Below are 144,179 nucleotides of genomic sequence, written 5' to 3' on the forward strand. Positions count from 1 at the left end.
TCAATATATTTGAAAATGAATATTCAATAAAGTATATTAAAAAAAAAAAAAACTAAAATAGTGTTCTGTGGGCTTATTGTATAAGACTGTGGACCATGTGAATGCATTTTAAGCTGTAACAGTTATTCATTTTAGAACTGAATAAGTCTTTATCTGACCTAACCTGGTTGTGAGCTGAAGAGTCCTAACTGACAGGCATTTCAGCTCTGGCTCTATCCTTTGTACATGTACCATATAATTGCAGAACAAGGCGTATGGGCTTATATTTGGGTGTATTTTGTTTTTTTTCTGCGAAAATGCAGTTACCGTACTTGTTTGGTTTTGTATGTTAACCCAAGATGTGTGGGAGCTAAGATGTTAACAAAGTTGCATCACTATAAAACAGCATAGCTTGCAAAATTGATAAATTGATATATTAAAGTCTATGAATTCCTAATAAATCTATTCATTTCTTGTCAGCTCTTTTTCATAAGTGCATAAAATCACATCCACTAGATGAGGCCAGCAGATCTGAAAGGTCATATTGTCACATAATACACATACATATGAATTATTACAAAATATATTATGATTTTATCCTAAATTATCACCACATTTTTGTTTCCTAGGGAAGTCACGAAGGTGATTGAAACACTATTGCACTGCTGAATATGGTACTGAAATGTTTAACATTACATTTTTACATATATACTGATGTGACAGAGAGTGAATTAATTCTAGTCAACAATCTCCCTCCCAACCTGTGACGGCACGGTATAACAGGAACAGTGTGCCCCGAACTGGATGGTTTGACAGTTCATTCCAGGGTCAGTTGGAAGTCGGCCATCCAGAAAGGGGGCGGAGCCATAATACCAGAAGTCATCGCCTTAATGCGGTAGGTGATGTGTCAGTCACGGATTGGAGGATACGTGATTGAACTCGCCACCGAAGGAGGCGTGACTAAAGGTATTTCAGGGGATGTGGCCAAGCAATCTGTTCCTTTGTTATGGTTACGGACGGACCTGTAGAAGGAGTACAGAGATAAGATAACTGTGAGTGCTGTATTTTGTTTGTGTTTATAACTGTTTATTTGTAATTATTAGATGGCTAAACACCCGGGAGCTGTCGCTGTCAAGCCAGCATTAAAACCTGGATTACAACTAGTGCACCAAGTCACTAATCACTGTGTATTCACCACCAGTAGAGGAGCACCGTGAAAGGACACGGAGCCATGTCAGGACATTGCCTTTGTGTATTATTTCAATGTGCAAACTATAAAAGAACTGTTTGCACTGTGAACTCTGTGTGTTATTGTTGGAGCACTGCATCACCTCTACAGCTGCGCACTACAAACCACTTTGCCACAACCGATTATCTATAAAGTATATTAAAATGGAGCAACTGGAGAAGTCACTAAAACCATATTCAAACTATTTTGTTGCTACATCAGCCTGAAAACATAAAATCTGATATCTGACAATATTTATTCTCAAGTTACTGTAAGAAAAGAGATATGTCACACACCAAGTTCCAGTTTCAAAACCAGAGGTTGCTTTATTGTAATCACACAAGAGCGAGGTTACAGCGCTGGAGAGAACTTCAAAATTCTCTAACACAACAGAGTTCACACAACCTTTTTATACATGCATGCAAAACAACGTCAGTATACACCCTACAAACTGTTCGTGCCTTTTGTCACATCGACCTTCACAAACTGTTTGTTCTCAGTACCGTCTCGTTATCTACTAGCCTCCACCCCGCTCCTTTCTTACAGTCTGTTCTGTTTTTAGCCGATTATCAACTCCAGGCAACTTCTGCTTACAGGCAGCATTGATTTACAGAAAAAGCAAGAGAAGCAATAATAATGCAGACTCGCATTAACTGTTAAGATTAACTATATTTTGTTAGTAATTATACATTGTTAATTCAAGTAATAAAAGTAATGAAAGAAATAAGCTTCTCAAATTCTCTCTTACATTACATTGCTTTTAATGCAACATACCTTTTTAGGCCTACAAAGCACCAAATTCCAAATGTGTTTGTACACAGCTTGGACTTTGTCCAATTTCATCTCAGAGGAAATTAGTTCCAGACAATTTGGAACTGGCAAGTCAACGTCTTCTGAGATCTGAGATCATACTTTTTGCAGATATTACCCTAGTAAGTAAACAGATGTTGCAGTACTACAATGCCCCTGCAGGCCACATGCAAAGGAGAACATGTGTAATGATTACAGTAGCAGTTAATAAGCCAATCAATCATCTTACAGTTAATATAACAATCCAAACATGCCTTCAAATACTGAACTAGATGAAGGAAAACAATGATGTTGATTATAAGCATGATACACAACCACAGTAACCATACCTATCTTGAGGGGATATCCGTCTGTATCGGTCCAAGTGAAAAACATAGTGTGGTTATCCTAGTTTAAATGGCATGTCTCCAATTAACACAATTACCAGTAAAACATTCACTAAGTGGTACTATGACCGATCCACCAGTATCTATCTATCTATCCCCCCACCCACTCTCCAAAAACCCAGTGAGAGGCAAGATCCCAACCCAATCATGTCCAATGCATAACTAACCATTCCCATGCTCAGCCTAAAGTCACGGAAACACAACCTAGTAACAGAATAAAAACGGACTGATTAAGCAGGGCAACCCTCCTGATTATTAAAGTGACGGTGCGCTCCCAGGTTGGTTGATGTATTCATCCAGCAACCAAGCCTGAGTGATAACCCAGCCCCTGTTGAGAATAAGCTACAGCCGCACTGCCCATACGCACAGTAGTAAACACACTAGAGCTTTACCGACCGAAATACATTCAAGAGATGTGTGTGTGCACTGTTACTCGTTTGATATTTTAAAGTTATACAAAGGGTTCCATTTTAATTATCTCAACAGTAACACTATTTAGATTTGATGCTGTATAGATTTATTAGACCCCATTATTAGGTTTTTTTTGTTAAAATGTTGTCAGCAAACAAAAACAAAAAAAAGGGGGGGAGGTCGTCGCTGTGTTAAAACAAAGCCTGCATATGGAATCCACTGCTGAAAGCTACAAGGTGTCTGCAACTAAAACTACCTGAGGTAATTAAAAAACAAACAAACAAACAAACAAAAAACTGGTAAGCCAACAATTTATAATTTCAGGTTAATTAACTAGATAAAAAAATAAAAAAAATCATTCAAGAATTATAGGAATTATATGGTTTTGTCAAATGTAACCATATTGTGGGACACTGTAGCTATAAATAAACCAAGGTTCAAATGAAACAAAATAGGCGTTTTTGACATTTTCTATTTTGTAAGACTTCACAAATGTGTTTCACTAATTGTATACCAAGTGTCTGAGCCTAAATAAACAATACAATTAAAACCATATGCAAAGGAATTTTGATTTTTAAAAAAAAGCATTTTAATAACTAGAAAACAACTATTTGTAGTATCTGTATAATACATAGTTATTTATATTGACTGCTGTCAGAATATCTACACTGTATTAATTTCAAAATTATTATACAGAGTAGTGTAATAAATGTAAATTTGGAGTCGTCGACAGCGCTAGGGGGCTCTCGTGGTTGCAGCTCAAAAGTGAAACGAGCTCAGCGAGTTTACGAGCAAGAACTACACCTCCCATGTTGCACTTCGAGTTTTTGACCTGCATGACTCCATAACATTGCGGTAGAGCTGCTTATCTTTGGAAGGTAAAACATTTCAAAGAGAGATACTAATACAGTATAAATGTGTCAGATCACTGATGTGCTTTAAGTATAGCTAGTGGAATAGCGAACGCTGTCTTGTACTAGCTACTTATTAATGCTAAATCAACGACAAGATGTTGTGGCCCATGAGAATGGTAGAAAAGACAGCGCCTACAGGAAAATATGACATGCATTATTTACAGTATCATGCATATTAAAATACGTTTAGCTATTCTGTAAATCGTGTGTTTTACTCGCATTTCTCTTTCTAAGTCGTATATTTTGCACGCCTTTCATTGTGTAGCTGATGCTTTGCACACATTTAATTTTGTACAGGTTGTGACTGTGTAAGTTGATGTAAAATAACAATGACAGAAGAGGAATTCTCCGATATAAACGGAAATACGATCTCACTGGATTGTCAGAATCATTCTGAGTTTTGCAAGGAGTTCACTGTAAGCGTTCCTAAACTATCTCTGCGGAAAGTGATGAACTACACCTGCGCAGTATGGCTGACCGCGTATGCTGTGTTTTTTGCTACTGACGTAAGCAATATTCTATTACCATAACATATTTTTTTATATAGCCATTTAAAAAAAAAATCAATTAACTAAAATAAAATTAACAGATTAGTCTGTTCACTACATATCTTAATAGGAGAGTTTTCTGTACTGTTTTTTTATTATTATTATTTTACCAAGGTCTAAAAATAAACCTGTATTTTCCTAGTATTAATCATGTAAACGTTATTGTTCTCGTTGCAGAATACCAATGTCTTGTCGGCAGCTATTATTGTAACCCTTGTCGGGATGATGCTTCACCTTCACTTTGTGAAAATCGACCATGAGTCAATGTTAATTATCGGCTCCCTTGGGATTCAGATTTCTGCCTCATATGCCTCCGGCAGGGAGAGCACGTCCTTTATAGAAATGAACAAGGTCAAAGATATTGTTATTAATGAAGCCATTTATATGGTAAGTTGATCAAGCATTAACCCACACAAGGCGGTTCGTTTATGTTTTGTAAAAATTACAAAGGAACCTAAGTCAGTTGGGCATTATTATTAACTGGAATACTACAGGACCATGAATTACAAGTTATCGTGACGTTTGATTACTGAAGGTTTGTCAAGTTTTTAACGACCAGTTTCACAGACCCCGATTAGCAGTACCTTTGCATTACCTAATGTTACCAACATGTAATGATAATCTGGGAATAAAATCTAACAAAGCCTTTTAAAATATTCTGTAGTTTTTTTTTATACTTTACATCATCTGAATTAAACATTTATTAGCTGATTTACTCGGATTTAATTTGCTCTGGCTTTGGAAATTTATATATATATGAACCATCATCAAGTCTTTGTCATATATATATATTTTGTTTTTGTTTTTCTCTTTAAGCAAAGGGTAATTTATTACCTTTGTATACTGTTAAAAGAGCCTTCAGATCCAGGTGGAGTCGGTGCTGTTGTGCCGCTATTCCAGGTAAAAAGATCCAAACATTTTGCACACAATAATAGAAATGTCGTGATTGTAATGCAGTACAAGACCCTGTACACCTTGTTTTCACATGGTTTTACAGGGATGTTAACTGTACTTTATCTCTGTTTATTTCAGAGCTCCAAGCCTCGCCTCAATTGCTTGGAAGAAGTCTATAAAAGTTGTCAAGACATTCTGGGGCAAAGTTAAGAGCATCAATATAAAGGTAAGTGGAATCACCCTCAAATGAGCCCTGCATGAGACGGATTTCTTTCACCTTAGTTTACTAGAAAAACTATTTTATACACCACGTGAAAAGCCAAATAAATTGATTATTAGTCGTAGTTGTAGAGGTAGTTCATTTGCTGTGTGAGCTTTAGCTCTGTTGTCATGCTTTACTTTCATAACCAAGACATTAATGATTTAAATAGGTATTTAATTTTGATTTAAACTTTTTCCTTTTACTCTGTATTACCCCTGCTGGCTTCATTAAATATCATTTTTTTTAAAAGACAGTGAAGAGAGGTCCAGGAGAGCGCATGCTTACTACTTTTTAAACACTTGCTGCTGTTCTGGAGGCGAGCCCCTATGGTATTAAGCTGGTACTTGCCTCTTTCCTTCCGTTGTGAAGTTTCTTGCCTTGTCCACCTCTGTACCTCATTTGCAGCTACATCTACCTTTCGGGGGTTAAACAGGTTGCATCCTGGCCTTGGTTGACCTCTGGCAGCTGTTAAAGGTCCCACCTCACAAGGGGACGGCTAATTTCAGTGGTGGTCCTGGGTGGAACACGTACCTGTTCAATCATTCTGTATTCATACTGCAGTGTTATGGAGATCCAGACCAGTCTAGATCATTCAAATAAACTAAACAATGTACATTTTATAGATTTATTTTTTAAATGTAGATTTAGACACCAAAAAAGGTCTTCTGATGAGTATTCAGTTCTTCTTAAAAAAAAAAAAAAAAAATCATGTTACTTCATTTTCAGGGGAAGGATGAAAACTGAAGATACGTGTGCCTAGAGGACTATCCAGCCGAAGACAAATAATTATAGAATAGTACACCAGTAGCAAAAGTATGTATCAATGACACACAGGGTCTTAACCAGAATACTACAATTTATAAACTCTAAGTGAACTAAACCCTTTCCAAATATGCACTGTTCTCAATGAATGTAGTGCTGTTCAGGGTTAGGCTGCACACACAGTAAATCACAGTTTAGGTTAGAAAAAGGTGAATCAGGATTGTGCTGTTGAGCCATTAGGTTGCTACTGTGACACCGCCTTTGAAGTAACTCATCGTGATTATTAATAGCTGTGCCATTTTATACTATACCCCTTTGAAAACTTCAGTGCCCTGTTCATTTACTATATATATATACAGACGTGCTCAAATTTGTTGGTACCCCTCCACAAAAAACGAAGAATGCACAATTTTCTCTGAAATAACTTGAAACTGACAAAAGTAATTGGCATCCACCATTGTTTATTCCATATTTAATAGAAATCTGACTGCTTTTGATTTTTTATTCAACATAATATTGTAAATAAGAAAACAAATGAAAATGGCATGGACAAAAATGATGGGACCGCTAACCTAATATTTTGTTGCACAACCTTTAGAGGCAATCACTGCAATCAGACGTTTTCTGTAGCTCTCAATGAGACTTCTGCACCTGTTAACAGGTAGTTTGGCCCACTCTTCCTGAGCAAACTGCTCCAGCTGTCTCAGGTTTGATGGGTGCCTTCTCCAGACTGCAAGTTTCAGCTCTTTCCATAGATGTTCGATAGGATTCAGATCAGGACTCATAGAAGGCCACTTCAGAATAGTCCAATGTTTTGTTCTTATCCATTCTTGGGTGCTTTTAGCTGGGTTTTTTGGGTCATTATCCTGTTGGAGGACCCATGATCTGGGACTGAGACAGAGCTTTCTGACACTGGGCAGTACGTTTCGCTCCAGAATGACTTGATAGTCTTGAGATTTCATTGTGCCCTGCACAGATTCAAGGCACCCTGTGCCAGGCGTAGCAAAGCAGCCCCAAAACATAACCGAGCCTCCTCCATGTTTCACTGTAGGTATGGTGTTCTTTTCTTTGAAAGCTTCATTTTTTCGTCTGTGAACATAGAGCTGATGTGACTTGCCAAAAAGCTCCAGTTTTAACTCATCTGTCCAAAGGACATTCTCCCAGAAGGATTGTGGCTTGTCAATATGCATTTTAGCAAATTCCAGTCTGGCTTTTTTATGTTTTTCTTTCAAAAGTGGAGTCCTCCTGGGTCTTCTTCCATGGAGCCCACTTTCGCTCAAAAAGCGACGGATGGTGCGATCAGAAACTGACATACCTTCACCTTGGAGTTCAGCTTGTATCTCTTTGGCAGTTATCCTTGGTTCTTTTTCTACCATTCGCACTATCCTTCTGTTCACTCTGGGGTCGATTTTCCTCTTGCGGCCGCGCCCAGGGAGGTTGGCTACAATTCCATGGACCTTAAACTTCTTAATAATATTTGCAACTCTTGTCACAGGAACATCAAGCTGCTTGGAGATGGTCTTGTAGCCTTTACCTTTACCATGCTTGTCTATTATTTTCTTTCTGATCTCCTCAGACAACTCTCTCCTTTGCTTTCTCTGGTCCATGTTCAGTGTGGTGCACACAATGATACCAAACAGCACAGTGACTACTTTTCTCCATTTAAATAGGCTGAATGACTGATTACAAGATTGGAGACATGTGTGATACTAATTAAAGAAACTAATTAGTTTGAAATATCACTATTATCCAATTATTTATTATCTTTTCTAAGGGGTACCAACAAATGTGTCCAGGCCATTTTAGAATATCTTTGTAGAATAAGCAATAATTCATCACTTTTCACAGCTTCTTTGCTTTATTCTATGACATACCAAAGGCATGCAAGTATACATGATAAAATAGCTTTTAATTTCATCACTTTTCAGGAGGAATGAAGCATTATTTCAATGAGCTGTAAGGGTACCAACAAATTTGAGCACGTCTGTATATATATGTGTGTGTGTGTGTATGGGGTGGATTAATGAGAGTGTTTACCTGTTTGTTTTTCTTCTATTCTAAAATAGTTTTTGGTTTTGTGGTTAGAAAACCACAAGAGGTCACCCTGCTGCAAATAAATAAACTTAGGAATACTTATACTGGACTGCAGCAGCAGATGGCGCTGTGTGTAGGATGCTACAAAGTGCAGCATCAAATTGTGTATGTGTGTGGAAAAAATACTTTCCATGGAAAATCTTAGCTGTACCTCGAAGAGTATATATATCCAATGAAACTTACTCCAATAGACTTCACACACATGTATTGAATAACCTGATTTAGAAATATCTTTACATTACCAATGAACATATTAGTGTGTTCATTTAAACCGTTTCTTCTAATGTATCAGTTTAGAACAAATCATTATGTATTGTGTATCATAAATAAAATGTGTCTGTAATGTTTTGTTCCAGTATTCTTTTTAACAGCAAAATTGTAATTTACATGTGTCTGTAGTTTAAAAGATTTGCAAGTTTTTTATTTGTTATTCCTTTAGCCACCTTTAATTATAAACAATGTAAATGTAATTTGTGGTTAAAAAACATTTTAAAATAATAATGATTTCCCTTTAAAATGCTTGATTAACATTGAAGGTGTACAGGTGTAGATGTTGTCCAATGCTAAAATATCTTCAGAATACTGTTGCACTTAAGAACTAGACCAGGAAACTTCCTTCAATGCTTTGTCTTCCCTGAATCCTTTTTTGCTTGCTCTTGATGGTTAGCATTATTAAACTCTTGTTAATTGTAATGGAAATAGTTAACCTTCATCAGAAAGAGTCTGGGTTAAATACAGCTGAGGAGCAGTATCGCAAAACTGTATTTTGGAACAGGTGTGCATGGCTTACCATGTAACACTGAATCATTTTAGTAACTGGAATTTCTGGCACACCCTGTGCATTTAGAACGGTGCTGCTTGTCATGTATCCTGACTCCTTATCCTGCACCGGTGCAAAGCAGTCTGAGGTCATTGCACTGAATGAATGTCTGAGATCACCATTGTTCTTCTTTTAATCAGTGACATTTCATGTTTGATGATTACAAAATCCCTGAAGTGTGACGTACCCAGTCGACAGCAGGACAAAAGGTTGAAAATGAATACTGAAGCAAATTACTCATTATGAAGAAACATGGCCCTTTGTATGGTTTTAATTTACCTGTGAGGGTTTCAATGTCCTGTTATCTCTTAAAACACACTTCAGGGTAAATTTTTGGAAAGCTTTGGTTGTTTTTCTACAGTGCATAATATAGTATATGTGGCCTGTTTTAAAACACCAGTGTTCAAGAGTTGTTTTCAGTTTTACTTAGTGTCTAACAACATTCTTCCAAAATGTAGCCTGTGTACAGTACTTTGTCAACCTTGTTGATAGTCCAGTTTGTTTGCATGCCCCACAGATAGTATAAGATAAATTAGAAACAAGATTTCTCCTCTCTTTAAGTGGCTTGACACTTACATTTACGATTACATTTTAATTATGACCCTCCCATCCTTAAAGTGAGTTTTAAAAATACCAAGTAACAAAAAACTATGAATGTGCATTTTAAATGATTTTTAAAAAGTCTTCTCAGGGTTAGTTTTGGTATTTTACTTGAACTCAAACTTGCATGATAGTTTTTCTGTCTATTTTTTGTAACTTTAACTGCTTGCTTTGTTTAAAAAAAAAAAAAAAAAAAAAATGGTGTAAAAGTTTCCGTTTGATTAAATCATATAAGTTTATGGGTATCAGAAATACAGTTTCCAAGAGAAAAAAAAAGGCAGATATGATTATGGTGTTCAGGGTTAAGCAAATACAGTAGACTGTAGCATTATGTTGTCAACAACATATTGTTTATTTAAACTTACCTTTGTTTATTTAGATGGTGATGGACCAGACCCAGACTGTCCTCTCCAAAATTTACAATAGACGTGACCATTTGTTATCTTCAGTCTGTGAACGCTCTCGGTGGGATGTTTCTCAGACGTCACAGGAGTGACATTTCTTGGGGCCGCTTCACACTTTCCATTGACACGGTGTGGACTGGTTGCTGGCAAATTAATTAGCAACATTCGAGGTGTGATCTTAAGTTCAGCTCCTTGCACTCTAATACACATCAGGAAAATGATTCTGTTCAAGTCTGCATCACTAAACCCTAAACATCCTGTATTAAAAGGTTTATTTATTTTCTGGTCTGAGGAAGCTATTTTGAGGTCCAAAATGAGAACAATGAGTAATAAAGAAGAAAGGTAGCATTTTACAATATGATTAAAAAAAATAATATGGGAAGTTACATGACTAACTGTCCAATAATAATTCACTCATACAGTACTTCAATAGAGCAATCGAAGTTCAGATGATCACGCTACTTTTTGAAGTGCAGCTCCAAGATCCCAAAACCAAAACTGTTAAACTAATGCTAAAATGTTACTTTTTTGGGGCACTGACAAATCTGTACTAGATTTCTATAGGGCCTGTGAATAGAAAACGTGACACCATGGGGAAGTATGTTATTTACTATTTTATGTATGTATTTGTATTATACTACTACTAGAAATAGTGCTGAAATTGTTTTTAGAATTTTGTTTTTATTTACCGGTACATAGTTTAATTATCATGTATTATTGCATACACTTACACAATAAAACCATAACATTAAAAAAAACATATAAAAAGAAAAGGTGGTAGTTTTTTGTTTTTTTTAACCAGGCCCAAAGAAGAGGATTCATTGCTTTTGTTGTACATGCTTCTTAAATTCAGGTGTGCTCTTCTCTTGGTGCTGCAGGGCATACAGATTTTAATCAAAAAATGGAAAATGAAAACTGAGAGCCATGTAAGGCTGTAAACCCGGTATAACATGGATTTCTCTGTTTGGACTGCAGTTGATTTTATGTGAACTGTCTTTTGATGGCTTCAGCTGTAAGGGACACTACATAATCAAAGGTGCTAGTTGGTGTATGCAGGTGGTTAGGACCTGTGCAAAGAACGGTTAAGATCTTTTCAGATGAGAGGTAATTAGAGCAGAGCCGCTAAATAAAATCACTTGGAATTGTTCTTTTCAGTCCCATTGTCTACTGTCTATTTTGTTATATGTACTGTATTACCCTTAAAGACAGTCAACATTTAGTGCATGCTGTTATCTTAATTCACCTGATGTGATTGAGTGTGAAAGAATTAGGTCTGACAATAGCATGCTAATAACCCACACTGCCAATACAGCTACTCAACTCATAATGTAACAGCAGTAAAGCAGGCTACAGTCCCATCAGATTGTTAGTATCGGTCTCATATTTAACAGCAAGGCCTCCTACCATTTAACTGTCCTTGTGGTTCTGTTTTTGTGCCATTGTTATTAATCTGGTGGTCATTTGGTCAGGTTGTGAGCATTGCAAGCTTACAGAAGGTCATTTTGTTCAGTTCTAAGTCCATTAGTATCTGTTTGTACTTGTCAAACTCTGGTGGAGTGGCAGTGGCTTATTGGAGTGAGTTTTCTCTTGTGTCTCAGAAAGGTATGGATCTTCTTTTCCTGGCTGTTGACACCCAGCCCTTCAACCTGCTTGGGCTGCTGTACTAACCGGCAGAGTCTGTCACCTTGTACTCACACACACACACACAAAATAAACAAAAAACCATTTAAGAAAATAGTTTGGACCTTCATGCAGAAACAATACGATAGGCTTAGGAGTAGGGATAAGCAAAGAGGTGAAAGTGCAATTCTTGTTTGGTTCCCAAGACAATAGGATATAACCACACATCACTTCTATCTGTTAGTGTGATTAATTGTATCATCTGCTTAAAGGAGTCCCCTATATAAGTTACTGCATTGAGGTCAAAGAAGTGAGGTAAAGTATGGCATAGACCATTAAAAAACACATGTGCAAATAAAAAACTGGTTGTGTTGTTTATTATAAAGCCCAAGCTGATGATGGAATCTGTTCATTTATTTTTGGCATTTGAACAATATTTCCTAACCGTTCTTTGTACAATACAACAATATATCCCTGGCAACTTTCCCTTTGGCAAGAGATCTAAACTGCCAAAGAAATTGCTAGGTGACAGCTTAGTGTTTTTGAAAATCACCTTCATTGATTTGCTGAATGGGATATAAAGCAAGCCTCTTCCATTCAACAAAGTGGTTTTATATTTTTTAACCCCCCCCACCTTTTATTCTGAAATGGTTTGACCACCTTGAGTGTAACTAGTGCCAATGTCACTGCATTGCTGCCTTTTGGCTTTCCACACCTGTATGAACTCTCACCTACAGTAAACAGGATCCTCTGCCAGTTTATTCACACCTCCTGCGGTGTAGAAATACATACAGGTTTAGCTTGGAAGTACAAGAATACCGGTCGAATTTCAGTAAATGTAGATGTAAGGGATTTCTTTTTTTTTTTTAACTGTGCTTATTTAGATGAAGGTGTCATGCCTCATTTGCAAGTACACCCTACAGGCAAACTATAAATATCACCACTACATCAATAACTTAGAACACTGAATAACATTAATTTAAATTGAACCCGACATTTTCCATAACAGTTGCACTTTCAACGAATTGCCTGGCTTACTGCTTTTAGGGAAGCAAGCTTTGGCAGTGCTAAAAGAAGAGAGGATACTGCTCAGCTACTTCCAGTATTTATTCCCAAAGATTTTACCACTTAAAGGGTAAGGGTATAACATCTCACAGTTATCTTAAAATGTTTTCTTGTTGTTTAGAAGTATGAAAAACATCAGGGAATTTATTTTAATTTCTTAAATTGTAATTATGTGTTTATATAAATGTAATAGACCTTACCATCTTAAGAGTATGGATCAGTCATTCTCTGAAGAATCACAGACATGTGTCTTGACTCAGTATTTTAAAACCTACTGATTGACTTCATGTTTGACATGCACGTCTATGCCTGAAAAGCTAGAAACTGAACAACAAGAACACAGGGAAAGGAGTTGTTTTAAACACATCCTGGTGTAACCCCCACCATCCCCAGCCAAAAGATATGACTTAATAAACAGTAGAAAAAATACATATCCTGTATACTCAAGAAGGTTAACTTTATGTTTACTTCTGTAAACAACGGTACATGTGTTACCTTGACAAGCCATTGATTTTAAACTCATGGTGAGTCCATGGGCTCTGTGGTTAAGGCTCTCTCCTAACACAATGTTTGGCTTCTGGAATGGCAAAGTGGCAAGCAGGTTTTAAGGGGTTAGCTTTGGGTGGTGCATAACAAACTGGAAAGGAAACCAGCTCTGTCTTTTGAGCATGCAGTAAGCTAAACTATGGAAGCATGTACAGTAGTAGACACCATTTAATCATATATGATTGAAATGAATTGTGAGACACTGTCGCTTTAAATTGCAAGAGTTCTAATGGTCATTTAAGTTTATGAATGGGCAGGGGAGTGCGGAGGAGCAGCAGTGGCAAAAGAACATTCAAAGTACCACTTTCAGGTGATTTATTTCTGTAGTAGCAGGTACAGTAAGTCTCATCCCGTGAGGTAATCCGAAATTGACAAGCATTTTTCTCCTGCTGATATTCTTAAGTAAAGAGACTGTTTCACTGTTTTCAGCCTAAGAGGATAATAAGTACTAAATTGATAACCATTCACTGTTAAGCAGTCTGTGGTTAGTTAATACCGCCCATTCTTCATCTCACTTCCTGGAAGCAAATACACTCTGTGAAGTTTGGGGGTACTGAGTAATCCCATAATGCTGCCTAACTTAAAGCAGGCAGTCAGCTGAGCTCTTTCCATTGCCATTGAAATTCTAGAACCCTAACCGGTCAGACCAGCTCCAGTCAAGCAGATAAAGCATTTCCTTGTAGAACAGGTCTTATGAAATGAATTGGCTGACTCTTTAGTAACAAATCACAGGCACCTACACCTTACCAGTTTTAAGGTAAAGGCAGGAAGAATGAAAGAGATGATACTTTGTAGTTCCCTTGCCACTGTAATGTGTTTATTGTGCTTTGCCATATATTACAATACTGTATTTTTATAGATAGATTGACGATGACAGTCTGTGCTTTACTTTGTACTTATCCAAATAGAGTCCTTTACAATATAGTTTGTCTGAGCACACTAACTACCACCACCAAAAGTACATGTGAAAAACATGATATAGCTTAAGTGAGAGAAATTCATAAAAAATACCAGAGGATTTTAAAAACAATTTAAGAGTGAATATGCAGAAAAATGTATCTAAATCGTATAACTTGTTTTGAGTTTTCTCTGCTTTGTTAAATTATGTCGACACCATCAAGGAGAGGTTTTTTTTTATCAGCTTTCATCTTCCCCTCCGTCTCTGTTGAATGATTTACTGTGCGTTGATAACTCAAAGAACACGTTAATAGAGTGTATTGCGCTTTGAGAAGAGGCTTCAGTGCTTTAGACTCCTGTTGATTTTCGGGGTGATTGAACTAGGGGAATGATCAGGATGAGAATGTCACACAATTCAGTAGAGCCTGAATTTAGGTAAACCTGAGAACACCTGGATGTTTTAAATGATTTCCTGTTTTAATTAAGTATAATTCTTAACTCTCTTTTTGGCATTAATTCAATACCGGTAATGTACTGAATTTGAGGTTTTTAAAAACACTTATGATACATTATATGATCTCCGAATAACCCCTAATTATTTTGAGCAGTGTAATTGAGACTCATAAGGATATTCAGACAGTCCCCCATACTTATCTAAAACTAAAACCAAACCTCTAAAGTAATATAAATGTCTCTTCAGAACTCAACTCATTTTGAAACATAATTGTTCTCCTTTCAAACAATTAGGAGTAAATTACAGACTGGAGTAAATGATTAAAGATGTAATGATTGCAGATTAAAGAGCAGCTGCGTCTGATTAAAGTTTAAGAGAGTATAGGCTGTGCTCATTACCAGTAATACACTTCATTCTTCTCATGTTAATCCATGTTTTGCTCAAGTGCTGGAATTGTCAGGAGTGTAAATGAATCTCTTACTAACTAAATTTTACAAACTATTTAAAAGTTTTAAAATAAATGCTATGAAATGTAACACCCTGGAATAAATGCATGAACAGAGTCCAGTTTCAAAGGTCCAGAGCAGCAAGTTCATTAGAAGGGGTAGTTTTTTTTTTTATATAACATGTTTTACTTTAAAAATAGACCAAATTCACTGGTCAGAGTAACAACCACAGTAACAGCTTTCCAGGTTGCATGAGTGTGTGCAAGAAACCTCCCACAGTTTTCAGGTAGGTCTGGTTTGAGCACAACCATTTTACCTAAGATGTGTCTATCACTAAAACAGAAACCATTAACAATCTGTGCACTACATTCAATTGTTAAAATGAAACATAGCCATCTTAAACAGCTGTTCTAGTATGAAAACGGAAGGACAGGTTCACTAAATTGTTTCATTGGTTTAATTACTACAGTTTTGCTGATCACTATAATATTGAAACATTGCATATTGAAATAATATTGAAATTTGACATCACTTTAACATTCACACAGTAAATAAGTAGTAACTACAAAGCATTACTTTACAGCACACTTTTACTGTGGTGTAACTGCATGTGCTTCATTTCAGAGTGACCATGAAGCAGTGAATGGAATTCAAAGCATTACTCAAAAGCTGGTTGTTTATTCGCTTTGGATTACACAGTTTGTTAATACACTGTTCACACAGACAGGAGTCAATGCTACGACAATGCTGAGCCAACAAGGATATGCAGTCATTATTTGTAATGCATACATTAACCTGCTGGCCCAGAAACTACAGTCATAGTGTTATCTGATAAAGACCAGCCACCAGACGGATTGAAGTAATGTTCAGTGTCTGTCCCAGTTTAGGGACAAGTACTGTACATGCTAATGTAATTGCTGTAGTTACTGCTTACATTTTCCAGCTGCACGATACATCCACAAAATAAAAGATTGACATCATGACACCAGAGCTGAAATGCAATCACTGTACTGTACAGTCTATGTTCTTCTGACAATCACACCTTGTTGCACTTGACCCCTGCCAGAAGTTACACATTCAAATGGCTCGGACATGAAAATGGAACAACTGGTAAGCTTGTTTTAATGTCAGTTTGAATAAACCTCCAATACCTTATATGGGGCAAAGTGGCCAAGTGTAATAATGCAGTAGCCTTTCTTCTCTGGAGGCCTGGGTTCAAATCCAGCTTAAATCACAAGTGAAATGAATATTGTGATCATAACTTTGAAAAACCACTAGATAATTCACCAAAATATCCACTATGCACATTGCAGGCAAGTTAAAATAGGTATATAGTTCACACAACTCCATTAAGTTTAAGACTTCTCCTTTAAGTCAAATTAGATTCTATTTTTTATAACTAATCATCTTGACATCTTTCACCAGTCAATCAGTATACAGAATTGATTTGTAATTTTAGGGTGTGGTATTGAGATCCGCCATTGTTTATTGTTAAAACAACAAACCACCTGGTGCTGTTAAACAGGTGCTACACCTCATAATCAGGAGCTGAAAGAAGGACAAACATGATTGTTGTTAGAGAGGGTGTGCGACTGCCTGGAGGTCACATGGATGAATGGCCAGAGCTAGCAAAAGGGTAGAGATGTGACATAAAGCATGTTTACAGGGATGGAAACGATCCGTTGAAAAGAAGGATTTACCTCAAAGGCAGCGTAAAGATATTGATGCAGGTCCTGTGGAAACAGAAACTAAAAGACAAAGGATAGAACAATTGAAAGTGCCTCAAATGCAATTAACAACCAAGTGCTGCTGAAATGCAGTATCACTGTACATTTTATTTATGTAGTATATTAATAGCAACATGAGTGAACAAGGAATTTATATATTGAATTGATAATGCATGTTACATTTAAACTGCTTCAGACTCATATGGCTAAGGAGTCATTGTCTGACTATATGTAGACCAAGAGGTTGCTGCAATGGCAGAGATAGCAAAACAATTAGTTTTGAACTAAACCAGCTATTGTAACCTTGTAGATTTTGAATAAATATGACTGCACACTGGTACCGATACAATTCTTTGGTACTGCAATTAATTACTGATGTGCATTGGTTAATGTCAAAATCTGAAAATGTTTCACTGTGGTACCATTGTTACTAATAGCACTGTAGCTGCCCTTAGTACAAAATCAAGTTACATTGTAATGTTTGTCTTTTTATTTTATGGACAACTTCAGCATACTAGCTCATAAAGTAAGATGATTGTAAATATGCAAAATCTCATACAATATTTAGTTCTCCTTTTACATTAATATTTACAATCTTTATTTTAATTCCTACCATTTTAATAAAGGTATATTTATAACCATTTGATGATAAATTAAGACATTTTAATTAACCAGGCAATTAAATTAAAAACTGGTTTAAGTTGCATAATATACCAGTCTGGCACAAATCACACACCCAAGAACAGCATGGTACGATATGTAAAACATTAAAAAGAAAAGTCTGATTTGACTAACTGTGAGTTTCTGTCCAGTCTCTGGAACAGTCACCCAGGGCATGCTGAAACAGGTAGTTCAACAATCAAACAATAAAGCTTATCTTCTCAAGGGAAGATGAAACGAATGCAGTGCTTGTCCCACAGGCTCAGAGAAAACCCATATTAGCTTAAATCAACAAAAAGAGCTCTTAATATTGTACCCACCAGTCACTGTACTTCCACTGAGTAGAAGAGGGAGCTGATTGCATTAGTTGAGACTTATCACAGGCCGTGATCTGTTGCGTATAACTCTCAATGTTGTTATGAAGCTGTCCAATTGCACAACCCCAAAGTGTGAGAACTTGTCAGTTATATCTTTCCCAGACAAGCACAAAACATATACAATATGTTTTTACCTGTGTAATACAGGGAAGTGTGTTACCTTCAGTTTAACTGCTCACTCTATGTGAGCGCAGCATGCACACATCTGTATAAAAAAAAATACTCTAGACACAGGTTTCAAACTTTATTATATGAGATATTCATTAAAATATAGATTCAGCTTTATAATAAAAGAACAAATTATTACATAGCATGCATTTAATGAAATAACATACACAAACTAATTTCATACATTGACAAAAGTATTTGGGCACCCTTACGTTAGTATTTTCTGTGCCCACCCTTTGTTCCTTTACAGCTTGCAGTCTTTTTTTGTATTTTCCTATTTTTCAGAAATTCCTTGTAGACTTCACAGAATGCTAGGGTCCTTATCAACCGAATCGTGGTTGTGTCAGTGAGATGAGATGAATGTAGAGGAGCCTGGCTCTGGGTAAGATGTTTGCTTGCAGTGGGTAAGGTTGTCGCTTCATGTCTAGCCTGTGCCCCATTACACAATACCAGATCATTAATTCATTCTACACTGTAAAAACATTTTTATTGTTATTTTTAGGTTCTTCAAGTAAGATGAAAATTATATATAATTATGTTTCAATAATCCTCAAATGTTTATTTTATTATTATTATTTTCTTTAATCAGTTGCTTGTAATATTGTAATAAAAACTGGGCAAATTAAAACTTAGGGTAACTGAATAAATCATTATTGGAGCGACTGCCTGTTTGTATGACAGGTAACTCATTTTCTGAATAAGACAGGAGTTGACTACATTGTTGTACACTAATAATTGCAACAATATGTACTTTGTATTGATGTACTGCTTGTTCCTAATTCCTTGATTTATATTTGCTTTAAAGTCATATTAAGCCTGTCAAGGAAGGGGGCTGAATTAGTACAGTGCTAGTGGAGTAATGCATAAACCACCTACCTACTGGGAATCCTTTTCACAGAGGCCCCAACAACCACCTGACTGGAATGACTATAGTTTATCATTTCAGCTGCTTTGACTCAGCTACTTAAAGGAGAAATCCTTCTTATTGTCTAAATGCATTGTGTGGACAAGCAGGTCTATTTTAATGAAGAATATGTCTTGTGAACGGATTACTTACAATTGATTAAACTTGGGACTGACGTTTGCTCAAAGGTGCTGGTCATCGAATTGATGTGATTGTCTGCACTATTGTAGGCTATATCTTGGGAACCTATATGGTATTTTTTTTATGTGCTACACGCTGTAGGTCAAGGTTACCTACTTTTTCAGGATACTGATATCCTTTGGCAGGATATGCAGTATGTATGTTACTTATACCACATGCATTCTATGTGCCTATATTAAGTAAGGGCAACAGGTACTGTTCCAAGGAACATAAACACCTGCAAGTTCTCATAAAGTCTGCCAAGGGTGACCTCATCGAAACAGTGGAAGCTGGAACGCAGCCAAGAAAAGGAATAGTTGGTTTCTCATGGGCCCTGGGAAATAAAGGCTTTCCTTCTGGCAGGATCTAAATACAATTCATTTTAACCAAACCCAAAAACCACAGACTAAAAACACCTTGTTGTTCATGGGAAACTAGACCTGTCAGTTTTGGTTTTATTGCTTCACATCTTGGGCTGTGTCATAGCTGCATTGCCACATACAGTCCTTGATATTATCATTACAGGCAGTTTCGTCTCCGCTGTTAACAACTCTGCAGTAAAATATTTTTTTTCTCACTCACATACAATATAATTACTCATTTTGCACAATATATTGTTCCTTTGCATTTTAGTTTTGAAATAAAAAATAAAACATTTCCTAGCTTGTATAAACTATATGAAATCATGTTGGGTTCTGTATAGCTTACACAACAGAGACACAGATCTGCACAAAAGAAGTTCTTCTAAAATGGATCCCTCTTAATAGAAATAAACCTCCTAATGGGGTGTGATTTTTATTTTTACACATTCACACGTGTGGTGCCAGTAGAAATTATTTCAGATACCCTTTTGAAGACTGCCAGCCAAGTTGCCATGTATCAACGGTAATGATTTTTGATGTGTACACCTCACTGGTTTCCGCTTATGATAATGATGAGCAGACGGAAGTCTGTTTCTCAATTCACCGTGAGAAATATACTTTAATTTATTACTGCTTCATTACACCACAGTGACTCAGAACCGAGTACCTTAGCTTTACCATGTACAGGTTTGATTCCCCAATAACGCCTTAGGCCATGAGGTGTACATGTTACTGAGAAAGGCCTCAACCTGGTCCTTTGCCTCCTACATCACCAGAAAAGATGTGTTCCAGTAGGGCTATGCATGCTGTAAGTCAAGAGCTATTTTGCATACATATCATTAAACAAATCATGCTTGTGTTTATTTGCACTGCGTCTAGCAGATCTCAAGATTGCTGTTGGTCTAGTGGAGCCTCTCACTTGGGGGAGGATTGAAAGTGGTCCCCTGGCTTGTGGGACTGTCTGGTTGAAGATGGTCATTTGTTTTCAGATTCTCTTTAAATCAGGCTCATCAGGTGTGAAGCTTCTGCAGCTGCTTCAGGAACTGTGATGGGTTTTAGGCTAAGAGAGTGTAACCCTGCAGCAGCAGCTTGATGTTGGAGTGCATCTGTATGCAACATATCCCTCCACATTAGGTGGTCCAAGGTTTGCATATATTTCGACATTAAAACCAAGGGCCTGCATTAAACCAGGGGAGTTAAACTTATGTTAAAAGTGTACTGGGAATTAATTTCATTGTATTTAAGGGGCATGCAACATTTATATAAATGTAACATAAAATATGCAACTGGTAAGTGTGATTATAGCATCATTTTTTTTTGAGTAAATAAAACCAGTCATGCCTTATCATTACAGTGGGAAACAGAACCCAATCGGCCATATTCACAAACTCCAGAATTATGTATTTATTATTCTTTGTAACTTTTGAAGACTGCCCCTCAGTCAAGTCTCTTTTTAGTACTACTATGAGTTATTTAAAGACTGCTTTGATGATTAAAATACAGTTTTATATTCAATCTAAACTGTTGTTGGCGAAACAATGCAATAGACGTTGAACAGTGATCCTGAAGGAAGGATACAGGATTACCAGTATGCACTGGTTCATAGACTTTGTGATACCATTGTTATGCCATTTTTTTAAAATACCTCTTGCCTTATATGTCATTACACTATGTAACACAATTTTTGTTCCTGGGTAGTAAGTGTTATTTCCTAATTGCTTATGCCTCAAAAGTATAGAAAATAGCTATTATTCTCCACAAACTTTGCTATTGTGACCAGGAGTGATATTTTGAAATGTACCTATTTCCAATCAGAAAACGGGCGAATTTGTGTCTTTTCGTTCACATAAAGTCAGAAAAAAACAACATATGAATCCAAATTAACATGTATTTATACTAAAGTAATACAAAAATGACTACAAAAGATTTAGAAGTGAGTAGTTTTTCGAGATTTACGATTATACTGTAAATCACTTTCATGAATCAGCCCCCAAATGTAGTCTCCCATCATGTTCTCGTTATACTGTCCTTCATTGACAGCTCATTCAGGAGCCTCAAAGCCGTGCTGCTCCATAATGGTAACAAGTACCCGTCTTCCCCTGGCTCACTCGGTGCACCTCAAAGAGGATTACAACAGCATCAAGACCTTGCTGGGCGCCTTGAAGTATGATGAGTACGGCTGGGACCCCCGGAAGGTGCTGATGCCACCACTGCACATCAAATTGGGCCTTATGAAACAATTTGTCAGAGCTCTAGATAAGGAGTCGGCAGCCTTCAAGTACCTTCAAGACTTCTTCCCTAAGCTGTCTGAGGCAAAGGTCAAAGCCGGTGTCTTCATCGGACCACAGATAAAGAAGATCCTGGAGTACAATGAATTCCCCAAGAAGCTCACTAGTAAGGAGAAAGCAGCTTGGAACAGCTTTGTCGCAGTGGTTCGGGGCTTCCTGGGCAATCACAAGGCCGAAAACTATGTGGAGCTGGTTGAGACTCTGGTGAAGAACTATGGCACAATGGGCTGTAGGATGTCCCTCAAAGTCCATATCCTTGATGCTCATCTTGATAAATTCAAGGAGAACATGGGAGTGTACTCGGAGGAGCAAGGCGAGCGCTTCCACCAGGATATACTGGACTTTGAACGCCGCTACCAAGGACAGTATAACGAGAACATGATGGGAGACTACATTTGGGGGCTGATTCGTGAAAGTGATTTACAGTATAATCATAAATCTCGAATAACTACTCACTTCTAAATCTTTTGTAGTCATTTTTGTATTACTTTAGTATAAATACATGTTAATTTGGATTCATATGTTGTTTTTTTCTGACTTTATGTGAACGAAAAGACACAAATTCGCCCGTTTTCTGATTGGAAATAGGTACATTTCAAAATATCACTGTCCTGGTCACAAAAGCAAAGTTTGTGGGGAATAATAGCCATTGTCTATACTTTTGAGGCATAAGCAATTAGGAAATAACACTTACTACCCAGGAACCAAAAAATAAATAAAATTTGTTACATGGTGTTATAGCTGCCCTTGTGCTATCATTGCCTTTTTTTAATAGAACAATTCCTAGAGTTGCCTCTGAATAATTTCAATTTTCTTTATACTCACCTAACACAAATAATTTATGAAAACTGTCCAGTATCATTCATAATAATATGTCTTGATGTACTCATTGATATTTATCTAAAGTATACATACACAATAATGATCACACTCTTGTAAAAGTTTACCATGGTAGATTTGCTTGGAACCTTCACATTTATTAAGATTCCATCACTTTTTACCACACTTTTTACTGTGCTTACAGCGCCCCATCCCCCCTAATGCTAGACGTTTTAAATGACTGTGGGACAGGCTGGAAATCCTTTCCTCGGTAAGTTAGCGCATCATTTTCACATCTGAAAATAAATTAAATCATTTTTAGTTTTACTCTTTTCCAGCTCTCATCTCTTAATTAATGTCAGGTGCCAATACACAGATCCTACTTTTTTTTAAGCCCTCTCCTTTTGAATGACTTGAATGTCTTTGACTGTGTTTCTTCAATGGGATAGGAGGAATTTGCATCTCATGCAAATACATTGTAACTCCTGGCTATCAAGGTTCCTCGAGGTTTGTATTTGTATTGGGAAAACTCAAGATTATTTAAAGCAGTCTAATTTAAAAAAAAAAACTTTTTTTTAGTATAGCCTTGGATATATTTTCTTGTTTCAGACTAAAGGAAACAATCACATTTATATTGTCCAACCCCCTCCTCCCCCCATCAATGCATGCAGGCTATAGAGCATGCATGCTGCTGTGGGCTACAGTGCAGCAAATAAACATGCCCTGTCTCCTGGTGAATCCACATCCTGATGAAATGCAATAAATTGTTGCATATTTTTTTTTTTTTTTTACACGTTAAGTTTGATTTTCCTTTGACAAAAACAATCTGGCCCATACTGACCGACATATTGTATTAATATTAGAAATTATAGAACAGCCCATAAAGCAACAGTTGTGGAAATCATTCCTTATGTCACTGTTTCTGTAAAAAAAAAATTGTTGTAATAAAGGTGTGCATTAACGTTTAAACCTGCAGCTTCCTGCCAGCTACCAGCCTTGGCTGTGGCACTTTTTCTTCCACAATCTCTCTGCTAGGTTTTCTATAAAGACTATTTTACTCAGTCTCTTTGGTGGCTGTTAAGGGATGATTCCATTGTATTCCCAATAGCAAAATATAAAAAGAAAATGGCTGTTTGCAATCCCAACCAATATTTGTAGAAAAAAAAAATACACACAAAAAAAACTTTAAAGGCATTCTTGATCTCAACAAGAATAAGGTTGGAACCACTTTTTTATGTAAAAGGTCATGCACTGTCAAAGTTGCAAAACTGGAAATAAACAAGCCATAATAGGGGCAAGGTGGTGTCCTGCATTATCGAGCGAGCTGAAAGAGGGACAAGGTAGGGTTAATTCCACGCTTGAGGTGGAAAACAGTGTTTCTCTCAATGTTATGTGTATAGTCTTCTTCATGTGCCAAGAAGGAAGTGATCCTGATTTGATCCCATACACAAATCAGAATGCTGATAATGAAACGTTTACTAGATTTGCAACATTAACAATTGCCTTATTTTTTTTTTAAATGGTGCAAACTTGCTATGACAAAAAGCAATCTGCTGTCACATATGCAGTCATTATAAAGTTGCAGCTCAGGTGCTACTACAATAACTCTAAAAGCAGATAGAGTCCTAACAACCATAATGTCATGAGCATTGTATTTTTAACATGACTAGAACTGCTCCAGCTGAAGCGGCAATACTGACGGATTCTTGGAAACAAACACTACAATACATGGGCCAAGCCTGTATCGAGTTACCAGGTAAAACAGGGTGTGGCAACACCTTCACCTGCAAAACAAACTTCCTTTCATCAACTTGTGTTTATAGCCAATTGTAACTTCCTCCAGTTGTTAATTCAAGGCTGGGAATACTCTCAAGAAGCCCTTGATTGCCCCTCAATAACTGTCCTCCGTGACAGTTTAAACTATTTGATCCCTGCTGATTTGTGACTCCCAGTGGATCTGACCATTTATACCGAAGAACATCAAGGGACAGCACTACTGTAAAATGTAAAAAAAAAAAAAAAAAAAGGTTTCCCATCAGTGTGGACTTGGGGATGGATATGGGGCTACACTTGCACTAGACTCTTACTTACAACACTGTATTCATTAATTCCTTAAATATGGATAAATGGCAAGGACCTTTCCTGTTGTTTAAATATGAAATAATCTAGAAACATGTTTGATCAACAAAAATATCTCCACCTTGTTTAACCCTTTATTGATATGGTAACAGTTAGTGTTAGTCAAAGAGCTCAGCTAACCTTGTTAAAAGGCTAAGCCTCCTGTGTTCTGTGAACACTGCACTCCCTGTTGTCACAGCAGTCTAAACAGAGTTCTGTACGTGCATAGTGTTCGAAGAGCAATGGGTCACAGCTGGCTGAAGTATTGATGATGAATTTGTAACGGCACAGCCTTTCCCAAAGGGCATTTTGTAGTTCCACAGCACTACACTAGCAGCTAGAACTCCAGTATATTTGTAACCCCACTGTGAAATTATTGTCTGATTTGTTTAGAGTTCTGCCTAAATATATCACGCTCAAAAAAAGAAAATAAGCACATAGGATTAATGCAAAGAACGGTATTGTTAAAATGCAGTTGTAACCTTCTCCAGTGTGTAATAAAGGGGGGCTCTAACACATTGACTATATGACGATGGTCCTTCCTGCACCAGCCATTTACAGTTAATAAGTATCTGGAGTCTGCTTGTTACACCAAATACTTACCAAATACAGTTGCTGCCATCCTTTGAAATACCTGCCAATAAGAAATGTAATAAAAGTTAAAAGCCTCCAGTTAATATCTTCTTTTGTTGAAGTGATTTAATACTTATGTGTGGGTGAAGCAAAATATTGTAAATCAATTTGAGAGGAAAGGAAAGACAACCAACTCAGGACCATTGTATCCTCAATGTCCTTTTGTTAGAAATGTGGATATTTGAATTGAGGCGTTTGAGTAAATGCATAGTTATACTGTTATGCTTCTTCATTATCTATAACAAGCCTTCAAAATTGGATACCGGATAAAATTAATATATCTGCATATGCCGTTTCAAATGAAACATTCAATAAAATTTATATATCTGCGTATGCCGTTTCAAATGAAACATTCAATAAAATTAATATATCTACGTATGCCGTTTCAAATGAAACATTCAATAAAATTGGTTGCACCAACTAAAAAAAAATATATTTTCTGGGAGTAATATTTAAAACAAAAAAATAATGTTGTCTTTTTGTTTTAATTGGATTAGCTTCTGTATACTGTGTATATTGTACAAACCAAAAATCTATAAGGATATGATGAAAAAGTTAATAAAACCATTTTGTGATGATACACAGTAAGTTTCAACGGTCACTGAAACAGCTTATTAAAATTCAATGCACTTCACACAAAGGCAGCTATTAAGATTTTTCATATTTATTTGTTCAGCAATTCATACATAAAAAAACACATATGAACCTGCTTTAAATGCAGAGTTTTGAGTGTACAGGGGGAGAACAGCAATGAAACTGGGAATATGAAACATTGTTTATAAAATCAAAAAAACAATAAAAAATAAAAGCTTCCACTAGAAGCAATAATGCATTATTTACATTCTAACAGCTATTAACTGTTAAGGTCCTTATATCTATGTTAAATAATAGGAAAATGGAGCATCACCTAATATATGACACATTAACATTCATGGATGTGGTTTCCATACAGCATTGCTGTGGTGCATAAATACCATGATAGATAACTGATCTGAAGAGCACTGCATTGGAATGAGATTATGAATGATTTTATTATATATATATATATATATATATATATATATATATATATATATATATATATATATATATATATATATATATATTACTGGTTTTAGCTTTCAAGTTGACAATAGTCTGAATAGTAAATTCTAAAGACTGCTCAGGTATATGCCCCTTTTTACTCTTTCATAGCAGGTGTGGCCAACGATTGGTCTCTACGGTTGGTCTCTAAACTGAGATGGGTTTTGAAAAACTATGGTTAGCAAACAAACAAACAGAAATCTATCCCTGGCCCTTTAACCCCAGCCTTTAATATAGTCATGCACTTTGTAAAGCTGTACATTTCAAATGACTTATTACCCTTTCCATTAGAATTCAATCTATACAAACATGTGTGAATGCTGGGAATCAAGACTTGGGAAAATTGCAGAGACCCAAAGACTTAAAGTGCAATTGTATCAGCAGAGTGATAAAACAACAAGAGCGCTGCTGAAGTAAAAGGCCCCTTGGCACCATATGTTTATGTTCACACTAAGATTTGCAATGGTCATTTACAGCCGTTTGGTTTCAGTAAAGACATTTTCTGTCCACCTGAACCAAAGTGTTTGTGTTGCAGCTTAAGGATGTAATCCAATCTTGCTGATCTTCAACTGCCAACCCAGAGAACAATGGTCCATGAATCACATCCTTCAAGAGGCCCTGGTGGTGATGATCTACCAACAGTCTCCTAAATTAAAATGTTAGTTTATCAATCCATTTCATAATAAGTTAATAAGAGGTTAAAGTCTTCTTTTTTCGGAAGAGATCAGACAAAACAGAAAAATTTCTTCCACCCACCCTTGGAGAGGGTTTTCATCTTGTGCGTGTCCATTTTGAGTTTCTTTTCTTGCCGGGCTTTGTGCTTTATTGCAGCAAAGATTGCTGTGTCGAACACTTCTTTCAAGTTTTTCTGAGTCAAGGCAGAACACTCCACATAGTCCTGAGCCCGGATCTTCTCTACTAGACTTCGGGCTCGAGAGGCATGGACGGGTTTAACCCGAATTCGGTCCAGGTTGATAAGAACGTTGACGTCGTGTCTGAGGTCTGTCTGCGTTCCAACAAGTATGATGGGAGTGGAGGGGCTGTACGCTCGGATTTCAGGAATCCATTTCTCTGTGATGTTTTGAAACGATGAAGGGTTTACAACACTGAAGCACACAATGAAAACATCTGTCCCAGGGTAGCAGAGGGAACGAAGGCAGTCAAACTCCTCCTACAAATAATAACACAAAGATGTTGTAAAATGAGCTGGTAAGACACACTGAAAACAACAACACAACAAATATACAATGAAACATACTAAATAAAAATGTTGGGGTTTGGAAGACAACCATGGTAAAGACTGAAGATGCAGTGATTCTGGTTATTGTTTCCCTCAGCAAGACTGAACACATCCTATTAGGAACATGGTTTAGAAACGAGCAAATGGATATAAAGTTATTAGTTATCAAAACAATTTTCATAGATATCACTATTAGAATCTAATCTCCACTAATTAACCACCATATTATTAACTTTATTAACATTTGTACTGGTCCCCTTTTTTTGCGGTGAGAATCAGGGTATGCAAATATTTGTTGTAGGTCATGTGGTCTGATTGTAGTGAATTTGAACTCACAGGAAGTGGTTATGGGCCAGGAAGCAATATAGCACTGGCTTTGAAAAATCTGCATATTCCAAACTGAAGTATTAAATACAAGCCACGAACCAACAGATTTTAAACAGAAGAAAAGGAGGGTTATTGATCATATTCACAGTACTAATAAACTGTGAGAGAGTGGATTTTCAATAAAACTGTGTATATAAACTGTTTCTATATCAACTATTCTCACCTGTCCAGCAGTATCACAGAGTTGAATCCGTACTGGGGTGTCATCAACCTGAACAAGCGCTGGGGGAAAAAAAAAATAATAATAATTACATTACATTTTCTGGGTACTTTAAAAATACATTTAATCTCAAAACTAATAAACAGTGACTAACTCCAGGTTATAATTGTGTTTCTTATTCTGCTTTTTAGAGCTTTACCACATCAGTGGGGATTAGGAGAGATGCAGGGATCAATGACAATCTCACCAGTTTATAAAAGTTACTTATTACATTGTTATAAAAAAAACAAAATAATAATAATAATAAAATGCTGCACTATATTGACTGTTGGTCTAAAAGTTTACCAGCGTTTTTACGTTTCAGATACATTTTCAAAACTAGTAATAAAACATGTAAAATAGATGAAAGTGCCCAGATAGGTTCTATTTTATGCAATTCCCACGCTCTCTGAACATGTTTCTGCATGCCCCCAAATCCTCTTAAACACAGCACCTTGAATCTGGTTCCCACACACCTCACTGAAGGTTTCCAAAACAATATAACTTTTTTTGATTATGTTTCTATTTTTTTAGGTTACCAGATTAGTTAGTGTACTTTAAGAATGAAACAGAAAATAATAATAATAATAATAATAATAATAATAATAATAATAATAATAATAATAATAATAATAATACTCAGTGCCCAAAAAATAGATTAACAAAACTTAGTTGAGTAGCCATGCATTTTAAAACTTTTCACTTTTTAGATTTCTGTTTTAGTTGATAAAACACCACCGTCCTACAAGAGCGCCCTAATCTAGTTGAAGGTTGTTCTAGACTTGAGTTTACGGAAATTGAAGTACAAAACCTAATATGATGTTTGCATTGTATCGATTTGTTAAAAGTGGTGTACAAAATATAAAAAATTATGCAACACTTTCGTATGCAATTTTCAAACATGTACAACATTAAAACGAAAAGTAAATATGTACACACCAATGTTTATTTGAGCAAAAGCCTATTAATGCATGAATTAAGAAAAAAACTGCACTAAATGAATTAGTTATTTGGATACTTACCAGAGAAAGTGTCAAATGCAGTTGGCAGGTATTCCGTTGGGTATCCATTGGTGGTGTAACTAACAATTAGACTGGTCTTCCCTACGGCACCATCCCCAACTAGAACGCATTTAATTTCATGGTTGACTGTATCTTTTTGACCATGAGATGTAGTCATCGGTGGGATCCTTCTTTCCTCGCACTGGTATTCCATTTGCGGTGGCATATTTTAAAAAAGTATTGTGACTGATAGTGTTATTCTCCGAGGTTAATTGCCCACAAAAGTCAATTTTTCTGTATGACTTCAGCTCGAAAGCTCTCCTATTGAGTACCATGGATTAAGCACTACTTTCTCAGTCTCTGATCAGTTGCCGTCTGTAACGCCGCTGCAAGCAGTTCTCACTTGAGTACAACTTTCTGATCAAACAGGTTGTCATTTGCATGACCGCTCCCAAGAGCAGGAAGGTAACCCGATATCGTCGTCACCCTCCTGACAATTGTCCAATCCACAAACTTTACATTCTCTTTCAATAAACAAAATTACCCGACAAATACACATTATAAATGCCTAATTGCTTCACACAGGATTTTTTTTATGGTATATCTCACGTGTACCGCCATGTTTCACATTATATGATATGGTATGATTGTATTTAATAATAATGGTATTGTATTCGTTTCTAAAAGTAAATACAATACAGTATATGGAGTATGTCTATTTCACATGTTCCTGCTTTACTGTATATTATTTTATTTTCCCTCAATGCTGGCCAGCTCTGTCCCTTATAAAAGCGTATCATGGCTTTTCTTTCTTTATTTTTTTTTTGCAGTTTTCCCATGGTTATACTCTGCATACCAATTTACCATGGTTTACCTTTTTGTATATGCTTTACCATACCTGTAATTTACAATGCTTTCTATGCTTTACCATGCTTTCAATTTGTTATGCTTCTACTATGGTAAACGAAAGATATATACCATACAATCAGTCAGTCACGATTTAACATCATCACAACGCATCGTTTGAATAGGTCCACTATAAGTGTTTTTATGAGAGTAAATCCGCGTGGTAATTTTGATTTTCTGTGGGTTTTAACATACTTTTCAGTGCATTTCCATTATTTCCTATGTTTAATTTTCCATTTACCATGCTCAACTACACTCACTGTATACCACCACAAGCTTTTATAAGGGCTAATAGTATTTTGTGTGTAGAACTATTCAATTAACTTCTACGAATTTTACAAAGTTCATGCAGTAAACAGAACTTGTGAACTGGCATGTGTTTGGCTTAAATGAACCTATCATAACAGTGCTCTGTATTCAATCCTCTGAATGTTCTGCAGACTTTCTTATTCTTTATTTCTTTATCAAATATTTCTCTTGTGACTTTAGTCCAAAAGAAAGGCCATGAACCACACTTTCAATAATTAAACCTCTTTGTATATTTTACTTTTACCTGACACACCAAAATACATTATATTATTTTTTATATTGCAGCAGGATTATTTAACTTAAAGGAAGGGGCCTTTTCAATACAATTTAATAAAGGGAAAGTGGAAAATCCATCCCAATGATACGGGTGACAGTCAGATAAGATGCTGCCAGCGGGCGCCATAAAAGCTTCCTCTCACACCTCAACCCTAACCCTAACCCTTCCCCTCACACTTCAACCTTAACCCTAACCCTTCCCCTCACACTTCAACCCTAACCCTAACCCTTCCCCTCACACCTCAACCCTAACCCTAACCCTTCCCCTCACACCTCAACCTTAACCCTAACCCTTCCCCTCACACCTCAACCCTAACCCTAACCCTTCCCCTCACACCTCAACCTTAACCCTAACCCTTCCTCTCACACCTCAACCCTAACCCTAACCCTTCCCCTCACACCTCAACCCTAACCCTAACCCTTCCCCTCACACCTCAACCTTAACCCTAACCCTTCCTCTCACACCTCAACCTTAACCCTAACCCTTCCCCTCACACCTCAACCCTAACCCTAACCCTTCCCCTCACACTTCAACCTTAACCCTAACCCTTCCCCTCACACTTCAACCCTAACCCTAACCCTTCCCCTCACACCTCAACCCTAACCCTAACCCTTCCCCTCACACCTCATCCTTAACCCTAACCCTTCCCCTCACACCTCAACCCTAACCCTAACCCTTCCCCTCACACTTCAACCCTAACCCTAACCCTTCCCCTCACACCTCAACCCCAACCGCTGTCTCCTGCCCTGGTAGCACAGACCACCAATTACTGTTGAATTATTATTCAGACTATGTTCTCTAGGAGCTAATGCTTGTCGAAACTGCGGTAATCAAATCAAAATGAATACCAAAAAAAAAAAAGACAAAAAGCTAATCGACTCAGGCCGTGTATTATTTTCTTTATCTGCAAGGGAAAGTAATCTAATTATAGCTAGTCAACATTGAACTAAGTCTTGGGTTGTAGATTTAATTACCTGTATGACACACAAACACACACACACACACACACACACACACACACACACACACACACACACACATATATGTGTGTGTACATCAACATGAGAACATGACTATAATGTAATAGGAATAATACGTTGATAAAGAATGCACTCTTAATCATAATTTCCCTATGCTTGTAATATGCTTTGCCATTACATGAAGTAGTAGGGATTCTTTTAAGTCTTTACAAATATTCCAACATTATTTATCAATAGCATTTTATATGCATCTTTCTTTTTCAAAGGGCTGCTCACAATAATGGTAGTTCTGTTATTTTTTTAATGAAGTAAAATAGATTAAATCAAATTGTTCCTCGACTTTAATCATTGTACACATTTAATCAGATCAATCGTTCCTTTTGAGAGCAGCTAAGATTACTGTATTCAGACTGTATTGATATCACGGCTCCCTCTAGTGGTGCAATAATGTTATGTCTTTGCTTTGTTCATGATTATCATGTGATCCCTGTCGGTCAGCTGATATGAGTTGCTACTGTCATTCAGAATCTTCATGAACAGAACCTTTATAACAGAAGACCCCGTAGAATTTGAATTAGAGTCTCGGGATAGTAATCGCATTCAGAATTACTGCAAACAATCGGCTGTGCAAGGCTTGGTCGGTCTGTCAGAAAGATAATTGTATAAGAAGACACTGAGGAAGGGGAAGTCGTTCGCAACCGATTCCCCTAGTAATGATAATTATTAATAAAGGCCTGCACTACCGCACGCTTTAAGTTGTGTTATTTTTATTTGGATTTATTCAAAACTAGGTTATCCCCATGGCTTCAATACTTGATGAATACGAGGACTCTCAGATCATTCGGCACCCAACGCAGCAGCAGCATACCCGCCTTTCAGCATCTAACATTGGGATTACACACTCAGGTAAACCGGGGGATCAGGGCCTGCATCCAATACTGGGGGTGGTAGGCAGCTTGCATAAGGTGTAGTAAATGTGTGGTATCATTTGGGGTATAAAATATTGTGCCACAATTAGTCAAATAAAAAATAAAATAAAATAAAAACACCGATTTTTGTATAGAACCCCTGATCTACAGTAAATATGATTTTGCATCTTAATTCCTCTTTGTGAAGTAATTGCAGTTTCACTGTATCTTTCAATCTGCTTGCTGACTTGAAAGTGAAGCTTTATGAGAGCTGGGCCAGACTGGCATGATAGCTGTTACTTGAGGCTCAATAGAAAGTAGAGAATCAGACCATAGCGAAGAATTCCAATTCCAGTGATCAATCCTGTAAGTAAATTTAATAATTAAATTCTGAAGTGCCTAAGCAAGCAGTGAACTGCAGTATTTTGTTTTCAGGATTCGTAAATGCCAGATTGGAGGAAGAGAAGCCGATATTCAATAAGCAGAGGATTGACTTTTCTCCCCCTGAGAAGATTAATCACTTTGCAGTCTGCAATAACCAACTTTGTATGAGCCTTGGGAAAGACACCCTGCTGAGGTAGGAACCTTTAGATCTTTCTGCTTGTATTTACAATTGGCATGGTTTACAAGCACTGTACTTCTAGTGGTACCTTGCTTACAATATGGTGTGGGTGAACATCTCATTGTCTCATTAAACAACAAAATGTAAATAAGCTGGCTAGAGTGTTTTAATAGATCAGTATTTAGGGGTGCTGTGCTGAAATATGCAGGCTTAAATATGAAAATTAATTAGGTATACTCTGCTTTTATATTATGAAGCTGATGTGAAGAGAGTATGCTTTTGGTTTATTTACACAATATTTGTATGTATGCCTGTATAATGTTTCATGATAAAGTAAGCTATAAAATGCATAAAAACTTGCATTGAAGTGCACTAATTCTGCAATTCATTTTTTGCAGGATTGATCTTGGAAAGCCTGATCAACCAAATCAGATTGAACTTGGACGCAAGGATGATGCAAAAGTACACAAGCTATTCTTGGATCCTACAGGTAGAACCGCAATGAGAGTTTTTTAATTTAATTATATGCGCTTCTAGCTGATTAGAAGTGTGAATTGGGTTATTTTTTATAGAATGGTTCTTTTCAGGAATCAATTATCTAAGATGAATTCTGGCTATTTTAATGCAAAAATAGCTTCATCATAATCTCGCAATAGCAAGTCTCAAGAGATTGCATATCAGTATTGTCTCACATTAATTTCTTCTGTAGTTGCAGGGGGTGGTGGGGAGAGAGGTAAGGTACCATTTGAGTAATGTAGAATTGACATAACAATGATTTGACACCCTGTATTTTGATTTGCCTCAGGTTCCCATCTGCTGATCAGCCTAAATACAAACGAGTGCCTGTACCTGAACAGAAACACTCAGAAGGTGCGGAGCCTCTCACGATGGAAGGGTCATCTCATTGAGAGCATTGGCTGGAACAAGTTCCTGGGTACAGAGACCAACACATGGCCCATCCTGGTGGGCACCAGCCAGGGACAGATCTATGAAGCAGAGATCTCGACATCAGAAGGAAGCCTATTCAGTACCAACCCGGACCAGTATTTTAGACTGGTCTACACTTTAGATGAAGATGGCAAATCAGCCCCTGTTTGCTGTTTGGAAATTGAGCGGGGGGTCGATTCGAAGTTCTTCATCATAGCGACCACGCGGAAGCGTCTGTTCCAGTTTGTCGGGAAAGTGCCAGAAGGTGCAGAGCAGCAGGGCTTTAGTTCCATTTTCAGCCAAAACGCAGACAATTTCCCCAGCTTTCAGGAGTTTCCAGCCAATCTTGGCTTCAGCGAAATAGCGTTTTACACCCCCAAGCTGCGTACCTCGCCGCGATCATTTGCCTGGATGATGGGTAATGGAGTTTTATATGGAACACTGAACTATGCCCGTCCTGATTCTCTGTTAAGTGATGTTCAGGTTTGGGAGTATCCTCCAGATATCGATTTCAATTTCAACAAGCCCATTTCCATTGTCCTGACGCAATTCCATTTTCTGCTCTTGCTGCCTGATCGGGTGAAAGCTGTATGCATCTTAAATGGGCAGGTGGTTTACGAAGATGTCTTCCCAGACAAGTTTGGTTCCTTGAAAAAGATGAACAAAGACTCAGCTGGCGGATTAGTGTGGATTTACACCGAGAAAGCTGTTTTCCGCTACCACATTCAGAGAGAGGCGCGAGATGTGTGGCAAATGTACATGAGCATGAGCAAGTTTGACTTGGCCAAAGAGTATTGCAAAGACAGGCCAGAGTGCCTTGACATTGTCTTGGCCAAAGAAGCTGAGCACTGCTTCCAGAATAAGAAATACCTGGAGAGCGCCAAGTGTTATGCACTGACGCAAAACTATTTTGAAGAGATCGCCTTAAAGTTCATTGATGCCAAGCAGGAGGATGCTTTGAAAGAATTCCTGATGAAGAAACTCAACAACCTGAAGCCCAGCGAGAAGACACAGATCACCCTCCTGGTCACCTGGCTTACGGAACTCTGCCTCAACAGGTTGGGCACCTTAGAAGGAGACGAGTCGAAACGCAGCATTTTCTTGGAGAGCAGAGAAGAGTTCCGCAAGTTCCTCAGCAGCTCCAAAATCAAAGAATGTCTGTACAATAACAGAACGACCATTTATGACCTTTTGGCCAGCCACGGAAATGTGGAAGACATGGTGTTCTTCTCTGTCATTATGCAGGACTATGAGCGTGTGATCTCCCACTATTGCCAGCATGATGACTACGAAGCAGCCCTGGAGGTGTTGTCTAAGCACCGCGATGAGAAGCTGTTCTACAAGTTCTCACCAGTCCTCATGCAACACATCCCCAAGAAGGTGGTAGATGCCTGGATCCAGATGGGGAAGAAACTAGACTCCAGGAATCTCATCCCTGCTCTGGTCAACTACAGTCAGATTGGCAGTACAGAGCAGATCAATGAGACCGTACGCTACATGGAGTTTTGTGTATATGAGCTGGCTGTAACGGAAGAGGCAATCCACAACTACCTGCTGTCTCTCTATGCCAAGTACAAGCCAGAGTCTTTGCTTTTGTACCTGGAGCAGACTGGAACGCACTCTTCAGATATTCACTATGACCTCAAGTACGCCTTGCGTCTGTGTGCTGAACATGGGCATCATAAGGCCTGCGTGCACGTCTATAAGATAATGGAACTGTATGAGGAGGCAGTGGATCTGGCATTGCAGGTACAGTATGAGGCATTATTATTATCATTATTATTATTATTATTGATATTTAAGTTTATCCATTTGAAAAAATAATATTGATAGTAATAATATTATTATACTACTTACTTACACAGAACCCCTGAAATACCAGTATGCAATATGCAACAACAAAAAAAGTGGCTACATTTAGCAATTTTTATTTAATCAAAAGAAATTCATACCAACAAAAGTGATGAGTCTTTTTACATTTGCAATTGTTCAGTGCTTTCTGGTTCCCCAGTATTGGGTTTCATAATTTTTCCATGTAGCTGCCTCCAGCTAGCCTTCAGCTAAATCCACTCTTAATAATGGAGATGCGTGTTGATGTAATATTTACTTGCTTGCTTTCATCTTTGTTTCACTGCAGGTTGATGTGGACCTGGCCAAATCCTGTGCAGACCTGCCGGAGGATGACGAGGAACTGCGGAAGAAGCTGTGGCTGAAGATCGCCCGCCACGTGGTGCAGGAGGAGAAGGACGTGAAGAAAGCCATGAACTGCCTCTCCAGCTGCAACCTGCTCAAGATTGAAGACATCCTGCCCTTCTTCCCAGATTTCGTCACCATTGACCACTTCAAGGAGGCCATCTGCAACTCGCTGGAGGAGTACAACAAACACATCGAGGAGCTCAAGCAGGAGATGGAAGAAGCCACCGAGAGTGCCAAGCGGATTCGAGAGGACATCCAGGAGATGAGGAACAAGTACGGTGTGGTCGAGTCTCAGGAGAAATGCGCTGCCTGTGACTTTCCCCTGCTCAACCGCCCATTTTACCTATTCCTGTGCAGCCACATGTTCCATTATGACTGCCTCCTTCAAGAGGTCAGCCCCCACCTGTCTGCTTACAAGCACAGCAAGCTGGAGGAACTCCAAAAGAAGCTGTTGACCACCAGCCAGCCCACCAAGTCCAGACATCGGCCGAAAGAGGAGGACACGGTAAGCCTGGGAAAAGGCCAGCTGAGCCGACAGCAGATCAAGTCAGACATTGATGACATCATTGCTGCAGAGTGCGTGTACTGTGGGGAGCTGATGATCAAGTCTATTGATAAGCCTTTTATTGACCCACAGAAGTATGAGGATGAAAAATCAAGCTGGCTGTAAAGATTGGTACAGCTGCATCCAGAATGGGGATGATTCTCACTAAGCTAAGGGCAAGTGCAGAACTATCTGCTAGGATGTACTGTGAAGTTTGCCTGTACTTAACTGCTGCATTGGTGTATAGCAAAACTGAAACCTACAACTGCACTTGTGAATATGTCTGCTCAGTTTGTGGTTGTAAGACAAGAATAGCATTTTCCTTCAAATATGTGTTTGTAAAGCACCTGGTTTCCTGCTCCCTTCTGCTTTTTTTTTTTTTTATTTGCTCAGAACAGAAACAGAAGTATACTAATTCTCTTCATAGCAGGTACAGCAGAAGTGGCAGCATTGAGAAATTAGAAAATGCACTAAATCTGCTTGAAAAATGTAAATCAATACATTTTATCAATACATCTTTAATTAGTCACCCTGATAAATGTTTTTCAAACCATGCAAGTTTCTTTCACACCTACCTGTCGATCTTCCTCAGCACTATCGTAGAGAGAACAATCTCTTAGGAGTATGTAGTTCAGTCTACATGTCTCTCTTTGTTCACTCTGAGAGAGTGCTGATTGTGGTAACAGGGGAGGTATATTAGGAACTGAACTGAAACTGCCACAGATTTGTATAGATTTCCACCACTACTGACCTTGACTGGCTTTTTACAGGTTCCATCTCCAACTTCAATCCACTGAGCTACCCACCTCTCTTCCTCTCCATGTCCCCTTTGTAGATTAAGATGTGTAACAAAACATACAGTTCCACACTGTAACCTCATTGCCATCCAGTTCAAATTGATGTCGGTTAAATGCTGCCTTCTAGTGTTATTGTACTCTTGCTTGGTTGAGCCCCTGTTTAAGCTCCAGACCGACTCCCTGTTTTCTTTTGTTGTATAATTCTATTTTAATGAGGAATAAACGTGAATAAAAGTCAGGGTGAGCAAATTAATAGCTTGGCTGTTATTTAAAAAAAAAAAAAAAAAAATCACAACTTGTCCCTTCTGTATAAAAACCTTTTCTTTCGAAGGAGATGGAACTCATCTTATTCTCTGTGTTACAGTAGTCTCCACCTAAGAGAACGCCACTCGGGAAGCAAGCTAAGTGTTCTTTAAGACCGAGTTGCATCAACATATGAAATTAATAGACTAAGTAACTGTATGTTAATAAACTAACTGTCAAACTAAATTAACACAGCACCCCTACACACGTTAAAGAATGCATCCGCAGCTCTAGATTTATTATGAATACCTTCACAGGGGCAATATTGTTCAACAGATTTGTGAAGCAACTCACCATAACGGAGAACACTAAATTGCTCGGCAACTTGTGTCTCATTCAGTTTTTTTCAGGAGCTCGAACAATTTCCAACTTTTTGTAGCAAGAGAACCAGCGGCGCATTTCATCGTTTGATTACATGCTGTTTTGCAGTGATGAGGTGCACCCCATGGAAATCAGAATACAAAAATGAGGCAATGATGACGCCGGTGCTGAAAAGAATTATTAAACCAATCAGTGTGCCTCAAGACACTCGCGGTGACAAGTCACATTTGAAAAGATTGAATAAACCATTTGAATTTAAGTTTGATGATGATGAGTTGTGAATGAATTGCTTTTATGCAAAGTTCCTCTTCCTTTAGGCGAAGCATTTGCAATGAGAAAAAACAGTTTCATCACAAGGGTGTTCTCTTAGGTGAAGTGTTCTCTTAGGAGGTTCCTATACGCGGTGACTAATGCACCCCTTTTAAAAGCCTTGAAGAGCATTCAGTATAACCCAACAATCTCAATTCTGTCAAATAAAGAATGATCTGGTTTGGAGTGTCTACAAACACTTCTGTTCGCTTTCATGCCTGTACGTGAAACACGATAAAATGCTAAAGGTCACTTTTCAGTTTTATTACCATGCAAACAGCTGTGTGATTGTGTTTCTGCTCCTACTGTCGAACCACACAGCAGCTTTGTGTGTGTCATATCAGAGGCCTTCCACAATGTAACCAGTGTATTACAGAAACGTACAATCAGCTAAATATCCTGCAGAAAACAGTGTGTATTCTTAAAGAAGTTAAAACCAAGGCTTTTGGTTTTCTTACTCTGCCTTTTAGTTGCATTATCATTGAATCCCATTTTTTGTGTGGAATATCTCTTGGTTCTTTACCTGTTGCAGTTCCATTTGGTACCTAATCACTTCCTGTCAGGCCACTTTAGCTACTGCATAGGAATCTATAACTGTATTTGAAAAAACCTACATTGTGATAAAAGTCAGAGAACTTCATCACAGCAGTAGTAATGTTACTAATAGGAGGTATTACGATGTTTTTAGAGCTTGAAAACCAACTTAATTAACAACTATATATTAATTCTGATTCACAATTATTAAGCTTTTATGGTAGCTTTTCATGATTAATGAGTTTTTTTTACATCAAGGGGAATGGAATTCAAACTGAGGCTATACTACAATGACTAATGCACTTACTTTTGTTGGTCATATTGAATTAAAGCCTGTAACACTGCTGAGTATGATGAAGTGATACTGTATCATTTTTGTGCAGGGAAGATGTTTTAATCAGCTGTTGCCACCTGAAAAGCATTACATGGACTAAAATGATTGTGACTGTATTATCATCAGTACAAAATAAAATACTACGTGACCTTAGACTTTTTTCCTTTCTACTTTATTTTCTGTATGTTTTGCAGCACTACAGTGTTTTTATTATCAAAAGAGGACATGGAATACAATACTGGTATACATACTGAAAAAAGAGAACTAAAAAACAAGAAGGATAACTCAGGACATAATGTTCATACAGTACCAGTCAACTGTATGTGGTTAAAGTTCTGGGCTTTTTAACCATTATTGTAGACTACATTTTAGATAGAGGCTTTATAAAGTTATTTTTGCTTCCAGGAGCTTTACATATTGGATCCTATTCACAAAAAAAACAAAAAAAAAACTGTTAAATTATGTTTGAAGTCTGTAAAGTCGTTTTACAACTGTTTAGGAGAAGGTCAGAAGTTTATTCTAGGGTTTTAAAGAATGGTTTAGCCTAAGAGAATGTTGTTAAACAATTATAAAAAACAACAACAAAAAAAAACAAACATGTCTAACTAATCAGAATGGCTATGTTGAACCAGTTCACGACTCACATGCCAAGATATTTTTACACAATGATCTTTACACAGTTTTTTGGGGGGTTGATTAATTGATTTTTCAATTAATGTGTTTGCCAAGAATATTTCAGTGTATAGCAGACCATGCAGCAGAGGTTGATTTGGACAGTTGCTTCCTGGTTCCCTACTGGACACCCAGCTGATAACACCTGCGGTTTTGATTAGATTAAGAGTGTAGACAACTATCAAGTTTTACTGTAAAAGGTGTTTAACCAGTTCTTGAATCAGCATCAACCAGCAGCTTACAGGATGGAACAGTGCAGGTCATTCTTGTATATTCCAACAGGGCAAGGCACCAGCATGCTCTCCTTATGGAGAACAGGACCTTTGTTTAAATTATTCATTCAAAATGAAATACTCTTTATATCATACTGGCAGTGCATTGATTGAGCTTCAGAACAAATGGGAGAGTGCCCCCTACTCATCCTGTATGTAACACATTCAGTCATGAGTGAAAGGGATGTAATTGTGCATATAGCACTTTAATTAACAATCTATAAAAAATATTTACAATCACTGAACAAGTGATTTACTTTTTGGAATTTGGAATTGTTGGTTTACAAAGACACCACTCAATTGATTCAAAGTGTAATTGCATCTGGCATCCACAGAGAGCTGACATGGTTTTTAAAGTCATGGTGGGCCACCAGTAGTGACTTTTTTTAAACACTGCAATGCTTTTATTCCATCAGACAAAATTACGCTTTGTGTTATCTTCGCTGTATATAATTTAGCAATTGTATCAGTTCAGAACAGTTTGATGTGAAAATAAAATGAACACTGTAAAGTGTCTTTCACTAATGGTGAGATGTATATTTATTTTCTTTGGGATGTTATGAGTCAAATTCAGGGAGATTTAAACAATGCTGGAAAAAAGAGCAGATGGCTGACATGAGAAAGCAGTGGCAATTTCGGGTTGTTACATAAATAAATAAAACATAAAGTGTGGAGTACTGGTTCGGGCTCTGGACTCTTGACCGGAGGGTTGTTGGTTCAATCCCAGGTGGGGGACACTGCTGCTGTACCCTTGAGTAAGGTTTTTTACCTAGATTGCTCCAGTAAAAACCCAACTGTATAAATGGGTAACTGTATGTAAAAAATAATGTGATATCTTGTAACAATTGTAAGTCGCTCTGGATAAGGGCGTCTGCTAAGAAATAAATAATAATAATAATAATAATAATAATAATAATAATAATAATAATAATAATAATAATAATAAATCACTAGCCGGCTGCCCAGATAAATATTTCATATTTAACAACACACTAACTACATTGCTTCAATTTCCTCATTTGAGCCAAACACCGCGAGAATTCTTGCTCAACGAAGTGGTTTTAGATCTGAAATACGTCATCTACAGTTCGGCAATCTTCGTCGTTTTCAGACTTTACCAATAGAATCCAGATGTTATAGATTTAACAGGTTAAAAAATACATTAATATCAAGATTTACGTTGCTTTTATAATTACATACCATATATTTAGTGTTTGCTAGCTCTGAAATTAAACACCAGTGCCGGGGTGTATTTAAAGCTTGTTTCCCCTCTGTTTGCATCTCTGTGCTTGATTACAAGACCTGTTCCCTGCTCTCTCCTCGCCATGGCGCCGTGTCCCTGCTCTCTCAGTTACTGAAAGTGGCCGCCTCTCTGCTGCTGCCGGCCCAGCGATCACAGATTCGCTCGTTGCTCAGCACCGCCATTTTGGAGACAGAGAGGCGAGAGCCGGCAGCAGCTGAGAGAGAGAGAGAAAAGGGGACCGGGGCTTGAGGTGAGCGAGTGCTTATGTGGAGCATGGTGGGGTAGTGAAGGGGGAAGATGGCCGGGAGGGAGAAAGATTGTAAATGCGGGGACGGGAGAGCTGAGGCAGATGGTCTCTGCGTTAGGACGGTAGGAGAAGGGAAAATATCCCGTTTAGGATCCAGGGCCTCGCAGGAAAAACGCGGAGCCCAAAACAGCCCCTAATCCCATATACCATTCGTATTTAATATTAGTGGTGGAGGCCTTAAAGCGACAGCACCTATTTCAATAACACCAGTTTTAAGTACTAAGTTTTTAGTGTGTAGGTGAAATGCAATCATTTGCTGTAAGGCCTATATTTAACCTTACAGCCTGAAATGTAAAGGGCCTCTGACAGAGTCACGAAGTTCTTGTTTCTAAATACCCCTACTAGATTATTCTCAAGAATCGACGTTCAGTAAATTATACAACATATTGTAATGTGATTGTGCCAAAGAAGTGCATTGAATAGAAATAATTAAAAAAACTGAGTTTCACAGTTTAAATGTTAAAGTATTTTAGTATTGGCCCTTAACATAACGTTTTTCAGTAGGGGGCAATTCCTAAAATGTGCAACATGAAAAGTGACAACTGAATTTATGCTGCAGGTTACGAATATACTAACCAGCGTTCCGGTTTTATACTGCTAACCATGCAAACATACGCAGCAATCTGTAGTTGTGGGATTGGAGATAAATCAAAATCATACACTGTCACCAATGCAGTATTTTGCAATATCTGTTTTGGATTATGAAAGCAACAGTCACTTTTTCCTCTCTGTCAAAATCATAATCAAAGGGCTGAATGGCCTCCTGTCGTTTGTAAACTTTCTTACGTTCAAAGCAGCTCACAGGCTTGGTGATTTCACGTATCAATTTGGTATTTTCCTGTTAGATGTAGTATTACTTATGATGAAAGTTTAAAAAAAACAAACTTAAAAAGCCATTGGTTTTCAATGTACATACAGTGTACATTAACTTGCTAGTTTACGGTTTGTAGGTTCATTTAATATTTAAAAGTTGTCAGATGAATCTGATTTGAGCTGCTTACAGCTGTAGTGTTTTAGAAATCAGTATGTGTTTCACGTTAATTGAGAGCAGTTCATGTAACTACAGTAAAACAGGTATTATTTGGGTACACACAAGTTAGTGAGGTTGGGAGGAAGTTTTTTGCTGGTATGTACAACTCCAGTACTTGGTAGAGCACAGACTGACCTTGACTTTTCCACATGAAACATCAGTGATTTTTGCAGTCTTGAATACAGAAGCACATGCCAACTGAGTACTTATTATTGTCCCTCTATCATATGAGATCTCCTGTCTTGTCCATTGCGACTTTAAACTGACCTGCAACAGGGAGATGCAGATTTTATAAGAAACATTATTAATAGCATTCCTAGTGCAGTCAGTCTCCAGTTAACTGGTCCCAGTCTTGGATATGGCCTTATATCATTTGTGTATGACCACAGTCTAGAAAATAAACAATTTCATTAGTTATACTAGGGTTGTCTTGTTACTTATGAGTTAAAACAAATCAATTTGCCTACAAATGGCTGATTTACACAAAAGTGTGTACTGTACTACAGGTGGCAGTGTTTCTAATTATGTGACCAACCCTGGTATATCATCATATTGCAACACTGGGGAATTATTCAGTAAAGGTTGAGGATAATGTATATGTCAGTTTTGGAATATATGTGGCCTGATCTATGTTTACAGTATTTTATTACCACATAAAGAGACTCTATATCATACAGTACAATACAGCTTTTCATAGGTGGGAACAGTTAAAGGCAAATGTAAATTGAACAACTACAATAAACCTTATTTCCACAAGGCTATTCTATTACAAGAATAATGAAGACAGTTCTTGCCTTTCTTATCCTAGTACGTTCAAAGTGGGTAATAGGAGTTCCTTGTTAGACTTGGCACACACCACTGATGCATTGCAATTGAGATACTGCAGTATTAGGCAATAAAAAGTAGTCATTTTAGGACACAGTACATTTTTTACGAACAACAATATAAAATACTGCAATATTAGTATTACAAGGCCAGTCCTTGAACATGTAGTTTGTTGCGCTGATAAGTCATTAAAATCAGACATTGGCAAGCCCTAAATGGTAGCGATGATGGTAAATTCTAATGCACATTTACTTTAAACATAAAAGTCTTGCACTTATTATTAATCTCATTTTATTGTGATGATTTATCTGTCCGAGGTTACATGCCAAGTAATAGCTCTGCGCTTATTTATTTAGCTTCTTACATTTCTTCATGTGGGAGCGCTGACATGAGAAAGATAATGGTAATCGTTACTTGTGAGGGATGGATCAGCATGCCTTTTATAGCTGGCTAAATTCACACAAATATTAACCCATATAATAAAGTATTTCATATTAACCCTATCCCTAAATCCACTCCTAGACACAACCCACAAGTACATTATATTGCTTTTCCCCTGATGAATGTTTCCATGCGCAGAAGCCAAGTGCTTGCCTTTTTGTTGGTGAAGGAACACTGGTCATCCTAATGTTCTCTGGGTTTGTGTTGTGTGCGTACCATTATTTAGGATAATGTTCTCAATACTTCAAGGCAGAGAAAACTATTAGCAATTTTCTACATGCGCCTGCATATTAGGCCTTCTAATCTTCAATATATAAACCTGTGAAAGACATATAATGGAGATTTACATAAGTGTGCCACACAGGTGACAGGTGTGCCCTCTCTGCCATTCACTTTCACTGGGATTTCAGATCCTGTTATCCAGATATCCAGACTGTACAGTGTTAAACAAAGGGGCACAGAATGGCAACAGTGTCCTGATGCCACACTTAAATCAGTACATAACTTCCTCTTTTATTTGTTTGAAACCAGGACCTCAATAAAGGAACAAATAATAGAATAGCACAACTAGGGCATGCATCAATTGTACTTGTAATTGAGACAGCTGCCTCCTCGCTAACTTCTTATCAGATTATATCCAATCAGGAGATGTTAATCTTATACACTCTATCACTTAAATACCCAACACATTGTGACATAATATCCTTAGGCCCCACCAGTATTAGAACATCAGAAGAAATACAAAACTAAAATGCATGAAAGAAAAAAAGGTTCCTTTTCGTAAGTGGGTTCATGCACTTGTCTTTTATTTTTCTGTTATTTCACCCAAAGAGGGTATTATTGACATTCCTAATTATTGCACAATTTAAGCACTCCCTTGAAATGTATAACAGTTGTAATGCTCTGCGTTTCTCAGGTCTTGTTTTTGTGTATGAGATTCTGTTTTTCTTGCAGCAGTGCAGTTTAAAGCCCACACTTGGGTGTGAGAGTCGTGTTCTATGGCCTCAGAGTTAAATGAAGTGGAAGATGGTGGCTGTTCAGAACTGGCAAGACCTCTTCATCTGCAGTATTTGGAACGAGCCCTAAAGCTAGACACCTTCCTACGACAGACTGCAACTTTCTTCAACAAAAATGTCTCAAGGTAAAACTTCAAGACTGCTTGCACCCAGTTTGAACATAAAGACTGATGAAAAATCTTTCTTTTGCATTTTTACATATAAGGAAAGCCAAGATACGAGGTGTATGCCAATAGGGGTCTGTTAGGCCTACCACTTAAGCCTGCCATGTAAATTGAGACATGGTGCTCGCGCTATTGGCCTCAATTCGTATTCATTTGATTAGGAATATTGTCCCTGACTGCTCAATGTTAATGATTTTCAGTGACGATAGTGATGACGGTTTGGATATGGGTTCCTCCCTGGCCCGCTCGGACCCCTGCCCTCTACTGAGAGTCAAAGAGGAGCCTGTGGACCCGGAGGAGGAGGGCGTGGAGCCCTGCGGAGCAGCTGAGCCTGGGGTCCGGCCAGAAACCAGCTCACTCAACGGAGCTCTGCATCAGGGTAGGACAGAGCCTGCTGCTGCACAAGCTGCTACACGGTTCACTGCTTTATACCTCAAATGAATACATAAAGGTTATGCGTTATGCAAAACAAAACTAATTCTGTCTTCATTTTACCAGCACCAAAAATAGACAAAGGCAGTTTGTACAACTTTTCGAAGCTGAAGAAAAGCAGAAAGTGGCTTAAGGTATTTTAATTGATTTATTATATAAGGAAATAATGTAACATAATTCTATTTTGTTGAGAATATTTAAAATAAACAATTGCAATTAATTTAACTTCTATAGGTATTTTTTTAACTAATATGAATTACATATTAATTCATAACATGCACTATTGCGGACTATCATATTTATTATTGTATTTATAATGTTGATATGGGCATCAATAAACCCAACTGGAAAGAGTTAAAGGTATTTGATCTGTTTCAATTTAAAATATTTAGCTGGGTTAAGGTCAGTGATGCTAAGTTTATATATAATATATAGTGTCTGAGCGTGAGGTGTTATTTTCCTCAGGGTATCTTGCTGAGCGACGACACCACAGACTCGGACTCTGATACAGACGAGGAGGAGTTCACACTCTCTAAAGAAGAGCTTCAGGACATGCTGAGGCTGCACAGATACAAGAAGCTTCATCAGAACAAGTTCCACGCAGACAGAGAGGTAGGGCTGCACTCTGCAGCCATTTCATTTGTATGAGGGCTCCCTTTTTAGAAAGCGCTTAAACTTTTTGACATGTGGAAGCAGTGTTTCTAAGGAATAGATGTATTGAAGTGTCATACACCTGTTGATGTCTTTCCGACTGTACTAATATGATTTGATTTCTGTTACAGTTGCAGCAGTACCAGTACTACAGTGCAGGGCTTCTTTCCACCCATGACCCGTTTTATGAACAGCAGCGCCACCTACTGGGGCCCAAGAAAAAGAAAATTAAAGAGGAGAAGAAATTAAAGGGTTGGTGGAACTGCATTTTACTGCACACAGATTAGCTGACAGTAGTTCATGTTATAAAAAACAGGTACTAGATATGAATACAAGTTTGTCACCTTTCTGGGCTGCCAGTTCTAATTACCTGCCATTGACATATGTAATTTAGGCTGCCAAAGAGATTCTATTAGTAAGCACCAGCACCATCTAGTGTTCAGGAGTGTATTGCCAGAAAAAGTTGATCCATACTGGCAGATCACTAGATGGATCCGGCACTTACTTCTGCAATGATAGAACCACTTGAAATTATTGCAAACAACAAAAAAGTGAATGAAATTCAATTTCAAGTTGCTTACCCTTTATATATACAGTAGGTCCCCAACAGCTACTTAATGACTGTGTCCCTAGTTAACATGGATAGAGCCACAGTGTGTTCATAACCTACCATTGCTGATACAGTTAGCCACCCTGCCCCCAATAATGTCACATATTTAAATGAACTCCAGAAGTCTCAGCTGTATCTGCCGATTCGTTTGCATGAAGTTTTACCTCCAGCTCTTTTTATTGATGTGTTTTTAGCAAAGTTAAAGAAGGTGAAAAAGAAGAGGAAGCGTGACGAGGAGTTCCTCTCTGAGGGGCGGCAGTACACCACCAAAATCTTTGCCAAGTTCTCCCACGACACTCCCCCACCCATATCCAAGAAGAAGCACCTAACAGTCGAACAGCTGACGGCACGGCGACGCAAAGTCTGGCTGACTATTGCCAAAAAAGAAAACCCTAAGGTGTGCGTTTCATTTCATTTCACAGCAAATTCATAGAGTGAAGACAGACTTTATTTCCAAAGTAGTAGCACCCCCAGGCTGCCATTTATAAGGGGGTATGGCTGGCATTTCTAAATAGGCCCTGTTAACATGCTGGGTGTTAAGTTTGATTTTAGCCAGGACAGCAGCAACATTGATTAGACAAGTTTGAAATGAATGGTGCCTAAGGAGACCACAGCTAATATCCCTTAATTGTTCACAGCAGTGTGTATCTCTTACATACCGTTTTGTTTCAGACGTTCAAGCAGAAAGCCTCAGCACGGAACCTTGTCATAACAAATGCCAAAAAGGTAATCTTCTTTCTCTTCTGTACACTATTTAATAATTTGTATGTATTCAGTTAAGATCAAGTAGACTTAATGATAGACAATCCTAATAAATCCTCCAGTACCTATGTCTTGCTCAAACCTGGGCTGGTGTAAACACAGCAAATACAGCTTTATGCGGGAATGAGTCTATCCTAATACACCAGAAGTTTCATCATAATAAAAGTCAGTAGTCTGATATTAACAAGAAGTGTTACCTTGAAATGTTATTCACTGAGTGGCCCACTTGTGTTCTCTGCTCTAGCTGGCCCACCAGTGCATGAGGGAGGTGAGGCGGGCTGCTATCCAGGCCCAGAAGAACTGCAAGGAAACCCTTCCGCGGGCCCGCCGTCTCAACAAGGAGATGCTGCTGTACTGGAAGAAGTACGAGAAGGTGGAGAAGGAGCACCGCAAGCGGGCTGAGAAGGAGGCTCTGGAACAGAGAAAGCTTGACGAGGAGATGAGGGAGGTAGGTACCACCTCGGCACAGTCCCATCTGAGAAAACAGTGGTGTGCAACAGGAGAGGGTTAGGGTTAGGCTGATTTAAATCTTAAGCTTAGACTTTCTAATTCTCTCAGCTGACCCGTCACTGAAAAGCCTGGCCTGTCTTTCTACACCTACGCAGATTTGCCTTTCTTTCATCTAAACAGGATCTTCAGGCTCAAAACATGCCACTGGCTGCAAAGCAAAAAGCCTACTATTAGGGAAACCAGCTGTTTGGTTAATGACGGTAAAGGTGGCTTTAAAGGGTTGGTTACAATGTTACTCTCCATGTGAAATGACCGAGGGAGTGCAAAATTAAGATATGTATTACATGTGGCTTTTTAAAAATGTCACAACAGGTGTTATACAGTTGATTATACAAATAACCTCTTCAACTCCAGATGCAAAAATGAATGTGCACTCCAGGTATCAGATTTAGAAATTATTGTAATTGGTATTTTTACCCCTGAAATTGGTATAAAATAATATTATTTGGAAAAAAGTCAATACAATTAAAACAATTTTATTAACCCTTTAGGCTCCTGTGTACGAAAGAGTTATATTCAATAAAGCACACACTATATAAAAGGAATACAAAAAAAACATACTTTGTTTGTAAAATGAAATACTATGTATATACTTTCGATTGTTGATTGTTTGCTGCGATATCTCCAACTCTTCTCAATGTCTTCACAGATAGATAGGACATTTTTTTTATTGGCTAATAGTCACTTGATGATTTCGATCTCTCCTTCTTGACTTCACGTTACTAACATTGTGACAGAGAGAGAAGGGATCTGAGCTGCAAATCTCAGTACACAGGGGACGCAGTGGGAGCTCTGTGTTTTCGTTTGTTTATTTGTGTAGCAGATGACTAATGAGTTGGGAGCTGCAGCCACGGAGCCAGCACGGACCCCAGAGACTAGCACAGCAGAGCCCATGCACTTGTGGATTACTGTGCTATGTTATTATTTTGTGAAACCTTTTTGTTTGGGACTGAAAACCTGCCATTTTACCCCTATACCAGCAATGGTAAAATGGCGGGTTTTCAGTCCCAAACAAAAAGGTTTCACAAAATAATAACACAATACAGTGATTATTATTATTAATTAAAAACTGACTAATTTGGTAATTATAAGACTGTTTTGACATTCACTTTGTCACCCATACCACTCACCACCTGACAGGCATGTATACAAAGAAATCAGATTGAAAAATAAAACAGAATTGACGGCAAACCTTGACGTCCGCAGGTCCAGCGTGGTACTGCAAGTGCTCTTTTGTTTGACGTACGTGCGTATGTCCTGGAGCTCAAGTGGTTAAGTGGTAGTAGACACCCTTTTTTTCTCAGAACATTTGGACCAAATCTCATTATACATTAAACTTAAAGCCATAAAATGACATGCAACGACAGTACATTATAGGAAAAATCAGTAAAAGTTAATACTGCGTTGCAATTAACAAAGCTGTTTTTGTATGGGCATTGCTTGTGTTTAACGAGTGACAGACACAAGTTTTATACTATGTTTTTTTAAACTGTAGTGATTTACACTCAGTGTGTGCATATTCAATTCTTTTAGAACATCTGCTGCATTTCGGACTGAGGCAGAAGGAGAGTTTCAGATGACTAAAACCTGCAGTCTTCAGTGTTCGGTATAGAGTATGTCATCTGAAACTTCCACTTGATAATGAACTCCAGGTCTATTATTCTAATTACAAAGTTAACAATCTTCGGACATGTTCTTAAAACAAAGTGTATTCTAAAGACACAACAGAGTTAATAAATGTGTCTTGTGTGCGCCTGGCATATTTCTGGTAATATTATCCATGCTTAGACAAGAGCACTTTGATTTAGCTCTTTTTATTTTAGTGTGTGACCTCCCTCCTAGTCTTTGTCTGCAGGAGAGATTTATGCAGGCACTACCTGCTGCAGTGATGGAGAATTTCTGCATCATAGCGCAGTGCCGACTTAGGTGAGCAAAATTAGTGCAAAAAGGAATGCTTCAGTGCCAGGTTTGGGTCAGTTTTACTAACTTATTGATACATGACATGTTGTAATAACTATACAGTACATACTATAATAATACAGCTGCTGTAACATGAAATGTAAGGCTCGGCATTTTTCTTCCCAGGCCAAGAGACAACAGCGAAAGCTAAACTTCCTGATCACCCAGACCGAGCTGTACGCCCATTTCATGAGCCGCAAGCGCAACGCAGAGAGTGATGCGATACAGGATGAGATCCTGATGAAACTGGACGACAGCTCAGCGCACCGCCAGATTGATATTGGTGGAGGTGTAATGGTTAATGTCAGCCACGAGGACTACGGTACTATTTATTTATTTATTTATTTATTTATTTATTTATTTATTTGTTTGTTTTGCACCGCAGAGAGTGGAAATCGCTGGTGATAGGGATATATAATGGAGGCGCACGTCAGACATCAGGCATCCAGTCCTTTGGTCTTTGATGATACTTCCCTGTTTCCATGTTAATTGTGGTGGAAGGATGTGTCCAAGGTTTGGGGGAAGTGTACTCATTTTTTGTCCTAAACAACAGAAAACAACAGATACAAGATAAAGTGTTGCTTTGTCGTATTTTGGGTCTATCGGATGTGACCAGGAGGGAAGCTTAAAAAAAAAAAAAAAAAAAAAAAAAAACGAATAAACTGGTTGCTTGAAATTGTTTAATGTCTTTGGTATTTAGGTCTGCCAGTGTTTGTGTGATAAAAAAATAGTGTCAAGTTTAGGGTGAAGTTACACCTGAATGACTGTAGAGGGCAGCTTTGCTACTTGGAACCAGAGAATAAACTGGCATTGCTCTCCATGCATCAGCTTTGAGTGCCCTTGTAATGTCTAAAGTGATTTCCTCTTCATCGGCTCCAATTGTGTGCTGTAAATAGCTGGCAGAGTTGACTTTGCATTGTATTGCTGTTAACAGCTGCTCAGTGGCTCGGTGCTCAGCTGTCAGGTGCAGCTAACAGATCTGTTTCCCAGGCTGGCTCTTTTTCTAATCAATTAACTCCTCTTAAGATTAAAGTTGCATTGTTAGATATGCAGAGAGGGGCAGCTTCTCCTAATTTATAACCTCATTGGTGATACTCAATGTGCACCTAGCCCACAGTCTGTTTTCATTTGAGAGAAGTTCTTTCACTTTTTATATCCTTGAGTCCTAATGAGCTTTACGAAGATGCGGTATGAATCATCATTGTACAGTAGCATCAAGAAACCTTTGATTCACTGGTACTTGTTTGTTAGCTTGATTTGAATTACTGGTACATTTGTTAGGTATTTAAAGCATTTGGAAGAAAATGGTCCAGGTTTAGAAACTAAGTAATGTAAAACGTTATGCTTTAAAAAAAAAAAAAAAAAAAAAAAAAAAGTTTGTGCTTATGTATTTAAATCTCTGGAAAGGTGAGGGACATGGCATTGGATATGGCCCTCTCTCGAGCAGAGGCAATGTTGTTATATGTACAACAGTCCACAGGGGGCAAACTCATTTCACAAGTGACTTGAGCCAGACTCAAACCTGACAGACTGCAGGCCTATACAAGACACCTGTCATGATTTTCTTGTATTTTCAGTATATCTTTGTCAACTTTTAATGTTAAAAATGGCAACGTTTTGAAGAATTGGCTCTGGGTTGAGTTTCTTGGGATCAGCAGTGTAATGTGCTTATTTTCCAGACAGTAACTATTACAAGTCTGAGGCTCTGAAGAATGCAGAGGAGGCCTTCCAGATCCACAAAGCCAGAGTGAGTATGAACTCCCCTGAAATGAACTTAATACTCAACAAACCATTCTTACAACCCATACAATGAGCTGTGCAAGCAACAGATGTGTTATTGTGGCCCACAGAAACCTTCAGCACTGGACAAGACACACGATTCCATTCAAACAAGAGTAATGCGTCAGCAGCCCACTTTAATCATTTGGCCTTGGAAGATCATAACCCACCTCCTCTGTCTCCTTGTCCGATTTAGACCCGGTTGTTCGATGAAGAGGCGAAGGACAGCCGCTGTGCCTCTGTGCAAGCTGCCAAAGATGACAGTTCTTGTTTTAGAGAGAGCTACAGCCTGGCTAACCCATCAATCCGTGCTGGAGAGGATATTCCTCAGCCCACCATCTTCCACGGAAAGCTGAAGGGCTACCAGCTGAAGGGCATGAACTGGCTTGCGAATCTCTATGAACAGGTGACTGTGCTGGACACAATACACAGGCCTGGACCATGACTGTCAGAGAACTATATTATGACAGATTTGAAACTTAGCACTGACAATTTCCTGTTTTGAAGTTGCATTTAGAAATAAGATATTGCTTCTTTGTGCCCGGGCTAGCAACAGGAAGAATTCCTTCTAATTCCTTCATACCGGTCTTTGTGTTAATCCACATATATCGAGCTATTACAATAGTGTTTATTACTACAATACTGTACATGTACAATGTGTAATTAGTAAAAACAAAAGACATAAGAAAACACTTTACACAGTTATGTACATGCTACAGTACTTTATATATCAGAACATATCAATAATGTACAGCCACTGACTTTCGAAACAAATTCTTGTGTTACTCAAAGTGATATTAAATGTGGTGGAAATCAGTTGCATGAATGATAAATGCGAGTGGTGTTAATCAGAGTTTGATAACCTAGTGGTATTGTTTTGTTTTGTGTTTATTGTTCTACAGGGTATCAATGGAATCCTTGCTGATGAAATGGGTTTGGGTAAAACTGTTCAGAGTATTGCACTTTTGGCTCATCTCGCTGAGGTGAGAGGTCTGGCTGTTTACAAACTCTGTCTGTTTATTAACAGTGGATGGTGTCTATTAGAGGCAATGATTAATCAATTATTGATGGCCATGGCTTTTATTTTGTAAGCCTCATTTAAACATTGATTGATTAGGAAGCTCTAGCTACTTGCTGCCCAGTTATTTCCTGGTGTGTTGTTAAACTAAAGCTCTTCCGTTTGTATGTGGTTTGTGATGTCAGAATCTAATGAACAAAATAACAGTAGTTTTCTCAATGCACACACTCTGTTATATTACTATGTATAATAATACTGATTGCACCTCTGGTCTCTAGTTTTCTACTGAACTTCCAGTAACTGGCATTCTGGTAAATGGCTTCAGAAATGCAAAATGAATGTCTGTTTATAATAACTGTTAAACCTGAAGGAAATACTTTGAGTATGCTGTTTAAAGATCTTCCTGTTTTTTCCCCATTTGCCACCTGCTTTCTGATGAATTGCTGTTTTTTTTCTCTCCTCTTTCAGCGAGACAACATCTGGGGTCCATTTTTAATCATATCACCCGCTTCCACTCTGAACAACTGGCACCAAGAGTTCACCAGATTTGTTCCGAAATTCAAGGTAACAACGTTGCACAGGAAACGAAAAGAAAAACAGCTTTCTGCTAAAATGGAAAAGCTGCATTGTTTATGTGTTTAAATCTAGAAACATGAGGGTTGGTGTAGTGCTGTGTGATAGACAATTTGGAATCCACAGAAAAAAATGTATACTCCAAAACTTTTGAGCAGGAGGACAAAACATTTGGTGGAGGGCATTTTATTATGTCAATATGAGAGGTGGATTTTAATTCTGCTTTATTTACTTTTTTAGGTTTTGTGTTCTTCTGCTTAAGCAAAGTTACTGTACTTTAAATAAGTCAATGTATTCAGTTAATTACATGGTGCGCAAGAACGATGCTTGTATAGCATCTGGTTATGAGGTCATAGGCAGGTTACTAGGGCATGTGGGCTGTTTTTTTTTAACCAATCAGCATGTGAGTTTCCCAGCCTTTGAAATGTGCAGAAATATCAACATTCATAGCATGAATGTTGTCCAGGATATTGGGATTATAGATTGCAGAGGCCCAGACTCGTAAGGCAGATTTTAAATGTCTGGCAACATACAGATGCTTTCTATAAAAAGTGACATAAATAGCTACCTGTGTATCCAAAAACTAAGTGTAAGTGTGTGTTTAATAAAAGCTGGTATGCTGTAGTAGACTTGCAATACATAATCACATTTCTGTTTTCCAGAGTAGGTATGCACTGGCAAACCAACATATGCCCTCTAGGGATAGGGGTAAAATAAACAAAAAAAAACACAAAATTGAAGAGTCATAGTGATGCATTATGATAGTCTAGTTATTGCAAAAACAGTTGGGTAAAACACATTTCTTGTCTTGTAGAATGAAAAAAATATATAATGATAATATAAATAATGTTAGCTGCATACAGAACAGAATATCTCAGAGCTGACCACTAGGTGGCAGTACATTACTATTAATGTGATAAATATGCAGTCTTATCGGTAGTGCTGTTGCCTAGGGCTGAGCGACTGATAAGGAGATCTTCGAAATGCTTTGTGATAGGGAGAGACAGTGTGCAGCCCAGCTTAACTGTCTCCTGTTCCCCAATGTCTGGATGTGAGTAGAACAATGTGTCTGCACGGCTCATATGAGTTACCACAGTGGCTGTTACTAGGAACCAGCGCTAAATCCTTCGATACAGATAACTGAGTCCTGACACGGATTTGTGTTAATAATCTGCTTAGTCTCCTAACCTCTCCTACTGTAATGGCCCTCCCAAGGGATTCCCCCTGGATAATGCTTAAAGAGACACTCCTGTATTGCAAGCAGGGGCCACACACTCTAGCTTATTAAACTGCCTAGGAAGGTGTTGCAGCAGGTTGCTCTTTTGGTAAGAATGGACTTTCTTACGCTAAAGCTGCTATGCACACAAAGTGCCTTTGTTATATATATGTGTGTGTGATCAGTAAACAGAAACATATCTTTATAGGTGTCTTTGGTAAAACAATTTAAAACTAAAACCAAACAAGACAGGACTCATTTTGTACCTGTAAAGCATAATTGGAGAATCTTGGTCTGTTAAAAGGTTTTCATATTAAAGGAGTGAAGCATGTGCTTGATTTGTCATGTTTCAATTTTGATTTGTCAATTTTGTGAATCTGCAAAGGACTGTTGCAGGTGGTAATGTGTGTATGTATGTATATATATATATATATAATATATATATATATATATATATATATATATATATATATATATATATATATATATATAATATATAAAAAATTACTGGTAGGGCTTCCAGATTCAGATATAATAGCTAAACATTACTGTTACCATTTAGAGCTGTATTCACAAACAATAGTATTAATGCTCACTTAAGTGAAACACTATCAACCTGTTACATTTACATAACCTCTGACACTCACAGTTTTTTCTGAATATGGCTGTTAGACATTTTTTGATTGTGTCAAATTTAATAGAACCTACATGCACAGTCAGAAAGATAAACTAACATACTGAATGAGTTTAGAGCTCTGAGAAACATTTACGTCTGGTTTCACAAACTCTGATTAGCACTAATCGTGGACTACCTAATGTAACTTTACAGTAAGTAAAGAAGTTCAAAACCAGTGCTAATCTGGGTCTGTTAAACTAGGCAGTAGTGGTAGAAGTAAACTACAAACCTGACATCCCTCCTGGTAGGTTACAGTTGTCTGTCAGTTTTCCATTGAGTAATTCCCCACTGTCAGCAGAAAACCCGGTAGCTGTTTGACAGTTGTATATGTGGTTGTACCTCACCCTGTCACTAACATGTTCCTAAAATTGCTCTGTAAAGTACTGCTTAAAATGCTATACATTACCTGAGCAGCAATTGCTTTATTTGCCTTTTCTAATTAATTTTTTGTAATTAAATGCATTTGTTTCAGGTGTTGCCTTACTGGGGGAACCCCCATGACAGGAAGGTAATCCGTAAATTTTGGAGTCAGGTAAGGACAGGATTTCTCTTTATCCATTTCTGTTGGTGTGTTTGCTGTTGATGGTGGTTTGACCAATCTGTTTTGATTAAAAGTGTCAGATAAGACCTAACCTTCGTGATTTGGGAACCGTTGGCCCAAACTTGTCAGATTATACAAAGATATTCCAATACTGTGAATGACAAACCAGCTGATGGATACAGGGTCACCATCTCAGCTCATTTTCAGGGTATAGAGATTTGATTGAATCCATGCCTGAAGCAAAGGGCACACACCTGAATTGTTTTCAAAGTGTATTATACAGGTAAGTACAGTATGACCAATCAGATGGATTTTTTATGCAAGTTATAAACATTTTATATTTCAGCCTCATAGTGCAAACGTGTGTCCTTTGTATTGAGATTGAGATTAAGAGTCCTTTCCTAAAACCATTCACATCATATTACCATTTAAACCTGCCCTTTTTATATCTTATCTGTATTTACATGGGTTGTGATTTTGGGGATTATCATAAAATGGATTCATTGAGAAATTCATCACATTCTGATATGGTGACTGGAAAATGTGTCTGGATTTGTTATGGAATGACCTGTATATTATTTACATACCTTGATTATGATAACCGCATGAGAACCACAGCAAACTATAACAAAAAACAAACATCAATACTGTTTTCTGTTGGTAGAAAACCTTGTACACGCAAGATGCCCCTTTCCATGTGGTGATAACCAGCTACCAGCTTGTCGTCCAGGATGTGAAGTATTTCCAGCGGGTGAAGTGGCAGTACATGGTACTGGATGAGGCACAGGCTCTGAAGAGCAGCACCAGGTAAAACTGTCCCACTGAGCTAGCTTAGCTTTCTATTGCACAAGCGGACATTTTAAAATCTAAACTGTATTGTTGTGTACTTTCATGGGTCATACACTTCATGCTTTTTTTTCATGTGTTTTTGTTTTTTTCAGTGTGCGGTGGAAGATCCTGCTCCAGTTTCAGTGTCGAAATCGATTGCTGCTGACTGGAACTCCAATCCAGAACACAATGGCTGAGGTGAGTTTAACTGGTATTACTGAATGCTGTGGATGCACTCGCCTTCTTCAGTTCCACATCATATGAAGAGAAATGATTTTCAAATGTTTTGTTCTGTACAGCTCTGGGCACTTTTACATTTCATCATGCCAACTCTGTTTGACTCCCATGAAGAGTTCAATGAGTGGTTTTCTAGAGACATTGAGAGCCATGCGGAAAACAAGTCGGGCATTGACGAGAGTGAGTACCCTTTCAAACTGCTCGATCTACCTGTATATATAACGTGCAGGGTTCGATTTTAACATGCTCATTTTTATTCTATTTCGTCTCAGACCAGCTGTCTCGGTTGCACATGATACTGAAGCCCTTCATGTTGAGACGTATCAAGAAGGATGTAGAGAATGAGCTTTCTGATAAGGTATACATTTCGAGAATAAGATTTCCCCTTTAAAGCATGATGCACATTGTAGGGCAGCAGTGTGGAGTAGTGGTTAGGGCTTTGGACTCTTGACCAGAGGGTCGTGGGTTCAATCCCAGGTGGGGGACACTGCTGCTGTACCCCTGAGCAAGGTACTTTACCTAGATTGCTCCAGTAAAAACCCAACTGTATAAATGGGTAATTGTATGTAAAAATAATGTGTAAAAAATAATGTAATTGTATGTAAAAATAATATGATATCTTGTAACAATTGTAAGTCACCCTGGATAAGGGCGTCTGCTAAGACATAAATAATAATAATAATAATAATAATAATAATAATAATAATAATAGATGTTGGCATATTTGTTTCCTTAAGTAGTCGCAGACCTTCTACACAAAGATATCTCGTTTGTAGCAGTGACTGGCAAACACTGTAATTTTTTTTAATCATTTCTAATTGCACTTATTTGTGATTGATTATTATAAAATGTATTCATCTCCAACATTCATCATGCATCATCAGATATTTCCGTTTTTGAGAAAGATGCTGTTTAGTCTGAAGTGGCTATCCATTAAAAACTTCCAGATTGTAAGGTAAAACAAAGCCAAGTAATCACGTTGTAATGATGTGAATTCACACATGACTGGAAGACTGTAAGAGGTAATTAGAGTTTCGGATTGTTTGTATGTTAAGGATCCATAGCAGAACATCATTAGAATCATTCAGTGGTTTGTCTGTAATTATATACTTGAACACTTACATGTTCATCTGAATCAATGAACTAAGCCCCACTTGGTGAATTAACAGCTGAAATGTTATCTCTATTACAGATTGAAATTCTCATGTACTGTCAACTGACCGTCCGTCAGAAACTTCTGTACCAGGCTTTGAAGAACAAAATCTCAATTGAGGACCTTCTCCAGTCTTCAATGGGCACGACACAGCAGGCACAGAACACAACCAGTAGCTTAATGAACCTTGTCATGCAGTTTAGAAAGGTATTTATTTCAATGGCACCAGCTGCATCGCAGTGCACCACCACAAAGTGATATCTACACAGGTTTCCTGTGTGTTTAGAAACACAATGTAATCATTTTAATTGAGTTGACAGCTAAACTATAGATTCTTGGGGTACAAAACCAGGAGCCATCTTTAATTATACTGGGCTCTGTTCAATTGATCAAACTGGTGGCCGATCTAAATACTACCAGTATTTAAATGATTAAAATAAGAGGACTTTGTACAAATCAAGTGTGTATTTGAGTCTCGTTAGTGTAACTAAGTAACAGGCCTGGTTTCTTCTTATTCTTAATATTTTAACAGTGGCAGTATTTAGGTTTGCCGCACTGTTTAAATGAAAAGTTTATTGATATCATTAAAAGATACTGTTCACTATTTAAAAAAACAAAAAACAACTGAATTATGCCCCCCCACCTGCTTGGCACATACTTTGTCTCCCTTTGAATTGTTTTTGTTTGTTTAATAACAAGAATTCATAACATACACATTAATAATAAACAATCAAACAATGTCATTATATGCACCAGTCAGTTTACACACAAATAGAGAGGTGTTTTGGACACAAAAACTTTGTAGAACTGCCAAGAAAATATTGCTGTCAGAACCTCTTTGGTAGTACAGCGTTACACCAGTACCTGCTATATTGAAGCTACTTCATTACATCATTGTTGTGTCTATAATCCTGCATATTTACAAAAACTGTTCAGTCAAATTATCTTCATTGTAATGAATACATTTAAAGACTTTGCATGAATATTTGTCTGCTTTTATTTATTTTGTATTTGTATTTGTAGTTCGACAAAATATTATACAGTTAACCCTGCAAAAAACGTTGGTTCACAAAGGCTAGCTATGTAATTGAATGAATTTTAAAAATATATATTTTTCCTTCTCTAGGTGTGTAACCATCCAGATCTGTTTGAACGGCAGGAAACCCGATCTCCATTTCACATGTCCTTGAAATCCTATGTCATGTGCAAGTTTCTTTACCGCCAGGGCCTGGTCTCCACGTTCAACCAGAGCCGCACCAGGTGGGTGAGCACAAGTTCTTAGCAGTTTAGAAAAAAAATCTATTCCTTTTCTAAATCTTGAATTCCTTACCTGTTCAATATCCTATGATGTGCATTTTGTATAATTCCGGTTTTGGATTCGATCACTATTTACCAGGCTTACTGTCTAATGTCTGTTACAATCAGGGGCTTCTCAATGTGGGTTTAGAAATGACCACCATATGTAACTGCCCCCTCTGCAGCGGTGTGTTAGGAAGTGGAAGCTCCCTACACCAAAATCAGTTACAGAGGGGATGCAAATTCCAGCTGCGCACCTAATTGTCTAGAGAATGATAAAGAACATATACTGCATAGTAAGACCGTTAAAAATTGTACAAATATTAAATATTATGAAACTGTAAATAATATAAAGTATCCCTAACAGCACTCTATTTCCTTAAAATCAGCTACCATTTATGGTGGACTTGAAATACATTCTATAGTCTTGTCATGTAATTCCCTAAGAAACCTGTGAAAATCTATATTTTATGTCAATTAGAAATGTACTTTTTTTTTTTTTGGTTTTGCAGCCATACTATAATTGTCTTGTATGTTTGCCAGGTGACATTTTTGAGTAATGGTTTTGCAGTTGACATGTACCAAGCGATTTTGTGTGACAGGTAGCTGGGAAAGTGTCAGTACAATGCAGTTGATTTTTAAGGTCCTGTAGGTTAGAGCTGCAGTTCTGTTGAGCTGATAGCTGCTTTCTGCTACATTAAGATCTGGCCGTCTGCCACATTGGCATTTAACCCAGCCTGAGGATTGGATTCCTGCTGAGTCAAAATTTGTTAGGTAGAAGGTTTTGTACTGAGAACATTAAAAGCAGCATAAATATTATTTTCTTCTGTTTACAAAATAAAGTGTGTTTATTCATGTGGAATACACCTCATAATTTACTTTTTATTTTTCCAGTGTTGTCTTCTCTGACATTAGTAGACTTCTCATAATAAGTTACTGTTTTTTCAATGTCCCAGTACTGTGTAGAACGTCTGGAATTCCTGAAGCCAGATCAGGAGTAACATATTAATATGAATGACTGCTGTATGTGCTGTGCAGACATGCAGTACCTCAGCAGCTCCTACTGTTAAACATCTACTGTTAACTGTTAGTCTGTGGAAATGCTGTGTGCTTGTGGAAATGAGACCAGTGTTATCATTTCTTTGTTTCATTGCAGGTTGTTACAGGTCCTGCTTTCGCCATTTGCACCAGATCACATCCATCAGTCCTTATTTCACAGGAAAGGTGAGTGTCTGATATAAAACAGAAATACCACATAGCCTTTCTCTATAAGACGACTTAGAACTGATTTTATTTCCAGGATCCCCCCTCATTTGTTTTGTAGCTGACATAGGCCCACTAGAAACTGTGCTGAGAACAACATAACTACTCGTTCCATAGTTGCACCAGATGGGAATTATGTTTAGTTGTGGCCAAGAAGGTCTGGAATGAAAAGAGTCGTGCATCAAACAGCCAGTAACATTGGTGAGTGGCCAGGTGGAACTCCCCCTTTCAGTCACACAGTCCTTCACAAAAACACAATAGAACCACTGATAAACGGTGAACAACAACCTGACCTATGCAGCAGAACAATGGAACTGATTTAGGGGATAACATATTATTTCACTAGCTTTGTGACATATGCAGCTTCCAAACACTAAGCCTTTAAAAAAAGACAAAAAAACAGCTATCCCTGACGTATTTGCCAAGTTTGCTTTAGATACAAAATAAAAACAAATGTGCCGCCTTGATTTTTCAGAATTACTTTTCGTCTTTTGTATGTAAATATCACTTTGCACATTTTCTTAATTTCTTTACAAAATGATTTTGCTTTAAGACCTTACTCAAATGTCTATTCTATCAGTATTTCATATGTCGTGTCGTGTCATTGATGTTTCTATAACAGAATACAGCATTTTGTAAACCTTACGCTTTCACTGTGATTCCAGAAGAACCCCCAAAAAACACTTCCTATGTTTAAAACATACTTTTGTTGCTGTTTCGCAGGGAACAATGAGGGCAGTTGCTTCTCTTTCTTGCGGTTTATAGATGTGTCTCCTGCTGAAATGACCAATGTAATGCTTCGAGGAATATTAGTCAGGTGAGTCAGTCAGTGCTTCAATCACGAGGTTTGACCCAATGCTTGTGTAGTAGCTGCAGAGTTTTCTTTTGCCCTCCATGTTTGACGTCGTTGTATCTGTTTCAGGTGGTTAGCTCTTTTTCTGTCTCTGAAGTCTTCTTACCGGCTCTACCAGCAGCACCTGTGGGCTGCAGGAGGGGATGAAGCTGAGGCCAAGTCTGTGTTTCTAGGTAACAAGACTCTCATTCTGTGGTTGGACTCCCCAACCTCCTTCCCCAGTGTCCGCAGCAGTCCAGTATTACAGGTGAGAAGCAGTTTGTATAGGCTTAAAGGGACAGGCTTACCACTGTTTAAATATCCAGTTAGGACCAAACGTGTCGTTTATAGACAAAATACACTTCAGAGTGTCACATCAATTATAGTGTAAAAGAAACTTAAAGTAAAATCTTAGACAATAATTTCATTGAAAAGTCTTTATCAATATTTTCGTGATTTGTTTGCCTAAGTTGCTAAAGTTTGTATTTTTTTTAGTAGTATTAAAATACATGTGTAAGCATATTGGTTTTGATAGTGGTCTGTCATGAACCATTTAAATATTCAAAGACATTGAAATCACTTTACCAGAAGTGTGCTAAAGTGATGAATTGAAAATACATGAAGATATACCAGAAGTCAAGATGGCACGAGTTCTGTCTAAATGTGACAACTGTACTTGGACTGTGTGAAAAACCTGTTGAATAATTTAATATAGCCGTTTTTAACTTTGTTGCATTGGTTACATAATGAAAACTATGGCTTTGTGGTCTTTTGTATGTGATTGTGAGTATTGCATTCATTCATTCGTGCCACTGTAGCATTTGCATGATTATTTAATCTCCCATTTGATGACTGTGGAAAATCAGGTGAGTTAGCCTGCTTAATAATTTATAGAGGCTCTGTGTGTCAGGTTTCAGGGTGAGGAGATCCATTCTGCTGAATGCACTACCACCACAGTGTACTGGGGAAGAGGTGGTACAAAATAAAAACAAGTTTTCTAAATCATGGGTTATTGTTAATATCAACGTATGCTGTAAATATAATTAATAGAATACATTTATTTTCATTTAAACAGTTGTTTACCATTTAAACTAAACATACTGTTTGTTTAATCCTCGTTAAACATTGAAAACACGATTCCACTTAGAAATTGTATTTTCCTTTACCATTTAAACAATTAAACCTTTACAGCCTTAGTATCAACTTTTTTGTGGTGCTTGGCTTTAAGTTACTGTACTACAATGTTCTCTTTATGTGTAACTGGAGATCCTCAGTCACTTCAGTGAATGTGACACATTTACTTACAGAACAGCGTTCCCTAGCTCTAACCTGGCATGTCAGGTACACTCTATACTGTCTAAACACATTAACACAAGCGTTTCTTTTTTTTTTTTTTTTACTGAAATCAAGACTTGACCAAAATGATGCAGAACGAACTTGTATAGGAGAATGATGGCTGAAATTTGAGTATGCACCCATTGAAATGTGTTTGTGGCTCCGATACACATTACTAAATATTAGCAGCTTGTCCAAGCACTCTTCTGTACAGATATATCACTATAGATATCTAATTAATTGTCTTCTTACAGTGCAAAAGAATGAAGTTTGGGGTTACTAATGGGGGATTTAGGAAAATGTTGACACAGTTCCACTTTGTAGAAATGTTAAGTCATTTACATTTTCAAATAAAGCAGTCCCAGGAATAGGACCTTAGGTTATTGTTCCATCTAAAATCTTGTAACACTAGGCTGGGACGTTGGCTGTGCTCTATATAACTGGAGAGAAGCTACTGAGTTACCACCTCCACTGACTTTCAGGGCTCAGACATAACCAGGACCAGCCCTGCTTAGTTTTGTGAGATACAATGTTAAGAATAATTTAAACATGATTTTAAGATCATGTTTAAGATCATAATTTTACACCAACCAAAATGTGTGAGATTGTATGTATGCATTGTTAATGAGCAGACTGGCATTCCTGGTCTTGGCAGAATCATTTTTTAATGCTGCCAGTAGGAGGCGCCCTTGTTTTACATTTAATACTCAAGCACAAGAGTAAGATTTCTGCTGACACACAAAATTACTAGTTTGCTCTTTCCCTTCTCTCTCACAAAAGCAAGGTCTTTTTCCCTTCGGGGGGAGGGGGGGGTTGGGGGGGTTGGGGGGGGGGGGGGGGGGGGGTGTGATGAGAATTCATAACAAGGTCATGCCTGACAAGTGCCAGTTCTGACAGGAATTGGCAGGATCACTTGCTGAATCGGCTTGTGTTTTGACCTGACTCGATCCCGACATAGTCTGGTAGACTGGGCTTCAAACTCCACCAGCGATGTGCTGAGTTTCCAGACCTCTGTGGCTCTTTACTGAAAGAGCTATCATACAGCTCTGTGTGTTTCCTCTGTAAAATAATTTGTTATATAGTTTTATTACATGTAAAACTATAAGAAATTTGTTAAGTAGACTAAAATTTTCAGCCATCGTCAGTGTTGCGTTGTAAGTATCCGTTTCTTGTCGTCGTGTGAAGATCTTGCACTTGTAATACAGATTAATTTATTAGCTAAACTGTCACACAACATGTTGTCTTTTTTAAATTAAACTCATTCTTTACTGTTAACTGCTTGTGTGTATTGTTTTTTATTTTTTATTGTAGTCATACTTCAAAAATATATATTTTATTTAATACACAGAGCAGGTACTTAATTGAGCAAGTTTTTATTCATGAGAATTTTCAGTGACCCATGGTATTACTGCCTTCATCTGAAATGTGGTTTATTTTTATTTTGCAGGACCTCATTTTCACTAGTCAGAGTAGTTTAGTTATGGGCCACGCAGACCTGGTTATACATCGAAGGAAATCGGCTACCTCAACCATCCGGCAATGCCAACGAACAGAACTTCCAAAATTCCTATTCAACTCTATACCACGGGTAAGGCTAACGCATGCTTTGGGGAAAGAGCATGCTTAATTAAAATATGTGAAACCGCAAAACGACCAATAAATGACTTCATGTTACTAGTTCTAGTTTTGTGTTGCTGCCTCAGCCTCACTTGCATAGTTCACTTCACTCAGTGTAATAGTTTCTATGTTTACTAAGTCTATTAGGATAGCCTATATGTATCTGCAATATTTGCTTTGTGGGTGGCTGTATGGGGTTGTTATTGCATCAGAGTACACCTGTCTAGGTATGCCAATATACCCTCTACACCTTGTTAATCTTTAGATGTTGTATAGCTTTTTGGTTTATTTTTTGTCAAACAAATGACTTAGTAAGAGGCAAGATTTGATAGAATTTGAAATCATGTAAGAATGGAAAACAGAAACCCAGCAATAAGTCACATCTCACAAAACATAACACATTTATCTAAACACCATAGCTACTTACATAAAAAAGAATGTGAGCTTTCATGGGTTATCAAATATGTTTCTCTAGTACTGAGGTGTAAAAGGTTAACCCTTCAGTATTGTGGCATACCATTTTTTGAGTGATTTGTGCTGGATTTGAGTAATTTGAGTGCTGAAAAGAAGCTACGTTTCCATGTTACTACAGATTGACTTGAGTTGTTTTATTGGCCAATAAAAGAGAAGTACATCCAGTTATAGTACTTCCCAGTTATAGACCATATTATGCTGCTGTAGACCATCTGGCTAATAGGCAGCATGTTAACGGAGTGCTTGGTTTTTCATTGCTTGTTGTGAAAGCAGTCAGTTTGGAGATACACGCCGTAGTAAATCAGTAAAAAAAAATACTGCCTTGGGAAGGCATTATGTGTGGCTCAGGTGTACTTGGATGTTGTATAACAATGATATCCTTATCTTGTAAACATGTGTTGGGTATTTGGTTGCGGCTGTTGAATCAAGTGTTGTATATAAAACAAGTCGTGTAAGATAATCCAGGAGCACGATGGCTGCTGTCTGCTGATATGTCCTGGCTACCTGTCTTTTGATAAATTGAATTTGATAACATTGCTGACTGTTTCTGTGGTGAAGGAGTGTGTTTGTATTAACATTAACATTTGTCATGTTCTTGTTTTTAACTTATTTTACTTTTAACCTGAAATTAGTGTTGCAGTCCACGGGAAGACATTGTAAAGCTGTGCCAAGGAAGGCCTGTTTTTTTGGCCTGTGGTTTTTATGAAAAATGTCCTGGGAAAGTCTGTCAAATAGGTGACCCTGTGACTATTTCAGAAAATTATCTGATGCTTGTCTATGGCTTTAATCTGTACCCTGAAACAAAATGCTGCTTTATAACATTGGTTCTTTGTGGCTCATCTGGTAGAAGCACAGCCGCGTGCTACCATGTGCAGGATGAGTCATATAATGCAGGTTTGCATCCTGGCTGTACGAAGTCACTGGTCTTCACTGGGGATTCCAAAGGAAGCGCTGCATTGGCTGTGGCGCTCTCGTGGGTTAGGGAGACAAAACCGGAAGGAATTCTTTCTCCTCATCGCACTGACATTTTTTCTTTTTTCAAAATGAAACATTAATGAAGTGACTTGTAATTGGACATAGGCTAACGAAGATTTAGGATCGTGACTAAAATCAATAAATCAAAATGGAATTCAGATTTAACAGGTTTACTTCTTAAAGCAACATCTCATTTAATGAATTATTGCAGGAAATCTACAATCATAATTCAAAGTGAATAAGTCCGGTCTGAAGAGGGCTTATTTCTCTTGGCAGCTGATTCTTTGGGAAAGCAAATTTTGACTTTTTATTATAATGACAGGAAACAATCTGACAATAAGTGCAATCTGAGATTAACAAATTGTGCGTGGTTTGCCCATCCAGAACCAGCAGAAATGATCTGTAACAGCGAGCTAGGGATTAAGTGCTGTGTCGGAAAGTCTTTCAACAGGATTTGAGGTGTGAGAGAGGGAAGCTACTGATGGATGAGCTGTGTCATTTCAAATTGTAGTTGTAGGGCTGAGAAGTGACATGTATTGAGTTTTATTACCCATGACGAGACCAGTGATCTGCAAACAAAGCTCATAAAACAGCTGCTGAACAGAAAACTGATGAATGATGAACTTTAACCAATTGGATACACTACCTTACTTTGTAGCACCAACCCATAATGCTTTATTAATTACAGGTTTGTGAATTTAACACATATCAGTGTGCAGTTTGGAGATGATTAAGCATGTAAAGCAGACATCTTCAGGCATATAAAGGCAGGTATTTAGAGAAAGATCTGCAACACAGCTCTGATTGAGCAATGATGGAACTGTGTTTTTATATATAAGGTTCTCAAAACCTAATCAGATTACCATCTCATTCCCACACATACCTCCTAGTAAACTCATGTCCTTATATAGTACTTGTAGTTTCTAGATGTCTAACTCCAGTTTGCCCAAAGCTGAATTTATTGTCCCAGTCTCCCAAGCTGAATGTGAACTCCCCAGGGACTCAGCACACAGTAGTAGCATAGGAAACAAGTCCTGTTGTCAACACCATCAAAAGAATAGATACAGAACTTTACTGCCCTGCTTAAAATATAGCGCTCGGCCTAGAAACTGTCACAAAGAGCAAGATGTACCGTATCCCTCATATACTATACATAAATCATTTTAGTGTGGGGTGTTTCTTATGCAATAAAAGCATACCATAAATTTAAAGGAAGTGCAAACAATTACATGTGTTAATAATAATTGGTAAAGCACAAGTATAAATAAAAACTAACAAATAATTGTCGTAGTATTTTTTAAATACTAAACAGTATGGTGGCCCTAAACTTGTAAACTATTTTTTCAATTTAAACACAATTATATTTTAGAGGAGCAAATATTTATGGTTTATAAACTTACAGGTACAGTAAATATAGATTTATGGAACAATTTGAGTGAAAGTGTTATTTTAGTATTATGTATTCTTAGAATCATATAGCAGTAGTAGTTTGCCAAAGCAACATAGGTAACCTAGTTTACAGCCTTAGAGAAAGGGACTTGACAAGGAGTGCCACTGCTTTATAATGCTGCTTTCTGTCTCTGCCCACGCTGGTAAATATTTGCTCTAAATACACTAGAGACATGAAGACTGAATTTAGAAACCTAATCTTTGTCTCGATGGCCATTAAATAGGGTTAATAAACCTGTTTAAGAACGATACCGGCAGATCAGACAGCTTGCCATGCACAAGTAATCACACTTTTACCACATTTGTGATGGCTGACATTATCCCAGCAATGCTAGCATAAAAAATGAATATGTCTTTATCATCTTAAAAAATATAAAATGTTTGAATGTTTAACATTATTATAAAAACATATATAATAATAATTATTTGTATCATTATTTTCAACAAGCATTCTATGAATGTTTAAGTATATTTCCATATCAAAGCTAAAGCTAAAACTTTTATTGAATTCATTCAACTCGGCAGACGTCGCCGCTTTAAAAAAGCAAACGGCTAGTGTAGGAGAAATAACTGCTCAGCAACAGACCAGTTAACTGTGCCTATTTCATTTTTGTGTGACTGGTTTCCTTACAAGACATTGACACGACTATATAGTAACATTTTGCGAAGTTACTTCGTATTGAAAGAGTTAATGTCAGTTTACCTAAACATACACTTCTGCTTTGCAACTTACCACACTTTATAAAGAACGTTTCCATACTGTACCTATCTGACCATGAAACAGTACTGTTCTACTTCAAATAGTTCCCATTATTGTAAAGAGAACACAATTGTTTTAGAACAGTCTGGAAGAGGAGATGTCTGCTTGACCCCTTCTTACTCCCTGTCAAGTGAACTCAATTCCAGGAAATTTCCCCTCAAAAGGTTAGCAGCCTGTGGGCCGCTGCTGGTTCGGAGGTGGACACTTAGCCTTTTCAGGTAAAGAACAGCCAAGCCATTCGAGGTCAACACTGGGCCATTTTCTTCAACTAAATAGATAAATGCAGAGATACCTGATTGCATTTATTGAAGGTTACTATTACAATGATATACATATGCAACAAAACATATACATATATATCTGAACTGTCCCAAGAGACAGCAAAACAGTAAATAAAACCTCAGTTTCAGTTCACAAACTGAAGCACTCTTTTTCAACTGGCAGCAATTACTGTAGACTCGCAAGCAAAGGGCTGGGAAGATAGAAACAACTGATAAACGGTAACGAGAAACGAGAAACGAGAAATGTACCTGCTAACCTACCTAAATGCCATTGCGTAATTACTGTAGCACACCGTGTTTTGCTTCAGTATGGTAATACAGCAAAAACAAAATCAGTTTTTTCCCAAAACAGGAATGAAGACAAGGGTGCGTTAGTCTTTAAATGTACTCTCAATTGATTAAAGTAGAAGAGTCCAAGTTAATGTTACAAAATTTAGAAATTGTTACTTAGTTGTTTTCTCCTTTTAAAAATATATGAATACCATGCCTCTTGTGTGTGTATGAATCTTTTTTTATATTGTTTTCCCCCTATTGTTGTCCTTTCAGTTGCTATTGAAAATGTTATGTTCAGATTTCTCAGTGCTTCTGTCTCTCTCTTGCTTTCTCTAGGTAACAGCAGTCCCTATGGATCAGTACTGTAATGACCGCAGTGCTGATTATGAGTGGAGGGTGACGAGAGATGGTGGGGGTCTCACTGTCAAGCAGTGCTTCTTGTACGGAGCTCCAGAGCTGGCAAGCAATTGGGTGGGGCACCGGCCGTCGTTTTTCCCTGAGAGCCCAGGAGGTGTGATGGCACTCTACCCGCGACACGGCTGGTCCTTCATAAGGATCCCAGGTATGACAGTAAGGGGTGGTCGAGCACCAGAGTTGTTATATCAGCAGAATTACTGTACAGAAAGGTGAGGGTGTAGTGGCTGTAATAGACAAATCCACTATTCTATTTGTTGGCCTTATGTTATAATCCTTTTTCTTGCTATTTCTGTAAAATATTCATCTTGTATAAGCAAAATGCAGTTAGACAATCATGAAATATGCCAGACTCTGAATTCCACTGACCGTGGAGAGTATGTAATGTTTTACAGCCCTCCTCTGCTGCATTTTCATGATTGGTAATTTAGTTACAAGCCACTTACTTTTTGATCAGAACATTGCTCAGAAGGGATTACAATTTATTTATAATGCTGCCTCTTTAAGGCCAGCTTGAAACATAAACAGTTTAGCCTTTGTGAAATGATCAAGATAAGTGCACAGATCTCTGAGAGGAAAAAACACCCACTCTGTGCCAAATCACTTGATCTTTCCCAGACCGGGCAAAAAATGTCTGTAAAAACTTCAGCAAGGTCACACCAAAGGCTGAGACCAAGGCAAGGGCGAGCTGGGGATTAGAACTATCCCACAACACTCCCGGCTCCAGAGAAGACTGTCGTCAGCTATTTTGTTATAATTTACTACATCAGGTGTGTCGAACTGGGATCCCACGGCCATTCAGACCCTTGTTAGGGACAAATGACGAAACCCAGTGCAAGAAGCTGTATATCTCTGTTACTAAAGAATGCTTAGAAACAGAAAAAAGTAATAAATTGACTGTACTTCACTTTGTGTTACAAAAACATGTTTTTAGGGGTCTGTTCAGTGAAATGGCAGCTCTGTAGTGCTTTGTTTGAATCTAAAGTGGCATTGGTCATCTGCTGAGGGGCCCTGCCTTTGGGACCATTTTGAACTTGAGATACTCGGGGTACTGAAGTAGCAGAATCCTGGACCTCTATAGGAGGGAAGCACCTTTGTAAATGTGTTGATCAAAGGATGCCTGGATATTAACAAGACTTTTTACACATACTTTAACAATAGTGTAGTTATAGAACTTAATTTAGTTGTTGCTGTTTTAAATTGAAGAGGAAATAAATGTGGTCTGCAATTAAGAAAACCCTAAAAAGAATCTTACCAAAAACGAAATGAAAAAAAGCAAGCTTGTGTTTTGTACACATTTATACAGCCACTCATGCATTTTTTACTCACATTCCCCTACACATTTGTATACAGACAAAGAGAAATACACACCTGTACAGTCTGAGATCAATTCTGCAGACCTTTATGAACATAAATAAATACTGCTCAAGTGTATTTTTGAAAAATATTAAAGCGTTTGTTTAATCTTTTCATTAAATAATAAAAGTATGTTGTTTTAGAACATTAATTAGGAGGGCTAAACAATCTTGTATACAGACACGCTTACAATAGCTTTAGATGTTCTTTTATTGCAAACTCCAGACCCAGATTCCAGAGTCATAGAAATCGTCTGAAAGCACGTTGGTACTCTCTCCAAGTCTGTGGGAAACATTTGGTTCCCTTCCTGTTCTTTGAAAGAAAAACGTGCTCCTGTAAAATAGCAGGAAATATCCTGATTCTTTTGAAATCAGCAAAACTTTGAGGGTTACATTGTTGTTTACAGTGAGAGCTTGTAAGGCTATCGTATTCGAAGCAGCAGTCTTCATTAATTTTAACTACAGTTTTTTCATGGAATTGAACTGGCAGAGTGTGGGGTTTTGAAATATTGAAATGTCATCACATTGCACACATTTCTAATTCAGTTTTGATTTACTAGTTTGCCAATCTTGAAATACGAGATTAGAATTGCCTAGAAATTTACCTCCCCCTGATCTTGTGTGGGTCACTTCCGTAAAACAAAAGCTTTAACAACTTGGGACTCGTAAGCTACAAAACGCCCCAATATAAGTACAAGTTCAGGAAAATTGATATTAGCCTACAGAACAAGTGTTTCCACGCTGTAAGCCTACTGGATTTAGTTACTTAATTATTTTGCATGTAACGTTAATTTAAAAAAATATCGCCTGACAAATGCAGACAATTAACACTTTGATTGCCTTATTAGTGCATATTATTAGATTAGTGACTGGAGCGGTCACGCCTTCCTTTTTGCGCGCAGTATGGGTTGCCCTTGCCACACAGTATTTCAAGTAACTATACCGCCATTTAGTGCATGAGGCCCTTTATACGTAAAGTATTTAAAAAAGCTAACACTTATTTTCTGTGTTGAGTATATTGAACATTCTGCTATATAAATAGCGAACTCGTTATAAATTAACCATAATTAATCTGTCAGTCAGATTCTTTACATTTACAGTGGTAGACTGGAGAAAACAGCAGGGAACTTGAATTTGAGAATTGGTTATATATCAGTAGAGTTCGTTTACAGCATCTGAACAGTAGATGGAGACATTGCAACTCAAATGTAGCTTTTTACCCCCCTGAAAAATCGATCAGTTTTTGAGTTTCTCAGAAGTGTGACTAAATTCTATTTATAGTGCTTATAGTGCAATGTTGTGCAATATTGCAGTGAAAAGCATTTAGAAAAAGTCAAATTGACTGCATAATTAACCTGAAGTTACAGTGTACTGTATTGCAGTAAAAGGAGGTGGCATATGATATGTCAATTTAAGATCTACAATGCAGCTAGTGTGGTAGTGAATTATAGGCTATGGAGCAGAAACCCCTTTTACCTGTGGAAGGCCAGTGATTAACCTGGCTCAGGCTTTAGAAGGACGGGGTTATACATGTGCCATTTATCTGCCATGATATGTATAAATAATGATGTGTATATGCTGACGCATGTGCTATTGTCATGGTTTCTCTGTGTTTTTGTTTATGTAGTTATCGATTTCAAACGTAAACGTTTTTGTGTTGTTGACCTTTGCTTCACTACATCAAGCTGTTTGCCAGGGGATCTACCGTCATCTTCCAGCCTTTGGTTTGCCTAAATGGAAACATGATTATTTTAATAATATTATGTATAATAAAACAGAAATTGCGTGTCTGCCATTTCCAGTAAGTAGTAAACACCCGTTCTGGTGGATTTTTAATTGGGTCAAACACCGGTCATTTGTTTGCATAAGACATTAAATTACGTGATGTTCCAGAAAGATTGTTTTGGGTATAAACAGTTTGGTTTAGCTAAATGATGCTTAGAACAGTTTACTGTACCCATAGAAAGGGTGTTTGTATAGAATTGAAACCTCGAGAAAAAGATGAAACTCAAATTGGTCTATTACGACAATTGAATAAAATGTGTTTCAGTCATTGCTTAATTCCAGAGTTTTAAACAAATGCTGTATTCTATTACAGTTGTAAGTCATGCAGTGTGATGGTAAAATATGTTCCATTGGAGAGAATGCTAATCTGAAATGGGCTGTATGTAGAGCACACTTTTGCAGGACTGTTACAATAAAGTTACAGACAGCACTGAATCTTTCATTTTAAAATCTTGGGAACTGGGCATCGTCATAACATTTTGACTTCAGCTTCAAACTATGCCTGGTAGACAGTGTTATTACTGTGGCTGGACTGCATGATATTTACACATTACGTTATGCTGTATTTCATCATCAAAACCTAATACAATTACACACAACCCAGATTGCAGTCCCTAATGATGTTAATTAGATGACTTTTGATGGTGAAGCATGATACAGTTTGTATTGTCTTTTCTGTCTGAAGCTTGCATGCCATATTGTTTATAAATGTGTTCCTACAGGGCAGTATAATGGAATGAATCAACAGCAGCAGTTTTATATCTGTGCATGTGCTATAACGTACAGTATGTATTGTGATTGTATCCCTATGGGGCTAAATACTAACAGAGAATGTTTGCATGTGTGATCATTTACTGTTCAAATTAAAACAACATTCAATCAAATAAAAAAACATACGATGTTGGCTTGTATTAATATATTAGTTCAGGATTTAATTTTGTTTATTTATTTTATTTATTTATTTATTTATTTTAAGTAATCTGTTAGTTACAAGTTACTTAAACAAAATTGTTACAGTAGTTATTTTGAAAAAAAAAAAATAGTTACAGTTATAAATAGTTCCTTCTCAGGCACAGTTTACATTTTTTTCCGGTTTGGTCAGGTTGCAGCTCAAAATATTATTTGAAAATCCAGCTATCAAGCCCACTCGTTCCCTCCTCTGAAGTAATTTTCTAGATGATATGAAAAGTGCATTCATGTGACATTTAAGTTTTGATTCTATATACACAGTGTATATATAATTCAACACATACAAACACATACAAAATGAGTCAAGTTTGGAAGGATGAGCCGAATCTTACCCACCCCCCAATCTCTCTTTGTACATGGTCATATATGTATTTGCGCCACAGTGTTAAAAAAATAAATAATAATGATGAGAGAAAATTAAATGCGGTATGATATACTACTTACAGGGATTCTAGATTCCATGTAATTGCACTAATGTGCTTTTTAGAAAGGTAGGTTATAGGTTTTAGATGTGCCTCTGTCCTGAAGATGATTTATTACAGAAGCCTTCGCTTCATTAAGGCTCTAATTTGTTCCTTTATGACACAGCAAGCGAGTGACCTTCACCCCCCCCCCCCCCCCCCCCCCCACTGACCTCAACAGTGTGGAAAGAGGTCCGGGTTCATTAGCAGTACACATTTGCATGCAGGTGGGGAAGACAGAAGCTGCACAGATTCAAACTTTATGAAAAAATCTCAAAACAGAATCCCATTGAAAAAAACAGCCCAATTTTGCAACAAGCTTCTTTGTTGCATTGTGCAAGTAATATCAAGGTATTTAAAACTTCAGTGTTCACTCAGAATCAGAGAAATATAATTTTCTTTACGCAAAAGTAAAAAGAAAACAGCACAGCTGCAGCAATGATACGAGTAGAAAGCCTTTACCATTAATAGAAACATCTGGACTCTAAAAGGATTCTCTAGTCAAACACTATTTATTTAACCCTGTTGTAAGTTTATGTATATTTTTTAAAACATGAATTGAATGTATTGCAAATCAGACATCTTGTAATCACTTCTTACAAATTAGAGTGCTTTATCTAATGCATGAGTGGGCTTGTATGAGTGTTAATAGGCTCTGTTGCTACTGTAGCTTGCAAAACTATTCACAGCAGGGAGATAACTGTTCTGGATTGACCTCATGAGAACTGGCGAAGCAGCCACGACTGTCTGTTGCATTGGCCAGTTACATTTGTCAGAGAGAGAGAATAATGTTATTGTAGAGGAGTGAAAAGATTGTTGGGTAAAGGCATTTTGTATTAACCACCAGCTCTACAAAAATCATCATACATTTATCCCACTCTGGTTGTGTACAGATGCTTTACACCTATGAAGAGAATCATTTATCCAGTTGCGATGAAACTTTGTTAGATAAAACATTCTTTAGCACAAGGTATTGATAAAAACGTGGGTGTATATGGAGGTGCCTGTCTGTCTGTCTGTCTGTCTGTCTGTCTGTCTTTACATACAGTATTGTACACATGTCTTACTTCCTGCTTACAAAATCAGCCAATGGTGCCAAATTAGCGCTCTTTTTTGGTTGGTCTTGTGAAGAGTGGTCTCTTTGAATGGGAGTTCTGTTGAGGCAGTGTGCTCCACATGAGACCAGCACAGCTGTTAGATAAAGAGTGGTTTTCAAGTGCTTTGGCCTGGGTCAGCTTCACATTCAAGGTCTCTGATGAGGCCCTTCATCAACCCGTGCATAACCTGACCTCCCAACGCAAGGTCCCCAACATTACAGTATCTGTGTTGTATTGGAAATATACTCAATGAAGTTTTTAGTGACATTATATATTTATGGCAGTTACTGCCATAAAAACCTTTATGAAAAAAAAAAAGTGCATTTATTTTCTTTTGGGAAATTTAACATTTATTCATAAATTCCTCAAGTCAGGTTATTGTAATATGACCATTTACATCTGTCAAAAAAGTCTCTTTGAATTATTATCTCCCACTTGGAATGCATAAGTGTATGTATGTGCTTTACATATATCCAATTGAAAATACAACTTTGACATTCTTTAGCACAAGAGGGTTTCTGAATCTGGGAATATATATCTGTTGGTCCGTGTATAGATTTGTACAGTAGTTCATGATGCTCTTTTTCATGAAACTGATATTGTATGTCACTGAAAAAATATGCATTTGTGGTGAAAATGACCTGGAAGTATATACAGTAAAAGTGTACGGTATTGCTGCACAACCCTTGAAAGGGGGAGATCAGCTGCACCTTTAACACTGTCCAATAAACCCTATCTATACCTCTATCCTATAATATTTATTCAGAACTGGATATGCCCTAAAGAAGTTCACACAAAAAGACAAGTGATGAATTATTGCAGGTATTCAGTATGATTAACAGTGTGGTTTTTTTTTTTTTTTGTTCCTGTTCAGACAAGGAGACTTTGATTACAGACAGTGGGAAGTTGCACACTCTGGACCTGCTCTTGACCAGGCTGAAATCCCATGGACACCGAGTCCTCATCTACTCCCAGATGACCCGAATGATAGACCTGCTGGAGGTAAATGCAATGCATTGCAATGTCATATATTATTCTTTAGCGCCTTTCATGTAAAGTGTGGTGTATCCCTAGTTCCCTTTTCCAGTGTGTTTCCGATTTATGTTTTCCCACTAGATGTCACTGTATTAACATTAACAAGTTACAATTTCAAGTAACTTTAACTGTAACAGATTTCTTTTTAAAAGTAACTTCCCAACACTGTTAATAGCGAATGGCACAGCTCTTTTGCTTTCAGAATCATGAACCTATAAGAGGGATGCACCTAAGTAATTGATAGCAGTATAGACATTGTAGCAGTAGTATAAACACTTATGGAAATATGGTGTAGAACATACATGTTTCACATGGGTTTGTAGTTTAACCTTTTCATTATACAATATTCAGTGATATCTATTCTGAGCTGTTAAAAGTCCAGAATTGTTAGTTTGGTTCACTGCACTGACACCATGCAACTCATTTTTGGAGCCTTGTCAAGAATTTAATAATCAAAGAATGCAGTAGGTTATATAGTAGAAACCAAGACTTCCTTGAGGGAGTGTTGCAATTTCTGTACATTTCCAATGACTACATATTTCTCTTAGTTAGGGATATATTGTTCAACTGAAACCAGAAAAACCCTTATTTGAAGGTGTATAAGAACCAACCAGTACTGTGGTTTAATTTCTGCAATGCTCTGGTTTCTATTTAAATTAGCCATCTTTCTCAACCGCCATGTGGAAGCAAATATTGATTTAACAGAACAATCCTCAGTTCAACAGAGCATTGTTTGCAGTAAATATGTCCTTAGTGGAAAAGCTCATGAAACAATGGAAGCATCAGTTCACAGCAGTGAAAACCCTACATTATCAATGCAGTAACTTTAAAATTCACCGTCGTTAATTTCTCTCTCGTGATTGGCTGAATGAGACACAGTTATGGGTTTACAGTATCTAAACTAGCTATGTATTTGCATGCTGAGGTGTCTGCCTATCAGAGATTTTCTGAGGATTTTACACTGACCTGCCAAGTTTTTAAAACTGGAGGCACACAATTCAAACAAGTCTTGTCAGCCAGTGACACGCCAGCTGTTGATATCAATTTATTTTCATGCAGTAATGCAGTAAATGGTGGCACTAATCACTCTGTTCTCCTCTGGTGGCTATTTTGCTGCCCAGTAACAGTGATAGCGCATCTGCTGTGGTGAATAAAGTACCACAATAAGATTTAACAGTTTAGACCATACATTGACCATCACCGGTTTGTCTGTATCTCATCTAACCATTTTTATACTACTGAATAAGCGAAGGTATCCAATTAAATTGGTTCCAGGAGTCCATCGGATGTCTGAGGGAGTCATTATAATACATTGTAGTTGCTTTATTAACGTTGGGGCATTATAAATTAATCATGTCAGCTACATCAAAGTACACTACTGCATGCATACTATAAAAAAATAATAGTAATTGTATGTAAAAATAATGTGATATCTTGTAACAATTGTTAGTTGCCCTGGAAAAGGGCGTCTGCTAAGAAATAAATAATAATAATAATATACAAAGAAAATCTGTGAAAAGTATTGGACAATTTACAAGAGAGCATTTCAAAAATTCTATGCAATCATAAAGATTTTTGAGTTATGCTGTCTTTAATGCAAGGATTGTAGAAAGGGAGTTGATTTTTTGTGATATAGATATGGTTTCCGTAGACTCTCTTTGCAAGTTAACCGGGGTGTGTCATTTAATCAGATGGAAATGACCAATTTGACCATATGTTCTGAGAAGATGTTTTTCTTCTCCCTGACACCCTCTTGCCCTCTGCAGAACAGATTTATCGGTGTGGAAAATGGGTAATTACTGTGGCATCAACTGCAGAGAGCAGGCAGCTGAGAGAGAGAGCTGCAAGGCAGCAAGCGATGAATCCCTACATAAGTCTGAAAGACATTAATATTGCATTAAAAAGATGTTATGCAGACTTATTTTAGTGATCAGGTGCCGATGTAATTACCACCCTTTAACTCTGTATTAATCCTGCTGGTGCTTTCAACCAGGAGTGATGTATTGACCTTGACATTATAATACATTATAATATAATTACAATTAAACTTACAGTAGTCCTCAGAAAACCAGTTAAATACCTATCAGGATGGTGGTATTAAGATCCACCACTATTCAGATCATTTAAATAGACTCACACTTCATATCAATAAAGTGCCATCTTGCTTGGTCACATGATAAGTGAGTCACCTTCTCAAAATATCTCTCCTGATTGGTCAAAGACAAAATGTTTAGGAATCCTGTTTTCTTGCTAGGCTCACATATGTTTTGTGGATTTGTTGATAAGGGTCTTCATTTTTAGAGAGCTAATGGCAGTTTACTCTTATTGGTTGTAAATGCAGGTTTGTCATTTATTAGGTGTTCAAACTGCTACATCACTTTTTTTCTGGGGAATTAAATGGCCTAATGACTCACCATTTACCTGAAGTCTGACTGCATAGTGGAGGGAAAGAATGATGGTCATCTTGTGCAAAGTGGAAGCTGATTAAAGGGAAATCGGTCATAGTAGTTTCCTTGATCACTACATTAACTTAGACATGTGCACTTCCTCTGGAGTAAAAACAGCTCAAGAAATTCAAAAAGGCAGTTCTTTATCAACACTGGATTAGATCAACACTGGATTATCAGTGGGTAGACACTCATTGTTATCACTGCTTTGATTATATCACACTTTCCTATGCAGGGAACAGCCACCTAAACTGGATTACTGCATATGGCTTGAGTTCCATCACTAGACCACTGTTGAAATCGTGGGTATTTAATGTATTTGGGACCCCAAAGACTATTTGCATTGTTGTATTGAAAGATTTGTAAACATAATTAAGTTTATTGAAAGCAGACATTCATATTAATTCTGTTAGCAGGATCCTGAAATGCTCTCTTGGTTGCTAAAATGAATATGGGCTAGTTGTGATGCTTGAAGCGTGCAGTGAACAGTAATGTGTAATCTTATAGAGCATGCACATGTAATTCTACTCAGTCCTGAATCTGGATAATGACTTTGGCCATGTGTTTTAAATTTGTTGATCTGCATGTAGTTGTGTATTATTTTTCACCCTATGATGACTCAACTGCTTATAAAATTATAGTTACAGTATGAATAATTGAAATAAATACATTTGAAATACATGTATGTTAAGGGAAGGGTAAAGCTACCATTTCTTGCTTGTGTGATTCATTTTTGTTTTATGCTTTTTAATTTATTTTTTTGTGGACTACACATTCGATCACATGTATCTAGCCCAGGTTAAAAATAATGGAATCTGGTTAGGTCTCAGTTAGACACAGTACTCCATACCTTGTGAGACCATAGAGTTTAAATGGGAATATAGTTTAAGAGCTTTTTTTATTTTGAAATGGATCATTTAGATTGGATTTCAACATCTTGAGCAGATTTATTTCACATTTGCATATATTTCACCCAGAGTCCTGAGCTGATCCATCTCAGTTTGGTTGATGATATTGACCTGGCAGCATTTCTGCCAGCCACCTCAGAGACTGTTATTACAGCTAAAATATGTTTGGCAAATTATATTTAGTGGCAATGAAGTTTCATTACATTGGCAACCTAATGATTCTGTACTGAGGTGTAAAGGTAGCAAAAGGTTGACTACAATGGTATGAGGCTTTAGTTGAATGGTACCACATATTGTCACATACTGATATCGCACACCGTTGATTTGATCCAATACACACTGGTAATTTATTCTGGTACCATATCGGTACCAGTTTGCTACAGTATCGACCTCTGTACAATATTTGTTCAAAATCTGCTGAGTTGGTAATGCTGTAGTCTGTTGGTGCTTTTGCTAAGGGTACTGAAGGCAGTAGCATCCCAGAGTACTCTGTTCTGATAATCTGCATGTTAGTTTAGGATGGGGTCAATTGTGTTAGTTATGTATTAGTGGGTGGTGTGTGTGTGAGTGAGTGAGTGAGTGAGTGTGCATGTATTCACTGACTCGACCTAAATCTAATTTACAGGGATAACATCATTACAAATCAGTCCAAAAGACCGTTCACAAGAGCACTGCTTCTTCATCATCGCCATGGCAATGACCCGCACTAGTATTAGAGGTCACATTGTGTTCATTAAGACCTCCAGTTAAACACCGACCAACGGACGTGGTCATAAATTAAGGGAACAAAAAACTGATGGATGAATAGCGAAAGATAGACACTGTGTAAAACAAGGATAGAAATATTGAGGTAGCCAAACCTACTCGATTTCAGTAAACTACGAATCATTGTTGAACAGATTATGTTGCAGCTTTCCATCCTGTGGAATTTGAGGCAGTTATCATTGAGGAATGGTCAGGTATCCCTTTAGAACAATTTAAAGACCTTATAGATGACTAGTCCAGTGCTGTCCTGGCTGCCGTGTTAACAGTGTAGAGGCAGGTGTTTTGATCAGTGAGCAAGCAAACCGTTGCCAGCAGACAATGGTGTTTATTTTTTTTATTTTTTTTTCTAAGAACTCTGCCAGTAACCAGCCAGGTTCTAGGATATCCATATGTCATTACCAGCACGTTATTTGAGATTTGATCATCACAATGCAGACACTGTGCTACTGGTTATTCTTCTGCCTCTTGTAAATGATTTGCAGACAGTACACCAGACTGAAGAATAATGCAGAAGTTATTTGGCAAATGTTCTTTAACTGTAATGGGTAAACAAGAATGAGTTTGTGTACAATGTCACTGGCCTGCTTTCCTTCAGTGGTGATAGTCATTTACGGTAGTGCATTACATCACCAGCAAGAAACAAAAAAGTATCACAGAAGTTATTGTGCAGTAAATTTCACATTGCATTTTCAGTTACCTGGCATAATTTTAAAAATATAATACTGGTACCTGGAAACCTTAAAACAAGTAAAAACAGTCACAGCACCTGCCTAGTCACAGATAAGTTTGATCTAATCACACAGCTATACTGCCTCAAGGCTTGTTGTGTGATGTGTGTGTTTTGTTTTTCATGGAGCGTAACTGGTAGCAATAGATTTTAGTTTCTTTGTGCCAGGATTAGACATTTTTAGGAGATAATGCCTGTAGAGGGCAGCACAACACTGTGTGCATGGTTTTGCCTCATAACCATGGTTTGTTGAGTCAGTGCTGTGAAACCTACCCTAGGATTACATTTTAATTTTGGCACCTCTATCCTTATACAGTACTGGATTTAAAAAAAAAATCTGAACAACAAAACAATCAGCAACTGTGATAATGATAACTGATCATGTTTGGGGTTTTATGCAGCGTTAGCATTCCATAATTGCACGCAGTTTTGGTACATTTTAAAAGCCACTAGAAAGATAGCTGTGTCATAATCCTCGGGTTAGCCACATTATTAAGAAGAAAAAAGATGCAAAGCTTTCACAAGACATATCTGTTTAGGGGATCCTTTGTCTTACTCTTAAACCTAGTGGTATCTGGGAATTTTATCTACTTAACTACATCTACAGTTCTTTGCTATTTTTTTTTTTTTTTAAACCTATGTCTACCTTTTCCCATTTTGGCGTACACAACACCCTACCAAGCACATACACACTAAATAAACAATGGGAGACAACAGCAGCACTCCTTTTATAATATTTTTAACTCGGCATTTACGATTGAGTGTTTAGACACAGTCATGTGTTCTGTACAGTACATTCCAGCAGCCCTACAGTCCTTCATCAATGCCAGAGGGTGACTGCCTGATTCTGTTAGATGTTTCTGAAACAATACCAGTTTGGCACTTCTATCACTGTTTGGGGCTACCATGCTGGTCTTTTACTCATTTGCTGAAAGCTAATATTATACTCATTAAACGCTCAATTGTTCTTCACTATAATACCAGATGTTCCTTTGCCAGCGCTGCTTCCAGCACATTAAATAAAGCATACGCCTTTACAAAGGAAAGTGTTTGTTCTCAACAGAGCAAAACGTATAGTTTCTCTACAAAATGATAGTTTGAGGAACCAAAAGTAAGAGGCAATGTTACATTTATTTTAGCTGTGATATAAGTATCTTAAAACAACAACACTCCCTTAAATCATGAAATTAATTTCTGTATCTTTTATTTCCAGGAGTATATGGTTTTTCGCAAGCATACTTACATGAGGCTAGATGGGTCTTCAAAGATTTCAGAGAGGCGTGACATGGTGGCAGATTTTCAGAGCAGGTATGTCTCCAAGCATTCACAGAAGTGGAAAAACAAGCAGTCTTTTTAATTGAATTGCTGTTATGTTTTTGTGGTGATAATATTTATTGGGTAATCACTAAAATAGCATTACACATTAGAGATGCAGATAAGCCTACAGATAACCTTGCAAGTAAGACCTGCTGTCACCTACATCTAGAGCAAACCCTTGTGTTTTTTCCCCCTTTCCCAGAACCGATATCTTTGTCTTCCTCTTGAGTACTAGAGCTGGGGGCCTTGGCATCAACCTGACAGCTGCTGACACAGTAAGTCTAGTGTTCCCTTACAGTCTGGAGGGGTGTGGCAGTAAACAGCACTCCACCACCAATAATAAATAAAGCAAACAAAACTGGAACAATGTCGAGCTGAACAGAATTGAGATGAGAGGTTTTAGTTTTTCTTCTGTTACAGATGACAATCATGTTAAGCACTGCTGGTGAGATCAGAGAACTAAGATTCTTGTTTGTGCACTGCCATTGTCCAGCACCAGCCCTCAGGCAGTGTTTCTATGTACTGTAACCTACCAGAATTCTAACTAGAACTTCCATTACAAAATTCTACAGAAAGATGGAAAACGGGATCATTTATAGACTCAACTATTAGAGGACAAAGTTGTGCACCAGTTGTCTTGGTTATAAGATATTTTAAATAATGAAATAACTGATGTTTTTCAGGTTATATTTTACGACAGTGACTGGAATCCAACAGTGGACCAGCAAGCCATGGACAGAGCCCACAGGCTGGGGCAGACCAAGCAGGTGACTGTGTACAGGTTAATATGCAAGGGGACAATCGAAGAGAGGATATTGCAGCGAGCCAAGGAGAAGAGTGAGGTGTGTTGCACAGATGTATTGCCTTCATTTTTAGATGACGCTGTTTCAAACGTGTTTGTAATACATGGTTTTCAAGAAAAAATACAGTACTACACAGTATAATTAAAATGTACAGTTAACCCAATATTATGATGGTAAGGACTGTCTCATGAGCATTTTGCTTGAACAGTACCAGTTATAAAACAAACTGTAGCAAAATAACAATGTTTTAACTGTCACATTGTGCATGTAGATCCAGCAAATGGTGATCTCGGGCGGAAATTTCAAACCAGACACTCTGAAACCAAAGGAGGTGGTCAGTCTGTTACTGGATGACGAGGAGCTGGAAAAGAAATGTAAGACACTGTAGTTTTGTGTTTGTAAATTACATCATATAAACTGATTTCTAAAATCATAGGCTAATAACCTGTGTTGCTCACGTTAAGTGTTTTCATTTGGTCTCTTTTCCACAGTGAGAATGCGGCAGGAGGAAAAGAGACAACTGGAAGAGTGCAATAAAGTTAAAGATCGCAAGAGAAAAAGAGACAAATACGCTGAGAAGGTAATGTTTTTTCCAGGATCTTGGCACACCTTGAACGGCGAGGTGGAAAGAGTTGAAATAATTCAAGGTCTTGTTTCTCCTCAGAAGAAGAAGGAAGATGAGGTGGATTTAAAAAAGAAAAAAGAAGGGGTGAATATTGTCATTCCGTTCCTGCCGTTGGCAGACAACTCTAACCTGTCTGCAGACGGAGACGATTCCTTTATCAGTGTGGATTCGGCAATGCCAAGCCCCTTCAGCGAGGTAAGCAGAAACTCAAGTCTTGTACTGACGATTTGTATGAATGCAAGCAGTATTGTCCAGGGTTACAACTCTCTGAAATAATTACCAAGTCAAAACCAAAATGCATTTGTTCATGAGGAAGTGTCACAACCAAAATAAACAAAGCCCAATCTGCTGTTGGGAAGAACAGTGTTTGTTTAGGTGAACATTTCAATATTATTGCTCTGAGTTAAGGGCTACAAATACAATTTTGTATAATACTACAGTATTCATAAACACAGAACAGAGCCCAGTCCTTACCCCAGCACTGCCCCTCCATACAGATCTCAATGAGCAGTGAGCTGCTAGCAGGATCGATACCCGCGGACGAGAGCAGCAGTGACATGCTGGTGATTGTTGACGATCCGACATCCTCCGCTCCCCAGTCTCGGGCAACCAACTCGCCCGTATCTATCACAGGCTCTGTGTCTGACACCATAAACGGTGAGGAAAGATTCACTTGTGCCACTTTTAAAGGATTGGTAACACCCTTCTTCCACCACAAAGAACAAACAAGCAACCAAAATATATACTGTATTCCAAATGTCTAGTTTTGAAATGCACATGCAGTTTATATTGGGCAATTTTTTTGCTATACCAAAAAAAAAAAAAAATTGCATTTTGGTGGCCTGGTACAACTATATGCAACCCATGTGGATGGGTGATTGACCTACTTTTTTATAGTTGAGTCTATAGCATTTAACTAATGAAATGGTCTGGCATGACCTTTCCTCGAAACAGCAAAGTGTATCTGTCAAGGCTCTAAATCGGAGATATTCCACCTGGAGGCTGTGTAATGGTATTTCACTGTTTTAAAACTGCCTCTATTCACAATAACTTTCCCATCTTGTGTTTTGAAGGCGTCTCCTCTCAGGACACGTCGAGCCCGGGGCGTGGAAGGTCAGGTCGTTCCCGCGGGCGCCCCAAAGGCTCAGGCGGAGGGACCAAGTCAGCTGGGAAGGGGAGGAGCCGCAAGTCGACCGCAGGAAGTGCCGCAGCGATAGCAGGGGCCATGGCGGGAGCTGCAGCTGCCTCAGCGGCTGCTTACGCAGCATATGGTTACAGCGTATCAAAAGGTGAAACATTCTGGAACTGTGAATGATAACAACAAGGGGAATCTACAATTTATATAGCAGCTTTTATGGCAAAAAATGACTCCCATTTTCAGAATAATAATGACTCATCTGTAACTTTCAACACAAAATTATCAATTCGGAGTTAAAATTAGAAAGCCTTAATACGCAAAAATGTTTGTCCGCTTGTTCTGGTTTCTTTGAAAGTTTTACCTCATGCTTTAAATAAAGAAGCACACCATTTTATAGCAAACCGGTATTTTAATTTAAAAGAGAATTATGTCACCTTCAGTTCTCCTCAGCTGTGTGGGGAATTGCTGCGGTGAAGGGGAAAAAACATAACTGGACAATCTACTGTAAATTAGGGAAAAAATCGGGGGTCAAATAATAAAAAAGAAAATGATGTCTTGGACCATTGCCTTACTTTCGGGTAGTCCGGCACATCCTTAGTCATCTCACATTTTCCCATCCCTTAAATGCCGCTTTTCCTGTCAACCAGTTGCTACCCTAATGGCAAAGTTTGCAACCGGTGACATGCTTTTACCCCAAAGACGAGTGAAATGAAGTGAAACCATAAAAAACTACCTGAAAGTAGTAAGCAAACTGCTAGAGGTGTTTAACCTTGTATTGTACCAGAAAAAATTCTTAAAATTTGCTTTAACGTGTGCTTCTTTCAAAACTGCATGTATGAGCAAACACATTGCATGCTCAACAGGTAAGATTTTTAGAATTATTTGATTAGTCTCCCAGATAATCTGTAATATATTAGTAAAACGTGAATCCTGTTATTTTTTCTTTGATTTTTCCATGTTAGGTATTCCTGCGAGCAGCACACTGCAGCCTTCCCTCTCCCGATCCTCCAGTACAGCCACCTTCATCCCTACAGGCGCTTCCTCTCCGCTAGCCTCACCGCAGGGTAAAGGGAATAGCATCCCTGTAAGCCATACTAGCACCCCCAACCCTCCGACTCCCAATAGAAAAAATAAAGGACCCAGTGCACCAGGAGAACAATAGCAGAAACCCTGCATCAGGAGATCTACGCTGCCATTGCACTCTCACTGCACCTTCGAACCCCAGTCCTTTTGCATCGGAAACAGAACCACAGTGTACAGGCATCAAAGAAGCACAGATTTTAGCATCCCAAGATTATGCGGTAATTTAGCCATTTTTAAAGTGGTGTATTCTTCAGCAAACACTAGGTCAAGCCACTTGTGATTCAATATCTAGAAACCAACATTGTACATTTCTTGCCATTCAGCTTTCTGGAGAAGAAAAACAGTCACCAATGCTGCAATACAAATGGGAGGAATAAAAAGACCACCTTGAGGCAAAAATAATAATTTAATATGGAGGACGCACACACAGCAGAGGGCTGCTTTGATGAAACAATCATTTTTTGCCCTTATTTTGTTTATTTATTTATTTTTGATCTTTAGCGTATGCGTGATTATATTTTGCCAGACAATATAAATTCAACTCCCTCGTTAGTTGTTTATTTATAATTTGCATACCATCAGGCAAACAAAAGACCAAAGTGTTGAGTAACCGTTCCCGTTAGGCTGGTGTCCAAGAATAAAGTGGTATAGTTGTCTTTTGAGCTGTTATCTAATATTTACATTTTTTACAAAAATCCTTCCTGGTTTTTCATTTAAACAATTGGTGTATTTATCTGTGTCCTGAACAATAACCCCCACCTTGTTTTCTGTGATTAATTCCGAAAGTTTCAGTGTTCTCAGTATTAAATGAAAGAGCATCCTTGTTGTACCATGCAGTGAAACATTTCATGGTATTAATCAGTGTAGAAAGTAAGCCCCACCTTTTAGAATCAATGTCATACCCTTTATCTCCGTATTGTTTTCTTTAGCTGTACAGAGAGCCACATTCCAGTTGGAATCACACTTTACACATACAGTGCCATCCTTATCAGAAACTGGGACAGGAGAGTGTTACTCATTCAATATTTCACGATTGTGACACATTGTCCAATACAGAGAGCATAAGTGCCTGCAGAACAACATGGACGAGAGTGCTTCTCTAATGCATTGTACCTTCAGAGGGTGTATCTTGCATGTGCTTTCTAGAAATTCAAATTTGAACAAAGCACTAAGTATGGCATCGAAAGCTAACTGACATTACTGAAAGAGCGACTTGGTCTGAGCCGGAAACATCACAGTTATCTTAAATAATGTATTCTTCTGGGTGTTTAGAATTATTTTTGTATGTCATTTAGTGTTGCATTCATCACATCCTGGTGACTTTTTGAAACTCTTAAATTGTATGTCATTTACCTGTTCTGCAACACTGCCCCTAGTGGATTTAAGAATTACATCAGTAAGAAATACCATGGAAAACACATGTGGTATTTCCTGTATCCACTGGGGGCAGAGTGCTTCAAGGTGAAGGTCAGTTTTGAAATGTCACAAGGGTGTGATCACTGAAACAGAACGTGCTATACAAAGTGATTTTAAACAAGAATACATTAGTTAAGATAAATAACATTTGAGTTTATCTTTAAGGGAAGGCAAGTGGATTTTAAAACATAAGTTGCTATGCCTTGTAAAATTGTATTATAAGGAATGGGAATTAATTTACAAAATATGTCCACTGAAAGTCTGAGGATATTTTATGGGGTTCTTATCTCTTAACATTTTGCACAAACAAATGCAGGAAACAGGTTAACCACAGATGGAAGATGCACAAAATCAAGAGCGGGTTTTCTTATTGCAAACCCCTGAATGTAAAAAGAAAAAAAGTGATAATAAAATACAGATTGTTTTGTATTATAGTCTTTATTTTTTTTAAAAGATGCAGCGTTGAAGTAGATCAATTATTGTACCCATGTAAACAGCAACCATATCCGACTAAACGCAAAGAAAATGATTCCGGTGAGGAAAAGCTACATTTACATTTGCAGGAAACCTATTTAAAGGAATGGGTTAAGATAAATCTGACCATTATAAATATACAACTGCAGGTTAGTTTAGTAGAAATACCAAAAAGGAAACTCGCAAAATTCTTCAAACCTTTCATAAAGGTTAAATTAGTATTTAAATACAATTTCAAATGGTAAGTACTGTAATATTTCATTTAAAAGATGACAAAAATAAATTAATTGCACTAAAAAGGGTATTTGGTGCGAGGATGCAATCAGCCTCCATAGTTCCAACAATTACAGTGACAAAATAATGTTTGTCATGGTCCTGATAGACCAAAGAGGTACTTTTCCCACTTATCATTTAGACTTTGGGTTATATCAAGTCATACAGTACCAAAATCTCCTTTAAAAATTCACGGCTTCAGTGTTGTAGATGACACCGGAGTATAAAATCGTTTGCGTTCGTAAACCACGTTGTCTTTTGTGTTTGTTGCCTGAATTCAATGTAAATACTGATGGGGGCTGCTACCCCTTTGTTTTTCCTTTTATGTTTGTCTATTTTTATAAGTAATTGTGTACATATGTATAAACTGCTCTTTTACTAACTGGAGAAACAGAATCAAAATAAACAGAGTGATAGAGAATCCTTTTTAAAAACACATGTGCCTTCTTGTTTCATAATATCTTGCTTGTCTTACAGCCCTGTGTCCAGACTTGGGGTTGCTCATCTGTCCTCTATTGCATTGGATTGTTTCCTGTAGGTGAGATCACACCAAACCGATATTCCTTAGGCCTTGCTGTGTTTTAAATCCAATCTTGAAAATGCTGTCTGTCAACTTGAACCACGTCCACTATTGAAAATGTTCACAAATCACAGCATGATGTGTAAGTGTCAACAAAGAAAATAGGTTGTGCACTTTCTGAATTCTATTATCCCTGTGTGTTGCTGTGAAAGGTTGGGTCTACAATATATGACGCCTAGATGGCAAATCAAATTTCTGCTTCTGCTCTTTCTACAGACTGGCTCTGGCTGTGAGGCACAAAAGTAGCAGGTCTGGCTTTGAGGAAACAAAAAAACCTTTTTTTCAAGTACATTGTATACATTATATTATGATTTGCCCCCAATTTATACTGTGGCTCCTAGCCAAGAAATAATCTTTTAAAAGCTGATTTTTATTTAATATAAAATGTTTCCAATTCTTGAAGCTTTACAATAATAAAACCAGGGTTTCTAGGAAAACACACATAATCCAAATCAGATTATATCCCCCTGGGCTCTAAATCCAATAAATAGTACCAATGGCAAATTCACATTTTTGGGGGGGGGGAGGGGCATGCCCTTTTCATTAGTCCGCTTCAATTCTCTGTGTAACCACGTCTTCCCAGTGCTCCTCCCCACAGCTGGTAAACAAGAGTCTGGTCTTTCTTCACCCTGATTCTTGGAACTGGTAGAGAACTTTTATTCCTGGAACGGTGACTGATGTTCTAGTACAGAGTGCTGCAGGCGATCTTGTTTCCTATGGTTGCACATGGAAGGTATTATTTCCAGCCCTACATGGATATTTTTTAAAGGAGGTACCACACACACATACATATCTGAACATTAGCCATTTTAAATTGTAATTAGGTGCAGGAATACCAACAGTAAAATCTGTATTTATAGCCTCCTGAACTAAGCGTTCATCTCCACATAAAAACCCAAAACAGATTTCCATTTTTTAAGAGGCACCAGAATAAGCTGCTACAATGTTCATTTCCTTTTGGTATATGGCTAAATCTGGTTCACTATAGACACACATCAGCTCATATGCACATGATTTGAGCTTGCATACATTTGTCAACCCGCTGCTTTGACAAAGGAACTTTATTGAGAGAATCAGAGAACCCCGACTACAAAGTTCTATTGCAGTTGGTGTTAAGTGAACAGTAACCACTTTAGTGCCGCATAACCCATATTGACCCTTAGATTGTGCTACCATGCTTTGTTTTTGTTCACTTTGCTTTCTGGAACCAGGCCATCTCTGACTTTGGAATTGTCTGGTTTTGTCCCCCAGAAGCATTGTGCTTTTCTTGCTGTTACTTGTCAGTGCTGCAAGAAACTGAAAGAACAGTTTGTTAATTATTCAAGTTCATGTAAATGGGTCATCCATAAGCCACAGATGTGCAGCCAAATACTCCAAACCAAAGTAAAGAAAACAAAACTGTATAAAATATTGGAAATTGGATACAAAGCAACCCTGAAACTGGCAAGGGGACTGTACAACCACCAACAAAACAACATTTTCACTATTACTGAATTTAATGTTTCACAGCAAAGTGACTGGTCTGTTTTACTGTTAAAATACGCATCACATTTGGTTTTAATATTCCCTGCATGAACAATATAAATGTCCAGTCTTGCATTGTTTTTGTAAAACAGCCCACATGCTGTGGAATGGTATTTGAATAACCCCTTTCCATGTGTAGCTCTGGCCCTATTCCCAAAGTGATGTCACAGCTACTGTAGTAAACAGCAGCATGTCAGGGTGACCTTTGACCCACACTGGGCATAATTCCAGGAAGCAAAGTAGAACACAGCACAGCCTGTCATTTTAAAACCATTAACAACACTGAGCTGGTGTTTGTGAGAGTTTATGACTGACAACATTTCATGTGATACAGATGCTAAATCCAATTTAAACAAAAAACAGAACATTAAACTAATGGAAAAAATGCAGCCACTCAGACCACTAAGAGTGAGAAACACGACGTTCTGTTCTAAATTCTGCAATTGTAAGGCACTTCTGTGGCTTACAATTGCAACATCAGTATTTATGTATAATTCTAGTCATTTGCAGAGATAACAACAGACTAGTTACTCAAAAGCTCTTTACTCCAAATTGTCACTTGCATGATTTTATCAAAGTAAATATGCAGCCGATACAAGTTACAAACCAGCATTAAACAGCTCAGGCATTTAATTGCAAGTAGTCCTAAATTGCTTCTAATTATTTTGAAAAAAGGGATTGTTTCCTTTATTTCCTAAGAAAACAACAATGGAGTAAAAAAAAAAAAATCCCATCGTGACAACAAATGTGTATTTGCAAAACATAATGCCAGATGCATGGCTTTCATTGCAGAAAAACAACCCTGCAAAGTACTAGTAAATAAGGGATACAATAAAACCACATAGGTAATTGCAAGGGAAGATAATTGCAGTATGCTATAACCATGCCATAGTACTTCAATGTAATTGATGCAGAAAAGTATGTATAATGTATTTTTTTTCTTTATAGTAGAGAAATAATTTTGAATATGTTTAAGTGATAATCTGGAGGGTTGGCTTTCTTAGGAGTGGTAACCTGTACTGCTAAAAGTATTTTAATAACAGTCTACAGTCGTGAACCTGCTTTCAAATCCCAGACCCAAGACGAAAAGGAAGGGGCCTCAGGCAACACTGAAATTCAGGTTGGCCCAGAATTGCTTTGTGAAAGTACATCGACCTCACAACGACCCCCTGCACATGAAGTGCTTAAGAAAGGTCCTCTTTCTTGGGTGACACTCTGAGGATCACTACATATTGAGTGGTGTAAGCAAAACACTGCATGATTCAATTTATTTCTAGAGCTTCCCATGTAAGCAACAGGTGTTTTATGAATTGCAATGTACTTTAACCGTACCCAAACATAGTTGGTCATGAACCCTAGTGCCTAGTCCCAGGGGTGATTATTTAATTGTACTGAAAATGTTTTTTTTTGTTTATAGGCAACATAAACTGCGCCGCCAAACTGTGTGTTAAGAATTTTTCATCGAGACATTTCGGTAATAATACTTTTATCACCACCTCATTCATCTTATACTGCAAGTACGCTGCTGAGCACGGTGATGGGTACATTTACTTGTATGTATTAATATGAATTAATAGTATTTGCGGTTGCCCTTTATTTGCTGTGTTTTAACTTCTCTTAATTGCGAGTTACTCCCATAGTCATTCTCTTTATGTTGTCATACCAGGGCTCCCACAATAAATCAATTTCCCTTCAAATCTATTTAACGTACATTTAGAAATGTTGCCGTCGTACTCTGAATTGATGAAACAATAAACTATTGTGGTTTTGTGGTATCATTTTTACATGAGCAAATTAAAAAACCAGTCGGGTGTGTGTTGACTTTTATTGGAGTATGGTTGTACATACAATGTAAAAGTAAAAGCTAAATACTTCCTTTCAAAACAAAGGTATTAATTAATCATGATCACCTTGTACCAGGCTTTTGCATACATACAATGTCATAGTGAACATCGCTACAAAAGCACAATAAGTCTATACTGAGAGGCAGACCAACATTAAAACAGCTTCATTGCCAGCATATATTGGTACCATTAAACTCAATTTACACCTACATCAGCTTGGCATTAAAATAATCCTTTCCAATTGGAATTTACAGTTATCAAAGCACCACTGAAAACTGAAGAAAACATATTTTGAAACATAGTGTTGATTCATACAGTGCATACACAGGATCCACCCAGGATGAGGCAGAAATGCTGCACTTGGCACAGCAGCAAATGAGTCTATAAATTAACTTACAGCACAATAGCAGCTAAAATGGTATTTAAAATTGTGATACACTGCAACAATTTTATTCAAATTGTTTCTCTCTTTTGTGGCTAAACAAACAAATACTATTGAACAGACTTCCCTTTCATTCTCTCATATTATAATATATATATATATATATATATATATATATATATATATATATATACACACACACACATTGAGATATTTATGTATATATATACACACACACATATACACACACACTATTACTTGTATCTGAGCTTCTAGACATATATAAAGTACAATATGCACATGCAGAAGTGTGCAATAACTATATTATTATTTATTTCTTAGCAGACTGGTAAACCTTACTTGGAAAGAGATACAGTATGTGATGGAAGAAAAACACTGCAATACAGTTAAAAAAAAAAAGGGGGGGGGGTTATGAGCTTATGCTCTGTGGTGGAGGAAGGCCGGAAACAAACAGGTTAAAACACAGGCATTGACCGTTTTTTGTTTATCAAGTATGGCAACATGGCTATTATTGCAGTTTCAATAGAGAACAAATGATCGTCCTCTACCTCTGGGCAGTACAGTCGCATGAACTCTGCAAGCCGTACAAGGTACTCAATGTTGTGCCCGGTTTTGCCACTGGACATGGCGATCTGTGCAGCGATCTCCTCTGAACTGGCAGGACCCAGGTAGATGGGATTGTCCGAGGTGGCAATGTAAACCAGTGCCAGCACCGCCTCATCCTCGCCACGCGGGTAGAACTCCACCAGCTCAGTGACGTACCCACCCAGCGAGCTCTCTCTGATGTTCAGGTACCTGAGGGACTCTTCTATCTGGGCACCATGGACCTCATAGCCAACTCCCCATGTGCAAGCCTGAAACACACACACATGCATTTCACTTTAGAACAGACAGATAGATTTACATATGCTATTAAATTGGTATACTCCAACCAACTTTAAATCTCTAACTGCATAGAAATAGCTACATGTATTCTACATCAGCACAGCTCTCATAAGCAAATCGTTCTCTTTGTAAAATATTTTGCTTTGTTTTCACACAAATACAAAGACACTGTTGCAGTAACATAATATTTTGAAGATTAATTAATGAAGATTGTGCAGCAGGGTAGCTAAAGTGATACCGCAATTTTATATATATATATATATATATATATATATATATATATATATAGCAGATTTAGCAGATGCCTTTATCCAAGGCGACTTACAGAGACTAGGGTGTGTGAACTATGCATCAGCTGCAGAGTCACTTACAATTACGTCTCACCCGAAAAACGGAGCACAAGGAGGTTAAGTGACTTGCTCAGGGTCACACAATGAGTCAGTGGCCGAGGTGGGATTTGAACTGGGGACCTCCTGGTTACAAGCCCTTTTCTTTAACCACTGGACCACACAACACAAAAAACAAGAAACGTACTTACTTCACTATCTTCCACGAGGGTAACCACTCGCCCAGGCTGCAGAAACGGAAATAATCACAGATCAGAACACACTGCGCATTGCAAAGTGACGCTAGAGTTGCATCAGACTGGAATTTACATAGTAGGCTACTGTCACTGTATCTGTTTAATAAAAACATTGCCTAAACAGCCATAGATTTGAAGTAAAGTACTGTTACAGGTCAATAAAATGACTGGTTATGATAGATAGATAGATAGATAGATAGATAGGTAGATAGATAGATAGATACCGTATAATACACACACACAGTATAGGGCTAGTGACTGACATCCAATATGACACTATATTACCCCAATTCAATTGCCTTACTCAGCCCAAAACCTCAGCTACATAGACTACAATGTTAATAGTACCAACTCACCGTTTCTTTATTGCCTCTGTGGAACGTGTCCCCATGCCAGAACTTTCTGCTGTAGCCATTGATGTACCCGATTTTGCTTCTACTGAATTTAAAATCAGGTTTCCAAACCAAAGAACCGTACCCGAAAATCCACAACGAGGATTTCTCTGTCACGATTTCTTTCAGCTTCATTTCGATTGTTGGTGTATTTGTAATTAAACACGGCAGTTGGCTTAGTAAAATAAGAAGTGTTAGCTTTAGATAAACGTTGTTGGTGAGAAGATGCTAAACATCAGACTTTGTTCTGCAGTCGGGTTTGTCTGATGCAATAATGCAGGTGTTATTGCTCTATAGGTCGATGCAAAACTATTAAGAGGTGCCTCTTTTTTGAAGTTTGAAGTATATATTTGACCCTTTTCGCTTTCGCAGTATTCATTGGTGCAGCTTGATTTTTTCTTTGCCAATTTGCAATTTTAAAATGCTGTCATGTTTTCGGTTTTACAAAATAAAATGTTAAATTCTAAAGTTCGTACTTATAGTCTATATATTTTTGTTTCCTTGACCTGGAATATTACAACAAGCTATCAATCTCAGACTCCAGAGCGTAACCTTTAACTAAATTTCTCACCCAGTTACTAGTAACACCAGACGCTGTGATACAGTTCAGTTGAGCTATGCATGTATTTATAATCCCCAATTCCGTACACACGTGCCTGTTTCTCATCGTGATACCTTGCAGATTGGGCCAATCAGACTCCCTAAAAGATGGTTTGTGGGTTTTAATGTGTCCAATCATGAGCAGCAGACCGGTCCCACTCAAAAAACCTTTTTTATTTTTTCATTGGACACGAGGAATGCTCAAACCTGCCTTTCTATGCCCGTGATAGGATACATGATGTGTCTAGTAGGAGGAATTGAATTGTTACTGGTTGTAATACACGTCAGTTTGCAGACCACATGCATATTTTTTTATAGCCTTGGCTGATGCAATGTGGCACAGTTTTTCCAGTCGACCATCCCTAGTCACAGGCAATGACGAATAGGGTTGCGTCAGGTATGGTTTGTGATCGGAATTGTAATGAGACGTCTGCAGAGGTTTCAGTAATTAACTTACCCACAAACGTACACCAAATCTGAATAAATATATGTGTGCGAATATGATTTTAAACATAAAGGATTTTCTTTTCTTTTTTTCTTGAACCACAAATACAGAAACAAAATATATTGAATATATTTTTTATACAAGTCCGTGTTTATTTTAAGCCATAGTTTTTTGTTAAGAATACATTTATATAAAATAGATCAAAGTTGCCATATAGATAAACTGTATTTCAGAGATAACGTGCGTGTGCAGTGCGGATTCAACATCCATTAATTCAGATTGCATAGGTACCGGTGTGTTGCATTCAAACTTGGGTTTCAGAGCGAAACATGCAAATTAACTTGCCTTTTTAAATACACTTTTTAAATTGTAAAATTAATCCACAAATGACACACACACACGCACACACACAAAAAGAAATGGAAAAAGAGCCAAAAATAGGAAGGATTCATATTTCATATATCAAGTGCGCTGTTGTAATATGAATGATCTGTTTTGACAGAGCCTCTCACAGAAACCAATTTTTGTGAATTTTATGAATTTTTTGAACAGGGCAACTCCCTTTCATATACAGTATTTGTTGTGTGTTTGTTTTTAAACCCTAAATAGTTGGTGAGCAGGGTTAAAAATGGACAAGCAGTCAGCCAGCCAACCAAATCCCAGCTCAGCCATAGAGTCGTGGCAGTCAGATCTATTGGTGTATAATAATGCTAAAATCTTTTAACTACAGTGTTACCAACCATTTCCACCATGGAGATCCACTTTGGTTATTACTAGGACATTTTCCACTAATCATGACCACAAAATAGAATAGGACCAAAAAGTTCCACAGAATGTGTGTGACTGAAGATCAAGCAGTTGTGAAGTGGTGTATCTAAAGACAGTCACACAGTAATCTATGGCTGAGCTGGGGTTTGAAACAATACTGTTCATAGTGATCGTGTTAAACATCTGACCAGTGTGAACCAGCCTTTACTGTGCTAAACATCGTTAACTGGGTCGACGCGACGTCACGTGGCACACATATTGCCCAGGGCTTGTTTGTGGGCATGTTGTGTTACATTTAGTGTAGCAACAGTAATTAAAAATGTTCCATTCTTTCAGATGATACATTGGGTGGTGTCTGTTTTGATGATCAACACAGTGACAGATCTTTAAAAAAACAATGAAACCTCGCTTAAAGGCCTCCTCAGTGTTAATCACTGTTATCCATATCAATCAATTTTGTCAACGTTATGTCAAGGCTCCATTTTATTGCACCCCCGACTGGCCTCAGCACTGTATTTGTGTTGTATTTGAATGTTTTCAGCCTCTGTCATCCCCTTAAGGAAGATTGACTGGACCACCTGGGGTAGGCCAGCCTGGGGTGTAGGAAAGATACACCTTCTTATTATTTGAATTTCATTCAGCGGTATAACAGGATCAGGGATCAGTCGAGTGTTCTCCTTGGCACACAAAGTATTACATTTACTACAGGCGCTATGAATACACAAATTACAAAAAGAAAAAGTGAACACTAGACATACTTAAAATATCACTTAAGCAGGTTTTAACTTGGTTTGTTTCAAGACATCCAAATCCAGAGAGATATACACTTCCCAAGAAACAAGCACAATCCAGCATTATCCTGTATTCAATTCAACATCTGAATGCATACAAAAAAGAATATAGATTAAAATACTGGTGGTTTAATATTAATATTTTTAATAGTTTCATACTGTTACAACCAAATCCTAGGAAGGATAGAGGCACACAAAATAAATACATTATTATTATTTCTTAGCAGATGCCCTTATCCAGGGCGACTTACAATCGTAACAAGATATCACATTATACATTATACAGAAATCACATTATTTTTACATACAATTACCCATTTATACAGTTGGATTTTTACTGGAGCAATCTAGGTAAAGTACCTTGCTCAAGGGTACAACAGCAGTGTCCCCCACTGGGGATTGAACCCACAACCCTCCGGTCAGGAATCCAGAGCCCTAACCACTACTCCACACTGCTGCCCTCACATTAGATTATAAACGTTTGTATAATAGTATGTATTCATGTTTATTGTATCCGTAAACACGTGTCAGAATGAACCTTGTTTTTTGCAATATTATATTATCGCAGTACCACATGTACAGATAATATAAGAATCAAGAGTTATTTAGTGATACGCATGAATAGATGTGTGAGAGTTCCTCAAAGAGGCTTCCAGGTAGTTTTAGGTTCCACTGGACAAGATTTCTGAAACATTTATAAACTAAGATTTAGGTATCATATCAAATTCAGCTTGCTACTCGTTGATTACTCATTGGCTATTTTAATGTTACTATGGGAATAACCTTGAATTGAGAGGTTTTTAAGCAAGATGGATGAGATGAAATCAACTACTAACTAAAAAAACAAAACAGTTACAAAGCACATCTGCTAAACAGGTAGAAACCTACACACAAACTTACTATTTTAGAATTTCAGCTCCATAGTTTCTTTAAGAATGGTAAAATATAATCTTTTTTCATGGCATTAGGGTAGGAAATTAATTTCCTTGAAAAAGGGGGCCAATATTATTTTAACTGTAAGACCAGAAAGATGTGTGCACATATGTATGGCTTGTTTTATGAAAGTGCCAAGCAAGGACAATAATGGAAAGAGTCCTATACAGAAACTAGACAAACATTAACTGTTTACAGATTGTTAAGGACTGTTCACCCTATTGAGGTTCCTGTCCTTGAGACACCAGTTACCCGAGGACAGAATGGAATGGAATCAAAGTGTTTCCTACAAGATCTGAACATACTTTTACTCTGCTTCCATTGTGCCTACTCTTAGTGCTAAGTTTGAAAGTCCCTTTCTAGAGCTATAATTAAACCCACCTAACATGTCTTTGTTTTCTAGAAATATTAGGTTTAAAGAACAACTTGCACTATTGCACTACTATGTCATTGTAGATATAACTGATTGTAATCCTAACTTGTTGCATCCTAGTTCATATTGTATTCTAGTAGTATTATTGCACTTACTGTAAACTATACTGTACTGAAATATTAATCTTGCTTTGTAACCCTGTACTGCCCTGTAACACCTGTAAGTCACCTTGGATAAAAGCATCTGCCAAATAAATATATAATCAATAATAATAACTTGGTATGGGTGTATTTGAAGTTTTAAGGTAATAGAAGAGTTTACTGGTCTGCTGTTTTGAGGGGTATCTTTCCTACACTACTAGTTTAGTTAACTTTACTAGACCTGTGTACAAGTCTGCAGTGTAGAAAGAGTTAAGGACCTCGCAATAAGTGGTCACCTGCTCTAACAGCCAATAAACAGCAGATTGATCTGTACAGGAACAATTATGGCAATAATCCAGATTTTCCACTAACATACTTCCAGATGTGCATTTTTAGGAAGAATTTTTCCACCCTTTTATGTGTCTGTTCTCCATGGCTTAAGAGCAATCCTTTGGCGATTCAGGTCTCCTGTCATACTACAAATGCCCAAAGAACTTCCCCTGACTTAAATAGACAGTTGTTGTCGTGATATTGGCTTTTAGCTGTATTGCGGCTATTATGTGTAAGACAGACTGACGGACACATGCTGTATGAGAAAAAGACTAGGGACATAGTGTAAGCAGAACAAAGTGTAGAAGAGCACAGTCCAAGAAAGCAAGGGATAATCATATAAAATACATATTATATAAACTTGTTTGCAGTAAGTTACACTACTGGTTTTATTTCCTCTCAAAATCCCAACCCTTAAACACAAAGACCTGTGTGCCTTTTCACCCTCATCTGCTGTGGTTCATTTTTGTTTCTCACAAGAACTTACCTCATTTGCTTTCCATTTTTGCTTACTTATGAATCTAATTGTACATATTTTTATGACATATAACTTACTGTGAAAAACAAAGCTCATGTGGGGGCAAGTGTAATTCCTTAAATGTAATGATGTGTGTATTTTAACAATAGTAGGTGTGAAAGGGTTCATATCCAAATCTTACGTCATGATAATTACCTTCCACTTACAGTGCACTTCTTTGAAACTCCCTTCATTAATTAAATCTTGTAAAGTCACATTCCAATCATTCTCTGTTGTTGTTTCTGCTAAGGCGGTTATTTACCATGCTTGTTTCTAACTATTCCAGCAAAACAACCTTTACCAAATACTTCTAAGAGCTGAATTTCTGAAGCAGTTTTAGAAATGACCAGAAGCGGTGTGCAGCTGTAATTAATATGGAGTAGGTGGGGCAAGCAGTTGAAAGGTTACATTGCCATATGATTTGAACGGAATGGCTGTTCAATCTTGGAATCTAGGATTCTTCTGGTATAGGCAGGTTTAGAGAACAGAACCCAGAACCACTCAAACACCATGAAATAACAAGTAGTAGATTGCAAATTAACACCATAAAATAGTAATGTAAAAAAAAAGCAATTCAAATGACATTTCAAGTTATTACTACAGGTGAAAAACATAACTACATTACTGAAGTACAGTGCAGGAGGCTGTGTTTAATACACTCCAATAATAAATCACTGCACATTTGCCACAAATCCTTACCCAAAGGAATCTAAAGTCTCCCTTTAACTTTATTCCTTCGTGTTTCAGTGTGTGATATACTGACCGTCCTCACTGAATACAACAGTTGAATGATGTTTGCCATAGAGTAGATTTACAGATATTAGGACTGCATTACGGAAATATGTCAGAATACACAAATTAAATATATACTGTATATGAATGTGATATATTTATTACATACTAAAATTGGCCTCCCAGGTGTCCAGAAAAAATGTATGGTTCCTCAGTGCCTCCTAGTGTTTATTTATAATATAACTCTGTAGCTTTCATTTGTGAAGTCTTGGATGCTGTAGCACCTGCCTACCAAGCACCTACTTTCACTAACTGATCTGCTTCCATTGTGACTGAAACTTAATGTGAGGGAAGCCACTGCATTAATCAGTCCCATGAGGAACAGGCCATTTACATAGAAGTGTGTACTTTAGACTGAAGGCTCTACATTAGAGACCCTTGTTTGCTGTACAAGTTTACATTGACTCAGGGGGCTTTATTTATTGTACTATACTACACAGCGTAATATTTCCCATGACAGATAGTACCAAGGGGTAGCTACAAGGAGGAGTTGGGGGAGTCGGAGGGATGTGAATGAATCAAACGCAATAGAAGGGTAAGTTACCAGTCTATTTGTATTGTTCTGATAGGTCAGAATTGGACGACACAATGTCAGTCCTTAGTTTATCTGGTTAGATCTGTGTGACTCTGTACAGTGAGTGTGTCTGTGTATGTGCTGTGTGTGTTGTTGTGTTCTGGGTGTAGAAGTGTACATTCTGGTGTGCATGAACCGTAGGATAAACTCCAGGGTCCCACCAAAACATAAATATTGCCGCCTTCTGCTTTTTTTCACTCTCAAACGGGCATCTGCCAATATCAAAGGGGGCCCTGCTGGTATAATCCATTTTTATGCACAGCAGTTCAAAGACAGACTGGATTTTATGCAGTACTGGCTGTCAAATACAAGGTTTCATCCCTCTTGAATGGGTGCATTATAAAAAGAGATTAAACAGGTCTACCTTATAACATTGAACTATTAGATCAATCTTGAATAATGCATTACCTAAAGATAGATAAACTGAAGGAAATCTGGCATAAATTACCTTAATTTGATAAATGTTGCTAAAACTACCTTCGTTTCCAGATTAAGTTTTTTTTTCATAATCAAGGGCCTCATATTATGATTTAAAGTGAACAGCCCCCACCCCATATAGAAAACAAATGCATTTACTGTAGTGGCCTTTCTTTAAAAAGTGATGCGTGAGAAAAACATTTGTCCGGTCTGTTCTGGGCTTTAATCAGACAGGAAAGCGGAAATGATGTCACTTGGTAACAAACAGGAAGCTGTGATTATAACACAATGAAAATGCTTGGCTATATGAGTAAAATCTGGAGCTCAGAGAAGGTTCTAGATGGGAAAACACACACTAGGGGGGGGGGGGGGGGGAAGAGGGTGGTTATAGCAGGTTGCAACTCAAAGGTTTTACCAGATGGCTGATTGCAGTGATAACAAGTGCTTTGGCTGGAATGTCAGAGGAAATCATTTAAAGACAAACTAGAAGCTGTATATTGTAGTGCATTTCTTATCAAAGGGTGCATTTACAGTAATTCCAAACACTGGAGTTGAGAATGAAGGGAATGTTTCAGATGGATTATATAATTGGATCAGCAATCGCATTAAGCAAATATTTTAGGTCTCTAACATACTCTTGTGTGTGGCTTACCACAATGCTTCGAGCATGTAGACAATTAACACTGTACTGCATTGAACGTATCATACAGGACATTACATTTGGTGGTCAAGATTTTGGATCATACTGCACAAATGATGTTAATACTTTCTTGAATTGGACACTATGTAGCACCCACTGCATAAAGGGTACATAACACTATGTGCATAATCCTTCATAATCACTGGCACAATAGGTATTCATAATATTGTTGTCAAATGTGTTGTCATAACATTACGTAACAATAATGCTGCAAAAAGCATATGTTTAAAAAATCTCAATAATTACAGTAAAAGTCACAGAAATGCAATTGACACAGTCATTTACATTTGTAAAACATGTAATGACAACATGTTATGTTGGTGATCAGATTTATTCTGAAGGATTATGCACGTAATTATAGTGTTATGTAACCATTATGACGGTGTTATGAATGCTTCCGTACATAGTGCCCAATTCAAATAAAGCATTACACATGATATGACGTGCTTGACTGGAACTCACCAGCACAAGAAAATGCCTTCTCAAGTTACCAAAGACTTGTAAGTTTAAATGGCTTAAACTGGAGGTGTGCTGTATTTTTTATGTGTCTAGTTGGTCCATTTAAGGAACTTATTACTGTTGTCAGCCTTTTTCATCATGATGTATGTTTTTATTTCAATGCATTTTTAATGCCTGATTTTGCACAGTACCGGTACACCAAGCAATCTATTTGGATAAATAAAAATATACATTGTTGTTGTTTTTTTGTACTATACAACACTTGTAAAAGCATTAGCCAAAAGGTTTGTCTAGCGTGTTGCTGCAGTTTTACTTCAGATTTACGGATTACAGGTTTCGTTCTGAAGACAAAACATAAAATGTCAGAAAAATGAGCTGCTGCAAATTCTGTTTTGTCAGCAATGCGTCTGGAATTGTAGATATGCGGTTTTACCAGCTCAGTAGACTTTAAAAAAACAACTGACACAGAAAAGGCTAAATTGGCTTTAAAAAAATGTTTGTGTTGGAAGATACAGTATATCCAGCATGCTAATTTAGGTTTAATATTTATACAGACAATGCAGTCTACAAGTGTGTGCATTCTGATATTTACATATAAACAGTTTATACGCTAACCTCCAAAAGAACTGGGACACCATTGATTGTACTGTACATAGCCACAAGGTTGTATATATTTCAAGGTGAAAATCTGGAAAGTAAATCATGTAGAGTGATTTGATTAATGTCTAGTCTTGCACTTACTATCAAAAAGACAACATTTAGATTGAAATATGAAGATTGTTTTTACAAAAAACAGAAGCCCGACTACTGCTTCTAGTCTATCTGTACCTGTGTTGAAGATCTGTTTTTGAGACTTATTCGTTGCTTTGCTAGGTTCTGGAGAGTATTTCGTGGTGAGTTTAGCTTTTGCCCTTAATGAAAGCGTGTGAGTTTCTGTGTGTTATGTTATTGGGACTCTGGTCACCAGTTTGTGCTCACTAAGAAGGAAGGCATATGTAGTTTTTTAACACAGTGTTGTGCCTGATCTTGAAGCATCTGCTCTGCTTTGTTAAGTAGATGCTTTCCCCCCCCCCCCCCCCCATAATTTGCTCTTTGCTTGTTTTTGTTTCAGAATTCCAGCTTAAGGGTTTTGGTAGCCAGGGAAACGCATTAGGATTTGAAGCTAATTTTGTACTCAATAAACTGGAGACAAGAGGAGACGACAGGGGGGGGGGGGGGGGGGGGGAAGAGAGAGAGAGAGAGAGAGAGAGAGAGAGAGAGAGAGAGAGAGAGAGAGAGAGAGAGAGAGTTGTGTGTGTAAGGCATTATTTCTAGGAATCAAGCCAATCGTTTTGAAATTGAATGGACATTTGATGAATACATTTTTTTTTGTATAGCTTTCATATATGCAAAACAAAGCAGTTTATGTATTTTATTGTACTGTTAGTTTTATCATGAAACTGGGTAATCCAATATTAAGAATGGATTTCCAGCCACATGGATTTGATGTCTGGGACCTCACAGGTAAGGACATTTATTTTACATCCCAGTTCAAATGTCCCATGTTAACTGGCTGCCGCTTAATAAAACTCATAATCTTGTTCTGACAGCTGTTTGTTCTACTAAAATCCTTACAGTCAGTCTCCTGATTAAAAATGGTACAACGTTTAACTAAAGGGTTGTAATTCGGAAGAGCAGGTTTTCCTCTTTGCTTTAAAGAAAATGTGCACATTTTACAATTGCAATTAATTTACTTTCTTTAAAAATATTCATTTTACTGCCAGCTAGTCCAATGTTGTGACTAACAAGCAGCATCTAGCATGGCAAATAGATGAATGAAACCAGCAAACATCAGTGTACCAGGAGTGCGGTCATTGTTTAAAAAAAAAAAAAAAAAAAAAATTAAAATTTTTGTTGACATCAAATTAAAAACAGTGTGAAGAAATAACATTTACACTTCAGACCTTTTTTCTTATAAATATACATTATATACAAAATAATCTTATAAAACATAGAAAGATCAGAGCTTCATATTTGTTTTAAATTAGCTAGTGAAATACCAATCTTAAATAACATTATTGGTTCTGTAATTTCAACACTAATTATAGGCAGTCCATGGTTTGATAGTCAGTTCTTTTAATATGGGCAGTGTTGCATATTATTAAGAAAGGAATTGGATTTAGTCATCTGGAACTGTGCTGCACTGCTTGATGTACAGTATAGACGTCCCACCTTTTACAACCAAAAAAATATATATATATATCCTTTTGATTTACAAACATCAATAGTGCAAAGGATCCAAGAAAAGATGGAAAACAAATCATGAAGTCTTTTGAAACAATTGTAAGGCTTAGAGATTTGGACTGTGTACAATCTTCAGTGAGTTTCAAATGATGACATTTCACGGGTATGACGTCACTAGTCCCTGGCATTCTTCTGAAATATTTTTAAATGTCCTTGTGAGAATTTCTTTCTTTCCCTTTGCCTATATCTTGCATAGCACAAAGCTTCCAGCTTCCATTGTTTTCCTTGGCTGTCTCTTTATGATCATCGCTCCACGGTGGGATAGTTCAGAAGGATCCTTTTCTCCTGCTTATATTTTTTACACAAATCTACAGGTTTTTTTTTGTACATTAGGGAATTCAGACCCAATATAAAACGTCCATGATTTGCCTCAGCCCTACACTGCAGATACATTCTAACACTTATTAAAAGTAATATTGCATTTCCGGAGCAGTCAGTCATTGGCTCTATCCAGTTCTCAATAGTTTTTAAGAGCAGCAATTTGCATTTAAATAATTCTCAGTCTCAGTGTCTTTTTTGTAAACAGTGCAGAAGATAGTTCCTCCTTTTCGTTTGAGGTGTATTGCTGTTTTTCTAGATTTAAACCTGTGGGGGCAAAAAGGAACCGTTATTATTAAGTAAAAGAAAACTACTTTTACATTACATTTCAATCCATGGAATACTGTTATGAATTTATGGGTTTTGGGAAAATATATGCTTTAAAAAAATATATGAAATGTCAGTGCCCACTTTTAGCATTGTATTGGTATGGGAAAAAAATATGAATGTGGACTGACTAAATCAAAAGGCTGCTTAAAAACACAAATAGAAAATACATTGAACCAATTCTTCCACTTATCCTTACTGTTTGCAAAATAACAGTAACTACAAAAAAAATATATAAAATAAAACACAAAACAATTTGGAAAACAATAAATAAATGACCAGTTCACAAAACATCACACTTAAATAACAGTTTGTAAATGTAGGGTTTAAAAACACACATCTTTAGAAATAGACCATAAAGGATTTTAACCTCAAACCAAACCTTATTAACAACTTTAAAAACAGAACAGTCTATATAAAGTGTGAGTGAAGTTTTGTGAATGATCCAGTAATTCAAATCAAGAAATGAAGTGGGAATAGACAAGTTAATTTACCTCAGTTGCTATGACACACTCGTTCCTCTCCTCTGCTATTACAAACACAGACTGGTACATGGAATCCCTTGGGGAGCATATCGTTGATATCCTACACTCCGGCTTTTCACTGGGGACACAGATCACAAAGAAACTTTAGACCACTTGCAAAACAATAGCCTAAGTCCACTTGAGACGTGAAGCAAACACCTCAATTGTATTTGTATTGTTAAAGATATCAGTTAAAACATTAGACATTGCCTGTGATAGCATGTGGTATTGACACATTTGACCAGAAAAGGGTCTGATTTTGAAGCAAATAAAAATGTTGCCACTATTTTTCTGAACAAAAAAGAAACAATTTGGATGTCATAAAAATGGCACCAAAAAAAATAAATAAACCTAAACAAAGCTTAGGAATCTGATTTTCATTTTACAAAACACAGACATGACAAACATTTTCATTTTCATAAATACTAAATCTGCTCAAGCAATCAAACAATCTTGTCGTAACTGGGATGCAAATAATTGCATTGAGCTTTTTCAGGTTTTGCTGTGAACTTTGTCGCCCAGTAAAACCCAGAATGGCCCTCAGTGCTGTTCTTTTATGTCTGTTCCTAGATAACAGGTTGAGTATTGGCACATATTCCTGCTGGTCTCTAGCGACCCCTAGACAGAAGAAGTTCTTTCCTAGCGTCTGTCAAGGGCTGGCCAGGTCAAACACACATGCCGGTGTGTTTCTCAGCCAAGCCTCTCTCAGACAATATTAATGACGCTCTTTTCCTCTCCAACACAGTCACCAGAGACCAAGAGTAAAAATAAAAGTCTACAATCAACTAATTCAAATAAAAAGCATACTATTGCTACTGCAACTGCCGAACATACCAGAGAAACTCAATTCTTACCTGTGCATTCTTAATGGTATCTTTTCTTCCTGACACAATTTGTCACAATTATGACATTTATCCTCTTGTGACATATCGTCTTTGAAGTCTTTAACTAAATTGTAGTCCAAGTGGTAGTTTTTGTGTTTATAGTTCGATTTTTCGACCTCACAGTCCACTTCCAAGTCCACTTTTTTGTTGGTGTTTTTAAGCTGTGATGCTGGGATCAAGTTGTCTTTCTGGAAATTCGACAAGTTGTTCATGGTTTCCGAGTCCTGTTCCTCCAAGTCCCTCTGTCTCCGTATGTGCCTCAGGACGACCACAATGATGCAGAGCAACATTAGCAGGGCAACCAGACCCACAGCCAATGAAATCGCCACCCAGGGAAAGGTCTGATCTCTGGAGTCTGGCACAGACACAGTGTAGAATTCACAGCGGCTACCTGTGAAGCCATTTGGACACTTGCAATAAAAGCTGCTGCCATAGGTGCTACTCTGACAGGTCCCCCCATTGCTACATATGTTGGAAGCACATTCGTCTCTCGTCTTGATCTCACAGTTTCTGCCACTGTAGCCAGGAGCACACCTGCATTTGTAGTCGTTGATGTTGTCGATGCAAGTGCCCCCGTTGCTGCAGGGTTTACTCGCGCACTCGTTGATGTTGATCTCACACCGCTGGCCAGTGAACCCAGGGCGGCAACGACAATTCCTGCTGTGGCCAAGGTCGACACACTGCCCACCTTAAAAATGAAAACAAAAAAGAAACATGTGAAAACCATTCCTATTTTAAGGGGGCTGTGGGAAGGTGGCATGACATAAAAAAATAACATTTACACTTACAAATATTATGTAAAACCCCATGGTGTACACATTTACACACTCCCTAGTCACACAAACTACTAAAATAGATTGAGGGATTCATTTATACATGCAATAATTAACCTAGTTTGTCTGGCAGTTAATAAAAACTCAGCCTCCTCTGTAAGGACCAGCTATCTACTTAAAACCTTTTCCTCAATCCGTTTGGTGCCTCTAATTGATGGTTTGTATTGCACATTGCACACTGATGATGTGGAAATAACATAGACTCAATGAACTGAAGGGACAGTGGACATGTTTTCCGCTACCATTTTTAACATTTACCAAGGATAGAAACCTTCTTGCATTCTGGGATGAAGCTAACTGCATGTGAGATGGAAATGATCTACAAACATGTGCTGTAAACCAGGCAGAGATATTGGGAGCCTACCGTTTGCACAGGGGTTGCTGGTGCACTTGTCCTCTTTCTTCTCACAGTTTAAACCAGTGAAGCCACGAGGGCAACTACAAATATAGCTTCTTCCGTGGTCTTTTTCAGAGCAGATACCGTGGTTAAAACAAGGGGAATCGGCACAGGTTAAGGAGCTGTGTTCACAATGAGACCCTTCAAACCCTTGAGGGCAAGTACATTTGTAACCATTTTCAAGATCCTAGGGGAACAAAGGAGAACACTGTTTAATATTTACCTCAATTAAATAAATTATCTACCCACATCCCAACTTTGAACAACCTGATATTTTCACTGTATACACCAGCTCTTATTTAATATTGCTTTAAAAATATGTTATGTATACTCTTCTTCCACCCTGCGACAAAACACCTGCTTCCAGATTTTACAGTTTGCTACATCAGAAGCTAAAACCCTGCTGTTCTATGCTGAGACATCTCTGCTGGAGGACAGTCTCTTACCGTGCAGCTGCCTCCGTTCCTGCAAGGGTTGCTGTCACACTCGCTGACCTCCAGTTCACAGTTCACACCTGAGTAGCCCGGTCTGCAGGTGCAGGTGTAGCTGCCCTGGCCAGTGTTCATACAAGTTGCACCATTCAAGCATGGCCTGTGATGAGTACAGTAGTTAAGATCTGGAAACAAAAGAGAGAAGAAAAAAAACCCTTCTATTAAATCCTTTTATTCCAACCTTTCATTGTTTTTATTCACAGGTGGCTAATTGAAGCGCTGTAGCAGAGAGAATAATAAATGGTGCAACGCACAGAAAGTCAAGGTCAATTTATTTACGGTGTTTAACAGGCTTTACATTTGCTTGAAAGTTGAGATTCTGGTATTAACTGGGTTTATTTACGATAGGGCAGTAAATACAGCCACAATAAAACTACAATGACAGCCACTGTTTTATCCAACCCCAATTTGCATGATCCTAATTTATTTCACATTTGAAATGTGTGATGACATGTTACAACCAACATGCACAACAACTTGTCAAAAATCGTTTATTGAACATCTTAATGGTTCAGTTGGCATAATCATGTAAATAAATGATGAATTTCATTTACATATTTATACCAGTATCCAAAGTTTATATTAAGCAAGGTGATCTGGGTAGTACAACTGCAAAGTTACTGAGTGAGTTCAAAACGCAGTAGTAATGAACTCTCCAGGGCTGGGTGTTTCACACTATAATCAAACCTACAAAAAAAATAAAATAAATAACCATATAGAACATGTAGTGAGTTGGCTAGACTTACCCTGGTCACAGAACAGTCCTCCCCAGCCTTCTTCACAGTTACACTGCCAGGATAACTGGCATGTGCCATGTTTACAGCCTGGATGACGGACACACTCATCACAGAACTGGCCCTGCCAGCCTGCCCGACACCTGAGGGAAGAATCCAACCAGCGTTACACACCTGTGCATCAACAGAACTTCACAGCTTTTTATTCTCATTTCACACTTTAGCATACAGTCTAACCACTCATGGGAGTATTTTTTATTTTAAAAACGGTGGTCTTTAAATACATATCCCACAGCATACTGACCAGCCTTGAATTAGCTTGCAATCAAATTAAAACAAGAATTAAGCAGGTTTAATAAAACACACTTACACGCATTCTCCCGGACTGGAACAGTTTCCATTGCTTTTGCTGCATCCTTCAAGACAGATAGCTAGAAATTCAAAAGAGAATAAAATGACATTAGTTCAACCAACTGCTGTCCTTTTTCAACCACACATGTATTACCTCCAAACTAGGCTTGCTTGTGTTAAATTGAACTAAACTTTCTGTATTTACCAGCTGACCACCTGGGACAGCAACTAGCATGTTGTTTCCCTCTTTGACCATGACAATATGTCTCTTTTTTCAAGGGCAATTGAACCCAAACTGTTCTGCTGGCCTGCTATGCTGAAGAAGCCAGTTAATTTGCTGCTGTTTGTGTTGTGTTGTATGTGACATTGATTTTGCATGGTTACAAGACCAGTGTTTAACGGCTGGTTAGCCCTGAGCAGATGCTTGCTCTGAATAGCGGACAGCTGCTCCATTGTTGTTTGAAGGCTGTGCGAACCACATTTGCAGCTGCCGTGCTCCTAGCTCAACAATAGAGACCGCAATTTAGAGGCGCGTGGCGGATAATAATGCTGCGATTAACCGGAGCGCGTGCTGCTCCTCCATTTGAACGCAGGCCTGGGAGTAAGTAACACTGCACGCGTTCTATAGAGAGGGGGGATTACTCCAGCACGCGTTTGCTAATTTAAATTAAAGCAGACCTAAATAAAAAAAAAAAAGGAAAATGTGGCGGCACAAATTCGGGGTTTTACTTGGCGCCTATTTCAAAAGCTGTACGTGCTAATTAGGATTTAATTAACAAAAAATATGGGATAACTAAAACAGCATATTGTTGTTCAACGAGATAACAAACACACATGTCTATAGCAGTAAACAAAACGAGCAGACTGTGTCTGTGAAATATGGACGCCAAAGCTACATTTACCAAGCTGTGATTTCTGTGCACCAAGTCAAAAAGAAACAGAAAAAAAATGCTGCGCTCCACCATGCATTGTTCATTTTAGAGATACATTTGAAATGGGGTTTCAGTGTGTGTGTGTGTGTTTTTATGTTTTAACAAAGTAACCTTTCTTGTCAAGTAAAAACCTGTACTTTGATTACCATACCAGTGCGCACATTTCATTGGTGTGAATCAATGGTGCACGCGTATGTCCTGTTTTTTCATTTTATTATGCTGCCTGCGTTTGGGATTAACAGCAGTCAGACAGTGCCTTGGAGGGCTAAAATCAACTAGGCCACTTCAAATCTGGACAACTGTCAACCGTGTTTATATTTAATCCTAAAATATATCAATGATATGTTTGTCTCAAAAGCAGTAATTACACAGAACGCAGCAACGCTGATAAGGAGGCAGTTATTCGTCGTATTATTTCAGTCGGTCATTGTCTAATTGCCTAATTCAGAATTTTAAAGCAAAACCCCAAATACTTTAGGCCAGAAGATGATTTTCTCTTGTTGCTTACGTTCTTCGCAGTATTCTCCCTTCCAGCCGGGGAGACAGGATAATTGCCCATCAGTGTCGCAGATGTAGTGGCCAAAAAGGTCGTTCCTGGGCGTGCATTTTTTGGAACAACTTTCGCCGTAGTATTTTTCATTGCAGATGACCCGGTAAGAATACCTTAGCTTCGTCTCCTTGCCAGTCTGCTCAGCCTGAGACCATTCCTCCCCTACAGCCAAATTTCTTTGGGTCGCAAAAAAGCTAATCAATAAGTCAGGGTTGGTTGTGTCTGAAATTAGAAAATGGGGATAATAAAACGTCAATTACATAAAATACTACTACGACTACTACGATTACTACTACGACTACTACTACTAATAATAATAATAACCATTATGCCATTGTTTTTTTAATATTATTATTAATGTAAAACAACATAATTACTTGAGTTTGGGAAGCTAAAACACAACTAAGTATGGTACTCAGTATGTCGTTTTAAAGTTTTTTTTTTTTTTTTTTACCGCATTTCTTTCAAGAAACTCTACTGAGACTGAAATGTCCTCTTCCTTTATGTCAGCAAAACATTCAAAACCCATTATTCCTTTTCAGAAAACAGAAAAAGGTGTAAAATACAGGAAAAGGCGGTCAGAAGTTTTTGGCAAGGTTGACATATTCTCACCAAAGATCGGCTCACTTTCCCACGCCAAAAATAAACCAAAGGAAGTGCAATTGTGTTTGAAATTGAGAAAGAAGGAAATTTGAATGAAATAAAGTTCTATTGTAGCACGTAAGCCAGACAAAAAAAAATGAAATAACGGTATACTAAAACAAACAATAAAATGGTATATAATATACATTGTAAAAGCATACACAAATATTACTGTATTTCTTTTCCTCGCACAACACTGCATTTGTGGAGAACATTCGCCCCCTTGTGGTAAAGAGGTGTGTTGCACTCACCTACAGGTAGGTCGGCAAAGGCAGCATACCAGGATTCAATGATTAAAGAAAACGACCCCTAAGACCAAAAAGGAAAATAAGAAAAGAAAAGGGTAGTTACACATATAGCTCAAACACCAACAAACGAAAAAAAAGCATACTAGTAAGATAACAAACGCATGGCCTTTGAAATATGATTGCATAGAAACGCGAATTAATACTCCATTGTTTTCACTCGGGCATGTTAAGTACTTATCAGTCTCTGTGTGCACACTTAAAAGCATAGCACAAACGCAAGGCATACTCTTATACACCTTATTAATATTAGATGCAACATTATTAATAATTGTGGTATCTGCACTTTTTTTTGCCTTTTGTCGTTTAGCTTATCGAAATTAAAACGCGCACCGCATAATTGCATTGGTATTAAGCATTTAATTTCTATTTAATACACGAATGCATAAACAGAAATAAACATTCATTCTACTCTTGGTATAAGCGCGGTTTAGGTCTCAGTTAGCATTGCCTTACTTACCGGCCATCTGAAGTCGAAGGACATTCTTATAGGGCTGCTTGAACTGTCTGCATCGATGAGCTGGAATGAATTGCTTCCCAGCACCGGGGTAACAACGCTGCCGAAGGTACAGTCACCTGGTAATACAACCGACTGATAGTGCTTCAGACAAACCCGAAAGAAAGTCCTGCAGTCGGGTTTGCACGAATTCCCATTAGCCAGCAAACGATTTTCATTCAGAAACTCTTGAACCTTCAACTCGAATACTCCCGATCCCGATACCTTGACAACAACAACAATAAAAGATACAAAATCGAATAAAAAATACAGCAGAACATTAAGAAATAATGAATGACGTTCGAATAATGACATCTTCTTTTTTCCCACCATCCTTGCAAACACTAAAAACATTGCAATTACCTGCGTAAAAAACGTCAACCCGAGTGCGATGCTCAAAATGAAGCAAGCTGCCATTCTTTCCACTTCTCCAAGGCAGCCCTTTTCCTTTAAATGCAGCCCTTTTCCTCTGTCTTAAAAACACACCTAATCCAAGTACTGGCGGGGATATTCTGATGAAAAAAACAACACTCTTCCAAAATTCCCAGTCGTTTGACCAGCCGTCCAGATCCTCTTTTCCTCCAAGTGCTCCAAATCCAAAGCGCGTAATTTCTATAGAAATTCCAGTGATCCCAGTGGTACAGGTTGAAGATATCTAAAACTCAATATCCAAAGTAAGGTACCTTGCGTTTCTTAATCGACTCCACCTTGCATATGTGTGTATATGTTGTTTTGTTTAGGATTACGGAGTTGCGTCTTTGTTAAAAGGTTTGGAGTTGCAACCTATCCGCTGGTCTTACAATTACTAAATGGAGAACGTCTCTCTCTTTACTCTGTTTATATAGTTGCCTCGTGCCCTTGCTTCTCATTATGTAAACTGTCAATCACCTCGATTGAGGCTGAAACACCGCCCCATCTTAATTTTTTCCTTGTACTACTACAACTAAATGACAACAGCACTCATATCCGAATTAATGCCCTGCTGCTATTCTGACCGCCACCAGAGGAGAACGCCTGAGTACTAACAAGCGGAGCATCTGTTGATCTATTTACAACACATAGGGGAGGCGCTTTTTATTTGTATTTATTATATTTTATTAATACACGCCCTATTGCTTTGTTTGTAAAATGCGCCTTTAGAGAATCTTAAAATATTTATTAAGCAGAGCTGGATATCATTTGGCTATATTATTATTATTATTATTATTATTATTATTATTATTATTATTATTATTATTATTATTATTAAAAGCTTTAAGATTAATGATCTGACCTCGAATGACACCGGTGAAATTAAGATGAAATAATCAATGGATATTAGACAATATCATATTTCTTGCTGCACTATAAAAGGGAAAATATGAAATTGTTCAGTTTAATTGTATTCTTTTTTTTGTATGTTGATTTTAATTAGATGCTAGATTCTTTTTTTTTCTTGTAAAACTAACATTGAAATGTATAGATTTTTTTTATAATTTAAACTATACAGTTCACATATTTCTTTATTTAAAATAAAAACGAAAATCAGAATAAAAATGACACGAAAGGTAGGTAATGACTTTAAGTGCTCAGATGTGACTTTCTCTAGCGATACGGCACATTAAAGTTATTTTAAAACAGATGTGGGTTTTTGCAAAGAACAGATTGCTGCTATTGGAAATCTATTTCGTATTCAAAGTAAACTTTATTCGATTTTTATTGTGCTTTATAGTGCGTGTGGAGCTGGCTGCCTGGCTCAAAGTCTGGCGTGTACCTATAAAGCTCGCCTAAATAAATGGTTGCTACGTTCCTCTATTGTTGGGTCGCGCGCCCCTCGTTAAAGCCAAGCACAGAAGAATCTTTCATGTTTTGTTTTTGTTTTTTTTGAAAAAAGGAAAGGCGGGGGAAACGGGGGGTGTAGATAACCATTCAGCTGTATGATAATGAGGTCCGATCAGAATTATGTTTTCGTGAAATCATAAACCTTTGTGAGCGTGCTCGTTAAATCTTGAGGACGCTCAAAAAATGCACCGCGAAAATAAACGCAATCAGCGCGGTCCGATTTGTATATTATGCAGCATATAACACCACTGCAACTCCAACAGTAAACAGGGACATAGCCAAACAGGTCATCATTTTGTGTATGTGTGTTTTTCAGGAACTTGCTTCGTTTTAATGCTACAGGTGCAAGAGGGATTATATTCGAAATAAAAGATTTCAATCGACATAGAAAATGAGTTACCAGAGAGAGAGAGAGAGAGAGAGAGAGAGAGAGAGAGAGAGAGAGAAATGCAAACATAACACAACCCCATTATGGCAAAATGCTTAACAGTCGCTCTGTGCAAATACAGAGGTTGGTTTAGTGCACCTTTCAAGCTAATGTTGACGGTAAGGCAGCGCTTGATAAAACCCTCGTTTGCTTTTGTGGAAGCGTGGTGTATTACACGTTATCCTGACTTCCGCTTAGAAAGGTTGCAGTGGCATTGTAACAGCAATGTACAACCATGGTAAAGCTTCAGGTAACCGTGGTAAATCACAGTTAAGTTAGCAAAACCATTGGTACCTATATGGGCAATGAATACAAAATTACCATGCGAATGTGGCAACATTTTATAAGGATCACACTGCAAAACGTGGATTCAATTTAACAGAAATACATTATTAAGACTGACGCGTTCCTAATCAATGTTATGTTAATTTAAGACGACATTGCGCAGTAAGAAAATGCATTAAAATGTCATGCAACATCTTATTTTTTTAATCTTGTTTGAAACCTTCTTTTTTTTTACATTATTCTTCCAGCAATTTGGAGTGTCTTGTCTCTGTTTTTAACCCTTAAATGGTCTGAACTGAATCACAGATCAATTCTATATCTACGTATACAAAGAGAGATACGGCATATTTTTAAATACATTTCCGCTCATTTGAGATTCGGGTCCCGATAACTATTCCAGTGACGCAAGCTTCACAGAATAGGCTTAATTAAATAAAAAGCGACACCCAGATAACATCAGTCCCCGCTAAATGCAGCTATTAATGATAATGATTGTCTGCACAGAGCGGCAGAAGGGAGGTAGGCTCTTGAATTTAGTATTGAATACCTGGCTGGATCTTTATGCTTTCCCAGATGTCAGTCTTTGGGTTTTGATTTTTGACTCGATCTGTTGTTAGACTAATATAATGTAGCTTTTTATACCTGGATACTATGCTCCCACCATCTGCCAAGGCGCTAGGTATGAACACGACTTCTGCAGATAAAGTGTGTCCACTATCTAGTATCTTCAAACGAACAAAAAAACGACTGTGGCTTACTAAGAGAAAATGTAACATGTGTTTACTCTCTGAAGTATTTACTTATAAGCACATTACAAATAGGCTAATGTACCCTATACATAAATTGCTGTCTTAAATTTTGAACAAAAGTTGTTTTTTTTGTTTGTTTTTTTTTTAGTTTTTTTTTTTAGTTGAATTTCCATCTACTATATGTATTCATATTTAGGTATTGCATAAATATGGCTGCACTATTTGCGAATGGTATAAAATTGTAAAAAAAATAAATAAATAATGTAACCGTAAAAATATTAGAGATAAAGCCGTTTCGTTTTGTTAATATGAAACAATTGTTTTTACATAGGGTACTCTTTCAAAAAGCTATACTTGGGTTTGATGCAAAACATCAGCCATTAATTCAAGTACAAGTGTATATGTACTAACGTACAGGATTACCTTTTGAATATAAGAGATTGACCATCAATTGCACGTTAAATCAGCCTCAACAGCTCTAATTTACAAGGTGTAAGGAACAGGTACAAGTAATTTAAAGAAACAACAAACAAACAATAACCCAAACAAACACTGTAATCAAAATAATAATCAAATAGCGTGTTAGAAAGCGCGTTGTCTGTTTCATGCTACCTCTGTCAGATATGTAAACACAGACGACAGATACTGCAGGTTGTAATAGTGCACCTGCGGCATGTACATAAACATAAAGCAACGGATATATTTATGGATACGTGTAATAAATGGTGTTCAATAAATTAGATTAATATGCCAATCCTAGCTATGAGTTTCTAAAATGACATTAAAACAAGTGCCATTTTTTTTTTTCTTTAACAAACGAACCATGCATATTATGTTTTTTTCTATATGGATTTTTTTTTTTTTTTTTTTGACGTATCGGCTTTTCGAGCTTGGATGCAGATGTTTCAGTGGATGGATGACTGCACAGAAGGGAACTCGGATCTGCAAACTGTTGCAGACAGCTGCGCTTTGTCTCATCCATCCTGCTCTCATTGTAGTTAGATGACGCGTGCTGATCCGCCGTGCAAAGCTGGCATGCGCCGGACAAGGAGGGAGTAAAATACAGATATTCAAATATATTAACATATCGAATTACTGCTGGGCGGACGGATAATCAATATGCATGGCATCCGTAATGTGGTTGTCTGCAACACTTATAACATTACTGGTCCATTAATTACAAGTTACTAGGTAGCCTACTGTAACAATGTTACATACAAATGCTACAAGATGATGCTTATATGTGCACTAAAATGTGGAGTGCCTATACACTGTAACAGTTTGTGTTAGTTCAACAAAAAAATGTGTTGTCCTTCATTAGTAACACAAACAGTATCATGTTGAGTGGCACAGTTTAATGTTTCTGTTTACACCTTTTTGTCTGAGAAGTCAGGTTTGCATGACAGCCAATGTCCTTCTACAAGTCTGATTAGATGGTATCTTAAGGCAGTTTTCCAATCCATGTTTTGTTTTTTTTTGGCCAGTTGATATTCAATAATGTATATAACATGTTGAATGATATAGTCAATACATTATACAGTTCAACTTTTCAACTGCTAAGTGGGTGGAATGCAAAGCCAGTAAATTCCTTTTAGGTCTCCTGAAATTTGTTCCGACTTTAATGACCCTGTATATTCAAGAAATGACCTCATCTGTTTCCCCCTCTGCACAGCCTGAGATTGCTAATGCTGGTTCGGTTCTATTGTTAAGACAATAGACTATTCCGTCGATTTTATTTAAATTGCTCAATGAATAATTTGAGATTTGGCACTGCAGGATCTGCAAGTCTTATCTAGCCCCATTTCCCACCATTTGTACAGGTGGCCAAATTCCTAAGAGGAAAGTGTCTGGAATTAGAGACTTGATATCATATGCTCTCAGTTGAGTAAATTACATTATTTATATTACTGTATCCAGTAGACAGTTCTATAGCTATCATTTATCTGGTATATAGCAGTTCATTGAACAATAATTATCAGAATGTCTTTTTTTAGAGCCCTATTACATGTGTGCTTCACACCCAATGTTCTCTAAAAACAAACATATATTCATTTCTGTTTAAGATTTAAACATAAAATAAAATACAAATAAAACATTTTATTTTGTTTGTGTGTGTGATAAAATGTGTATATGTCTTTACTGTAGTTTGAAGTAGTACTGTAATGCTGTAGTACATGTTTGAATGATATACCATTTTTATATGGTAAAAAAATGACCTAAAACTACAGTATTAAAAAAAATGAACACAAGCTGACTCAATGAGAACCGATTGCGCTACTCCCTTCAACATATGAGTCAGAACTGTCTTTCAGAAAAGAAAACTGCAACTCCCTGTTCACATGGGCTTCCTGGAACTGGGATTTCTACACGGCAGGAAATTTAAAACCTGCCAGCCAGACCTTGCAATACTACAAACTGCATATTACATCAGCGCTTTATTTATTTTACTGCTTACCTTTCAAACAGAGGACTGATTATGAATGTCTCTATACACACACACACACACACACACACACACACACACACAAAACATTTAATTCTGGTGTATTTATTTAATGCTGTTGAATATATGGGGCAAAGACTGGCTGCAGTCAGACTCAGTGCCCACAGGTGCTTCAGGAGTTTCCCCTCACAACCCTATGAGAAACCCCAATTCTGACCCGAGCACCCCCTGCCAGTGCTGGTCATGTCTCAAGCAGAGACTAACAGTTGTGATACGATGTGGCGAATTGTATGAGAATTGTATGAGACCACCAAAAAATACACACAGTTCAAAATAAATCTGCGAATATCTGAAAATGTGTCTGTTTTATCTAGCATGAATCTAATAGGAAGATAATAAAGTCGAACTGCACAGTAGCCCATGGACGGCTGCTGTGTTATTGTGACTCTTCTTGAAAGATGTTAATTGAATATACAGATTAGGCTGCAGGTGTGCATTTTGATAATAACTCCCGATTTGGTTATCTGTTATGTACATATTAAAAGTGTGCTCAGCCAGTGTAATACTGGCTTCTTGTACAACTCATATAAAAAGACTGTTGTTGAAGTACTGCATTAAAACACAGCTGTACCAGAGGAATACAACACAGTTGCCATTGTTTTCTTTTGCAACTAAGTGTGTCTGTTATCTATCCAGGGCACGAGAAATTGACAAAGAATTCAGAACAGATTTGTGAGAATGACATTGCTGCAACAGTAAATTTGAATTTTAAGTTTGAACTGGTATTCATTGCTTTTACTTTATTATTTGTTTACACTGCACCCAGACCTCATGTCTTTAATCAGCAGACATTGCATAATGTTTAATTAAGAAAGATACATGTTGTAGAGCACCCAGTTTGTCTAATCAAAATATGAAGCCCTGTTTATCATCTATTGTAGCTTGAGAAATGCATCTTGTTATGATAGGAAAAAACAACACTTCTGATAACAGTACGAAAGACATTGTGACAGGATCAACTTCCTGCTGAACATAATGTTTCATAAGAACACAATAACTCACTTACAATAGTTTACCATTTCTGCTTTACTATACCTCTCTGACATTCTTACCTATGCTTTCTGCTTTTACAATGGTAATGTGTGTTATGCACATTGATCTTGTTTTTTTATTGTCGTCTATTATACTGAGTATGATATTGTAGTGATGCATGTATTTAAAAGGAACATTTTTAACAATGATTTTGGAATTAAACTGAGTAAAAATATTGAAGCAAGGTTTTTTGTTTTTGTTTTAATCTTTGGGCATTTAAATTTGAAAGTATCACATGAGTGACATGACCAAAGACAGATGTTTTCCAGTTTGCTATATATAGAGCCTCATAGCACAGCAATAATAACAATCCAGAGGTGAACTCTGATGGAGCTATTATGCACAATTAAATGATACAATCATCACTATTGACTTCAACAGTGTTTTGGACTTGGCTGGGAAGTATTCAGGATTTCACTGTTGCCTTAATACCTGGCTGCTATTAAATAAACAGTCACGTTTACTAAAGTGCAGGCATCCACTAAAATAAGGAGACTCAAAAATGTGTAAAATAAGGAAGAGGGAATGTTCAGGATTTATTGTCATGTACTTCAGTTCAACAAGCAACATAATGAGGATGGAGTAAGACACTGGGGTAAGGGTTAAAAATGACAAATCACACACTCTCCGATTGTTAATTTAGTTACAAAAATCTCCACCTGCTTGACCTCTCAAAAGGGGCGACTTATGCATTTATTCCATTGATAATGGAACCCTGCCTTGAGCAAGGCATTGTGGGCAACTGTGAAAGGTCTGTTAGAGGTGGTTTTACTCTCTGATCCCTAAAGATGGTAAATAACATCCTTTTCTGAAGGGCCACTAGGTCCTTATCATTCATACAGGAATGAATTGATAATGGGATACGCCAACCACATCTCCTATCAAAATATGAAACTGTTACCACTGTTACTGTTTTTTCGAAAATAAACAACCTGTGAGTGCTTATGAGACTTTAACTTGCATTACTAAGTTATTTGCTTCCAGTTAACTGGAGTCTATTGTGTTATTCTTCCTATAGTGTAGTAGCATCCGATATATATTTTAAAAACAAACAATAGGCCATTGAGCATTGAGTATGATTGTCTGCTGTTGAATGCCATCTTGTCAGGAAGCCCTTGTAAATGTGGCTATGGTCTCAATAGGTTCATTGAAGTAGGCAATTCACAGGACAACTATCCACTAAATCTTTTGCTTTTGACAAAAATAATGGGTAAAACTAAATTGTAATTCCTGCAAAATAATACTTTATTTATTGTTTATTTATTTATCCTATTCAAGTGACAATAAATAGTTTAAAACCCTCTGTGTCAACACAGCCTGACATAACAAAGAATGCACTTAAAATAATAGATGGAATTGCTCTATTTAATGTGGACCGAACACAGAATGACTTTTACTTTATCCAAAATGACTTTTACTTTATCTATTGAAGTAGAATGAGACTATCTATAACATCAGAGTTGACAATATATTACACAGCTTTCCAAACAACAACCTTTATTATTTGATTGATGTAATATCATTGCTGGCCTCATGTAAATATTTTTTAGTAACCCAGTAGTATAAACTGCCTTTGCCTTTGGATCGAGTGCAGCTTAACTACATAATATTTGCATTTATAAAATGGGTTATATTGACCTAACTGTGTGCTGTAGTTCACTCATACAGTACCTTAAGAACAACACGTTCCCACTAATCTTCCTCCATATGTTGGTGGAATGGCTGATTGCTATTTATTAACAAAATTAAATTTGACTAATTTAATTTATCTTTATTTAATAAGTGGCTTTTACAAGTATCCTAGTCACAGAGGCCAGGACCCAACTTGATAAACAGTTTCCCCATTCGTCATTTTGACAGCATGAAGGGAGCTGACACCGCCTAGTGGAATATGCTTTGGGTCTTTAATTTGATTAAGAAAAACAGACCATCTGATTTTGGAATATATTCAAAAGTTAGCGTTCTGCTGTTCTGGCCGTGACATTGGGCAATGGAAAAGAACCGCATGCAAAACAAAGCAGTGAGTCAAAATCCACCATTTGTTTGTGGAACTTTGTTCACCTGTCCACCAATTTTAGACTGATTGGGACACATTTTCAAGCATTTGCTCCAGTCGTCAATTAACTTTTTTAAAGGGTGAGATTTAAAAAAAAACAAAAAAAAAAAACCTGTTTTCACTCAAGTCATTTGTTCCTCAGTTTTGTAAAAAAACAAACCAAAAAAAACTGTAATTAAAGACTGCAGTCCACCAATAAAATCGTGAACAACAGTACAATAAAGTAAATTTGACTGAGAAAGTTTATTATCTGGCTTTAAGCAAATAATAATAATACGACAAACATGGAAGCAGAACAATAGCACCATAGAATGTGTCAGAGGAAACCAGGGAGGCTTCAGTACTTACAAGTATATGTAACAGGTTATAGCCCAATGAAGCATGAAGCTCAACCTCTGGTTTCAGCTTGATTGTTGCTAAAAGGCAGACAAAGCTCCTGCCACCGACTTACATGCAGTTACTATATTCCACAGTGCAAACTGTACAATGGAAGTGGATTCTTATTCTATTATGTAATCAGCCCTATTCAAAAGTATTTTAGGGTAATGGACAGTTCCATGAATTGTTTACCAAGCTTACTAACTATTCCTGTAAAAAAAAAAAAAAAAGAAGCTTCTGAAAAGACTCCTTAGGCTGATTGTGGGGAAGTGAGGAAGCGTATTAGTGTTGTGCTGTGAGCTGAAGCATTGTACACAAAACCTGTGCAGTGTTTTGCTGGAATAGTTAGTAAGCGTGGTAAATAATGATCAATAGAGAACTGTACAGAACACACATAATATGATATTAAAAAGGTATATTAAATGCTCCCTAGAAGTGCAGCTGCAGAAGGAGGGAGACAGAAAATGTCTCATCAGCAGGAACAATCAGCTGTGTGTGGTCTAGGACATGGTACTCTTTAAGGTTGGAAAAACCGTTGAGATTCTGGCTGTAAGGTGTATTTAATGTGAGTTGAAGGATCTTTTAATACATTTTCAAGCCACTGAAGCCTTGGATGATATGGTGATGACCTTAGTAACGCCTGAAAACGGTGCTGATTTGATAAGGGAAGCCTGTCTGTAATGTAGTGTACTACAGTAGTCTGTAATGTAATGTATTACAGTAATCCAGCTTTGATGTGACATGCAAAGGCATGAGTGAGGGTCCCAGCATGTAATGTGAAAAAATAAAAGAAAAATAATACTTGATGGTTTAATGGTAATCCCTAAAGCTCAAGGCTCAAGGCAACCGATTTCAACTGCTAAAAAGTGAAGGGCCATGGTATGGAGGGCCCAATGATGGCCTCGATCATTGAAAATACTTCTGGCTAAATGGAATTTAATATTATGCAGCTGGATTAGTTCCCAATCAGTAGTTTGCAGACCAGAACATGAACCTTAATGGAACCTTGAGTGAATTCAGAAACCAGCTCCCTGGTGTTAGAAGAACCACTAACAAGCCTTCAACAGTTTGAGCCGAACCAGGTTCCAGACTTCTTTTGTACTTCCACTGGCCTTTGCTCTGGTCCTACATGTCAATTTGTGCGTGTCATTTCCATGCAGCGTCTTCCTATGAGTCCCAAGTCGAGTCTGTCAGGGAGTCCTGTACATTCTATATCTCATCTCTCCTTCTTGTTTCCTGACTTCCTCAGCGTCTCAGCCTGTCTCTTGGTCACAATTCCCACCATAGTCTTGTCTAGCTGTTGTTACAAGGTGTCTGACCCATTTCCTTTTACTACATTTAGAGAGTCCAGCCATGGTCATCAACATTTTATCATAGCCGGTAGCTTGATTTTACAACTGGTAATGTTGGTTTGAGAGATTGCAAAGAAAACAACCTGCTGGGTCAAAGACGTAAAGAGATTGTTCATAGTGTAATTTTCTAGGTAATTGTATTGTATTTGCTGAAAACATGTTAATTTCTAGTTGCTGAAAACTGGGTTTGGACAAACTTAATTGTGATGCCTTAATTTCTTATGTTTAATATGACCTGTGAAGAAAGATATTCTTAGATATTGCTTTAGACTGAAGATGTGAGCTCAGCGACGGATGATCCAGCCCAGGTCCAGTAGCCTACTTGGGTTGAGAAGGCAGCTGGTATGGAACTTTAGAAAGTTTAGTTAAAAAACTGTGATATAAAATCTGCATCTAATTCAATTGTGATGCAAGTTTCATCTGGGGCTATATACTGTACATCATAACTGAGAAAGCAAAATAAATCTTAAAGAAGATTGCTGTATATTGTTATGCTAAGCATTTTACAGGACATATTTTCCTTATCATAATATTAAACATTATTATCACAGAGGTACACACCAATACACAATAATAATCTTTGTCGTTCCATGGTACCAAATTAGTATCTGTATTTATCAGCAGGGTAATAAGATTTCTGACTGCAATCAATCCTCAGCAGGACTTGGTGTTTCTCGCCAGAGAACTATTTACTGCAATTACCTGTCGAACAAGAGTAATTTATGGCAACTTGTAACTTGCAACTTTCTGATCAGCTGTCTTTTTTATTAATCAGGTAAATATTTGACCAACGTTCCCAATCTCAGGTAACAGAATTGGGGTTGTTAATTCTATTAAAATATTGACAGTAAGTTTACGGCAGCCTGTGTATTACAGTCCTTCTATGAGATGGACAGGGTTATTTCAGTGCCATCATGCTGTAAACCTGACTGGTATATAGCAGATGGTGGTTAATTACTACATCTTATGGCACTCATAATGCAGATCTACTGGAATGGACTGCAGTTACCTTAACTGAATAAGGTAAGGACCCGGTGTCATGCGGGTCGGGTATGAGATTTCACACTGCTTTTAGATAAAGCAGGGTTGACCTGGGTGACAGACGCAAGTACACAATGCATGTATCAATACCCCGTAAGCAGCTTGTTAAGGATGCTTCCACTCAAGCTTCTCTGGATTGAAGCATCAGCCCAAATGTTGATTAGAGCAAATGTTTCTACATCCCTGCTGCAATCTGTCTCATGCAAAAATATGGCTAAACAGAATAAACATAAACATTCCGTGTGGAAGTGAAACCTTCATGCAGGCGTGGCTGTTTGTTATTTCATCAGCTTACAAGCGACCATCATGCATTTCGTCTCATTCAACCCGAGTCATAGCATGTCGACCCACATCCTGAGGTGGATCGCTGGGACCCGGGTCGACCCCGGTACGACCCAGGTACGTGGTTTCACAATAGGTGGGATTGTGAGCCAGGTAGCCAGAACCCGGGTCCGGACCCAGGTAGGAGTGCCAGTGTGAAAGGGGCTTTAGAAGTGTGATTGTATGCCATTGACAGAAATGACACACAGACCGAGATGCAACAAAAGTGCTACTTGTTTTGTACTGTAGTACATAGTACATAGTAGAGAAAACAATTCCTAGTCCGATAGCCCTATAAATGCAGGAGATATCTTTTGTACTTAAGAAATGTGTACCTAATGAACAGGTTGTATTCTCAAGGAGGTTATGCTCTATGTGGAGCAGTCATTGTGCATATTGATATGGTAACAGCAGATAGCTTGTTTTCAACTGAAATACTTTACTAATGACACTGTAAAATGTACTAATTGTCTTTTTTAAATAGATATAACACATACTGTAATCTTATAATCTTAAGAATCAATAACTGTTTTAGTTTATTGCTTACTGAATCTGTCATATATAGGGCTGGTTACAGACCTTTTTATTTTTAAATGACTGAAACCGCTTTTATTACCCTGCTATAGAAACTGGTTGATATACAGCTGCATTGACAAATACATTAATTATTGTCAATTTATCACAAATTCAAAGGTGAAAATGTTCATATTATTTGTGTAGTTTTATGTTGGGGAAATCTAATACAATGAGAAAAAATAATCAAATTTTAAAAGTAATTGAAATTGTATATCCAAGCTATATCTAAATAGTAAGTTTACCTTTATGAGCACATGATTTAGTCAGTGCTGTATTAGACCTTATCTAAATGTAAATATGATACTGCTGTAAAACATCTGCCATTCTGTTTAATATACTGTTATGTGTCCTGGCAACCTGGGTTTAATGCAGTTGTAATTTCATGAACACAAAGGTAAATAAGAACTTTTTAAAATTAAGAAAGGGAGTAAACTCAGTTTCAATTTCCGAAGCTTAACCAGATATTGGTTGACTGAAGCTGGAAGCCTGTGGCACTTGACTAAACAAATGAATCTGTCTCCAAGGAGAAGTGCTCCTGAGAGTCAAGTGTAAGCCAGGAGCTTTCCCTTGATAGCAATCAGCACTTACCTAGCATGAGGTAACCACACGACAAGTGATTCCCAGTTGTGACTTGGAACTTTTCAATCAATTTAACTTGATGGTGTGTTTATTAAACAATGATAGACCCAAACTCTCCACCTCTCATCATTACCAACACACGCACGCACGCACGCACGCACACACGCACTCACCCACAGACACGCACGTACGCACACACACACACATGTACACACACGTACACACACACGTACACACACACGCGCACACACACGCGCACACACGCACACGTACGTTTGCATTCCTATATTTGTGGGGACTTCTCATTGACTCTCCCTATATTTTTATTTACTATTTCTAACTCCAGTCAGACAAAACTCCACACAGGGTGAAAGTCTACAACAAATTAAATATTTTGACACTTTTTCTTTTTTTTGAAGGTGTTTTACAAAGTGGGGACGTCCCCACAATGTAGTTTTTTCAGGAGTTACTTTTGATCTCAGTCTTGGGGTTTAAGGGTGGTGAGGGAAACCAAGGAGGAAACAGCTAGAACAGTGGAATGCCTTATCAGAATAAGGCATTCATTTTGCAAAGATTTTCAATCAAAGTACATTCTCTATGTGCAGTAATATGTTGTTTTTTTTTAATAATCATTTTCATCAGAAAAGGATTTATTTAAAATGTTATGTAACATTTATTCAAGATGGTTTGCATTTTCTTTCCCTGAAAAAAAAAACCAACATTGTCATCCAATTCAAATCCTGTTTGCATACAAAAATGAAAGTAATCTTGAATGAATAGTATTTGAATTCTACAACCTCTACTGAACAATTCTCTTAAGCTTTCCTTCCAATAATGTTCAGGATTATTTCCAGTATTGATAGCATGTCATAATGTATAGCTTATCATTATCAGTAATACTACTATGTATGGATCTCAAATGGATCTCTACTATGAAACAAAGCCATTTTTAAATGTTTCCTTTTTCTGTCAATGAGATAGACAGTAATACGAAGATGCCGTGGCTACCCTAACTCATTTTAAGATACTGCACAGTTATGTAGTTTACTTTATACAAGGCAGCACGGAGTAGGCAGCACAGAGCTTGTTCTTCACTACCGGTGAGCTAGATTTAGAGAAGTGTTGTTAAGTCCTCTATTCAAATATCCTCATCTAAGTCTAAATGTATATCAGAGTTTACATTCTGTATTGAAATGTGTAGTATTTTGTGAATATAAACGGTTTGGTAATAGTTTGTTTTAAATCAATCCCAGCATGCATAGCAATAGAAAGTGCAGTATGTCACAATCTTTAACGCTGTCATTCAATATCAGGGTTGATTAAAAAAAGGGTTATTTCTCCATCTGTTTGCCTTGCTGGAATTATGATTCACTGCCTGACAGCTATTATTATGCTATAAATATCAACCAGGCATCAATTGCCAGTAGTTAAGGGTAATTGTGTCTCATTTCAACATAAAGCTTGACCCCAATACCCTTTAAAACTGCTTTTATTTATTTATTATTCATTGAGACTTGAACTGTTTGAAAATACAGCTAAAGAAATGAAAGATCACTGTACAGAAGAGTAGAAGCAGGTATTGCTGATGACCTAAAAATACAAAACTGTGCCATTATTTTTTTCATCCAGTGATTTTTGACTTCTTGTGTAGCCTCAAATTTGATTTTAATAGAAACAATTGTCTAAACCATCTATATTTCTGTGAATTCTCTTCCCTCCCAACACACACACACACACACACACATACAATGCACACATGTATTTATATAAATTTGTGGGCAGCACCTGTACAAGACTTCATGTTGACACTGGTTGCTATGGAAACCTCAAGTCAGAGGGATTGGGTTCCATTGAATTCATTTGTTAGGAGGGAAACCGATTCCTCTCTCCCTGAATGCATGCAACTTCAAAAGTAGAGGCATAGCAATAACCCTGATTTATTTACAAAGCATTTTGAAATACAACTTCTGTCTGCAGCAGAATAATACACTCTTATATTTGCTATATTCTGAACAACATGGGCTTTATGTGACAGGTTCAAAAACAACCATAAGAAAAGCCACACAGACAATCATTTTAAGTATGTCATCATAGTAATGTGTCTACTTGACTGATTTTTCTTACAGTTCGATTTATATGAAGCCATGGAGTAAGAACCTCTAATGGTTGTTAAACCCTTTGGTTCTATATTGAACCAAATTACAGTCAGACATTTTCTAATAAATTATTCTTGGAACCCCAACATTCTTGGCTGATGTTTTCAAGGGTATGGTATCTAAAAAACGTACTTTAGTTTAGTTTAAAGACCATTTTACTAACGCCTTTGACTTTTGCATTCAATTGGATTTTTGTTTCAATAAAACAGACTGTGTTTTAAAATAAACAAATACTGTTGAAGTAATAGAATCTGATTTGCTGCTGTCTAACTGTTTAATTACAGTCCAGTCTTAGTCTATGTGTTTTATTTACAATATACAATGTCAATTCGATGTGTTCTATATGTCCAGTAATATTAATATACAATATCTGAACAATGAATAGTAGTTAGCTATTTGGCACTGAATCCTGGGAATAAGGAAGACAATTGTTTTTGCTGGTCCCTTGAAATTCATCTTAAAACAAACTGACAGTGTACAGGATGGTATTGTTCTGTATTGTTTGAGGCTGCCATGTTTATGTGTAAAACATCTGTTGTAAACTGAACGTCACCGTTAAGCACATACCAACTGCAGCACACGCAGTACAGAATGATGCAAACTATTAATAAAAAACGACTAATGGAAGTACATATTGCCATTTGAAACAACAGATCTGATTTAAACTTCACTTCACTTTGTCCCCTCTTTCTACAGTGTCACCTGTTCCAAATAGTCCAAAAAGTCCTTTAAAATGTGGAGAACTGCGTCATGTCATCATGAAAGATGCAAGGTAATCTCCATCTGTACATTGCTCAAGTCAATTCAGACTCCTCATTTGGCAGCGATCATTAGTAATAAACTAAACCGAGAGGGTTCTATGTTCTAAGGTGGCATTCTTAGAATTGTATATAAAGAACCAAAACAGACCCAGCATTCCAGAAAAAGCCCTAATGAACCATATGGTTCTGCATTGAACTCCCAGGAACTCATTTTCAGAGGTAAACCATAGCCTTACAACAATGCCATCTGGGAACATTTTTCTTTTCTCTTAAACTGTAATTGAATTAAATTATTCAACATACGCGCCAGTGAAAAATCCAGTGATACATGACGTGATATTGGATAGGAAGAGAGATGAAAAAGCAGCCTGCAGAGGGATTAGAGTCTCTAAAATGCTGTATCTTAATTGTCTCAGCAGCAAAGCACGGAATAGCAAAGCTGTGAGAGAAAAAAAAAAATACAAAAAAACAAAGTCAATAGGAGACAGCCTGATTTATCATGTGGCAGTTACAGAAGATGCTGCTGGAGCCAGGCCTCAAAGCAATTTAGGTAATCTGGTACATGGAGGAGAGGATTTGCAGCCATCTGTGGAATGACTGGAAAGCAATCAGTCAACAAAGTCAGACGCCTCACAGGAGTAAATGTATCACACTGGTGCAATTCCTACATGTCATAATGGCTCTTGATGTCAGCAGGAATTAAGCCCTGATCCTACAACTAGTCCAGATTGATACAGATTCATAAGCAGAAAACTGCAATTTTGAATGTGGACCTAAAGCATTAAAAAGTACAGATACTAAATAGTATTTCACATCATTAAGTAATGCATTGTAAAGAGCTCTGTGTAACAATAGATATTTAAATATGACTGCACTGTAGATTTGCCTGGTCTTACTTGGTTCTACAGAAGATATTGTTTTTTTGCTCAATAGTTTGCTCTACTACAGCCATGCAACATAAAGCGCTTAACTTTGGCTTGGATTGATTTGTCTGTTGGCTGCCAGGTTCAAATGGAAATACAGGACCCATGAACTGAAGAGTCCAAAAATGCATGTGGAACTCTATACTAAAATACTAAGGCAAAATAGTAGGCCGTTCAAGCACTGTGGTGGACAGACTGAGGATACTGTCCAACATTCCTGGAAGATAATCCACACTCACATTTTGTTGACATTTAAAAAAATAATAATTTTGCTGTGCAAAACACTGCCAGTTCAAACGTATCTCCATCCTCAATATCAAAGGTACTTCAATTAGCAGACCCGGTCACATCACGCTCACTCCAAGTGATATTGAACGTGGCAGGAAGAAAAGAAAATCATTTACAAGCAAAGGTCACAGGAAATAGACAGAGTGCACCAACCTCCAGTTTCTCAGAGGAAGGACCTGTCAGTCATCCTGGCATCCTTTATCACCAACGTGTCACTCTAATTATTGCACTTTGTGATTGTGTAGGGCACAGTGGTGGCTATTTGGTTTTCCAGTGACAGCCCATGTGTAAGGGTTAAGTTTGGTGCATAATAATGTTTGTGAAGCTCACTGCAAGGAGCTGGCGTCAATAAATCAAATGTTTCAGACACACTAGCACAAGAAGCATTACCTGATTCATTTACATATCTTTAAAACAATAGTTGAGCCATACTTCTTCCCCACGGAAACAGCCATGGCTGCTTGGAAAGGGCAACTCTCTGTAAATCTATAAGCAATGTCTCCCACTCAGAATGCAAGTGTGGTTTTGATAACCCATAACCCCATAGACTACTGTAAAGATTGGCCTGCTTGAACCATGGAAGTCAGTGATGATAGCATATTTCCATTTATTTCCTGGTGCATGTGTTTTAGCATTGCAGGTTGTTCAGAAGAGATACCAGTGTGCACATAATACAAAAACATAATCACAGGAATGACAAAATGTATTTACCGGTATGTATCGTACACCTATGTGCATTCTTTACAATATGCTGTATATAAATCTATTTTAATGATCTAAATTGCAGCTGATATTATTACCACCACTCTAAACATGTGCATAAATCAGTCCTGTGGGATTAAAACAGAGTTTTAGTTTTATTGGTGGTTTTATGACCACAAAATACGAAAATCCTAGCAACATCAATTAGAATATGCACTGAAAGTACATTTTTCAATTCATAATTTCAATGAAATTTAAAGGCCTTTTCTTTTTCCACTACAGTTTAGAAAATATTTCAGCAACTTATTTTAAATAATTGGCAAGTTGCTAAAAGAATTTCGAAGAATTTATGAAAAATTAGACAGATGCTAAACCCCAGGCCAGGTTTAATGAATACCCTATTTGTGTGAAAATGGTACAAGCTCGTGCTCCTGCTATTGGATTGTCCTGTATGGGAGCAATGCTGCTCTAATCGTCTGGACAGCCATTGTTTCCTGGGAAGCTGCGGGGCTTGGAGGAATTGAGTAATAATATTTCTGTTTATTTGCAGTGATGGGCTGGAGGTATTTTTGGAGGGCTGTTGTTTTTTCCTTTCAATTTAAAGTTCCGGGTTTTTCCCGTTCCCAGCCACTGGATGCTGTATGGTTTCCTCTCCTTGCTTCCTGTTCACAGAACTTGATTGTGACGGGTTGGAGGGGTGGAAGAAGGGGGAAAGAGGTCATTAAAACTTGGTTGAGTACATCCACACATTACAAACTGTAAATTAATCCACGTCTTGGAAGTATTGGTACGGTACCACTGTAATACATTATTACCAATGTGTTATAAAGATTGCTCAAAAGCAACAATAGATTATTGTTTTTAAGCCATGATCGTCACACCAAACAGCAATGCTTTTACTCAGCGAGCAGCTGGGGAATCACTTTAAATGATGGATAATAAACTATTTTGTATCCTTTGTTGACTATCAGCACCACCTTGCTAGCATGTTTATGGATGCTTATTAATTGTTCAGAACCAAAGGGTCAAGTTTCATATAGTAAGGGGCATTTGTATTTCAACTGTTAACAACAACTCTACTTTACTAAGAACTTACTGACCATTTAGTCACTTATGAAATGGATTCTTTTCCATAGCAACATTGCTTAGGCGGCTACATGCATACACAAATTATTCTGTACTTGTTGCAACTTTTACTTACACTTCATCAGGGCAGCAGTGTGGAGTAGTGGTTAGGACTCTTGACCAGAGGGTTGTGGGTTCAATCCCAGGTGGGGGACACTGCTGCTGTACCCTTGAGCAAGGTACTAGATTGCTCCAGTAAAACCCCCACTGTATAAATGGGTAATTGTATGTAATAATAATGTGTAAAAAAAATAATGTAATTGTACGTAAAAATAATGTGATATCTTGTAACAATTGTAAGTTGCCCTGGATAAGAGCGTCTCCTAAGAAATAAATAATAATTATATTTTTCATGTTCTTGTTTTTAACACTCACAACCCAGCAATGCCTTGGTAAAAACTATTCTAAGCTCAAATGGTTCTAACTGATCCCTTTCAACTACTGTTTTACCAATTCAAAATACACTTTCCCAGAAAGCTGGTTGCTTTTGTTAATATTATTTTAAGACAGGCTAAGTGCTTCCTCAAGTTTTTGTGAATTCTAGTCTTATATGTATAGCTCACTGCAGACGAAGGAAGGGTCAGTTGGTTTTGAAAACACTTGTGTGCTTTTTTTGACTTTTTCAAAGAACGCTAAATACAGGATGCATTCCTGCGCGTTTAAAAGGAGCAGCTCCATTTTCATGTAATCAAGACAAACTTTGGTAGGTCAGAGTGCTAGAAGCTGACGACCTGAGTTGCCACATAGAAAGACAAGTAAGCACCTCACAGCAAGATTATAGAAGGCTTGGTAAGTTAGCAGCAGAATACTGAAGTTAAGTCAGTGGTAGGCCTACACAGGATACCTGAGTAAAATTTATCAAACTGTGAACTTGGAGCTTTGCATTCACAGGATGGAGCCAATACCAAGCCATTATTTATACAGCTTTTGAATGAGGAAATGTAATAGGCTTACAAGTAAGCATTAGTAAGCACCTTGTAAAGGGGTTAGCTAACAATAGTTGTGTCTCCATTCCTTACACTTTGGAAAACAATTGTAACATAAATTACATTAACACTTTGAGCTTTTTCACTCTGGGTTGCCTTTCAAGCGGGAACTACATCTTTGTTTCGAATTCCACATTGTTTTCCAGTACACAAAAGAGGCTGCACTCTCAGACCGCCTTTGAGACTTTAAATAGAATGTAGCTGCAGTGATTGTTCAAAGTACCAAAGGATCAGAATAGAACACAATTGATAGGCCGATTCATAAACCAGGTCTGTTCGGAGACCCAGAGGATTTGAGAAAAAAAATAAAATAATTGTAGTCCAACTCCTGTAAAAATGCTGCTGTGTTACAATCAATGCTCATGAAAAGTAAGGGACAATGGCATAGTCACTGTGCCAGGAAGCACCATTAGAGCTTCTCCTCTGTTGGCACACCTCAATCCTGACTTGAATACCCTGTGCCATTCAGATCTGAACCTCTCTCAAGTACAGACTTATGTGCCGGTTTTGTGATGTACACTAATGTCTACTGGGGGATAAGTTGAGACCACCATTTCACCTGTGACCTGAACTGGATTCAGGCCAATTACATTAATAGTTTAATATGGGAAAGGAAGCGCTACCTATATCAATCTGTAATAAGGGATACTACAATATATCAATGACTCTTCCGGTAACCAGCTCTAGTGCTGTTCCACAAAAGTATGATGGATACAATCAGGCTCAGATGGCACCTTCCCCTCTGTCCGCGTGGTGACCCGAGCGTTGTGTCTGAATCCAAATTCTAAAACACAAATCATTATCTCTTGTTTACAGGAGACGGCTGGGGTCACATGATCGCTGGGAACGTGCCCGGAGCAATGCCTCCGAGCTGACACTAACTCCGGGAAGCCTGTGAATTTTGGATCTTAGTTCCTCCAGAACAGGAAGTAGAGCACAGTTGTATACATCAGAGAGAGGGGAGGGGGGAGAAGATGGCTTCTAAACAGCCTAACCTGCAGTTTCCATTGTTGCAAAGAAGCAGGATTATTTTAGGTTTGACATTTTCATCTTTATTTTTAATATGAAATACATTTTGATACACTTCAGTTAAAGTATATAATCCGTACTGCAATACAAATACAAACGTTTATAGTGTAACAAGCTGCATGGTAGTTAACAAGGGTTTTCAAGAATTCATGTAAGGGTAACTTGCTGTTTTTTTCTGCTCTTGAATGACAAAATAATATTTTAAATACATTTCTTAGAAAAATGGCAATACATGTGGGGAGTTCTGAAGTCACAATGTTTTAAATCAAATAGAAAGTTACCTAAATCTGCTTAAACTCTTTTACGTGCCCAGTATACAGTGCACAACATAATGTGATGCCTTTTCACATTAACCTTCCTTTAAATGGTTTTTGCAAGTTAGTTAAGTGAAGAATAACACATGCAGCAAACTATTCCTATATATTTTGATTTGTGAATTTCATTTGTGGAAATTTCTACATGTAGGTGAACTACATCGTTATTCATAACTTCTTCTTCAGAGTCCCCCCCACCACCCCACCTACTCCTGTTTCAATTTCAGACCAATCGTGACTTTTTGTCAAGGATGAGGTTGACAACCCAAATGTTGGAAATTTTTCTTTTAAAGTGTGTCATTTGCTGTGGAGGGCGCTATAGGTTACTATGTTTATTGCGTGAATTATGGTCTCAAAATTGGATTCAGAGAGCAATTTATACTTCTGAAAAGTACTGGGAAATGACTTTTTCAAATGCAGTATTTAATTTTGGGCATGGGGCACTATAGGGCAATTCTTTGTTGTGAACTTTGTATGATTAAAATTTAATCTTGTGGAATGGGAGTCTGGGGTCAGAGGTCCTTCCTGTTAGTTTTTTTTTTTTTTTTACCTGACCATGGTTTTTACATATGTCAGTATAACACTTTGGAAAGGAAAACACATCCACTAATAAACACTGTTAAAATTATAGTTTCAGTTGAGCTGAAAACCATGGCACACAATATACCACTGTGTTCCAACAAAGCAGCCTCCATAAAAAAGTCATGTGTACATCATCATATATAAATTTCATTGGCCTGTTTTTGTTTTCTTAAACTAACTCATTAGTTGTGAAGCAAAAGTTCTCATACATTATCAGTGATTTACAATGTTATGTATGGGAATGAGGATGATTATCCCGTGGGTACCTGTGAAGCCCATTAACCTTTAAAAGTCGAGTAATTTTGCCAACAAAAAAAAAAGCAGCAGCATTTAACTCAGACTTCCCTTTTCCTGAGCTATTTATACAGAGGTGGGATTTATGAGACAAGACAAGCATGTGTATTTCACTGAGGGAGGAAGTCTCATCTGTTGAGATAGATCCTCCGATGAATTCAAAGTTGCGTCCATAGTTTACAGTGTGTATTTTACTGACCAGTAAAATCTTAATTCCTTGTGTTAACCTGCTTAAATGACACAGTCCTTCTTTTTTTGTAGCTCCATATTGTGTTTTTTTATTATCATATTTCTCTATTTTTAATCATCTGCCCTTGAACTTGCAGGTCACTGTGGTCCTTTTCCTGAGAAATAACATGACAAGAGTTTAAAGGTCACACAATCACATGATCTGTCACATGATAATTACATTGTTGTTAAAGGAAGTGACAGCACAGAACAGTACTTTATGCACCCTGAGATAAATTATGTTGTGAATCATTTATTCCAGTTATATATCATTATGGATCAAATACCTTTAAACATTTTAAGGTGGTTTATCAGACTTCGCTATCGAAGCAAGGTGGCATTGAGTGTACTGAGAATTATAAACAAACCCAAGGCTGAGCATTCGGCATCTGTGATAATGGTCCTTAAAACAACTTTATTTAGGAAGTTTAAGGGGACCTACATTCATATCGTTTGAAAACAATATATAATAATATAACTTTCTTCCCTTTATTTTGTAATATTTTTACACAAACAAAACAGCAAACCACCTTATTTTATAGTTTCAGTGTTCTGCAAGAGATGATAACATTTTTTTCTGCAGATGAAAAAGAAAATGAGATGGCAAGCACCAGCATGGACCTGGAGAAATCATTCTGCATTGCGTTGTTCAAAATACTGTACATCACATGAATAATCAAGGCCTGAAAATGAATTAACACATTTATATATAAGAATCTGGTTGCACCATTTATTCAGTTGTCATCGATTAAGTGTAACCCCTTGTTTACAGTGTTAAGTTTAATGCAGATTAAAGAATTAAGGCTGAAAGTTCAGTTCGATGTGGTAAGCAAAACCCATCAACCTTTTAATTATGCGAATAATTTTGGCCCGCCCGTGGAACCTTTTCATTCGGCACATTTAACTTGCGTGAACAAATAAGTTGCTGGTCCACAGCTGAATCAGTTAAATAAAAATGACTTTGAAAAAAAAAAAAAGAAAAAAAGAAAAAATCCCAGATGTCTTCACACTCCTAGGGTTGAGAATTATTTGTTTATTTATTTATTTAAATAAAATGCACTGCACTGTATTGTAAGTGCGTCTGCAGGAACTTATTAAAAGTACTACTATTAATTAAAGCATACTAATAAATATATAAATCATGCATTTTTAAATGTTATATAAATATTAGAAGCCAAATATTTGTATTAGGGTTTAGGATTTCCAAAGGTCGAACTAGGCCGCAAAATGTAAACTCTGACAAACTTTTCCTAGAATGAACTGAGAGAGACATTTTGTTTTCTCTCATTAGACGTATTAACAGAATAGTTGTCCTGCACTTCATTGTTCTGAGATTATTTTTTTATAAAGCTGATTGAGTGAACTTCAGTAAAGTTCTGTGTGTGTCATTTCAAAATAAGGGATGCACCTTGTCAGTGCGTAATATCCTGTTTATTGTTCCATTCTTGGGCTGCATATCATCCTTGATTCAATGTATTGTTTACTGTGTAACTCATGGAAAACAAAAAGCAAGGTGAACTTTATCACGCTTTTAAGATAAGCATAAACATTTTTTTTTTTACAAGTATCCTTTTCTGGTATCTAGAAATTTAGAATTTCTTCCTAAACTCAAAATGGAAACACACATGTCCATGTTTTTCTATCTTGAGAATGCACCTTTGTATTTATTTTAATTAATATAAAAACATTTTTAAAATGTAATGCAGGATCATATTTGAACCAAAGTGCAAATTTGGAAAGTTTGTACTGTCCTTTATATCTACATTTTTACTACCAATCAAAAAGGGATTTTAATTGAAACTCAAGAAGGTATCAATTCCACCTCTTTATTCCCCTTCTTTCTCTTTTAGTTTCTCAACTAATTTATTCTGTACTTATCTTTCTTATCTTACTACATATCTACCTAAAAAACAGTCTACATGTATGGGGTTGAAAATATTTTCCTCTTGAATGTGTATGCATATTGTATATTTTCTTGTATTACAGTGGTAACTTTCAATATATACTTTCTACATGAATGCACTGAAGCTCTCATTTATCAGAATAAAAGCAGACAGCGTCATCAGTGTTGATTAAAGGATTAAGGCAACCAATTACAATTAGAAAATGAAACAAAGTTCCTTTAAAATTTGTAGTTAGAGGTAACTTAGAATGGTACAGTATGGACATGTATGGGAAAGAAGGGCAAAGAAAAAATTATTAAATACAGTAGATCTTTAATTTAAAAAAAAAAATCCCATTTTGATTCAAAAGAAGCTAACACAACCTATAGGGTAGTACAGTATATTCTTTTATCTGTGCGTCTTGAGAATCACACATACTGTACACACACACACACGCTCACCCACACACAAGCACACACGCACACTCACACGAACACGCACATGCACGCACGCACACACACCACAAACACACACTTGAAAAGTCCACCTGACAATTAAACACAGTTAGGTATTTAACACGTTCAATATAAAATGCAACATTATACTGCAGATTGAACAACAAAACAGCCTCACAGCCACCCAGCACTAAAAATATGCTGTCTGCCTTTGCAATATTCTGCTTGTTTATGGATTTGTACATTATACTCTTGTGAGTCTTTCCCCACAGCTTTATTGGCCAGCAGCACCTCACCAGAGTGGCTTGTGTTATCTGATTTCAATGCTGGTGCATGAAAAGCAGCCATATTCCCAGGCAAATGCGCCCCAAATATTGGTTAGTGATGAATAACACAAATCGGTATGGTTCAGTATCTGGGCATGGGGTTTGTACGCACCTGCAAACCCACATCAGCAAAATAGTTGTTGTACTGTACTCTCGACTGTCAACAGTGTAAAGGAAAACAGTTTTTATAAGCCAATGCATACACAACTATTGCAGCTAGTCTGATTGATTGTGAATGACAATACTATTTGATATATACTATTGAATATTGCACAAGTCTTGGCAGACACCATTCACGACTTGTGAGATGACTTGCTCAAAATCTTTTGCAATGATGATTATCTATTCAGGGATACCTAGATATTTAATAAGTAAAAACGGGCAATACAATCCCCAGCCCTAGTAAATCATTTGCTGTTGCCATACTTTGTACCAGTACTGTAAATATTTAGAAAAGTAGGGGTGAGTGAGGAATTAGAAGATACTCTCCACTCTACTGGCTACCCCGGCTTGTGTTTCCTTTCAGCATGCAATTTATTTCCTCTTCTGTCTTTGCTTTTAATGCAAAAAATCCTTAGCCCATTTCCTGCTGCCACCAGCATGACATTAATTTCTTTCACAGTTTTAGTCTTCTGCGAGTAATACGGCCAAATTATTATTATAGATCAAGAGTCAAACCTGCCAGGCTTCTTTGGCATGCACAGTCTGTCTAGCTGTGCTGCCTTAATTTTTCAGTTTTTGACCTGATTTTGAATTTTTTCGATTACTTAAACACAGCTTTTGGTATGGCTTGAAAGAAAAGTTCACCTATGCGTACCTCCATGTAAAAAAAACAAAACTTCAGAACAAATTACAAATACATTGACCAAAAACCCTCAGCAAACCCTTTTGTTAAGAATGGTCTTTTCTATTATTTAAGAGTAAGTTGCTTCGCATGGAATTTTAATTGCTTTACATTTCCTTACTAGCTGATAGTGTTTACAATCATTCCAGGTAGTTCTGGGTTCTGTTGCCCCAATATACAGTTATCATCCACATGTCCCCTTCTTGTACTGGACAGATCAATCTTTTGCTGAAATATTTGCAGCTTGTGTCTTTTTTTGCTGAAGACATTTTAAAGAAATGGCCTCCTCTACTCTACTATATATTTAGAGAAAAATGATAATAACTGATAGCATTGATAGCAACTTAAGCCAGGATCACTTAGAATGATTGCAAACATCCTACAATAGTAAAGGAAATGTAAAAAAAAAAGCAATACAATACGTTTTAAGTTGCTTGCTTTTTTAAAATATTAGCATGCAAAATGTTTAAGTCAGCACATTACATTTTTGTGAGATAGATACAAAGAGATAGATACCCATTAACTGGGTTCAGGGTCAGTCGAGGAAAAAAAAACACAAAAAACGTGACCAACCAAAAATATTGTCATTAGCTCAATTTTCTCCCCTTCATAAAACCAATTTGCTTTGGAGCACTTTTTGTTTCCATAGATACAGTGCCTCTGGTAACAAGTGCATGTTCGTCACCCCCACCCCCCTCCCCCATCAGCCTTAACCAGAGCCTGGGAGCGGAATTCTGGGAACATTTTTCCATGTGAAACTCTGAGGTCCAGCGGAGGGGTGTGACGCCACTGCATTGTTCGAGCAGCAAAAAAAGGAACCGCTTGTGATGAGGCCAAATCCTGTTGGGTCCCAAAAAACAAGCACTTTCTCACACTGGCTTCCTTCCTCTCCGGGTAGCGCAAAACAATCACGGACTCACCAAATGAGAGAAGAAAAGTCCTGATGGAGAGCAAGGGGGAAAAAATGTTCTCTCTTTATCGACCATTGAAAATAAACAAACATCAGCACAATCTCACACTTCCACATGAAATTGCACCAACAAAGGACAAACAAATTAGCATTCTATCAGCATGAACAGATTGCGTGTGCGTGTGTGTGTTCCTAACAGTGCTAAACAACCTTGCTTACAAACAGTAAAATGCCCTGATTAACAAAAGAAAGCTGGGTAACTGATGCCAGACTATCTCTGTGAACATTTACATGCACATTCAAAATCAACTGCTCACAGAGATCGCAAAGCAAAAATCTAAGCATATTCTTTAAGTGAAATGTAACTTGGTCTGTCATCATTAAGTCTTATCTGCACCTATTAAAACACCATCCCTGAAAGAATAAAAGCTACACCAGCTTAAATTGGACACATATAAAGACACTGAATATCTCATTAGTACCATACATATGTCACACTTCAGAGAGTACACTTGCGAAAATTGATAAGGTTACGGTTAGAGCTGAGGTTAGGATTAGGGTAACAAAATCAGATATTTCAAAATGATTTATTTTCTAGAACAATCTTAATTACTACCCAGTTAACATTACAATTGATTACAATGTTTTATTACACCTTTATTAACAATTCATAACACATTCATAAAGGGTACTTATGCGGTCTGTGTGCATAGTCCTTCATCATATAAGTATGCAATATAATCTTAGGTTATGTATTCCTTTATATTTTAAAAAAAGTTAGTCCCTTTTTGGTCGGTGCAGTCCTTATAGAATGATTCATACAGTATGTGTGAAGAAACAGGTGGCTGGATCGTGAAGTTATGAAGTTAAATTAAAGGTTGCCAAATTTGTTTAGAATTTAAACAAATCTCAGTGGTACAAACTGAGGAATGTGTCTAGACCTGCTGGATAAATTCAGTAATACATGGCTTTTTTGTATTTGCCAGTTATGTACAGGTCAGAAGTTTAATGAGTTCCAAGCGTGTGTGTGTATTCCGCCTTCCCACTGTATACGTGCCTGTCACAGAACAAGACTGTGAACTCGCCTTTTGTGATGGAACCATTGTTATGTTATGTATCCAATAGAAACCGTTGGTGTATTTTCTACCAATTATCTTGCTTCCAAATACAGTGTATATTTTATTGAATTAAAGCCTTCCATACAAAAATATATAAAGTGCATTTTCTGATGTTTTGAAAACAAAAGTCAATAAGTACACAAAACCTGTTTTCCCTCAAACTTGTATGTCAAGGCTTGCTACCTGCAAGAAAACTCTGCAAACACTGGGCAGCCTACAGCAAGGATATGTGGAGATATGGGTTCTAGTCAATTTATCTAAATAGCTGTGTGCCTAAGTATTGCCACCATTTAGATAATTAAAAAAAGAGCCTTTTGTGTACCAAGGTTATAAATCGAACACTGAAGAGAACAATGTTTCTTCAACGTATTTTTGTATATTTTACTGCCAATGTGGTTGTGCACAAAGGACTATGAGGGTCATGTATCAAGTGTTTGCGGTGGCAGAACAGCTGAGCCGGCTCTAAAAGGGTCCACAAATAAGTCAGATTTCAAATTGGTCTTATTTGGGCACAAAGAAAAAGTGAGAAAGCAGCTGATAGGAAAGAGCATTATGGCAGCAGTCATAACGTATTTCTTACGATGGAGAGTGCAGGCTCCTAACCTTCCTGAACAACCCAGGAACAGAGGGAGAGTACTGAGAAGAAGGGAGAGTATTTAAGGTCCGCATTTCCCTGAGGATGAAATTATAGCTTGATAGCAGCTATTTCATTATGTACAATTGTTTATATTCGTCATAAACTTGGTTCATTAACTTATCCCTTTCATTCTGTATATTTGGTTTTATCAGTCATATAATAATATAGTATAAAGTCATGACAGTCAACATGGGTCATTTCTGCCTCTCCAAATGACCTACCTATTGTTCAATTGAGGTAGCCCATTTAGAGGGGAGGAGCTATTTTTCAGAACACCTTAACATTAATTTTGGGCCAGTTAATACATTCCGGATGGGGTCAAATTTGTGTCATGGCAGAGCGCTACTTTACACTCCGCCAATTTAGTGCTGCGTCGGTCGATCTTGATACTATGCAACCAGTTCTGCAGGCACACAAGTACTGTTAGTGTCTGGTCTGGGGATTATTTCAATTTGTATACATTATTTACAATCAATAAAGGGTTACTACAGTATGTGTCTAAGATGGTATTAAAGCGATGAAAGGTGTCTAACAAAGCTTTTGATTATGTAGCAAGTGCCACACTATATTTATCAGATTGGATGAAATTTTTTTTTTGCCAAATTATCCAAATTAAGTACAGTACTGTAGACACATAATATATATATATATATATATATATATATATATATATATATATATATATATATATATATATATATATATATATATATATATATATATATTGTACTGCTCATTTGTTAATATTCTCCTTTTGGAGTTGAATACATTGTTTTATTCATTCAAACAAACATTACCTACATTATGAGCCAGGCTTATGTTTTCAGTACCTTGCTTTGTATTTTGTAAGATACTTTTTTCATTTTTGTAATATTCGATTAAGAACTGGGACTATTTTTAAATATTAGTTTCTAACCGGTAGTAAAAATATACAACATATACATTTTGTCTGGAAATGTTCTAATCTATAAGGCTGGATTCTAAAAGCTTTTTCTCCAAATCATCAATTTGAACACATTTTTCATAAAGTTACCAAACCAGACAAAATTGTACAATTTACAATTTGAGAATCTGGCCCTAAATTGTTTTCAGTAAAAAAAACACACACACACACACACACACACACACACACACACACACACACACACACACACACACACACACACTGCATAAAGCCTGGAAGCATGTCTCGAATGAGGATACTGTACCTTTAACACAAATTCGAAAGGGCTTTGGGAAGCAATTGTTTGGCAACTGATGTACAAAAGCAAAGTGGAAGTGATTTAGAGCAGCGTGCAGGAAACACCTGCCTCGGCTGCGATGAGTGCGTTTATCTGACCTCAGCCACATCAGGTGGTTTCCTTGTTTACGTTAGCTTGGGGTCCCAGTGGCCTGCCCTTCATTGGCTGATCCGGCCACTCCTTTTTCCACCACATTCATTGATCTTAAGAGAATTTCACTTCCACACTTTTTTTTTTCCCACCACTTTAACTTTATGAATTCTGTTTGATCTCCCTCTATCATGAGATGCTGGTTTCACTGCAAACTGCTGGTATCCATGAGACCTCCTGTTATCACAATCTGTAATGCATATTATTTTTTTCCATAAACCCACACTGACCAATTCACTGTCTTACTTTGCTTGATGTCTGTGACACTATGCTAGACCTAAGAACGGTGCCAACCGGTAATAATTACAAATGGGATATTAGTCATTAGATGTGCAGTCAACTGTTACTGGTAATTCAATTTTCTCAGACATATTAGTAAAGTTATCCACTAATATTTAGTTAAGTAAACTTAAATAAATACACATCCTCAATATTCAGCCAATAGGGGTTGTATGCCTTGGCATGGTGTGGTAAGCATAGTAAATGCATAGTAAAGAATCATATCAATCTCATTCTAATTAAAATGTTTTGAAGTTCATAAGGGGCCCTCATTTACCTGTCGTGTGGGATTAAATCTGTCCTTTTCAAAGCCATCTCCTCACGTGTTTAATATTATGAATACATAAAAATAACGTTACAAGATAGTTCTTTCAGTCAGTATTGCAGCACAGTAGCAATTGTATGGTATATATTAAAAAACAGTATTTTATGTGTAAAAGCAAGCAACCAAAAGACATGATCTGCATTTTAATGTAACAACACACACTTCTGTAGCTTTGTATATTGATGCGTGCAAAATAAACAATGGCGGCTGAATATGCCAAGTCGCCAGCATTATTGATCATTACTGAGATCCACAATCCTGCAGTTTTTATATTTATCGCTTAGTTAATAAATAAGAGGAAGGAAAGGAAATGAAACTTAATTATGAACGTACTTTTTATATTTCCGCGTGCGAGTATGGGAGTGGCTCAATTTATCTTTCACACGCGTGGGAGTGGCTCTATTTACATTTCACACGCGTGGGAGCATGGGAGCATGGGAGGGTCTACTGAGCTACGTAACCAAATTGGTCATGTGATACGAAAAAGTGGCGCAAAGTCTGCTTTGCATTCATATATATGCCCTGGGCTGTCTTTTCTTTTTTGGAGCGTTCACATATGAGAAGAGGCGGCCCTGAGGCGGCCACCTTAAATCGCAGGTTTCTGTTCAAGCACACCCAGCCTCTGTCCCAATTTGACTTTTTATTTTACCCTCTGCATTTCTGCATTTCTTTCACATTCTATCATGTACACACTAATGAAACAATATGGGCTCTTTAACAACTAGAAGCTTCCATTACACACCCACACTGAAACACAAAACAATTGAAATCACTTATGACTTATCACACTGTTTAAATGAACGTTGTTTATGTTACCACATTATACAGGTTTTACAAACACTATACATTACTGGTATACATAGCATACAGTACAATTCTGAAGCCATTACAAAGATATTGGATAAAAAGGAGAACAACTGATAATAAGGATGTTTTGTAAAGATTGCATACATACCTACATCTGTGTACAGCATTGACATACACAATAAAGTTTCAGGTATCAAATCATCTCAATTCTCAACTTGGGGGGTAGGGTTGGCGTTAGAGCAGTAGAAATACTGGAGCATGCGGGTGGGGTTCAGAGAATTGGATGTGGGTAGTGGAGAACAGCAGTGAGATCTGAGAGGACTGAATTAATCTCTACGCACCACACAGGGCCTACAGGGAACGTAAAGGGAATTGGGCCTTTTGCTTAGGCCTCTTGTTTAGGATGTTCACCAATGAAAGCTTCGGGCTTTACAGCAAAATACACCAAAGGTTTGTTTGTTAATTGATGTTGAAGCATATTTAAATGTGTGATAGTAGTAATTATTTATATATAATGGTCTAAT

The 144,179-nt window shown here is 37.4% G+C and overlaps 6 protein-coding genes across 10 annotated transcripts; 3 read left to right on the top strand and 3 right to left on the bottom strand.

The window, feature by feature from the left end:
- The first annotated feature begins 3,571 nt into the window (after window positions 1-3,571).
- LOC117421920 (phosphatidylinositol N-acetylglucosaminyltransferase subunit H-like) lies at window positions 3,572-11,266 on the top strand. 2 transcript variants are annotated; one of them, XM_058987603.1, is made up of 6 exons: window positions 3,572-3,692; window positions 4,026-4,234; window positions 4,454-4,663; window positions 5,093-5,176; window positions 5,309-5,396; window positions 10,088-11,266. In XM_058987603.1, the coding sequence occupies exons 2-5, from the start codon at window positions 4,058-4,060 to the stop codon at window positions 5,378-5,380; spliced, it is 543 nt and encodes a 180-aa protein (XP_058843586.1). In that variant the 5' UTR covers window positions 3,572-3,692; window positions 4,026-4,057; the 3' UTR covers window positions 5,381-5,396; window positions 10,088-11,266. The 2 variants fall into 2 exon arrangements, with proteins under 2 accessions (XP_058843586.1, XP_058843585.1); XM_058987602.1 differs by lacking the exon at window positions 10,088-11,266 and adding an exon at window positions 6,159-9,730.
- Window positions 11,267-26,024: 14,758 nt separating this feature from the next.
- Window positions 26,025-29,699, bottom strand: LOC117422080 (rho-related GTP-binding protein RhoU-like). The gene is made up of 3 exons (XM_034036730.3): window positions 29,308-29,699; window positions 28,250-28,308; window positions 26,025-27,630 (listed from the first exon to the last, which is right to left on the bottom strand). Exons 1-3 carry the CDS (start codon window positions 29,510-29,512, stop codon window positions 27,184-27,186), a joined length of 711 nt encoding a protein of 236 aa, XP_033892621.1. The 5' UTR covers window positions 29,513-29,699; the 3' UTR covers window positions 26,025-27,183.
- A 2,545-nt stretch (window positions 29,700-32,244) lies between these two features.
- LOC117422599 (vacuolar protein sorting-associated protein 18 homolog) lies at window positions 32,245-39,646 on the top strand. The gene is made up of 5 exons (XM_034037785.3): window positions 32,245-32,664; window positions 33,102-33,243; window positions 33,627-33,718; window positions 34,034-35,904; window positions 36,293-39,646. The coding sequence occupies exons 1-5, from the start codon at window positions 32,559-32,561 to the stop codon at window positions 37,019-37,021; spliced, it is 2,940 nt and encodes a 979-aa protein (XP_033893676.2). The 5' UTR covers window positions 32,245-32,558; the 3' UTR covers window positions 37,022-39,646.
- A 2,114-nt stretch (window positions 39,647-41,760) lies between these two features.
- On the top strand, window positions 41,761-88,491 carry LOC117422412 (chromatin-remodeling ATPase INO80-like). 4 transcript variants are annotated; one of them, XM_034037407.3, is made up of 36 exons: window positions 41,761-41,930; window positions 45,238-45,424; window positions 45,664-45,842; window positions 45,962-46,029; window positions 46,361-46,507; window positions 46,678-46,798; window positions 47,351-47,553; window positions 47,829-47,882; window positions 48,163-48,366; window positions 50,514-50,709; window positions 52,067-52,134; window positions 52,363-52,572; window positions 53,069-53,149; window positions 53,653-53,748; window positions 56,122-56,181; window positions 56,855-56,997; window positions 57,132-57,216; window positions 57,318-57,435; window positions 57,528-57,613; window positions 58,448-58,615; window positions 59,535-59,668; window positions 60,861-60,928; window positions 61,691-61,784; window positions 61,890-62,067; window positions 64,582-64,722; window positions 69,300-69,525; window positions 75,919-76,046; window positions 82,140-82,234; window positions 82,446-82,518; window positions 82,927-83,085; window positions 83,318-83,420; window positions 83,538-83,626; window positions 83,711-83,866; window positions 84,169-84,328; window positions 84,745-84,960; window positions 85,772-88,491. In XM_034037407.3, the coding sequence occupies exons 2-36, from the start codon at window positions 45,282-45,284 to the stop codon at window positions 85,969-85,971; spliced, it is 4,650 nt and encodes a 1,549-aa protein (XP_033893298.3). In that variant the 5' UTR covers window positions 41,761-41,930; window positions 45,238-45,281; the 3' UTR covers window positions 85,972-88,491. The 4 variants fall into 4 exon arrangements, with proteins under 4 accessions (XP_033893298.3, XP_033893302.3, XP_033893300.3 ...); XM_034037411.3 differs by having other exon boundaries at window positions 83,714-83,866; XM_034037409.3 differs by having other exon boundaries at window positions 45,241-45,424.
- A 3,474-nt stretch (window positions 88,492-91,965) lies between these two features.
- LOC117422127 (glutathione-specific gamma-glutamylcyclotransferase 1-like) lies at window positions 91,966-94,918 on the bottom strand. The gene is made up of 3 exons (XM_058987605.1): window positions 94,231-94,918; window positions 93,830-93,865; window positions 91,966-93,260 (listed from the first exon to the last, which is right to left on the bottom strand). Exons 1-3 carry the CDS (start codon window positions 94,399-94,401, stop codon window positions 92,862-92,864), a joined length of 606 nt encoding a protein of 201 aa, XP_058843588.1. The 5' UTR covers window positions 94,402-94,918; the 3' UTR covers window positions 91,966-92,861.
- A 9,716-nt stretch (window positions 94,919-104,634) lies between these two features.
- Window positions 104,635-113,147, bottom strand: LOC117421864 (delta-like protein 4). Its single transcript, XM_034036314.3, has 11 exons — window positions 112,536-113,147; window positions 112,137-112,397; window positions 111,623-111,680; window positions 110,688-110,951; window positions 109,267-109,327; window positions 108,909-109,039; window positions 108,118-108,287; window positions 107,639-107,858; window positions 106,412-107,129; window positions 105,528-105,636; window positions 104,635-104,973 (listed from the first exon to the last, which is right to left on the bottom strand). The coding sequence occupies exons 1-11, from the start codon at window positions 112,587-112,589 to the stop codon at window positions 104,968-104,970; spliced, it is 2,052 nt and encodes a 683-aa protein (XP_033892205.3). The 5' UTR covers window positions 112,590-113,147; the 3' UTR covers window positions 104,635-104,967.
- Between the last annotated feature and the right edge of the window lie 31,032 nt (window positions 113,148-144,179).

The sequence above is a fragment of the Acipenser ruthenus genome, chromosome 15 (assembly GCF_902713425.1).
Source record: "Acipenser ruthenus chromosome 15, fAciRut3.2 maternal haplotype, whole genome shotgun sequence".
NCBI classification, from domain to species: domain Eukaryota; kingdom Metazoa; phylum Chordata; class Actinopteri; order Acipenseriformes; family Acipenseridae; genus Acipenser; species Acipenser ruthenus.

Bases quoted from the DNA above. Each gene is read 5' to 3' on its own strand.
- LOC117421920 (XM_058987603.1), top strand. From the start codon at position 4,058: ATGACAGAAGAGGAATTCTCCGATATAAACGGAAATACGATCTCACTG. The intron at 4,235-4,453 runs GTAAGCAATATT...TTCTCGTTGCAG, and splicing joins CTGTGTTTTTTGCTACTGAC to AATACCAATGTCTTGTCGGC. The intron at 5,177-5,308 runs GTAAAAAGATCC...TGTTTATTTCAG, and splicing joins CTGTTGTGCCGCTATTCCAG to AGCTCCAAGCCTCGCCTCAA.
- LOC117422080 (XM_034036730.3), bottom strand. From the start codon at position 29,512: ATGCCACCGCAAATGGAATACCAGTGCGAGGAAAGAAGGATCCCACCG. The intron at 28,309-29,307 runs GTAAGTATCCAA...TTTTTCCCCCAG, and splicing joins TGCATTTGACACTTTCTCTG to CGCTTGTTCAGGTTGATGAC. The intron at 27,631-28,249 runs GTGAGAATAGTT...TATTATTTGTAG, and splicing joins TCTGTGATACTGCTGGACAG to GAGGAGTTTGACTGCCTTCG.
- LOC117422599 (XM_034037785.3), top strand. From the start codon at position 32,559: ATGGCTTCAATACTTGATGAATACGAGGACTCTCAGATCATTCGGCAC. The intron at 32,665-33,101 runs GTAAACCGGGGG...TTTTGTTTTCAG, and splicing joins CATTGGGATTACACACTCAG to GATTCGTAAATGCCAGATTG. The intron at 35,905-36,292 runs GTACAGTATGAG...GTTTCACTGCAG, and splicing joins CAGTGGATCTGGCATTGCAG to GTTGATGTGGACCTGGCCAA.
- LOC117422412 (XM_034037407.3), top strand. From the start codon at position 45,282: ATGGCCTCAGAGTTAAATGAAGTGGAAGATGGTGGCTGTTCAGAACTG. The intron at 45,843-45,961 runs GTAGGACAGAGC...TCATTTTACCAG, and splicing joins CAACGGAGCTCTGCATCAGG to CACCAAAAATAGACAAAGGC. The intron at 46,030-46,360 runs GTATTTTAATTG...TATTTTCCTCAG, and splicing joins AAAGCAGAAAGTGGCTTAAG to GGTATCTTGCTGAGCGACGA.
- LOC117422127 (XM_058987605.1), bottom strand. From the start codon at position 94,401: ATGAAGCTGAAAGAAATCGTGACAGAGAAATCCTCGTTGTGGATTTTC. The intron at 93,866-94,230 runs GTGAGTTGGTAC...CCGTTTCTGCAG, and splicing joins ACAGAGGCAATAAAGAAACG to CCTGGGCGAGTGGTTACCCT. The intron at 93,261-93,829 runs GTAAGTACGTTT...TGTGTGTTTCAG, and splicing joins CCCTCGTGGAAGATAGTGAA to GCTTGCACATGGGGAGTTGG.
- LOC117421864 (XM_034036314.3), bottom strand. From the start codon at position 112,589: ATGGCAGCTTGCTTCATTTTGAGCATCGCACTCGGGTTGACGTTTTTT. The intron at 109,040-109,266 runs GTAAGTGTGTTT...TTCTTCCCTCAG, and splicing joins TCCAGTCCGGGAGAATGCGT to GTGTCGGGCAGGCTGGCAGG. The intron at 107,130-107,638 runs GTAGGCTCCCAA...TTCATTTTTAAG, and splicing joins CAGCAACCCCTGTGCAAACG to GTGGGCAGTGTGTCGACCTT.